Genomic DNA, 144,179 nt, shown 5'->3' on the forward strand with positions numbered 1-144,179 from the left:
GGTATTAGTGGGCTCCTTTCAAAAAAATGTTAGGGGGGGGCGCAATTAAAACTGTTATGAAAACTCAGGTCACAAATACTTAAATGTTGAAAAACGCTGCTTTAGAAATCAGAAGTTTATTTTGAACATGTAAAAACAATCAAAATTAGAACTGCAAGCAACAGTGTCGGTATTTTGCTGTTGCTGATACATATTTTGTTGTTGAAATGGGTGTCTCTTATTGTTTTGAATGTATGTGTCAATATTATAGGTGAACGCTAAAACGTTTTAAGGGCTGCTTTCAGCGCATCAATATTTTCTTTTGCTTTGCATTTTCTGTTGATTTGAGCTGCTAGTACAATATGCTGTTAAGCATATGCCATTTTTATTTAATGTATTACCTAATCAGACATGCATAGTAGGTTAGTGAAAGTGTAAATGTTAGAGTGTGTGTGAGATGATTCATAAAAGTCCATAAAAGTGGCCACAACTGGCAATTTATCAACTGCTACAGGACACCTACATGCTATATAATTCAGGAAATTAAAAGCACCTATAGAGATCATCCTATTTGGTACCCTATGTACAAAATAAACCTAAGGCCCAAGCACTGGAAAAGCAATAACAGCTTGAACACTAATAATGACTTCTTTTATATTTTTAGTAAAGAAAATCAACCTCACATATTATATTATGAATTTATGTGGTTTTTGTTGATGTAAGTAAATGATTTAAAGCTCTAAACTTGTGAAAGCAATCTGAACCTGTATTCAGTAAAGAGCTCTGTAGAAAAATAAATTCAATTATTCTCTTTCTGATGAAAGAAATCACAGAGAATGCTCTTGTGTAAGTCAGCTGATTGTCGCTCCCTTTTTACGTAAGCACATAACACAAAGCTAATAATCTCCAGAATGCAGTACAGTTCTTGCTTTCACACTTAATACTCTATTAGCCAAGCTTTACTATTAGCTTCAGATTTGCTTTGTTTCGATTATATAATGCCACTTGCGAAATGCACATGCAACCCCATGGATCTGAAAGGCTGGTTTAAGATTACATGTGGATCCAAGAAAGAAAATCTGATTGGAAAGCAGGGGAAAGGCTGTAAAAAAGAAGTCATTTGCAGAAAGAGGAAACAGCAAGGAAGCCTCATGAAAAATACATGTTTTTTCTGCTTTGTCATCAAACACTAAGTGCTTTTGCTAACAGAAAAAGAGAGAGTGTGCAACAGAGAGGGAAACAAACTGAGACAGAAAAATATACCTCGCGGATTTAGAATAAGGAATGTCATCAACACATGCGCCCACCCTGCTGCTCACAAATCCTGGCCCTCCTAAATCCGGCTTTCTGTTCTTAATAGTTTATGACAGAATGAAGAAAAGAATTTATTCTGAATGGCTGTGTTAGGAAAAATCCTTCCACTGATGTTGCAGCTGGAGATTTTTGAGAGCTGGACATGAAGTTATGGATGGACATGAAGTTGTGGATGCTTCTGTTTCTGTGTGATGGGAGCTAGCATATTTTTGGATTCTGCCTATCAAGGATTGTTTTTAATTTAAAGACTATGACTCCTGAAGATACTCTTAACAGTACAGAGGTCACCACTCATGCATCAGGTATCTGTAGATTTATTGTGTGTGTTCTTTTTTTTTTTAACTTAGCATTTAATAGCTCTGAAGTGCCAAAAATATTTATGTTATAGTTACTTTAAAGTGTGTCAATTAACACCTATCATCTATCTATCTATGTTTATGGCTTTAATGAGAGGTAGGGTGCTGTTTCACATTGCACACAGTCAACTTCATGCAACAATTTTGGAATTTTGAAAGCTCCACATACTGTAGAAAATGGATTTTGCTTGCTTCATTTCAAACACAGCACAAACTGTTTGGAAGCTGTCATATTTCAAGAACACCACCAAGCAATATGAAAAACATTATGTATAAGTGTGATCCAGTGTGGGGAGAATAGTGAAATATGAGTGTGTCTCTTTGCAGGTAGATATCTGAGCTAAAGTTGAAAATGTAACACAAACATCCATCCATCCATCCATTATCCAACCCGCTATATCCAAACTACAGGGTCACAGGGGTCTGCTGGAGCCAATCCCAGCCAACACAGTGCGCAAGGCAGGAAACAAACCCGGGGCAGGGCGCCAGCCCACTGCAGTGTAACACAAACAGGATTAAGTAAAGAAAGATGTAAATATTGTTCTGAAATCAACAACTTTGAAATAGAAAAATCTGCATGGCTAATTTTTAAGAAACAACATTACATCATAAGGTGAGCAATGGGCAGCAACACTCATTACCCTGGACAAAATAAAGCCTTTATTTTTTTCTCCAGATCCAGGTTTGATATATTTATACTGTAGTATAGAAACAAATCTAGATGACTTTAAAACAGAAACTGTGACATTTTTCCTGTTTTGTTGAAGGATAATTTAACTTTGACCCCAATTTACTGGTGTTGCATGTACGTTTTGATTTTTTTCTTAAATGCTGTTTCTGTGTTTTTAAGCAATAACAGTTATGCTCCACTTTCTGACACATTAATAACTCATTTTAGTGGATTTCACAGAGATTTGCTTTATTTCTCACCAAAGTGTTGGCTTATATGAAAATACTTTACAACACATTCTGGAAAGACAACCAAGTCAGAGAATCTTATACAGGTTATGCTGTTATTCTGCTACTTGCTCTAGGATCACTGTGGTTTTGTACTGTGAATCCTGATAGCATTTCATAGTGAATTCTTTAAATCATTAGTCCTTAATAACTATGATTACAATTGTGCTATTTCTTCAGTCAATTAATCCATTAATCACTTCATGGTCATAGTGAGGAAATTACACAGAAAGCAAATTTTTTGTGTAAGCCAAACACTTATAAGTCCCTTAAATGTGCACTCCATTAATGAACAGCGTTCACAAGCTTGTTGCATGTGGAAATTCAAAAACACCTCCTTTATTGTTCAGAAAGATGCAGCACAAACCATGCATATGGGTGTGCAGTTGTGAGGCTGAAAATAATGCATGTGTCAGTGTTTTATTTTATTTTCAACTTTGAAACTCTGGGATTTATTGAACCGTAATTAGTTATTCACATTTTCTTAAATTGACATTGCATTGACATTTTCTTATGTTGTCTTAATGACTTTTGTTTCCTGCCAATGCTTTTCCAACTTACTAGTTTACATCCCATGAAATGAAGTCACAATTAATCAGACATTTCACTCTATTTGCCATCTTATATTTGTATATTGATTACATATTTAGATGTTATTAACCATAATCTGAAATGTACTCCTTTTATTTAATAAATAGATGCACTGCATACATTTTTAACAGAAACATTTAGACTGACAAAACAATTCTAGTATTTTGGGTGTAGTATTAACATTAAAGGTTTTATGTAGGATAAATTGATTGGCATTTTTTATAGTATGAGTGAGTGTGGCAACCTGTCAAGGGTTGGTTTCATCTGCATGCCTGATGCTGCACGGACTGGCTCCAGCTACCTTCTCCCATAAATGAAACAAGCAGATTTAGAGAAATGGATGGATGCATGTCCTTTAAAAGCCAGGCTTTTTCATGCTGCACTACAAAATAAAAATGTAACCCTAAATGCTTTTTAAATGTATAACAATTTAGCAAATTATATTTGGTTTTGGTTACTTTATTAAGCTATGTTACATTGAAATATATTGCCTCCCAGTCAAACCTGATTGCTTCTTTGTACTTTTGTTTTGTTTCTTAGTGTATTTATTTGTGCTGTTTTTATAACATATAACTAAAAATGTTAGCATTAAGCAATTTGAGATTTTGTTTCAGATTCTAGATATCCATGCCTGAATTACTCCTTGCCTATGTCGGCTTTTTCACTTTCTCCAATTGATTGTCTTATACTCTGAATCTGTGTTAAAAGATTCTGCAGTCAACTTTCATTGTTTGAGCTTACAAACTGATACCAATCCATTGTGTAAAGTTAACATGGAAATGCCTCAGTCTAAATAAAAATAATGATGTTTTCTTAAAGGTTATTACAGTTTTTATTTTCTGTGTCAAATGCAAGCAACTAGATGACAGATAAATTAATTGACAAACTTCAAAACAGGGTCTATAACCAATAAATTCATAAATATCAAATAACTTTTAACTAACAGAGACATCAGCTGTCAGAATTAGGTCAAAATTAGGAAAGAGAACTAAATTGTTTTAATGGGTACAAGACAAGATCAAACCTGTATAATCAACTATCCAATCAGTTTTGCAGCTTACCCATTGCTAGTGATATGTGATGTTGCTAACCAGTTAGCCAGGGCTGGAGCCAACCAGTTGGTTGTTGGGAAAACTAAAGCACATTCATATACACTTATTTTTAGTCATTCAACCTAACGTATATGGCTTTAGGATGTGGGAGAAAACTGGAGTACTCAAAAGAAAACCCACATAGCCACAGGCAGAATGTGCTTACTCTAAGACTCTTTAGTTGTGAAGTAGCTGCACTAGCCAGTAAGCCACCAAGCTCTCTATCAAATATTAGAAAATCAAAATAAGTATTCTTTAATGTTCAGTTAAGCTTTAACAAAAAAACGTAACACAAATTATTTTTACTTAACTAGATAGCAGCTGATATTTCTCTCATTAGATGCAAGCAACTTCTTTCTTTATTGGCTCTTAACAGATTTGTTTTATTCTAGTGCTTCACACATCCATGATTGTCTGTGCCCCACATACACGCCCATTTTTAATTACTTGGCATTTTTTTTCTTTTTTCCTGATATTTATGCTTTATAATATTATTATTATGCTTTTCAGTATGTTCTTTTCCTTTCTTCACTAAACACTACATTTTTCATTTTAACAGAAAGATTTTTCTTCTTTTTACACCTAAACACTGCACAGTTCCACTGTTTATTTTATTGCTAAATATATGTGCCAAATTAATAAACAATCAATTAACAAAAACAAATCCAAAATTTTAACAGAAATAGACAATTTTAATATATTAAATTAAATATCATTTTATGGGATAGCTAAGCTGCTATTTTGTTTAATGTGCACTTTCATTTTGTATTTTTTGTTATGGGCACTATATATCATTTATATTGAAGGCACCCATTGCTAGTGATGTATGATACATGGAGGCACCTGCAAGGAATTGTCAGAATTTTGAGTGTCTTTGCAAAAGAAATATCTATAATATCAGAGGCCAGATGAAATGAAAGATGATTACACATATACAGTGGTGTGAAAAACTATTTGCCCCCTTCCTGATTTCTTATTCTTTTGCATGTTTGTCACACAAAATGTTTCTGATCATCAAACACATTTAACCATTAGTCAAATATAACACAAGTAAACACAAAATGCAGTTTGTAAATGGTGGTTTTTATTATTTAGGGAGAAAAAAAAATCCAAACCTACATGGCCCTGTGTGAAAAAGTAATTGCCCCCTGAACCTAATAACTGGTTGGGCCACCCTTAGCAGCAATAACTGCAATCAAGCGTTTGCGATAACTTGCAATGAGTCTTTAACAGCGCTCTGGAGGAATTTTGGCCCACTCATCTTTGCAAAATTGTTGTAATTCAGCTTTATTTGAGGGTTTTCTAGCATGAACCGCCTTTTTAAGGTCATGCCATAGCATCTCAATTGGATTCAGGTCAGGACTTTGACTAGGCCACTCCAAAGTCTTCATTTTGTTTTTCTTCAGCCATTCAGAGGTGGATTTGCTGGTGTGTTTTGGGTCATTGTCCTGTTGCAGCACCCAAGATCGCTTCAGCTTGAGTTGACGAACAGATGGCCGGACATTCTCCTTCAGGATTTTTTGGTAGACAGTAGAATTCATGGTTCCATCTATCACAGCAAGCCTTCCAGGTCCTGAAGCAGCAAAACAACCCCAGACCATCACACTACCACCACCATATTTTACTGTTGGTATGATGTTCTTTTTCTGAAATGCTGTGTTCCTTTTACGCCAGATGTAACGGGACATTTGCCTTCCAAAAAAGTTCAACTTTTGACTCATCAGTCCACAAGGTATTTTCCCAAAAGTCTTGGCAATCATTGAGATGTTTCTTAGCAAAATTGAGACGAGCCCTAATGTTCTTTTTGCTTAACAGTGGTTTGCGTCTTGGAAATCTGCCATGCAGGCCATTTTTGCCCAGTCTCTTTCTTATGGTGGAGTCGTGAACACTGACCTTAATTGAGGCAAGTGAGGCCTGCAGTTCTTTAGACGTTGCCCTGGGGTCTTTTGTGACCTCTCGGATGAGTCGTCTCTGTGCTCTTGGGGTAATTTTGGTCGGCCGGCCACTCCTGGGAAGGTTCACCACTGTTCCATGTTTTTGCCATTTGTGGATAATGGCTCTCACTGTGGTTCGCTGGAGTCCCAAAGCTTTAGAAATGGCTTTATAACCTTTACCAGACTGATAGATCTCAATTACTTCTGTTCTCATTTGTTCCTGAATTTCTTTGGATCTTGGCATGATGTCTAGCTTTTGAGGTGCTTTTGGTCTACTTCTCTGTGTCAGGCAGCTCCTATTTAAGTGATTTCTTGATTGAAACAGGTGTGGCAGTAATCAGGCCTGGGGGTGGCTACGGAAATTGAACTCAGGTGTGATACACCACAGTTAGGTTATTTTTTAACAAGGGGGCAATTACTTTTTCACACAGGGCCATGTAGGTTTGGATTTTTTTTCTCCCTAAATAATAAACACCATCATTTAAAAACTGCATTTTGTGTTTACTTGTGTTATATTTGACTAATGGTTAAATGTGTTTGATGATCAGAAACATTTTGTGTGACAAACATGCAAAAGAATAAGAAATCAGGAAGGGGGCAAATAGTTTTTCACACCACTGTATAAGGTTTCTGGTTTTGAATTTCTTTGTTCCTGACATTGGGTTTATAATTGATGCTTTGTTTGTTAAATATTAGCTTCTTTCTCTTTGTGTGCATCAACCTATTTTGACTGCTTTTTGAATATTCTTTTTAGGCAGACATTCTAATTACTGGCCCTTACAAGTCTGAATTCTTTTCGATGATTCCCCTTTAAAAACTAGTTTGCTTCTGTGGTGCTTTAAGTAAAATCAAACAGTTGAATCCAATAACTGAATTAGTGTGCAATATGCAGGCCTACTCTATGTGTAATCATAACATAGGGATTTTTTGTACTCATTTTATTCTTAGCAAATAAGACACAACTTGCCCACGTCTAGAAAATGTACATTTGTTGTTTTGCTTTGTGATCCACACTGTTCTCATTTTATATCTTCGTACTGTTGTGTTCAGGTAGGACTACAAAGAGTGTCATATAAAATGAATTGGACTTGTAGAGAAGAGTCTTTTTATGGCTAGGCAATGTGTTAGTCTGAGTTGTAGTGATGGTCAGTAGCACAGAAGATCGTTATTTCATTTGACCAAAATAAAAGGACTAAACCTAACAGTTTGCCTAAAGAATTATTAAAAGCAGATTTTGTTGCCTAAATACCTCCATTATTTGCTAGAGAACTACTCTTTTCTTTTAATGCTAATCATGTTCAGATGCTTACTTTATACGAGAGGTTATCTTATATATCATGGGTACCATAATTTTACTGGTTACATGGGCAGATGCCTTTTTTGCCTAACAGCCATACAACATCACAGTAACCAGACACAAATAACAGTACTGACTTGACATCCAGAAGCACAAAATGGCATGACCATGAACACAAATACACAAAATGACAGTGCCCATGAAAAATTAAAAGGTTACACAATGACATCATTTGCGTTGAACGGCAAAATTTCCCAAAGCATTTTTCACAGCAAATATGCCGAATTGATTTTCCTACAAATATTCTTTGTGGCTGGCTTATACAAACTTTTTATTTCCTAGCTCCCATCCTTTGCAAGGCCAGCATGATAGTTAAGGGCTGTAGCAGTCAATGTTGGATGGGACAGACCCTCCCTACATAATGCTGTTCCTAGTAGTGGGCTGAAAGTAAGTAGAAATCTTTTTATTAAATTTAAAATGAAATTGACACAGAAAGAAACTGTGTCAGTGTATTTCTGTCTTAAAGGTAATGCCCTTTCGTATGGACTTGAATGGGTCCTGTATACAATATGTGTGCCTACCCCTTTATTAGAATTAGCCAGAGTACTGAGTAGTTTATGCACACGGGAAAGAGTGAAGGATCCATGTGCATATTGTGCATTTGGTTCCAGAGGCAGAAAAGAAGCCAGATTGTCGAAGAGGTGAGTACCTGCTTTGAAATCTGCAAGGGACAAGCCTTAGTAAATTTGACTGTTGTAATATTTAATTATATTAATTGTATCTCAGGTATCAGTCCAGCATAGTTAGTAAACATTTACCTAGTAGGTACGGGTGCTTAAAAGATCATTCGCAAATTATAATCCCCTCTAAACAGTTTATTCATCCCGATTGTCTTCAATACATTTTGTTGAGTTTGGCAAAGTTCCTGAATATTTCTGTAGGTGAAGCAAATTAAGTGGGGTTCAGTCATCACTAGACATCATCATAACCACAATAAAAATATAATCAAACATACTGTAAATAAAAAAATGAAAATGTGTTATAACAATGAGTAAATGTTAATTAAAAAATAATCCATAAGTTCCTGATATCTGTCATCATTAAGGTTTCCATTTTCTCTGCAGCTCTTCAGTGTGAACTACATACTTCTCAGTGTGGTTCATTTTTTATTGAAGAAGGATCAGGTACCTCTGTTGGTACAATTCTGGTCTTCTGGTGTAAAGAGGGCTACCAACTTGTGGGCAGTGAGAAGGTAACCTGTGAATTGAGAAAGGGTGCACCAGTATGGAATAACCATTTTCCAGTCTGTGAAGGTAAGATGCTAGCATTAAATATTCTCTGAGATAAAATCTTTATTTTTAATATTACAGTGCCTAATGAATACTAGATGGGGTTTACACTGATGATATCATATAACCATGGGGTAGATTGGGAAAACTTATTTATTAAGGGAATAAAAACTGGTAATTTAGTTTCCACATCAAAAATCTTCCATCTGACTTACGTTTTAAAAATCATTTAATCCTCCCAACAAATTTGTAAACAAGTATATCTTGTTTATTTTGCATTATTACTAAAAACAATGTTATTTGACACTACCTATTATGATAAGCTAAAATAACTTTCAAAAGAGAATGGATCAGTAAACTACTATCACAGACACATTTTCATGCTCAATATATTTGCTTAAAGTTGTTGGAGGGCCGACTTTATTATCATACTCACAAGGAAGGATACGATAGAATAGGATTCTATTTAGAGAACCCTCAAAAACAACTGTTAGGTCATACAGTCTAGGACTCTTCAGGGTCACAGTTAACTCACGGGAATGTGGGGAGAAAATACGGCAGCAAGCACCATACCTGTAGTTAAACATGGCATTCTACACCACAAGAAAAAGCAATTAATAGACTGCTCCTGCATGCCACATACTTTTAAAGTCTCCATCTTAATAAGTTAAAGCCAGATATGAGGATCATATGGTCTGACATTTGAAGCTTGCAATATCATGACATGAAAAGATAATTTCAAAGTTGAAATTACAATGCAAAACTATTAGCAGTGAAGAACAAGCAGATTAGGCAAACAGCACAAAGTCCACAGAGAGCCTAGACATTTCCCATGGTTAGTGGTAAAAGAGCATTTGAAACAAAAAAATACCGTGTGCCTCTTTGACAGTCAAGACTGAAATCTAAGAAAGTAAAAATGTACATCTTTTACTATATTGTGGACTTATGCATTTCTCTTTAGGTTAAAATGTTTAATACTAAATATTTATTTAGTACCATAGTTTGAAACAAAAGCATTAACAGTCAGTTATCACATTTGGAAAAAAGTAACAAATGCTAAATCTTTGGCAATAGTCTTTTCAACCATCCATCTATTCATTTTCCATTGTATATTTATGAAGAGATGCAGTACCAGATCCAAGGTTGGGATTGGCCTTGAATGAGACACACTAACTTCCTGGAAAATTACACTTCTCCAATTAACATAAAACACAGGTCTTTGAGATACCTGGAAACTCAAATATATCTGTGCACACATTGGGAGAACATGCACGCTTTACAAAGAAAGCAGAATTTAAACCATGCCCTTTGAGTTATGAGACAATAGCACTAATCACTGTGCCAAAGTGCCACCAAGGCCTTTCCTTCTGGGCCATAAATACGAAAACAGGCAAAGTTGCCTAAGAATAGAATAATTTCCAATTCCACAATGAAAAGTGTTATCATAAATATTTCAGTATGCTGAAAAAATAGTTTTTCTTCACATGTATTTTCTTTATCAACATCCTTCTCAAACTTTCAGTGTAAAAAATGTATTGTCATAATTTGTGACAAATAATTTTGTTTATAAGCAGTATTATGGTTAAGTAACTAGTGATGTTTCAACCCAGGACCAGAATTTGTATCTATGAAATAACCTATGTGGAGGAGTTTTCAGATATTCCCTTGTTGCATGTTTCTTTCCATATATACTCATTCTCTTTCCACATCTCACAGACATGCACGTGAAGTTATGTGGAAACTCTAAAGGGCCCTGTGTGACTGAATGCATGTATGTGTGAGAGTGTATAAAATGGACTGACAGCACATGCAAGGTTAGTTACTTTGTTTGCACCAAGTGTTAATTGGAAAGGCACTCGTTCAATGTTAAACTGTAATTGAGAAATACATTTTCCTTTAGATAATATTATACTATCTAGTTTTAGTCCAAATATTGTGGTTAGGGGGTTAGGAATAATGTTAGATCAAAGTAAATCTAAGAGATGTGCTAAAGTTTTAAACCAAAATGGTCAGTGTGTGTAAAACATTCCCAAAGTATATGCCCTAGTGAGGCAGGTACCTGTTAACAGCATTCACGATTCAGCTCTTACCATGGATATATTCTAAACAGTTTTAAATCAGACAGTTTGCACACTATGCAGTTTTTTGCTGAATTATAGCACACTTTGCACAAATTAAGAAGAAATGTATTTTATGAACACAACAGTTCCATTCCTTATCTGAAGTTCAAATTTAAAGGTCCTTTTTTTAACATCTCTCTGGGGTAATCAATGGTAATGTGGAGTGATTTTGAATTTTAAATAAAGAAAGTGCAACTGAATTTAACTTTTTTTTTATAAAACAATTTATTAACATAGCTTTTAGAGGCTGTTCCTTTTGGCAATGTAGATTAACCCAAGCTAGAGAAAGATGGAGGGATGGCCATCTGGTAACATCTTGTTTAATACTTTATATTACCAAAGTTAAATTTAAAAAGATCTTTAGATCAAGTTCCCTTGCAAAAGTTAATCCTACATATTTATTTTGTTTTAGAAAGGCAGTGATTGATACCTATTATAGTGTTTTTGGTAGAATGTTATGCTTTTTGCAAATATTACCAACGCTAACATTGATTATTTATCCTAAAACTTTTAAAGACCCTGCTGGATTCCTGGATCTGTTCTTCAGTAAGGTTTTAGTAATTTTAGAGAGCATCAGAGGTTTGTTCCTCTCGTCTCTGTAGATTGTGGCAGTTACAGTATATTTGATCAAAAAATTGTTAATTTGAGCCTCGTCTTCTTTACACTATGATGTGTATAAATATTTGCGGTATTCCTTAAAAATGTTAATCTTTTTTTTTGTTCCCTGGTTTCAGTTACAACTTAATTGTTAATCTCTTCTTTTGAACTTTAAATAAAAATGAAAGAAAGCTTTTATCTCAAAAAAAGAACCAAATGTATTAAGAATTTCAGATTCAAACTATTGCATTCATGACTATGATTCTTGCTTGCCCCTTTATGAAATGTCTGATTATTGATTCATTTTGTCTCCTGATTTCTATTTTTGGTTTAGTGATTAGAGCCTTTGTCAGTTGGAAAGCAACGCCAATGATACATACTTTAATGGAATGACATTCTCTTTGGTCTTAGAGGTATTTTAAAGTTAATTAATTACATCAGTGCCTCCATGGAAATGTGCAATTAGCCAGCAAAAACCTTGTGTTCAGAGAAGAAATCTCTCTCATCAGTTTGGATGGTCTATGTTCATGAATGCATAGTAGGGAACAGTTACAGAATGCATACAGATATTAAAAGCGTAGAAATTGCTTTAACGTGAATTGAACCAGTACTATGCGATTTATATCAAAAGTGAAACCTTTCAATTGAAAAATATAACTTCAAATGAATCAAATCGCACTTGTATTTTTATATTAACTTACCTCATTTTTAATATATTCATGTGTATGAATGCTGGTTGCAGATTCTACTAGATTTTTTTATTTTGTGAATTTTGTCTACATAGCTGGGCAGCCTTTTTATTTACTTATATTTTCAGATAGACAAAATTTTTTAATACTACTGGGCAGATACTAACAAAGCAAGAATAGTGAATATTGTATATATTTATGTTTTGGAGCTGTTACACTTTAATTGTATTTGTACAAGTATGTTTTAACCTGTTTGCTGTAGAATTGTATCTTTATGTCCATCACAGAGCATGTGATGCTGACACATTTTTTTGACTGACCGTATTTGCCAGAGAAGCAGCCTGCTCTTTAGACTGTATTTCAAGTCACTTGATACCGGCTGAATAATGCTTGGTTTTAAAAGAATGGACAAAGGCAATGGACATTTCTACCTTGTGTGCCACTTTACTTTAATTCTGGATTTTCAATTATATGTTTTCTGCCAGCAGTTCTTTTGTGTTTTTTTCATTTCCTTTTTGTGTATAAATAGTCAGTGAATATCATGGTAAAATCCTAAGACTTCTTTAATTTTTAGATATAATATATGTTTATTACTGTAAAAAAAAATTACAGGATACTTTTATGATGTCACAGTTGCCTAAATGAGTATGCATGGAATCTGAAAGGATTGGGTGGGTGAGAAAATGTGAGAGCAAATTGAATATATACTGTCTTAGAGGAACTGGTGCAAGCAACATAGATATTCACTCTTACTTTCACTTTTGTTGAAAAATGCCCTTTTTTCTTATTTCCATTGTCTCTGTTATATGAGTACAAGGCACTATTGTAATTGTTATTAAATTTACAATGCAAGTATTTTTACTTTTGTCAGATATTTACTGAATCTGAAACCTATGCTCTTTGCACATTTGTATCTTGACCAACTTTAAATAGTCTGTTAATGTTTTGTACTCCTAAATGTGATAAGGGAGTGCCTGTTAGCAGGTTAAATAAGACTTCCATTGAGCATAATCCAGTATTTACTTAACAAACCCTATGGCTATCTCTTCCACCAATCCTCACAATACCTTTGACAAGGGTTGTTTTTTTTTTTTTTGCTTCATCAATAAGTAGAAGATTTTCTATAAGCTTTGGAAGAATAGAGTTTTGTTTTTTGCTCTGATACTGGCATGGTGATGCCTTATTCTGCCAGAGCCGACCAGAACCCAAAAAGGGCTAAACTGGTTTGAATATGAATTCATGCCATTATACTAATTTCAAGATGCACTATCCACAAGCTCCATCACCCACTGCATTCTCAGTCAAGATTATAATTGATCTTTGTAGACTTTAACAATTATATGCAATTTGATCACAATGACCTCATGACATGGCCTTTCTTTTCATTGATCATTTTAACTATATAGTAGACAATACTTTCAAAACCTTAAATAGGTTAGGGTAGTGAATAATATCAGGATCCCCCATCTCTAGGTGTTTAGATAGAACCTCACAAGAATAAAATCACAATACACAATAACATATCATTTTAGATGAGTAATTATTTGCCAGATGAATGGAATAGGAATTAACAAATATTGCAGGACAGAAATGAATCAACATAACTAAACTTATTTTATTGCCACTTAACTTGAGTAGATTCTACTAAGTATTAAGATTTTTGTTACAGATTTACAGTATTCTTTATCTCAGTAATCTAGATTAGACATAATGCTTTTATTTGTACCCGAAGTGTGTGTCCAAAACCTGTGAACTGATGTACAATATCACATAGAGCAGTAAGAATAATATTTTCTTCTGTTTTCTTTGCTGATATCTGGTGCAGCAATTCCACAGCCTGAAGACAAAGGGTTTCAACTTGCTGTACTAGCATCCATCATTAGCTGTATTATAATCCTTACTCTGTCTGCATCCTTCATTGTGTGCTGTATACGACAAAAGAGGCTGCATTTGTTAGAAAATAAGAGAGATGTCTCAGACAGGTAAGGAACAAAGAGCTCTTTCATAACTTCTTAGTCATTTTCAGCACGCAACATTTGCTACAATGTTTACAGTTTAAGTGGTGTCAATTGTTTATTTAGCTGTTAATGACAATTATTTTAAAGATTAGAAGGATTTTTTAAATCATAGGTGTTCCCTTGTCTCTTAGCCTTTCCTCAGTGGTATACTTCATTATGCAGTCACAGAAGAAATACCAATAGATAGCCTTTTGCTTTTTACTTTTTCCTGTTGTCATGTACTGTAATAACACAGTGACACCTAGTTTATCAAAAACAACTATTTTAAGGATATACATAATATTAATCGAATTTCTTCAAAAACATATGTCTCTAGATCTCAGAAAGATGGTAGACAACGTCAAAGAAAATCATGCTGGATTGAGCGAAACAGAAATCAGCTCAATATTTCACCTAGACATTTTTCATATGAACGTAATCCACGCCTGTCCATTCTTAGAAGTTCTTTTTGTCCAGGGAGAAGCAAAAGCTATGTAAATAAGGGGTATCAAAGGTAAGAAAATATTGAAATGATTACTTTTAATATAATTAATTTATAACTTCTTTATATCATTAGGGTCCTGGCACTTTGAAGTAGACTAGTTGGAAGAATCTATAAGAGTGCAAAAGTTGTAATAGAGAGTGATACACCCAGTAATTTAAAATCCATTTCATGTTTTGTAAACTGCAAGTACTACTGACTAATAACCTCTTGAGAAATATCCACCTCCCTGTTAAACCATTTTGACAAGTAAGCTATAATTAGATGTTTAGGTTTCCATTGCTGCTACACACTAACATTTGATACAACGAAGATTTGGGTCTCCTGTGGAGGATCAGCACTCCATCCAGGGATGTTTCATGTCTTATATACCTGATATGGTTGTTAAAGGACACCTGAATTAGAACAGGAAGATCAGAAAATTGATGATTGGATCCTTGTTTGCTGTACAATCAACGTGTGGCAAATAATAACCAGTTAATGGCTTTGACTGTTTAATTATTGAATGTAATTGTGTATCATTGCAACAGGATGCATTTAAGGTAGCTCACCCCACATATTATGATGCAAAAAACATTTCATCATTGTTAAAATTCCTACAGTATATTAAGAAGAGCTAAGGTGTCAGAAATAGCAAAGACCTCTGATGACAGAAACATAGTGTATATAGCTATAGAAAGCCACCATTAAAATATTGTGTTGTCCTCATTTATAAAAAGCATAGCTTTATTAGACTTAAGTCTGTAATAGAAATTTAAGAACGAGAATAAAATTCAGATATTTTTTCTTTAGCTTTCTTTTTTAAAGTAAAACCTCCATCTTTCATACTTTAGAATTAAAAATGTTTCATTATATTCTGCAATGATTATTTTAGATCTCATGGTATTAGATGTCACAGTTTTGATATTTATAAAGGGTGACATTTTTCACATCTCTATTGTTAACCTCACACAGGCTGAATACCCAGAGCAAAGAAAAGGTCAGCCGAATTCACGATATTGTTACTAAATGTCATCTTAGGTCTTTGACTTTAGCCTCAGCCAGTGCCTAGCCTGAAGTTTTGAACTCATGAAAGAAAAAATACTTTCCTTTATGTTTTTGAATTTCCTGATCACATTTCTGAAAAAAAACAAACAAAAAAAAAGATCATTTTGGTCTATCTGGATGTCAGTATTCTAGATTAGTCTGAAACCAGACAGGCTAGCTGGAAACTAAAGGGAAAATGTTGTTTTTAGTTTTTAGGTATAAATAAAGTACATAAAACAGGCATGTGATTAGCATATACATCAGCATGGTGAATTACAGATGGACAATGTGCCAACATTATGCAAAAAAAATATATAATTTATTAATTGGTCTATGTTTACAATTTAAAAAGTATAACTGCTACATATGCAGTATTCCAAATGAGCAGAAGTCCTATACTATACTATATTAATACTGCAGTATATTCATCTAATCTGCTTGATACATCAACCTTAAAAACCAAAGTAACTCCAGCTGGCTCCTTTGAGTAGTTTGCTGAAAAAAAACATTGTGTGTGTGTGAGAGAGAGAGACTGCTAAGGTGGAATTAGCAAAAGACCAGGGAAGAAATTTAATTTAAAACAGATTTCTCAAGAGACTGTGATTTGCCCTGAAAACCAGAGGGCTAAATTGTTATAGAAATTGGACATAACTTGAAAGGACTCATTCACTACAGCACTATTATTCAACTGGTCCCAAAACTCCATGACAGAGAATTGAGTAAATACAGAAAAGCTGTGGGTCATTAACCAGAATACTAGAACATAATCACTAAACTGTACTTGTTTACAGGAGCCTAGTGCCATAGTTCAGAGAGTCAGAGTTGGGAGGCAGTGGACAAAACTCAACGGAGGTGGAGAAGGAGGAAGAATTGTGGATTATTGAATATTTATTGTATACTTGTGGCTTGTTCTTGCAAGAGGATTGGGGAAAAGTGCCTTGAAGGAGAATAAAAATCCATTATTTTATTATTTTAACATGTGCTGTATCTGTGGTTTGGGGCACTCTGGCGCTCTCATATGGTCACAATATATATACATACTGTATATACAAATACTTCTGAATTCACAAAGAATTAAACACACATTTTTTTTAATTGAAAGGCACCATTCTAGCAACCATAAAACATTTCATGCCCAGATTGGTTATTTGATGCTGGAGGTAACTCAGTGTTAAAGTTAGGTGGAGGCTTTTATATACATGCAAAGTTGTAAATGTAGATTGTTGACAATTACACAGCAAAGATTTTTTAATTACAGTATGGATACTAGAAAGTTTGTTAAGTCACCCCTGCAACTTTTAATACAAACAAAACTGGAAAATACTCTTCCTTCCAATCTGTTATTATAGCGGAAAACACCACATTGATGGTGTTTAGCAAAAGAATGCAGCTAACAAGTGATAGGGGCAGAGCTTGGGCTAGTATTATCCACAGTAGACTAATTCACTTTGTTCACTATGGATGACATGGGAACCAACAATGCTAAACAAGTTATACTGAACATATCAAGGTTATTATAATTTTGCCTTTTTATATTAGTTTTTATAACCCAAAATGCTGCTATACCGTAGTCTCCTTCTTGTACCTTACTAATCTTTATCCTTTCTATAATGCCATAGCGCCTCTATAACCTGTCTTTTCGTGAACGGCAAACCTTGCTGCAGTTTTTAGTAGAGTTCTGCTCTGGAACTGCAACATTCTTTCCCCCCGTATTGCTCATTCAGTGCACCCTAGATCAAAAATGTCTTAGTGTTAAAATGTTAGTAAAACAGCAGTGACCCTGACAAAAAACTGGTTTGTTTAATGCTCTATAGTTTGCCACAACAGAAAACTAATTAGTGCAAAGCAGTCACAAAAAGCAACATCACAGGAAAAGCTTTCTTTTCAATTTACATCAAGGCATAAAGTATTCTTGGTCCCAGTATCTGCTCTGCAGGATTTGAACTCTTTATACAGTATGTGACTTTTACGTGGCCTGGCTACTGAATCCATCTGTTCTTTAAACTTGCCTGTCTAACCAAGCATCATGGAGAAGATGTCTCTGTCCTGACAGCTTTCATGTTCAAGCATTGAAACAACCGGGGACAGGACACTATAGAATATTGGTCATAGATAATCAAAATATATTGCATTGCTGCCTGTATCTGATCTCTTATACATAATAATTCCTTTTATAAGTAAATGTAAGAAACATTTGTTTTTAAAGATTTAAATTGCAGTGAGTTGGCTGGCACTTGAACCTGAGGATTATGGTGTGAATTTACCACACTGACAGTGACAGTAAGTCTGAAAAGTCAAACTAGTGGAGGTTAACAGTTTTCACATTTTTTAAAAAGTAAGACTAAAGTGGCATTATTCATATTTCAGTTTCTGACTAACAGGGTCAAGTACATATACAAGTCGAAAAAAGTTTTCTAAAGTTTTCCTTGTAATGTTCTGTGTAGATATAAGTAGTACATGTTGAACTTTTCTTTGGCAAGATCTTCTGTGTAAAGCAAATAAAGGTCAAGAAGGGAGTATATTTCAAAATCTAGTAATTAGTTTACATGAGTGCCAAAAATTCTCTATACTGCATTCATAAAATCAGCGCATTTGGCAGTCTGTTTTTTCATTCTTCTCCATACATCTTCATGAGTAATAATGTCTCTATATTTATGTTTTAAATATATCTGAATGCAATATATACCTATATGAAAAAAGTGTTTATAAATCATGTAAGAAATAGTAACATTTACATTATATTACCATTATAATAACTATAGTTGCTTACAAACAGAAATATAACAAACATGCAAAAGCATATATAAAATATAAAATTTTGAGGTGGCCCAGTGCTGCATTGGTTAGTGCTGTTGCCTCACATGCCTTGGGTATTTGCTATGAATCATGGTCCCTTCGTTTGTGTGTTCTGCTTTCTTCCACCCCACCTGAAAGATGTGATTGTTGGTTTAAACTGAAATTCTAAATTGGTTCCATTTTAGTGTGGGTGTGATTGTGTTTGAGTTGGTCATGTAAAGGACTGGTGTCCTGTCCAGAGTTGGCTGTAGCCATTTTTTCTTATTCTTCCAGAATAAGCTCTGGTCTAAGCAACCATGAATTGGATTACGTGGCTTCAGCATCAAGTTTAAGTTTATTGCTATGTTTGTATGGTACAATGAAATTCTTATTTGCATTTATCCTCAAATTAGATGACAATAGTACAATCTCAAAAAAATTGTACTGTATAGTATTGTTCGCATGCACATAGGGAGCATCCATACAACACTTCTGAGGTAAGCACATTGGTACCTGCCCATGAGAAAGCACAGTCACTAACAGCCCCTCTTCTCTCATATGCAGACCAGAGGATAAAGCACACGATGACTAATAACATCATTTTCAGTTTCGCCCCGGAGGTCCTGCCTCTTCCACCCCACAGACCATTTAAAGAACAATATTACCAGAAGTCAATGATCATTTCTGGAACCATTAAAGAACAGAATGGGGCTTTGCTGCAGAGAGCACTTTGAACATTTGCTGTTTGTTTCTGTATGGACTGACAGATGACAACATCTGTGATCACTTTCATTTGGACTTTTCTTTTATGCTTGTTTATGTGCTTGACATCAAATGAGATCCTATCTGGTTCAAAATCCTGTATCTTTCCCTTGTTGTAATTCTTATTTACTATATATATATATATTATATATATATATATATATATACACAGTATAGTAAATAATATATATAGTGTTTTTATGCTGTAATTTTTCTTACAAAATTTGCTTTGATTGGCTGTTCAGTAACGGATAGAGACTGGCCCTGAGTCTACTATTGCAAATGCCAATGACCCCATAGTTTTAGCAGGTTTAAGAATGTTATTAATGCTATACATCATTCATTGTGGTGCTCAGCAGCTGCCAGCCATTATATTAGGCCACGACTGTAACTGATGGGCCTTCAGGGAAAGATGTTTTAACTGCAAGAATCATTTATAGTTTTCATTTTTTTTCTGTTGGTTGATTTAAATATTGGATCATATCTGTATTACGCACGGTTACCTCCCACTTTAAGTCAGGTTTTCCATATAATTTATTTTTTTTAACCAAGAACCACAGCTGAGTCAAATGTCATAATTATTTGGGACTTCTGAATGTATTTAGTCTGAACATGATTAGTTTTCCAACTTTAAATTTTCAGTTTACTGTTGCAATAATACTTGGACAAAGCACTGCTGTTGTCTGTTTGTATGATTGTATATATGTTCATGAAAACTGCAGAATAATCTAGGGCTGTTCTTTCAAGTAAGGAACAGAGAGAATAGTCAAAAATGTTTATAGCACCATCCATCCATCCATTACCTAATCCGCTCATTCATAGCTGGTCGCAGAAAACTGAAGCATATCCTAGCGTTCATTGAGTGCAAGGTTGGAACCACAGCTGGACAGGGCATCAGGACAAATACAAAGACAGATGCATTACAGTCAATGTAGCAATGGCAATTCACCTAGCCTGCATGTCTTTGGGCTATGTGAGGAAGCCTGTGCAGCCACATGAAACCCACATGTGAAGAGAGAGAACATGCAAACTCCACGCAGAGAACACCTGGGGTTAAAACGTGGGATGCTTCAGACGCCTATAACCTTATGCGCCTTTCATTTCCTGGGACATTGATAGTCATAACTGAGAATGGACAAGGACAATGAGGCACTAAAAGTTAGATTAGTGCAGAAACTGCTCTGTACATTTATTCCAAAGCAATCAAAAATTCCATTAATTTCTGTAGTGCAGTGCAGCTTAATAAATAAATACTTTCATGAATAAATAATCCATCACAAAATAAGTGCAAGTGAAGGTTAAAATAATCAAATAAATAAGTTAATTAAATATGCTAAAACTAAAACACACTCAAATTTGGCTTCTTTTTGTCTCTTTCCAAGCTCCAGCAGAATGAAAACACAAGCAAGTCACAAAAAAGTTCCACTCTTGGCAAGGATATTTAAGCAATTGGGTTGGAAAAAAATCCTTTCATTCAAAATGTCATTCTATTACCATAAAATGAGACCTTTGCTCAAAACTATTAGTGCAGGAAAACATTTTATTCAATCCTCAAGTACAATTAAAAGTTCAGTATTCAGTATACATTGAAATCATTAACTGAAGCAATTATAGCATTCAATCACATTCTTATTGTAAAGCCATTTGTGCCTAACTCATTTTTGTTTTGTCTGTTTCTAGCAGAAGTCATGAAAACCTGCAGAAATCTTCACGTCAAGAAATATTCAGTGAAAGACAAGAGTACTCTAATGTGGTGTTACAGCGGATCCTGATCCCAAATGCCGCACCTTCCCTACACTTACCACCACAATCAATAGACATCCATGTGCAAATGGTGACAACTCACCCAAATATTTTATTCAGCAGTCCTATGGAGACACCGCGGAGACACTGCCTTCTGCTCCAACCTGTGTAAAAATTTAGCCTGCTGTACTCCATATTGATGGCACTTAAATTCTAAGTGTGAGAACAAGTGTTTAATTCTTTCCCTTTTTTAGTATCATATTGTGACTTTTCCTAAAATTGTTCTTCCTTTAGAGCATATATTTCCTGACTGTAGTGATGACTTAAAGTATTCTAAACTTGTATATCTTATAAACATATAATTTCCAAGTGCAATTTTTAAGAAATTGTGTTTAGAATGTGACATGGAAATACATATCACTGTTTAACTAGAAAGATTAATTTTCAACAACTTTCTTTTTTATTAATATCAGCCTTTCTATGGATTGCATTTAGTTAACAGAGTGAACCACACATTCTCGATATGCAGTATGTACATGACTTATTAACAGTAGTGTGCTTTATTCACTCAGTGTCAGTATTACATTTTTTTGCAGTACTCCAGTTTATTTCATACATCCCAAAAATGTGGGAGGTCGGGGAACCAGTAACATTAATCAATCCTGTGTGATTCTGCGTCTGCCCTACAATGGTCTGCTTTCCTCTCTAACGTGGATTCCTCACCATATCTCTGACACCAGTGACGCTAAACTGGATGAAACAGGCTATTTATGTCAACATTAAGTGCATATTTGCAATCAGCCTTGAATGGAAGCCAGTTTGTTGCAGGACACTCTTTCTTAAAAAAGAAGAATGTATACTTGAATGAATTTTATCTGCTAGATTTTAATATGTGGAAGGTAAATGGAAGCACACATATAGTACAAACACGTGAAGGATGTGAAAACACTATACAGGTGTTTCTTTCAATCCAGATTCTTAATTTAGTTGCCAGTTATTACTTGAACAGCATTTTTTTAAACTTCAATATAGTTCACTCTCTTGTTAAGTTTTCCAGCCCCTTTCCATATACAGTAATACCTCAGCTGGAAACTGGAGCTGTGAATAGCCAGCTTTAACTGCCGAGTGATTATGCATATATTTATTGTCCTACGGACAGACACAGATCTAGGTTGCTTCCATCCCAGCTACAACAAGGCTACCTATCCAAACCCAAGACTGTAGTCCCCAAAGGCCGTGGCGCTCACTAATGGACTCTCAGTCTTCATCTTAGTTCTCTACTGCCTAATTGTGCACAGGAGCAAGAAGCCACACCCTCTGCAACATTATTTAGGTGCCTGACTGATCCACCCGGCTCCGCACATGTATGTGGCGCAGTCAGCCAATTCCACAATTAACTGTGGAGTGAGACGCACTCACTCACACCCGCACCCGATTGGAGCCAGCACATTCAGGGCATAGTTATTTATTTAAAATTAGCCACCTTTTTCTGAGCCGCAGACCCACTATGCCACATCAAGAAAATGTAGAAAATAAAATGTTAACACTGATTTCATTAAATGCTTCACCTATTGTACCTATTAAACTTTGTTCCAAAGTCATAAGCTAATTCCTCCATCTTCAAACCACTTATTCAGTTCCTGGGTATAGGGAGCATTAGACACAAAGCAAAAGCCCACCAGTCCCTCACTGAGTACACACTTACAGTAGGCCAGGGACAGTTTATATCTGCCAGTTTGTTGGTCTACATTTGCCAGTTAACCTAACCTGCATATTTTTAGGATGTCACAGGAAAATTAGATATTAATAGATCATTAATGACAGATAAAATCAATGATGCCTTAAATGTGTCCTTTGTTAGACTTTTATTGAAGAAATGAGATTTAAACCTAACTGTATTAAAACAAAAACTTAGAACCTAATGCTGTCTATGTAAGAGGGCATTGTGGAGTAGCTAGTTTTGTTGAAAGATAAGTAAAAGAAGAGCTTTAATAAGTGTTAGGGGAAATTCAGCAAGCTAGTTTGAGGAACTTTTTGCATTGAATCCTTTGACAATGATGCTGATTTTAATTATAATACTCTTGGTTTTTCCTTAGACTTTTGCCTGTTTTTCAGACCATACTCCTACCTGACCCTATTAGTACCCCATCTCCCTTTTTTGCAGCTATTTCATCAAAAATGTATTATTTATGATTACTCTCTCACACACAACAGTGTTCACAATATTACACATCCTTTTTCATGAGAGTAGATCTGAATATTTGGTATCAGCTGTAAAATTCAAGATGTAAGATTTTATTTGTCACATACAAAGTCCTACAGTGTATAAGTTGCAGTAAAAATTGTTTTGTTTTTTTTTTCTAGCAGATCTCAGACCATGCCTAACAGAAAAAGCTAATATTAACCCATACCACAAATACAACATAGCAAATGCAGAAAAATCCAATACAATAATAGGAATTGCAGAAGAATAATTTCATGGTGTTTATATAATAATCTGATGGCATGTGTATATAAACTCTATAAAATCATTCGGTCTGAGTTTTTAGGCTACATAGTCATCTGCCTGACTTCAGCAGCTTAAACAGTGTATTTCTGGGATTACTGGAATTGCTGGATATCCTGAGAGACTCGAATAAGCACAACTTCATGAAGATACAGTATCATGTGCAGCAGATAGTGGATTCTCACTATGCACACTAGTGGTGCACTCAGTTAGACACACAACCCTCTGGATGAGATTTCTGCACCTGGATAGTGCTGCTACCATATGAGTGCACTCAGCGAGGATGCTCTTAATGGCTTGAGAATAGAAGGTTTTTAGAATCATCAGTGGGAGGAGTCTAAACTTCCTCAACTGCTTAAGGTGGTAAAGAGATAAAAGTGTTTGTATGTGTGTTCCATATCAAGTAATCAGCAAGTTGGGCCCCATGATACTGAAAACTGCTTACCCTCTATGCAAGTGCATCATTGATGTCAAGAGGGGTGTACTTTCTCTGTTGAACACCCCTAAAGTCCACAGTCATCTCCTTGGTCTTGCTGACATTTGGGTTTGAATGACTGGACTGACTTCACTGCACAAGATGGACCATTTCATCCAGGTAGTAGCTTTCATCCTCCCTCAACATGCAGCCCTCCATCACTGTGTCATCCCCAAACTTCACAACAGAGTTAGAGTCGTACCCACTATAGCTGTGCAGACACAGAGAGTGTACAGCAAAGGACTAAGGGCACACTCCTGAGGTGTTCTTCTATTGAGAGTGAGAATGTTTGAAATGATACTGCCCAGCATCACCACCTGCGGTGTCCAGATAACAAAATCCAAGACCCATTGGCAGATGGAAGTGCCAAATCCAAGGTCGAGGAGCCTAGCAATCAGAATGTGGGGCACTGAAGGACTTTGAGTATGGGAAAGGTGCTATATAAATAAAATTATTACTATTATGGTCTTGACAGACAATGCACCAAGCCATCATATTATACTATACTGATGAACTTTAGAATGCTTTAGAAAGGCATGCAGTTGGGCTCAATATTCCAAATTTTGATTTGTTATTGTCTCCTCTGGGAGAAGTAAAGAAAAAGTTTTTGTAAATTTTAGCACAGTTTTCTATGTTCCTATTTATCTTTTACATATCTAAATTTGGGTAAGTTCTCATAACTTTCTCTGAGTGAAAAGTGTGAAATGATTCTATCATAATTGATCTCAATTAATGTTCTCACTTTTAATGTTGTATAACTGGATCCACCCGAACCTTTTTAAGTATACATTAAAGCAACAGCATACATACTTATTGAATCCGTTATATTCTGTTACATCTTGGCATTTTATTTATTTAAACAAATGTATAAGTGCCTGTAGATTTTAACTTTTCATTATATAAATGTTTCTACTGATCAATGACAAAACTTTACAAATAAAGGCAGAATAATGAAAAATAGACCACCTTGTATAGGCACTCTACCACTAAGCTCCTAACCATACCTTATTCTCCCATTAAATTACATTCTACTTGTCCTATTATTTCCTCACATCATCTCTGTATTCACTTTGCCTTTTATACTGACACTTTAAGTTACTTGTTGTAGTCCAGAGGATCAGAGGTTCCAGATTATTAGGAACCTCATCTTTGCACTGTCTTCTCAAGCAGCGGCCAGCAGATGACCCCACTACTTACATGAAAACATGCCTGCAACTTGGGAATATAATTCTGTCCTTCAGTGTCTTATTGAGAGTAACCTCTCACCGTGATAAGCTCATGGCAGAACATGGAGGTAAGAGTTTACAGTCAGGCAGTAAAGGCATGGCTTTTCTCTAGTGAGTCTTCTAATCCATTTTGCCCTAAAACACAGCCAAACCCACTTACATTTGCTTTATTTTTTTATGGTTACATATTTATGTGGCATGATAGAAAAATTGGTAAACTAAATGACAACATCTTCCCATGGGCTCACCACCTATGGGAGGGGCCAAGGAGGTCGGGTGCAGTGTGAGTTGGGTGGTGGCCGAAGGCGGGGACCTTGGCGGTCCGATCCTCGGCTACAGAAACTGGCTCTTGGGACGTGGAATGTCACCTCTCTGAAGGGGAAGGAGCCTGAGCTAGTGCGCGAAGTTGAGAGGTTCCGGCTAGATATAGTCGGGCTCACCTCGACGCACAGCTTGGACTCTGGAACCAATCTCCTTGAGAGGGGCTGGACTCTCTACCACTCTGGAGTTGCCCCCGGTGAGAGGCGCCGAGCAGGTGTGGGTATACTTATTGCCCCCCAACTTGGAGCCTGTACATTGGGGTTTACCCCGGTGGACGAGAGGGTAGCCTCCCTTCGCCTTCGGGTGGGGGGACGGGTCCTAACTGTTGTTTGTGCGTATGCACCGAACAGCAGTTCGGAGTACCCACCCTTTTTGGAGTCCCTGGAGGGGGTGCTAGAGGGCATACCTTCTGGGGACTCCCTCGTTCTGCTGGGAGACTTCAATGCTCACGTGGGCAATGACAGTGAGACCTGGAAGGGCGTGATTGGGAGGAATGGCCCCCCTGATCTGAACCCGAGTGGTGTTTTGTTATTGGACTTCTGTGCTCGTCACGGATTGTCCATAACGAACACCATGTTCAAGCATAGGGGTGTTCATATGTGCACTTGGCACCAGGACACCCTAGGCCTCAGTTCGATGATCGACTTTGTGGTCGTGTCGTCGGACTTGCGGCCACATGTCTCGGACACTCGGGTGAAGAGAGGGGCGGAGCTGTCAACTGATCACCACCTGGTGGTGAGTTGGCTTCGATGGTGGGGGAGGATGCCGGTCAGGCGTGGTAGGCCCAAACGTGTTGTGAGGGTCTGCTGGGAACGTCTGGCAGAGCCCCCTGTCAGAAGTAGCTTCAACTCCCACCTCCGGCAGAACTTCGACCACATCCCGAGGGAGGTGGGGGACATTGAGTCCGAATGGGCCATGTTCCGTGCCTCTATTGTTGAGGCAGCTGACCGGAGCTGTGGCCGTAAGGTGGTCGGTGCCTGTCGTGGCGGCAATCCCCGAACCCGCTGGTGGACACCGGCGGTGAAGGATGCCGTCAAGCTGAAGAAGGAGTCCTACGGGACCCTTTTGTCCTGTGGGACCCCGGAGGCAGCTGATAGGTACCGGCAGGCCAAGCGGAATGCGGCTTTGGTGGTTGCTGAGGCAAAAACTCGGGCGTGGGAGGAGTTTGGGGAGGCCATGGAGAATGACTTTCGGACGGCTTCGAGGAGATTCTGGTCCACCATCCGGCGTCTCAGGAAGGGGAAGCAGTGCAGTGTCAACACTGTATATGGTGGGGATGGTGCGCTGCTGACCTCGACTCGGGACGTTGTGGGTCGGTGGGGGGAATACTTCGAAGACCTCCTCAATCCCATTAACATGCCTTCCAATGAGGAAGCAGAGCCTGGGGACTCAGAGGTGGGCTCCCCCATCTCTGGGACTGAGGTCACCGAGGTGGTCAAAAAACTCCTTGGTGGCAGGGCCCCGGGGGTGGATGAGATACGCCCGGAGTTCCTCAAGGCTCTGGATGTTGTAGGACTGTCTTGGCTGACACGCCTCTGCAACATCGCATGGACATCAGGGACAGTGCTTCTGGATTGGCAGACCGGGGTGGTGGTCCCCCTCTTTAAGAAGGGGGATCGGAGGGTGTGTTCCAACTACAGAGGGATCACACTCCTCAGCCTCCCTGGAAAAGTCTATTCAGGGGTCCTGGAGAGGAGGGTCCGTCGGATAGTCGAGCCTTGGATTCAGGAGGAACAGTGTGGTTTTCGTCCTGGTCGCGGAACAGTGGACCAGCTCTATACCCTTAACAGGGTCCTGGAGGGTGCATGGGAGTTTGCCCAACCAGTCTACATGTGTTTTGTGGACTTAGAAAAGGCATTCGACCGTGTCCCTCGGGGAATCCTGTGGGGGGTACTCCGAGAGTATGGGGTACCGGCCCCCCTGATAAGGGCTGTTCAGTCCCTGTACGATCAGTGCCAGAGCTTGGTCCGCATTGCCGGCAGTAAGTCGAACCCGTTTCCAGTGAGAGTTGGACTCCGCCAGGGCTGCCCTTTGTCACCGATTCTGTTCATAACTTTTATGGACAGAATTTCTAGGCGCAGCCAGGGTGTTGAGGGGGTCCGGTTTGGTGGGCTCAGGATTGGGTCACTGCTTTTTGCAGATGATGTTGTCCTGTTTGCTTCATCAGGCCGTGATCTTCAGCTCTCTCTGGATCGGTTCGCAGCCGAGTGTGAAGCGGCTGGGATGAGAATCAGCACCTCCAAATCCGAGACCATGGTCCTCAACCGGAAAAGGGTGGAGTGCCCTCTCAGGGTTGGTAGCGAGATCCTGCCCCAAGTGGAGGAGTTCAAGTATCTCGGGGTCTTGTTCACGAGTGAGGGAAGAATGGAGCGTGAGATCGACAGGCGGATCGGTGCGGCATCCGCAGTAATGCGGGCGTTGCATCGGTCTGTCGTGGTGAAAAAGGAGCTGAGCCGCAAGGCGAAGCTCTCAATTTACCAGTCGATCTATGTTCCTACCCTCACCTATGGTCATCAGCTATGGGTAGTGACCGAAAGAACGAGATCGCGAATACAAGCGGCTGAAATGAGTTTCCTCCGCAGGGTGTCTGGGCTTTCCCTTAAAGATAGGGTGAGAAGCTCAGTCATCCGGGAGGGGCTCAGAGTAGAGCCGCTGCTCCTCCGCATCGAGAGGAGTCAGATGAGGTGGCTCGGGCATCTGATCAGGATGCCTCCTGGACGCCTCCCTGGTGCGGTGTTCCAGGCACGTCCAACCGGGAGGAGGCCCCGGGGAAGACCCAGGACACGCTGGAGGGACTATGTCTCTCGACTGGCCTGGGAACGCCTTGGGATTCTCCCGGAAGAGCTAGAAGAAGTGGCCGGGGAGAGGGAAGTCTGGACATCTCTGCTCAAGCTGCTGCCCCCGCGACCCGACCTCGGATAAGCGGGAGACAATGAATGAATGAATGAATGAATAAATGACAACATTTATTATCAACAAAAAATAAACAAACTGTAATCTAAGCTTTTTTTTAGCTAAACATTTGTAATTGTAATTATTATCTTTCAGTGCAAACCCAGTGGCCTTTTAATATTGAATGAAAGATTAGTTATAAGTGTCCTGTTGCTTTTTATATTAAATGTTCATTCATTTAAATTAATGCTTTGAACTAAAACAGTTTACCAAATTCTGGATTTTTACTTTTATTTTTTTCATATATATTCTTGAGTGTTACACACCTGTTGTATCTTTTGTCACTGTTATTCTACTCCTTGAGGTTATTAGATAGATAGATAGATAGATAGATAGATAGATAGATAGATAGATAGATAGATAGATAGATAGATAGATAGATAGATAGATAGACAGTGTAACAGAAAACACAAAAGAAGTTCATAAAGGGTCTGTGGCACCCAATGGCAAACCTAATATATTGAAGGATGTGCAAAAGGAGCAAAAGAAAACACGTGGTATAGTGCTTAGACGTTGACTAGTCCTATGTAGAAATTGAGTCTGCCCCAAGATGGCGATGTCTTCAGGTATGATGGTTTCTGGGAGGAAGAGGCAGGTACAGTTGGGTTGTACCCGGAAGTATCATCATGGATGGTGGCACGTCAATCTTTCTTTCTAAAGAAGGGAAAGATGAAGAGATACCAATATTGCACACTGCCCTCAGTGGCCCAGGTTAATATTGTCATCAACTAAGTCTGTAAGTTGTTCCCCAAGCACATACGTGTGATGATAGATAGATAGATAGATAGATAGATAGATAGATAGATAGATAGATAGATAGATAGATAGATAGATAGATAGATAGATAGATAGATAGATAGATAGATAGATAGATAGATAGATATTAAACATGCAAGAATTTCACACTTTGTACCCCTGAGAATGATAAACTTACTGTATGCATCTATACATCTATAAATAATAATCCATTATTTTTAATGGTTCAGACCCCAATTTGAATAAGCGCTATTCTCAAAGCTTGTGGTTGTCATTTACGACCTCTAGCTTTGTTCTCATATTTCCTGGTCACTGTGGCTGAGATCACTCCCATGTTCCAGATATTTCACTAAGGCAGTGTCAGTGGAATAAATGAGATCTAGCCAAACATGTGGAATGCTGTCGGAAAGTCTTGGTTATCACATTTCTTCAGTGTGATGTAGAAAGCAGGGGCAGTACCAGTGGATGGGCAGAATGGAATTGTGGTGCACATTTAGAAAAAGACTTACCAGAGATGGTATTCAGAAAATTAAGGCATGACACTCCTCACTGTGCTTGGGAAAGCCTATGTTGAGGTGCTTCATGTAAGAGCCTAAACACTATATGATTCAGAAAGCCTGGGAAACAATAAGCTAGTAGTTTGTTCCTGTAGAGAACAGTGATAGGTCTGTTGCTTATCTGTAAGGAGACCAGGGTTCGCATCCTGGGTCACCCCTGCATGGAGTTTGCATGTTCTCCATTTGTCTGTGTGGGTTTCCTCTGGGTGCTCTGGTTTCCTCACATAGTCCAAAGCCATGCAGATTTGGTGTATTAGTGATACCAAATTGACCCTAGTGTGTGGCTGGTGTGTGTGTGTGTTCACCATTCAATGGACAGGCTCCCTGTCCAGTGTTGTTCCTACCTTGCACTCTGTGCTGGCTGGGATAGGCTCCAAAAGCCCCCGTGACCCTTTTCAGGACAAAGTGGGTTAGACAATGACTGACTGATAGATATTTGAAGCCCAGAGAGATTTTGTCAATCTGGTTAAAGACATAAAAATCAATGGTTCTGGGCCCAGTAACATAACTTCTGATCCCTGCCCGGATGACATCACTTCCGGTCCCTGCCCAGATGACATCACTTAAAGTTCCAGCCCGGATGATGTCATTTCCCCAGCCCAGCTTTAAAACCACCATGTTTTGTCTTCCTGCCAGTTCTGTTTTGGACTAAAGTCTGTTAAGACCTTTGTTTTGAACAATCCTTCACTTTTGGGAGCCAACTTCAAATATACAGGTGGCTGCCCCCAAACCTTTTTTTCTGTATTGTTTGAATCATTTCACAACTGATTTTAATAAAACCTTTGCAACAGATAAACAACCACATTTCTCATGTGGGCTCCTTTTCTGGTTAGCTTTTTGTCTCATATTTGGGAATGTGCCATGATTCTATCCATCCATCCATCCATTTTCCAACCCACTGAATCCGAACACAGGGTCACGGGGGTCTGCTGGAGCCAATCCCAGCCAACACAGGGCACAAGGCAGGGAACCAATCCTGGGCAGGGTGCCAACCCACCGCAGGACACACACAAACACACCCACACACCAAGCACACACTAGGGCCAATTTAGAATCGCCAATCCACCTAACCTGCATGTCTTTGGACTGTGGGAGGAAACCGGAGCACCCGGAGGAAACCCACGCAGACACGGGGAGAACATGCAAACTCCACGCAGGGAGGACCCGGGAAGCGAACCCGGGTCCCCAGGTCTCCCAACTGCGAGGCAGCAGCGCTACCCACTGCGCCACCGTGCCGCCCGCCATGATTCTAAATTAAATTAATATGCATTTCATCTGATTACAGTATAAGAATTAACAATCTAGTTAGAATTATATTCAGGATCATGCTGTAACATATAGCCTATTGTTTCACTTGAAAATTATTATATGGTCCTCAAGGCAAAGCTAGAAAAAAGACGTGTGTGGTTCTTTAAATATCCTTTAACTATTTCAGACCAGTTCAAGTTCTTAGTTCACAAATATATTTCTTATTTAGTGACTAGATTATGTATCCCACTTTCACATGAGTTATTTCTTTACTGGAGCCACTTGAAGACAAAAGTAATTTTCTGGAGTATCATAACATTATACATTAGGATGCATAAGATTAATTTTAAAAGGCCAACATTCCATGCTTCCCTGCAGAACCCAATCAGAGCTGATTTGAATATAGAACTAGAAGCACATTTGGTGTGAAGCAAGTCATGGAAGGAGCATGCTTATCTTTTTCATGGATAGGCATTCCTCCTTCTGTGCATCCACTTTTAAAGGATTTCTGTTAATGCCAAGAAAGGCTGCACAACTCCTTCACTGCAAATACTGGATCCAAAAGACATATAACAATGGCCCTGGAATTCTGTAATCTTTCAGAGTATATTTTTAAAAGGAAGGAAGAAAAATAAGTGTAAATAAAGGTTTAATGTCTTTTTAATTGAGTAATATTTCAGACAGAACAGAACAATAATATTTGCCGTACCTTGTCTATAGTGGCCTACAAATTCTCTATTATCTATTGTGGACACAAATTTAGAACACACGCTTTTATTTTTCTCTTTTATTCCTGTGGGAAACACCTTCATCCGTTTCCCACCTGTACAGCACAGTTTAAGCACACTAAACACAGTCCAGCACAAAAGCCTTTTCTTCTTTCTTTTTCTGTCCTCCTGGCAAGCTTCGTCGTCTTTCACCTGAATCTGGCTCCCAGAATAGTGGCGGCTGGCTTCTTTTATAGGCGCTCCAGGTGTCCAATGACTTTCTTCAGGCAGCACGTCTGGGTGTGGCAAAAGTGCTGCCAAACTGGGCTCAACAGTTCCTGCAGTGCACCCTGGCAGCACGCATGGAAACAGGCAGGGCTCCTCCAAACTCCAATTCCCAAGGATCCCTGTGGGGGTCCGAGGCACCGCTACCACCCAGGGAGGCTGCCACCTAGTGCTCTGGGGGAAGAAATGCCCTGAATAAGCTATCTCCTCCTGTCCTTCCACTGTCAAGATGTCTCAGCCGGGTAAGGACCTGGGCGGTCCACCACGCCATCCATAGTTTTCTAACATTTACTCATATTTGTGATGTTAAATATAGATTATACTTGAAAATATAAAAATACACATAATGTACAATCACTAAGTGTTTAATCTAATTTGGCTCCTTTACCCTTTCTACAAAAATGAATGTTTTATAGGTTTATAAGGTCATCAATCTGTGATAGATAGGTTTCAGCAGACAATCCTGTTTAAATCAGGTAGGCAGGTATGTTGTTCATTCAAAGATGCGTAGATGTGAAGAATTTGCAAGATAAAAGATTTAAGTGAGTTTGAACACAGCACGATAGTCAACATATGATGTGGTGGCGTCAGAGTAACCTTGTTACAGTCTTCACACACTATAGTGTCACAAAAATACAAGAATAGGCCCAAAATAATCCTGTGGTATAAAAGAGACTGGAGACCAAAGGTGGAAGACAGTTCATACAAAGAAATAGATTGTTGTACCCTACTCCAGAGGCAGTACAGCAACAATTAAATCAGTGGAAATCCACCTCTGACAAAAAAGGACCATTTAGTAGGTTATGTAGCACAAACATTTTTAAAATGTTCTGAAGACATTGCACACTGAAGAATTGGAAATACACCTTCTTTTCTGATGAATTCTACTAATTCATGCTGATGGAAGAGCAGAATATGATGAGAATCTCAAAAAGTCATGGATTCATCTTGTTAGGCAACAGAGTAATTTAGTGAGATGTGAAATGAGCATTCTGTGCTTGAATGCCACAGAATATTTGAACGTTAGCTTTTTCAACAGGATAATGTCAGAAGCCAAGTGATGTCCTGAAATGGCAGTGAATTCAACTTAATACAGCTTTCTCCTTATGCCCCAGATCATACTCCAACAGATCATCAGTGAAATGAGATAAAACAAGCTATTCAAGTTTAATTTCAAGTTCAAGTCCATTGTCTCATGTAGCATGAAATTGCATGCGTCCCTCAGACTGGTGACAGTAATACAATGCCAACTACTGATAAAAAAAAAAGAAAAAGAAAAAGGAAAACAACAGCATACTTAGTGTAGATATGTGTGTATGTGTGCGTGAAGAAATGAAAGCTCAGGACTGCGGCAGGAATATTTCAGCGCCAACCGGGTCATCCCTTTTATTGTCCTGAGACATCACGCAAAATAAAAAAGAAAAGAAGTAGTGCTTGATGACATGCATTACTTCAAAGGAGAATTCAAAACAAAGGCTGTAAGTAAGGTTGTTGCTGTATATAAATGTTCAATATAAATAAATTAATTCAGAAAGTATTCAGACCCCTTCACATTTTGTTATTTTGCAGCCACGTGCATCTGAATTAATTTTTCCCCATTTTAAATGACACTCAGTACCCTAAAGTGATAAATGAAATCAGGAGTTTAGAAATTTTTGCTAACTTAATAAATAAAAAGGTAAAATATCACAAATACTCAGACCCTTTGCTATGTCATCACAGAGATGTTTCTGCACCTCATTTGTGGTTCACCTGTGGTTAATTCAATTGATAGCACATGATTAGGAAAATAATATGCATAGTGTGTTTTAGTGCGTCTTTGAGTGGAAAATATGCAGCATAATTTTTAAAAAACGTTCTGCACTTTTTTGCAGTAATGTGAATGACAGGCAGAAATAGAACTGATTTTACCAATGTGGTACAGATTACATACTTTGAGCAGCTGCAGAAAAGAACACAGGTAAGCACAGATGTGTGATAACAGCATTAGGGAGTAGTGCTACTTGTTATCCACCCTAAAAAACTCTTTACTGAGTTTGCTGTTTCACAATTAAAAAATTGCCTGAGAAATGAATTTTGGTGTCACTTTTGCAAAACTGCATGCAAATCAAAACTTGCCTACTACTACTACATACTCAAGTGTATCTCCTTTTTCCCAGCTCTCTCCTCCTGATAGTGTAGTTGGCACTGTTCTCTGATCTGGGATTTGTTCGGCATGGAGTCTTAAAACTATCGAGCTCTGCCCTTGATACCACATTTTCCACCAATGCTCTATAGGACATTGGTGTTTAGCATGCATCGCTGTTTCTGCCATCCTTCACTTCTTCTTAGTTCTCATCTCAATACCAGCCTGAGAGATCTTTGTGTCAATATAATCCTTGCATTAAAGCCCCTATTTTGCATGGATAATCATTAATTCTTTGTTCAGACTGCTGATGGGCAGCTTGAATATGTTCTCTATTTGTACTGGCTTTAAGGGCAGCCTAGCCATTTGAAAAGGTATTGACTGATCTTCCTCTCAAAGGTCTTGACCATCAAGAGAGTGACTTCATAAATAAGAAGGGGCCACAGGGTAGGTGGCAAGATTATATACCAGTATATCGAGCTCTTGAATTTTCCTACCAGATCTGACTCACTTACAACTTTTAGTGGCACATCCAGCTCTTGTCCAACCTCCTGAATAGATACAGTATCCTCCAAGGCTTCTCTACCAGCTTCTTCATCCCCTTCCTGATCACTAAAGACCTGGATTTTTCCAGTCTTGCTAGTCCTTGCTGCCCCCATTTGCATTGTATCCAAACAGTCTGCTGTCTCTCCAGCTGTCACTAATCAGTTCTTGGTTGTCATCCAGTCTATTCCTACACATTGCTGGTAAAACCAGAAAGAAAAGTGATACACTTAGAGACATCATCAATGGTGTCATAGGGTGTTTCGTGTCTTTGACATCAGACACCCTCATCCAGGCCTCCCATTAACTTTAAATAATTTAAAAACATTTCACAACACAACCTAATTGAAATTTTTGGAAACATGTTTCTAATTCAGTGGAATAGATTAATAGAGAATTGATTATTTTGCATGTAAATGAAGCCACTGTGAACTCATGCATTAGAACATGTATTGATCTGTTGCCCTAAACAAGCCCAATGTGATTCTTTGTGTCTGTAAGTCATTTTAAAAATAAGAAAAGCAAAACTGAAACAGTAGATACAGCACTTAATTTCTGCTCTAGGCCTGAAATATTCTGCAAAGCATGTACTTTTTATATGTTGCCATTTTTGTGCTATTTCAAAAGAGTTTTGATTGTTATAACTGCCATTACACCTGTAAAGAAGAAAAGCAAGAGCTCAGTAAAGAATATAAGCTGTTTATCTGCAGTACTCAGGGGAAAATTAGGCAAGTTATATAATAAAGCACAGCCATTATTCCTTTACAGTGTTTCTCCCTTAGATAAATGGGTTGAATGTCATCTAGAGCAACAACAGGCAACTCAAACTACTGACGGAACACAAGAATAACACTGCCATTATTACCCCTATTGTAAACTTTAACACATGTATTACAGAACAAATTATTATCAAAATGCTATACAGACCTAAATTAATGATTTAAAACAATTTTTGTAAATTCTGCTGAGAGATAAAATGTCTGCACTCAGAATTTTGATCCATGATTTTGTTTTTGTAATACGTTCTTCCTCCCTTAATATCTGTCTGTATATTTTGAGACAAAATACACATTCCTTAGTTTACTAAAGTTGACAATCAATTCAAAAAGTTCATTTAAAATTATTCTATTCACTTAAATCAATGGTTACTCCTGGTTTTAGTTCATGCTAAGAGCACTGGTTTGAAATTGTTCAGTGTAGCATTTTTCACATATATTTTGCTGTTTGAGATTCCACTAGCTTTTTATACAATCTTACATATAGAAGCACACTCAGGGTTAAACCTGGCTGCATGTCATTGGTTAAGTGAAACATTCAGCTTATCTGCATGTTAAAGACACATTAAAATGTTCTTAATGGGCAGTATAAATCAAACTTCAAAGTAATTATCCTCATTTCTAATGAGCCTGTTGAGACAAAAATAAAACCCACATATTTTCAATATTGCTGTCCTGTCAGATTTGTATAGTCTGACCTTACTTCCCATTGAGAGATGTTCACTGAGACTGTTGCAGTGTTCATAAAGTACATTGGTTGTTATTACTTTTTTTTTTTTGCATTTCATTGATTTTATTAAACTCAAATAACATTCTATACAAACATGTCAAGTTTTACAAAACTAGGTTTGAAACAAATCAACCCTCACCCACGAGAAAGAGAGCTAAGCCAGCAGAGTCAAACTTTAAACTAGTAAAAATAAGTAAATAGGTAAATCAATAAATTAATAAAAATAAATAGAATAAAAAAGAGGGGAGAGAATCTGCTTCCTCAATTACTTTTTGAAAGACAATCTGCTTTAAGAATTTTGGTTAAGTGCACATCATCAATCGATAAAAACATTCATAAATTTGTCCATAGCTAAAGCCTGTTTGCAGCATAACATAAACATACAAATTGACATATTCTGTGTAATATACTGTAGTACTTCCAGCTCTAATCATTCTCAGTAGTGAGTTTTATCAGACAAAATAAAACCTACTGTGCTGACAGATTTATAGTTTAAACGACATGGATCAAACAGTATCACCAGAAATGGATCAATTTCTGTTCTATATGCATTTTGGAATCAAGTCTTTGCAAGCATACTATCATTTTAAATATTCTACTTTGAATTGAAAACAAAGATCTTGTTAAATTTTTAATCTTTCACAACTCATTGATTAAAACATAGAGCACTATATATAATGTATTCAGAATAGAGTTGTCAGCTTTGGCAGTGATAACATTTTGAGGTTGATATTAGTACACATTTCATTTTCATAATGTTTCATTAATCTGGTAAATTGAGCATATATACCTGTAGTTTTACAAAATTCTTTTGAATTCATTCCTATTTCCATAAAAGCTTTAAAAATGTTATTTATCAGCTCGTGTTTTTCTATATATGTTTTATTTATGTGTCAAAATGGGCATTCATCTGATTAATGAAGAATTTTAAAGTTTTATTGATGGGATCTGCTACATATCTTACATCTCAAAGGATGCTTTAAACCCTCACTGTCATCAAAGTATAACAACAACAACATTTATTTATAAAGCACATTTTCATACAACGTGGGCGGCACGGTGGTGCAGTGGGTAGCGCTGCTGCCTCGCAGTTGGGAGACCTGGGGACCTGAGTTCGCTTCCCGGGTCCTCCTTGCGTGGAGTTTGCATGTTCTCCCCGTGTCTGCATGGGTTTCCTCCGGGCACTCCGGTTTCCTCCCACAGTCCAAAGACATGCAGGTTAGGTGGATAGGCGATTCCAAATTGGCCCTAGTGTGTGCTTGGTGTGTGTGTGTTTGTGTGTGTCCTGTGGTGGGTTGGCACCCTGCCCGGGATTGGTTCCTGCCTTGTGCCCTGTGTTGGCTGGGATTGGCTCCAGCAGACCCCCGTGACCCTGTGTTCGGATTTAGCGGGTTAGAAAATGGATGGAAGTAATAACAAATCAAGACAAGGGGGGTATTTTCCGTGCGTTGCTTAAATTATCCGAGATCAGATGCCTCATCTTGGATGAGTTAATGCCAGTGAAACTCATCCGGGATAAGTCGGTTTTTCAAACACAGTCGTGTAGTAGATTAGTCTAGCTGGATCTAATCATCCGAGATAAATGCACGCGCCCGCACTGATTGAAAAGCCCATATATATTGAGTCTAGAAAACATGATCACTAAGTTTTTGATAGGCTGTAACAAAATGACGAAAGAACGGGCGCATTTTTTTTTTCCACTCAAGCGGAACAGGACCTTTTATTCGAAGGACATGAAGAATTTCAAGATTTAATATGCACAAGGGGTAACACTGCAATAGCAGCCCAAACCAGAAAAGACCACTGGTAAAAAGTGGCCGACAAATTAAACGCGTGTGCATTGTACTTACTGAAAGCAGTGTTTCATTTCCTATGTGTCAGATTAATTATTATTTAATATGTCATAATTCCAGATCAAACGTGAGCACAAGGAGAACATGGGAACAGGTTAAAGTGAAGTACAAGAATATACTTCAAAGTGGTAAATATTGGTATATATAACTATTTAAAGAATTGTTGACATAAATAATCATATATAATATAAAAAACACTAATTTTTAAAGCTAATAAGAAGGCAGACAAGCAAAAAAAAAGGTGGAGGTCCACGAGGTCCAGACCTAACCCCTGCAGAAGAGTTGGCTAACCAGCAAAATGCCCATCACCCTGTTTCTGAGGCCATTCCAGGGGGAAGCTCTTATCCAGAACCAGTGGCAGGATGCAGTGGTCACTTCATTTCAGGTAAAGGATGGTCATTGCATATGTTTGTCCTCCATGTGTGCCACAGGTATGTTCCATATAGCCCTCTTTTTTTTGTTGGGTCAGTTGCAGGGAATATCATATCCCTAGAACCTGTGTCTGACCAACGAGATATTGATGAAGGTCAAATATTTGATGAAGACACTGTGTCTAATTATTCATCAGGAGGAGAGGTACATTTTCCAAATTATGTTTGATCAAACTCCACTCTGATCTCTCCCATGTGCCCCAATCACATTTGGAAATCCTGGATTATGAGAATGTTAGGCTGATTGTGAGATTCTTCATGGAACTGTGGGAGTTTTTGCCTGTGTATTACCTACCTGCAACGGCATGAAACGCCTCTTTTATCGTCTGCACACGCAGGTGTCCAGGAAACACTATGAAAACCCGAAGGAAATATTTCAGAGCCAAACAAACTTTACGAATTGCCTGGCAAACTGCACTTTTAGATAGATTTTCTGCATCGCCTACAGTATATAAAAAAGTGCCGCTTGCAAAAAACCTCAAAGCAATGCATACTGTCTGTGTGGTTGTGAGAGCCCGACTTCGCCGAGTTTGGCTTCGAATATAAGGTGCTAATAAATCTTTGAGGTACAATATTCCCCCCTGGCTAAAGTGGTATCTTTCAAAAAGAATTTCCTCCGGGAGCAATAAAGGATCTTGCCGATCGCGCAAAACCCTCTCTATATGAAATTCTCTTCTTACAATTTGCGTACCGATATCGATTGGTCGCTCATTCATGAACGGCGAAGTCATGACTGAATGAATTCCACGCACGGACACTGATTAAGTGTGTGAGCTAATCCTTGTTTACATCGAACAAACCTGCTCCGAGCAGGTTTGAGGATTTGGACGTGCTGCTATGACAACACATCCAGCAAGAGTTTCGAAAAACCAACAGATCCAGGATCATGCTAAATCGTCAACAATTACATCCGGCTAAACGAGTAATCCTCATATGAAAAATACCCCCAAGGTGAGAACAGAAAAAACAAAACAAAAACAAAACTCCAGTTAGGCCTGAGGAAAGAAAAAAAAATCTGCAGGGGTACCAAGGCCAAAAGGCCACCCAGCCCTCACTGGGTAAGTATAACTCTCGACAATAAAAAAATTAAAGAAATAAAACACAGTGACATATTAAGGAATGTTGTAAAAGATGTTTTAAGATAATATACGAAGTACACATTTAAGCATAGCTCAGACTTATTTACTGCATGTTAACAATACAAAAAAAGAAAAATTAAACTTTAAAGACATTCATTTATTAAAGGACATATGTAAAAGAAAATAAGACAGAAATAGTTGTCACTGAAAGCAGTAAAGTCAAGCATTAAACAAATGAACATTATCAGAGATTGTTCTACTTTAAAAATCTACTTTTCTCAATAAATTTTATTTCACAACTGCTTGGTTTACATGGATGATTTTGGTAACCTGCATCATACAGTAATGACACATCATTGCCCCATTCAAAATTGTGAGCATTTTCCCAATGAATCAGTGATTTGTACATACTCGTTGATGTGTTCATCTTTCATTAACTTAAAAATTCTTGAAGTCATATTAGATTAACTTATGTCTATAGTATAACAGCTAAAATAGTAAAAACTAATACAGGAACACAGTGGTTGTCAAGATCAACCTTAGGGTTGCACTGTGGCTAGAAGTTTTCATCCCAACCAACTTCTCCTTTTAAGTGGACTCCTGATTTAATGGAACAATTTTTTCATTGTGATTTTCATTCAATTTTTTTCAAATGTTCTGTCTGTGTATGCCATGATATCCAAGTAACCAAGCTAACACATTTGACACTGAAGTAACTGACGACTTATAGCATTCGATATCATTTGGCTTTGTTATTATGCATCTTTCGATAGCTCTAATTATCATGATTTAATTAAGGAACTAAATTCACAGAAAAAAGGTGAAATGAAACAAGATGTCAAAAGAGGGTAAAACATCTAAAGCCAGGACAGAACAAAAATAAGGTATTTCTAAATCTTTTATAAATGTAAATCTTACAGTAAGTACTGTGCTTTACAGAGTGCAGAAAAAGAGAAAGTCAAAAAAGGACTAACTAATTAAACAATGAGATCAATTAGATGGAAAATGACTCACCGATTGTGTAACCGGTAGAACAGAAACCACCAACCACATTAAGTCCTCAGGACTGAACTCGAGAAACACTGCAATAGTGCAATGGAATACTGTATACAGTAAAACATTCAAGTCAAAAGTACTGAGACAGGCAAGATCAAAAGTAACTATCCATTAGTAGTCATATCAACGAGGGTCATGTCATCTTGGTTAGCAATAGAAAAGTACTCTTGTTCTAAAACTTCTTTATATGTTTTGATCCAATCAACACTAGTTACCGTAAATATACCAGCAATCCAGTGGATCACCATTGACTAAATGCCCCTATACTGTACATGATAATCACCCATTTTCACCTTCTTTAACCTATTCAACTATTGCAATACACCAGGGATTGTAACATTTAGAGAGTTCTGTATTGATCATTATTGGATTTTTGCATCTTTTGATGCAAATTTTGTCTTCCAGTGACAGACTGAAACTTCATTTAAAGCAAACTACCCAGATTGGTCATCTTTGACTCATATCTATTACTAAGGAGTATAGGGACCTAATCAAGGACTTTGTTAAATGGTGCGACTCAAACCACCTACACCTGAACACCAGCAAAACCAACGAGATGGTGGTGGATTTTAGGAGATCCAGGCCCCTCATGGACCCCGTGATCATCAGAGTTGACTGTGTGCAGAGGGTGTAGACCTATAAATATCTGGGAGTGCAGCTGGATGATAAATTGGACTGGACTGCCAATATTAATGCTATGTGTAAGAAAGGACAGAGCCGACTATACTTCCCTAGAAGGCTTGCATCCTTCAACATCTGCAATAAGATGCTACAGATGTTCTATCAAACGGTTGTGGCGAGCGCCCTCTTCTATGCGGTGGTGTGCTGGGGAGTCAGCATAAAGAAGAGGGACGCCTCACACCTGGACAAACTGGTGAGGAAGGCAGGCTCTATTGTAGGCATGGAGCTGGACAGTTTGACATCTGTGGCAGAACGATGGGCACTGAGCAGGCTCCTGTTAATCATGGAGAATCCACTGCATCCACTAAACAGTATCATCTCCAGACAGAGGAGCAGCTTCAGCGACAGACTGCTGTAACTTTCCTGCTCTACTGACAGACTGAGGAGATCGTTCCTCCTCCACACTATGCGACACTTCAATACCACCCGGGAGGGGGGGGTGGGGGGGTGGGTAAACGTTAACATTATTCAAAGTTATTGTCTGTCTGTATACCTGCATTGTTATCACTCTTTAATGTAATATTTTCTTTATCAGTATGCTGCTGCTGGAGTATGCGAATTTCCCCTTGGGATTAATAAAGTATCTATCTATCTATCTATCTATCTATCTATCTATCTATCTATCTATCTATCTATCTATCTATCTATCTATCTATCTATCTATCTATCTATCTATCTATCTATCTATCTATCTATCTATCTATCTATCTATCTATCTATCTAAGGTGATGCTAGCCTTTGTGGATGAAGATTCAGACAGTACCTCCAGATTATATCGAACAATTCCAAACAGGTTACACTGTAATGATCTTAAGAAATGAGGGAAAAGGAGTCTTAGATTTAAATTTCAGAAAAGTAATGGAATTCAGCCATTTATAAAATACATTCTATTGTAGTTCAATATGTGCTAAGCAGGACATAATTTAGCTAGAAAATATTAATTGATCACATAGTTAATATCTCATCTAAAATTGTCTAAAGTATACCCAGGGTGTAAGTGTTGTCATCATGCGTCCACATCACATGTTTTGGGAATGTCGTGCACTTAAACCTTTTTGGTAAAAATATTGGTATATCTCATCAGCCTTGGATTTAAAATTATTCCTAAAGATCTTAACAGCAATATTTGGAGTAAAACCAAAGGTGTGTTTTTCAAAGTTTATATCACACTATTTGCAAGAAAACGTTTATTCACCTAAAAGAATCCAAATCCATGTCAAGCCTGTGGGAAGGTGTTGTTGGGTCATGGGGGGTGCAGGAGCCTATTCCAGTCAGCATAAGGCCCAAAGCAAGAACAAACCCTGAACAGGGCACCAGTCCATCACACATCACTCACCCAACTACACAGTAGGGCCAATTTAATATCACCAATCCACCTAATCAGCATGTCTTTGGACTGTGGGCGCAAACAGGAGCACTCGCAGGAAACCCATGCATACACAATCCATACAGCGAAAGCACAGGACGCAAACTCTAGGCTTTTTTATTGCGACGCAGCAGACATGACCACTGTGCCATTGTACCACCCAGTTTTATATTATCTGAAATTAGAAAATTAAATCCCCTTTACCAGGTTCAGTTTTTTTCAGCACAGCAACAGCTCCGTTCTGTTCAGTACATATATTGCCCATCACACAAATAGCATTATTAAGGTCTTCAGTCATCCTGCACAATCACAAAATAGTAGGGGACAATTATCACTGACATTTTTATCCATAGATCATAAGGGTACACAACAGTTAGCCCCACTGACAACTGTGGAAGTGTTTCTCATATAATTTCTCTGAAGCTGCTTTTAATGTGTAGTGTTTTATTGGTATTATACTACTGTCACAAGTCAGCAGGAAGCATATAAATAAGAATGTCATTTACTGTGAGACCATGTCAATAAATTCAAACCAAAATTTAAATTATGGAAATTAGCCATTGTTTACATCAAGGGTAGACAACTCTGGTCACATTGTGCCACAATGGGGAAGAATTTTTTTTTCAAATCACTTTCTTCATCTGAAGTTAATCTTTGTCGTAGATTACATAGAATATTGAATTAAATGGCTTGTTTTGATTTTTATAGTGTAAGAATAGATGTTATTTAGGACAAATAAAGTCTATTTATCTATCTATCTATGAATGAATTTTGTTTCACTGTAAGATTTAAAAGATACTTACTGCTTACTCTATAAACTGTAGCCACTTAACAATGAAGCAGGTATCTAATGGCTAGCAACCTTATTCAGCACATTTGCGCACGTCAGTGTTTATCTTGAAGCAGATGTTAAACGAAACATTTAGAAAGAACAGAGGACAAAAAATCCTCAGGATTCTGTACTAATTACCTCTGGACCCCAGAACCTTCTGATTTTCCAATATCTCATCATGAATGTAGTTTTAGGGCAAAATTGGCTTCTAATCAAGAAATTGGTTGCTGTCATGATTTTCACTCGTGTTTGAATGTTTTGCGCCATCTGGAATATTTTGCATCATTTAGTTTTATTTATATTTTACTTTTATTTATATTTTAAAATCTTTTTGCAGAAGTGTGAACTTCTGCCCTTTCCAATTTTTTTAATTGAACAAATATTTCCAGCTTATTAACAGAACTTAATGTTAGGCAGTGCCATGTCTATACCACTGGCCCTTTAGAGATCCAGACAAATAATATTATAATTGTGTTTATTTTCACTTGAAAGAGTTATGAGAGATTTTGGAGGACACTATTTTTGCCATTTGTGATTTTCCCAGTTAAAGTAAGGTGGAGGAAAGGCCATCTATTAACTTCCTGTTTGATATTTTCCATCATATTACCAAAATTGCATTTAAAGAAATCTTTATGTTTCATAGTAATGAACATTCCCAGATTTTTAAAGTGTTCTAATGTATTTAGTGAAAACTCACGTAACATGCTTTGAAAGGCAAAAGAGTCATGGTTTCATATTAAGAAATCATTTTAATAACGTTGATTGTTTCATAAAAGCAAAGTTGTCCACCTTTTTTTTGTGATGAATCTAGTTGCTGTCATTGTAAATTATATTAATCTTGATGTTGTGATGAATCTCTACTCTAGTTTTCAGATCAAAACAGTCCTACTGTTTTACAAGACCTCTGAAGATGTATTTTCTTTTGTGATTCAAAATCACATAATGCTAACAAGTCAAAAGTTCTTTTGTGACACCATCTATAATTGAGTCACATGACAGAAAAGCATTTAAGTACTACAAAAGTAAAACAAATCCAAAATAGACTATTTGCACCTGCATTGTATTCATGACTCAAGAAAGTAGGGTTATTTTTCTTCATGGTCACATTAATTATTTGAAATTTAAAACCTCTGCACTGTATGTTTGAAAGTCATGAAAATGACTTCATTGATTGTAAGTGATGACTTATTTTCCATGATGTATATAGCAAACTGTCCTTAGGCCTAAAATGCAAATGATTGTTTCATGATATGAAAAAAACAGTTGGGAATGTAGTTGGGTTGCGGCAAGGTTCCTTAAGGTCTCCAATCCAAAAAAAAAGCTGCTTCTCAGGTTGTTTGAATGCCTAAACATTTAGTGCCTGAGCTGTTAGTAAAATAAAAAACTGCAGAGTTACTAAAAACACATAAATATTAAAAAAAAGGACTGCTATCTAATTGCACTACCTAATTTCTACTTTAACAACATAGCAAAAATGTCATCCTTTTTTAAAAAAAAAATTGTTTTGAGAGTCTCTGAAAAAGAATTTTCAATGTACATGTGCAGAATTTAACTTGGATATTACAGTGGGTGCAGATTTAGGAGTCCTGTGTTCATATCTCAGCCCAGTAACTGTCTGTGTAGAGTTTGCACATTATCACTGTATATTAGTGGGTTTTTCTCTGGGTATGTGCCACACATTTCAAAGATATACATGTTAGGTAAATCTGTGACTCTGTATTCGACCTGTGTGAGAGTGCTTTGCAATGGACTAATGTTCTGTGTGGGGTTGGTGTCTTTCATTGTAGCCCATGCTGGATGGCTTTGGCTTCCATAGCCCTGAACTGGTTTAAGTATGCATGGATGACTTTTATAGTGCCATAAGAGGTTTAAAATGACCATTTCTGCTATTAGAAGCATTTACTCTTTTGGTTTATTTAGTGATGCCTTTTGATACTTCCATAAATGATAATCTTATGGTTATATTCAGATCACTTATATAAATTGCAGAAAATATTTTTACCTGACAAATGATGCAAGTTTTATGAAATGTCTCAATAATTTATTCACTAAGATAGCTAGGTAAAAAAAGAAAGCTTATGTAACATGAAAACTATATTAATGGTTTCACTTCTTGTTTCATTGATCTTCTTTAGATGGTTTTGCTCCTCACTTATGCTCACTGATAATTTGTTCAGACAAGAACTCAAACCTTATTACAGATAACTCAATATTATGGATAGCACCACAGGGCACGGAGTTGGTTTGCTTGAAAGTAAATACTCATCACTCGACTTAATGTAAAGTCATATCTCTCACTCTTGTTTCTGGACACTCATTTCCTTTATTTAGGAACTTTCATTCTAATTTCTAACAGAAGGCTGCAGTGAATTTTTTTTTCCTTTGACCAAGCTTGTAAGTATTTAATTAACTTCAAAGCAATTCTGTTAATAAATGTTATTTAAATTTAATAATAATAAATATTGCAATACATATTTATTTATTTTCATTATTACAGTCAAATGTTTTACTGACATAATTGTAAATTGTTTTAAAAATAATCAATAATTGATATACATTTTGATATAATAATATTCTTAAATTGGATAGATGAATAGAATTAACTTAAAATGCTCGCAAACAGTACACAGTGATACAATTACATTAGGAATGACTCACCTAAAAAGTTCATGAAGTCATTTGGGAATTTCTGATAAGGGATGAATTTAATACAACTGGAAACTATCCAAGACAGCAAGTAATTGCTTCTTTCCAGTAATTATATCATTAGCAAACTGATAAAATGCTTAGCTATAGTGTAATAAAATAAATTTGTTCACAACATACAGTTGTCCTGATTCTTTTTAACATAAGGCATTTTTTCTTTAATTTACAGGTTTGATAGCGTTGGATATTATAATTGAAAAACTGAACTATCTTAATTAGACTTCTTAAAAAGGCTCTTTATGCTTCAGTGGATGGCGAATGTGTGGATTTAGAAGCACAAAACAACGTCATGGGAAAGACAGGGCAAAGTTCTGTGGAGATCAGCTCTCCAAGTGAGGATAAGCAAGCTATACCATTTGAGGATATAGACCTTGACAATCCTGAAAAGCCAAAAGACACCCTTCCTGAACGAGGGACTTGGAAGGGCAAGTTCGATTTCCTGCTTTCTTGTGTTGGTTATGCCATTGGATTGGGAAATGTTTGGAGGTTTCCGTACCTCTGTGGCAAAAATGGGGGAGGTAAGCTTGATGATGGAAAATATATATATATAATTATTAATTTTTTATTCTTCTAATAGTTTAAAGTATACATTGATTACATTAAAAATCAACCTGAAAACAGAAATACTGTAAAGCTGGAAATAGATACTTATGTTTATGGCGGAAGGTTTTGACTGCAGACCTATTAAAAAAAAAACAGTAATGACCTTCACAAAACTCAAGTATTGTATCGCAAAAGATTTTTTTTTTTTTGGTTCTTTATTTCGCCTTATACAATTTCTTGTATTAGGAATTTGTTAGTTTTCGCATACCCCTTGGGGTCAGAGCACAGGGACAGCCATTGTACAGCACCCCTGGAGCAATTACAGGTTAAGGATCTTGCTCAAGGGCCCAGAAGAGTAGGATCTCTTTTGGCAGTGACGGAGACTCGAACCAGCAACCTTCTGGATACCAGTGCAGATCCTTAGCCTCAGAGCCACCACACCGCCCCACATTATTACAAAAAAGCACAGATCTTCACTAGAAAGTGCAACCCTTTCAGAAAATAATTTTGCTTTTTGAGTAATAATACAGAGAATAGTAGAAACACAGGTGAGAAAATGTATGAAGGATTGGGAATTGCAACACATCTGAAATGATGAGCCATCACTGAGGCTTGGAAAGGACAGATATGGTGTAGGCACACAAAATATATTGCAAATTCCTGGTTTAAAGACAATGTTTAATCTCAACATGGAAATTATCAGACTGTACAGACATACTTGCATGTACAAAGTATCAGGGGGAATGCCTGGTAAGGAATTAGTTTATGTCAGGGTGCTCTGTAATGCCCCATTGCACTCCAGAAAGGGACACTGACCGCTACCTAGACATCAGTCGTCATGAACTAAGATTCACCAGGATGAATGAGGAGACAGGCAATTCTTTCAGTTCAAATGTGTAGCAGAAGTTTATTGAACAACAAAGAATTAAAATTGTAAAAGTGCAACAGTGAATAAATTAATTCAATAAATAAGTCTTCTTTAAAATCATGTCCTTAAAAATGGACTTTGAGGGCTCCATAAATAAAAAATAATAATAAATAATCCCTATAAATAAATTTTAAATCCAAAACAATCCTTCAATGAAGTATTGCCCTCATCTGGATGTCATCATGGGTCTCTTTTCACATAGCCTGCCCAGTGGTGTTGTTAGGGGTATTTACCCTTTGTCCAGCCCTGATCTTTGAAAAGCCTCCCCCTACTCATCTAATTTATTTAGGCTTCCAGCCCTGATCTTTGAGATCCCAGATCCTCCACCGTCTAAAAATCCATACGACATTACGAAAACTGCACGGGGAACATGTTACACTTCTCGGCACACTTGTTGACTGGACAGACACTTTACGGGTGATCATTCAATTTTACATCTAACACATATGTTAAAATGCTGAAGCTAACAATGACCCAGAACCTGTCGCATCCCTGTCTGCCACCTCAATCAGTGCATCACAAACGGTCACCGGAGCTCACCATGGCACCCTGGCCTACAGCAGATGACTCTATACTATGGAAGCTCCAGTCTTTGAATGAAGGTTCCTGTGGCTTCTCTCCACTTTCATCTGCTTGTTACATGTCAGCAGATTTAATCATAGCTGCACCTTGGAACCTCTGCACCAGCCATCAGTCCTGCTCCATTTCAGTAGCACTACAGAGCTGATGCTACACGTCTTGTCCTCTCACTTTACCATTGAATACCTCTCCTTCTAACAAGTGATCGCTCTTCCATTCTTGTTTCATGGTTTTTGTTCTTGTTGTTTCTGACTAAGCACTTACCTCTTCACCCTTTATATCCTTGTAACACTCTGCTGCACACAACAAAGCTAAAGCTTGATAATTACTGCACCGACAGGAATTACTTCAGCTGTCATATGCACTCATGTGCGATGAAATATGTAAAAGCCACTGGAAAAATACTGTATTTAAAACCATTAAATTAACTAATAAATAAATCAATCTAAAACACCTGCGGTGGGTTGGCACCCTGCCCAGGATTGGTTCCCTGCCTTGTGCCCTGTGTTGGCTGGGATTGGCTCCAGCAGACCCCCGTGACCCTGTGTTCGGATTCAGCGGGTTGGAAAATGGATGGATGGATGAATCTAAAACACCTTGATTTACAACATGCTCTTTGAAATGGGCATCACGAACCTTAATATACACTATAACTCAATGACAGGGACATGGCTAGTGTTAGGTGAATATAATAGGCAGAATAGTATATTGTAAGATAGCTATTGGAGGTTTTCCTTTCGTTACTACAAAGGACATGGCACAGTAATAAGGATGAAAGCTGAGCAACCAAATTAGACACAAAGTTAAAGAATAAGACCAACTGCTTCTCTTTGCAGGTAGGAGCCCAGCAGGTGGTGACACCTATAGAAAATCTTCCAGGAAACATCACATTTATAGCCTGATGATCATATATTCCAGCAATCCTATTCATGTTGCATATTTCATAGTATTATAAAAAAAAAGATGGACATCTGTTTTACATTTCTAAATGATAAATCAATAGTTGCTCCTCTCATTTAGAATTATGGTCGAATGCTTGTTTTTTAGAAAGCTGCACCTGCAGTACAACTGAAGCATCTTATCTGTATACTGTAACATTTATTTGCCTACTTGGATGCTGCATGAAACTTAAATACAAAATAGTTTTAAAAGCTATCATAATATACTGTGATATTAACAGACTTGAGTCACAAAGAAAAGTTGGGGAACCTGCAGATCCCCCGTTTAATCCAGGGGTAGTGAGGGAAAAATCTAGCCAAAATAAACAACACTCGAGGGTGGTAAAACAAATAAAGAATGTAGTGCTTCTAAGTGACCCTGCTCAGTCATGGTTAGTCAAAAAAATGACAGCCTCTTTCCAGTCCCGATTGGTTTTGCATCACTGATTCCCGGAAGAGGAGAGGTCCTAATTTACATGGACCCAGAAGTGATGTCACTCGCCTTCCATTCAAGGTTACCGTAAACTGTGAATGGAAAGAGAAATTGTGCTAACAAAAGCAGTCCCTCTCTGCTCCAGGTGGTGCTTACCTACATAGAGCCATGAGGATGCCTCCTAATCACATGTGCCTGACAGTATATTATTATGATTATTATTAATTCCATAAGTATTTTAATAATTTCAGTTGTCTTTTTTTATAATATATTTACTTGTGACAGGACAAGATTTAACCCAGTCATAACAAATTTTAAATATTTCTGAGAAATTCTAGTAGACACAATTTTGTGGATTGTGTGGCTACATTTTTCTGACTTCTTTACTATAAATTCATTGGTGACATTCAATATAAAATAAGATCATCAATCCCAGTACACTCTAAAAAAGAATGTTTTTTAATGGCACTTCATGGTTTTTTACTGGGTTGTTTCATTGTTGCACCTTTGCTTGACAAAGCCTCATTTCATTCTGGGTTCTTGGCATACGAGTTCGGTTTTTTGTGCTTTGAAGAAGTTCCTAATTGTAGAAAGAAGGAAAAAAACTAAAATTGTTAATGATCGGCTACCTAGCAGGACATAACAGTTTAAGAAAACCTGGACTTAGCCAGAGTTACTTAGCCTGGATGTATGCTGTAAGAGTCCTTTTAAAATCAGGAACCCATTGGGATTTCACAGATCTGTTACCATCAAGTCACAATTATTTACTGTATGGAGCTTATCATGGATCTAAATAAATAAATGTTCTTTCTGAAACCTTCATGTGAATTGGTCTTTTGGGAACAAAAAAGGTTCCCCTATGGTACTGTTCTGAAGAATAACTCTGGTACCATTATTTTTAAGAGTGTACAGGCAGAGTGGGGAGCTGCTAAATCTGACAAACTAAGTAAAAATGTAACTTGTTTTTATGTTGATTCTGTCTTTTTATTGATAAAGTACATAATTTCTGCATGTGTTGTCTAATAATATTATGATTTCTGAGTGCTAACATTTGTAATTGTTTTTTTAATTATAAAAATTTCACATGTGCTTTTTGATATGACTTAACATTAATTATAATACTGTCTGCAAATGTTCTTTATCTGATGTGTGCATTTCACATTTTGATGAATCATATATATTTTTCAGCGATAAGTTCGAAATTAGAAAAAAACTAGAATAAAAAGTTTCTTATATTAATAACTCAAACAGCAGTGACACAATGGGCTGAGTCACAATCTCATACTTCTTGTTCTGAACTTCACTGCTTGGCTGGTTTGCCTACCATTTAATGTTTGCATGGTCCCTTTGTGTTTTCAGGAGATCAGTTGGTAACACTTGTTTCTAGACTCTGGTTTAGGGTAGCACAGAGAGGTACTGTAATGGTCTCATTGAGATTGGAGGAGGCTAAGCAATTAGAAGATGAGTCACGAAGAACAGGCAGTAATCAAATTAAGGAGGCTAGAGGTAGATTTATACTGGCACACAAGAGAACATGAGGGGACAAACCAGCAATAAAAACATGGAAAAGATACTGGCACTAAGTTTTCTAGGAAGTATCTTTTATTTTCCTGTAAGGCTAAGGGAGGTGCAAAATTGGAGGACAGAACAGAGATGAGATCAGGGACAATAAGGGTCAGAATACCAGAGAAAGTCAAAAGTAGAAAAACATCTAAGGTGAAAACACAAAGATGAAATCTGAAGGTTAATAAAAGAAAAAAATTGTCTTTCACCATCTTGTTTTCCCTACTAAACTACAAAGTTTTTTGTTTCTATTTAGGCAGTGTCCAATACATGGATGAAGTCCTTGCTGTGCCACCATTTTAGGAAATTTGAGGTGATGTTATGTGTAGCAGAGAAGTTCAGTCATGTCACTAGTAATAATAGAGGTATCCACAACATAAACAAACAACAAGATGATGCAGTGGTGATGTCATTGTTGGAGCTATAAAATATATTGATGAGTGCTTAAACAGTTCAGAAATCCATAGCATACACACAAATGGGACACAGGGATCACCTTTTACATTCATTCACAGATACAGTAAGTATCACCTTGACAAACATTGGTTACTATTATCTAGAAACATGCTGTGGCTTCTTCTATCAACACATAAAAGCTTGAATCAAAAACAAATGTATTGATTTTTGAAAATGGATAAAGAAGCAACTAGGCCTACTAAAGCATAGCAGAATGGAAAATCCCCACTTTGTCCTATAGATATCAAACATCACATATAACATGTTACCGGCAATGTATGAAATGCAGGCATTGTATAGAATACCTAGGCAATATATAGAATGCCGAAAGTTGGACGTCAAAGTATGAAACGATTAATATTTCACACAATTCCTAGGCATTCTATGCAATGCCAAAAGACAAACCGCAAAGTATAAAATACTCCCGCTAATGACGTTTCTAATGTCACGTGACTTTCGACGCTCACCTCAGACGGAGAATTCCCTGTTTGCATTTCAGTGCAATTTAAAATAATTTTTTTTCTTCCTTGTTGCAACAAGTAGGTTCATATTTTATTTTCCTCAATAATAAAGTCCTGTACTTTATTTTGTATTTCTTTCTTTTTCATATAGTCCTTTCAATAAAAGCCTTTTTCATGACTCTCTTTTAAATTTCTCAAACCATCCCCTGCTTGATTTAAATGATTCCACTTCTGAATCACTCATTCCAGGGGTTTTCTTAATGAGGTCAGCATTCAGCTCCCTTGCTTTTTCACATATAACCGCCTCAGATATGCTATCACCCGCTAACTGTTTCTGGTTTATGCACACAAGCAACAACTTTTAAACATCGATTGCTTTAGGTCTTTGTTTCGTTAACACATTAACACCTTTTGCCACATCAGCATTCTTGAATCTATCTTTCTCTTTAAGAATGGTACATATTGTCGACATTGCTTTGCCATATTGGCATGCCAGATCAGCCAAACGAACACCATCTTTGTGTTTTTTAATGATCTCTTTTTTCAGTTATATGGTTATTTTCACTAATTTCTTCATGGGTGCATCCTTTAATGCTTTCTTAGACACAAAAGGTAAAGAATAACACCAACTGCTTCTCTTTGCAGGTAGGGACTGATGCCGCATAAACCATAAATGTTTGATTATGTTCGAAAATGCTCGGGTTCCGAGTAACTACTTGTGAGGGAAAAATGCTTATAAATTGGATTACTCGGGAAGAGAGGTGATCATGAACAACAAGAATATAATATAATATAATATAATATAATATAATATAATATAATATAATATAATTAGGAAATCGTGCTTGTAAAAATTTCACAAGAATAAAAGCATTAATGAAATGATGATGAGGGAGAGAAGAACATCACACATTACAGTAAAAAAGGAGATTATTTTAATAAGTAGTTACTTGTGAGAGGACTCAATATTAGAATAGTCACATGATTAGTATGGGATGTTATTATAGTCAGAACAGCATGAATATTTACAATACAAAGTGTAACATGAACAGGTTAACAGAACATATTGGATAAGAAGGGAAATGCAGGGCACATGTAAGTCAGTATGTGTGAAGTGTGGCCGTCAGGTAATGTAGTATACCGACATCTACAGTATAACAGTTGTCTTAAAACGCAATTTGTTGCATAAACGTTATTGTCAGCGAAAATATTCTCCTGTGTGTAACCTGCAAGTACCTGTACGTTTAACTAGGGTTTTGATGTAACTCAGGAAAATGTGTACAACTGGCCATGGGTAAAAACAGAGCCTGGCAAATAAACTCCAACGTTATTAAACATTTGTCGTTGTGACTTGGTGATAGTCATACAATATACTAAATGAATGGGGAATTGCCTACACCGTAATATAAAGGGAATATCTTGTTTTGAGTTGTCAGTGTTATGGAATCCCTGTAGTTTTTCCATCATAATGTTTTTTGTTGTCTGGAAGTTTGCCTCTGTTCTTCAGAAAGGTTGTGTGTATAATTCATTTTTCGTTCAATGTCTACGTGCAAGACTTGCTGCCGCTGATCTTCGGATAATGTCACTCTGTAGTTTGTCATACGTTTTGTTTGTTGTTCTAAGGCATCTTCCCTGTGCTGGTTGGTCTGACGTGATGTAGATGTTTCTACTTCTGTGCGCTGGTGTGAGTATGTAGGCCAGCCAGACCATTTCTGTTGGTCACAGCTAGGCTGTAAGTGCCTTTTCATTTTATTGGTAGGCTTACGTTGAAGTGAAGGAAAAAGGAGGTGTAAAATGGTAGTGTCATAATGCAGTTTCAGTGAGTAATAAAGGTGGGAGGCTTACCTTGAAGTGAAGGAAAGAGGAGGTGTAAAATGGTAGTGTGATAATGCAGTTTCAGTCAGTAACAAAGTATACACTGAATAAACAGTCAAATTCCACAGTCGATAATTTGTCACATTGAAGAACTGAAGACTTGAAGATAAGCCTAAGACCAAAACTCTGCCAGGAATACGGATTCCTCACTATTGTTGTGGAGGAATATAGTAGTTGTGGCAACCGTTGTTTATATTGAACACGGACGGACACAAGCGAAATAATATAAGGATATAATACAATTAAAAAATAATTAAAAAAACCTTAAATACAATGAAACCATACCAGTATTAATTGAATCAGTGACAGTTTTCTTCATTTAACACTTTTCTGCATTTAACTCTTTTTTTGTCTGAATAAAAATGCTGAATTGGGGGTTCTACTGTATTTTTTTTTTTTTTGGAAACACAAAACATTCTTCTAGGTAGGCCTAGTAAGGTTGTGAAAGTGACAGGGAGACTTGAAAAAATATGATTAAAATCCCTGCCAAACCCTTTACTAACCCTGGATCAACAAAGGTGTTATAGTGGAGCTCACAAGGACTTGCTTGGTCAGGGTGTTTACCAATGTGTACAAAAAACACAAAGCTAAAAGAGATTGTCAAAAGCAACAGCAAGGTTGCTTTGAGTTTGCATTATAAGTTTGACTTAGTGCTGTCAGGGTTCGTATTTTGTTGAAATGTTTATTATATTTCTTATTTGTGCACTCATTGAATTTAAATGTTTCTATGATAATGTCACCTCAGTGGCATTTTATATTGCAAACCTTAAGTACCCTCCATGATTTTGTGTTGTTTTTCTGTACTCATGGCTGGAGTGTTTACTTCTACTATGCCATAGCAGGCCATATGACATAGAGGTTACAGAAAATCCAGTGAGCTCAAACAGATCATCTCTTAATCATCTATTAAAAATAACTATCTTCTTCCTCTCATCTTCTTGTTGTTAAATTAAGTGATCTACTTAAGATTAAGGAATCTACTGCCTTTACAAAACTAGATTTACTTAGCACTTATAAATTCATCCATATAAATGGGGTTAATGAATGGAAAACTGCATTTAATATTGCTAATGGCCACTATGAATACCGTGTCATGCCCTGTAGTTTAGCCAATTCTCTTGCAGTGTTTCAGTCCTTTGTAAATTATATATTTTGTGATTTATTAGAACAGTATGCTTTGGTATGCTTTGATGATATTCTTAGTATCATGTGGCACGTGGCTGGGGGTGGTACCCAGCCGGGACACCCAAGAGGACCGGAGGAGGGCTTCCACCTCCTCCAGACCATGAGGGGACGACCGCCCTGGTTGCTGTGGGGGCCACGGGTGCAGAGCTTTGAAGCTCAACCCTGTAGGGGCTCGTGGTCACCACCAGGGGGCACCCCAATGCCTGGAGAGCCTTGGACCTCAGCACTTCCACCATACCAGGAAGTGCTGGGGGGAAGAGGAGCAGGGACACCTGGAGTGCTTCAGGGGATACAGCCGGCACTTCCGTCACACTGGGGTGTGTTGGTGGAAGATTGCCAGAGCACAACTGGAGCACATCCGGGGGAACATAAAAGGAGCCACCTCCCTTCATTCAGGGCTGGAGTCGGGTGAGAAGAAGGACGAGGCCTCTGGAGGAGGCAAGGAGGCGGCCTGAAGAGAGAAGTAAGGCATTGTGTTGGCCAGGACTTTGGGGACTTTTGGGGTTGAGGTGCACTTTTGATACTCGTGTAAATATGTATAATAAACGTGTTGTGGGTGACGTCAACGTGTCCACCTGTCTATGTCCGGGCCGGCTTCCACAATCTCAAAACAGTTTAAAATATTAAATGTGAACTTAGGATTCCTAAGCACAATAAGTTCCAACAATGACTCAAAATGCCCACTGGCCATCGAATCCCAGGTACTCACAGAAAATGTAGAATCTCCTTATTTATAAAGATTCTACATTTTCCCTTTTAGTGAACAGTAGGGATTTAATGGCCAGTGGGCATTTTGAGTCATTGTTTTTACTAAAATGCTCTGTGGCTAAAGCTCTGAGGAAAACAAAAGGCCAAAGCAGTTGCTAAGACAAACAATGTACCAACACACAAATCCAAAGAAAAATCAAAAACAGAACACAGAGATGAAAAATCCACTAATTCACACAGGCACAAAAACAAAATCACAAAGAAACTTACCAAAGCCAGTAAATTCAATGAACTGCCAAGGACTGCATATTTTCCTCAGCCTTAACAATGATGGCAGGTTGCCTCAACTTTTGTGGCACCACCCACAAAGCACATGACACATAGAAAAAGATACTTATGTATCTTACTTATGTATGGCATCCATTGTGGCTGATGTCTGTGTACTCCTCCTACAACCTACTTTTTTGTCTTCCTTATTGTTTTTAAGTTTCTAGACATATGTAACTCATCTGCACTGATCACATATGACAAAGAAACATTGTTAGAGATTGGTAAACATCAACCTGATGATATTATTCTTAACTTGCCGGATCTGGACTATTCCCTCCACCAGAATTTTTGTGTGTAGGGCCTGCTTGCAGCAGAGCCAAGTGAAGAATGCAGCTGGAGAAAGTAGTCACCCAAGCAGCAGCAAGGCAAGAGTGGTGTGTTACATGATAAGCTGAAGGCTAGGGCTAGCAGACCACCTCTCCCCAGTCTTCTGCTTGTTAACATTTGATCTCTTGAAAATGGATGAACTCAGAGCCAGGATTATGTCCTAGTGAGAAATGAGAGACTGCTGCACACTGAATTTCACTAAATTCTGGTTATAAGAAAATATATTGGAATCAGCTGTCCTGCCACATTCACTCCTTTCATTGCAGGAACCGCACAGCAGCATCTGGTAAACTCAAAGGTGGGGAAATTTGTACTTATATTAAAAACCAATTGTGCTCAGACATGCGGACTGTCAGTAAATACTGTTCGAGAGATGCTGAGTACCTAATGCTGAAAAGCAGACATTTGTATTTAACAAGGGAGTTTACCGCTGCATTCATTGTCTGTTTACATTCCTTCATATGCAAACCCCATGGCAGCACTGGAGACATTGCATGAGGTTTTAAATGCACAAGAAAACAAACACTCCGATACTGTAACTTATGGTCTGTGATGCCAATATATGAACAACACATTATTTTTCCTACATTTTGAAAAAACACACTGGATCACATGTATAGTAATATGAAGGTGGCATATAAGTCTGTACCTCACCCTCACTTTGGACAGTCCGATCACATCTATGTATTCCTCTATTCGGCATATAGACAGCTCCTCAAACAAGTTTCCACTGAAAGGAAAATTGTTAAAATCTGGACAGAAGAATCTGAACAGAAGCTTCAGGACTGCTTTCAGTGTACTCAGTGGGATGCTTTTTAAGACAGCTGCTATAAGTGAGAAAGCCAATGTTAACCTGTAGGTAAACAGTTTAGTAGTTTCCAGCTAAATAATTACTTTATTGTGCCCCTCAAACACATCTGGTCATATCCAAACAATAAACCATGGATTAATTCCGCTCAGCACTTCATACTCGCTCCAAGGAATATACAATCAATGCAGAGCTATTAGAGAAGCCAAGAAGAAATACAGACTTAAATTGAAAGATCACTACATTACCATTGACCCACAGAGTATGTGGCAGGGTTTGGGAAACATTACAGGCTACAGAGACAGAAGTAGAGGGCTGACCACTGACAGCTATTTCTCACTGGATGAATTCAATGAATTCTATGACAACTTGGAGGTCCACAACACTGAGCCAATAGGCAGGAAGGGGTTAAAGAGGGTTACTCGCCCCCATTCACAATATCATCTGCAGATGTGGAAAAGTCTCTGAGGAGGATAACATCGCTGGACATGCACTCAAAGAGTGCACTTCAACCCTTGCTGATGTTCTGGAAGACATATTTAATCTTTCCCTTATACGAACAACAATTCCCTTCTGCTACAAAACAACCACCATTATTCCACTGCCAAAAAAGGGCAAAGCTAACTATCTGAATAACTAACGACCCATTGCATTGACTCCTACAGTAATGAACTGTTTCAAGAGAATCATTACCAGTCACATTCAGACATTACAATTCACATTCAGACATTCATACCCGACGCAATGGACCCCCTACAGTTTGAATATAGACCAAACAGGTTGACATTGCACTAGGCAAAACATTGCATACAGTTCTTACACACCTGGAGAACAAGGACTGCTATGCCTGATTGCTGTTTACTAATTATAGCTTAGCTTTTAATACTGTGATACCAGCTAAGCTCACCAAGATCTCAACTCTATGTGTGCCACATACTCTCTGCAACTGGGTCGTAGACTTTCTAACAGGCAGACCCAAGTCAGTCAGGCTGGAGAACAACATTTCTAAGACAATAACTATAAATACAGGAATCCTACAAGGATGTGTTTTGAGTCCCATGCTGTATACGTTCTTCACTCATGACTGTGTTACTTCCTAGCTTGACACCAGTATCATTAAAGTTGCAGATGATACCACTGTCAATGGACTGCGTTCTGGGGGTGATGAGTCAGTGCACAGGAGGGAGGTGGCTGGCCTTGTGAAGTGGTGTCAGGACAGTAATCTCTCTTTTAACATCAGCAAAATGAAGGATATGATTGTTGGCCCACACAAGAAGACAGGACAGTGCCTAGCACTCTACATTGGAGAGACTGAGGTGGAGAGAGTGGCCACATTTAAATTTCTTGGCATTAACATCTCTGAGAATCTCACTTGGACCTACATCACAGACCTGGTGGGAAATGCCCGGTAGCGTTTGTATTTTCTGAGAAGGCAGAGGGAGTTTGGTATGAAAAGCACTATCCTCAGTAACTTCTACAGATGCACAATTGAAAATCTCCTCACCTACTCCATCACACTCTGATTTGGGAAAAGTACAGCATGGGTCCGGAAGGCTCTACCATAGATGGTAAAATCTGGGCAAAATATCATTGGAATAGCATTCCATGTACGAGAGGACATCTATAACACCAGAGTTCTCAGTAGGGCCCATAACATTATAAAGGACACAACCCACCCACAACATGAACTGTTCATACTGTTACCATCAGGGAGACACTATAAGAACATAGCAGCTAGAACAACAAGACTGAAAGACATTTTTATCCCTTAAGCCTTACAAGCCATCAGGCTTGTAAATAAAACCCATCCATTGCCCCTTCCCTCAGCACTGCAGGTTAGCTTGTGTCTGGAGGATAAAAGTCCATCTTGAGACCACATACCAGCCGGGCTTTCACAGAATCATTTATTTATATGCACATGCAGTCTTACTTCTGTTTGGTTTTTTGTTTATTGTTGTGTATTCTTGTCGATTGCTGTGTATTTGTGTTTATTGCTGGAGGACATGCAGAATAAGATTTTCATCGTATGGAGAACATATGACAATAAAGTTGAAGTTAAAGTTAGACATAAAGAGATTAAATGACTAACATAAATACCTGTCAATCCCTTTATGCAAACTACTAGATGCAACTATAGCCCTAGTGTAGGCAGAGAAGCCTAAAGGTGTTGCTATTTCTTTGAAACATTCAAATAATTTTGACAAGAACTGGTGATTTAGCCCAACAAAACTTATCAATACCATTCACCTAATTTCTCAAAAATATGATCAAATTAATTCTTAGTAACTTATTCCATGTGCCTGGAGTTCTCTGTGTGAAGGAAATTTTTCTAGCATTTTGGAAAAATCCACCCATAGGTTTCTATCTGTGCTCTTGTTAAGGAACTCATTTTATATTAACAAGTCCACTCCTCATTAATTTACTTGTTAATTTTAAATATACGGTCACCTTTTAATTTCTGTTTGCTTAAATTGAAATATTTCAAATCCTCCAGTCTTTCCTCATATCTCATACCTTGCAATACTGGAATCAGCCTAATTGCTCTATGGAGACAATTATTGCACTCACTAATGCATTATATACCTAAGTATAACCCCCTAGACTTGAAATTCTTCATAAAATCATGCTATATAACCTAACATCCTTCTTAATTGTTTCTGTACAATGCCTGGATGTAGTAAGTGAAGAGTGTACAGTGACCTCTAAGTCCTTCTTATATGGTATAATTTCAGGATTCATACCTGCCATTGTGTAATCTATTCTAACATTTTTCTTTCCTATATGTAACACTTTATATTTATAATATTGAATTTCATTTTCCACAGAGTTTCCCAAGTCTGAATTCTATCTTTGTGGTCAAGCTTGTGTATCTCCAGTTATTTACGGACAGCTCATCTGGGAACTTTGCAACTCAGTTTCAATCTCAATTGTGTAAATGTTTAAATACCTCTTTAGCTTTGATAAATGAAAATAATTAAGTGGTTCCTTCTTTCCAATTATTGTGCATTGTGAACCATTTTAAAATTTATCTCTTATCCTCAGTGCTCTGGTTTTTTTGGCCGGGGAAAGGAAATGTAGAAAATCGAGCAGCTGTTGTTTTCCAACATAGTGTATTATAATTTCACCCGACACCACACTAGTAATGTTTCCAAATAAATTGCGCTTATCGCCTGCACTTCATTGATAACCATGTCACTTTTTGTTGTCTTTTCTTTATCCCTCGGTCCCTTTCACACAGCTGACAGTGTCTTGGCTATATGTAGGGATTTCAAATAGTGTTTTATGTAAATTGACCAGAAACATGCAAGTGCATAGTTCTTACAATTAACTGTGAAATACTATTTAATATAATTTTCACTTTAAATACTCTTTAACTTTTCAATTTGATTTATATTCCAGTCCATGATTGTTTTTGCAAAGAAGGTGTGACATTTTGCCAAGATGCCCCACAACAGAAAGGGAAAACCTGCACTGGTTCAGGGGATACGATATCGCTTAACTGCAGTGCGGGCATCAGGAACAATTCACCAAAATAGACAGACTGGACAACAATCTGTGTAGTAAGGCCAAGAAGAGCAGCAGTTGTTCTCTTTGTACTCTCTGTCCTCCCTTTCTTTTCTGTGTTTTGTTTTCATTTTTAAATGCAACATTTTTTTATATTTGTGACTCAACTAACATTATTCTGGGTCCAGAAGCATGGCACTACAGCCATTCTTAAGGTGGTCCTTACTCTATGCTGGGCTAGAAACAGGCAAGAAGAGTTCCTTCAGAATTAGAAGAAAGACAGAATTGAAATCATAACTAAATAACATGACCATAGTCAAAACCGATAATGCCAATAATCCTTAATACCAAACACCTGTACATAACCCTAACTCGTGGTCAATATAGAATTCCACTTTTCTGTAACCAGTACCACAAACCACACCAGAAAGCCGCTAAAGTGACACAGACTGCACCGGCTCATACAATAAAGCGTTGCAGCTGTGACATAATGGCAGCAATATCCATGGACATGACTCAACTAACATTATTCTGGGTCCAGAAGCATAGCACTACAGCCATTCTTAAGGTGGTCCTTACTCTATGCTGGGCTAGAAACAGGCAAGAAGAGTTCCTTCAGAATTAGAAGAAAGACAGAATTGAAATCATAACTAAATAACATAACCATAGTCAAAACCGATAATGCCAATAATCCTTAATACCAAACACCTGTACATAACCCTAACTCGTGGTCAATATAGAATTCCACTTTTCTGTAACCAGTACCACAAACCACACCAGAAAGCCGCTAAAGTGACACAGACTGCACCGGCTCATACAATAAAGCGTTGCAGCTGTGACATAATGGCAGCAATATCCATGGACATGATTCTAGCAACCGAAGGACACTTCACAGCAACAGATCCATAAAACAAAAGGGAGTCTCGATAAAAATATAACAACGATCAACTCTGATGAATTTTCTTTAATTCAGGAAAAATTCCAAATAAAGTCACAGTATTGCATTTAACAGGGTATGCATAAGTGTCTTGATTTTATTATTTTTTCCTCTAGGTTTTGCAGTCAAAAGGTACACAATAGTAATTTTACCAATGATTAAATGTACACAAAATTTTGTAAATTAAGTGATATCTATCCATACAATATACAGAGAAGTCTTTAAAGGCATTTCTACTGTAAAGTAAAAAATCAGTTTTGGAAATTAACGCCTGTGTGGTTTTCTGTTTTACTGGTTTACCAAAGCAGATTTTCTTGCCTCTCACAGGTGCATTTTTGATTCCTTATTTCATGACGCTGATTTTTGCTGGAATTCCACTCTTCCTACTTGAGACAGCTCTAGGACAGTACACGTCTGTTGGTGGCCTGGGGGTCTGGAAGCTGGCTCCTATGTTCAAAGGTAAGAATTCATAGAGATGCAGTGGTTGATGATGCTGCCTCAGAATTACAAGACACTAGAATTGAATTCAGGCATGTAACTAAAAGGAGTTTGCACACTGGCCCAGTGGCTGAGTTGGCCCTGTTTTCCTTCCAAATTCTAAAGACATGCATGTTAACATAAAGACAGCCCTGCTGTTTCCTGCAACCCAATCCAGGCTTAAACACTGCTGTGTGCTCAATGCTGTCACACAGAAGACTTAAAAATGGCTGGATGTTATATCTTTAAATTTTATTGTAATCAAGATAGGGCGAAGATTTTTTTCTCTTGCTTCAGCAGTGAACCCTTTAGCTCCAACCTGAGAAAATGAGGGGTCCAATCATTTGAGATAATCCTCACTTCCTCACACCCCATCACTCTGCCATCATCCTAACTAATGGCAGCTTTTAAAATGAAACTAAAGGGTACATTTAACTGTTTTAATGATATGTTCATGATGTCTTTTACTGAAGTCAAATAACACATTTATAATGAATTTTATATAGTATAGGTCTTTCCATTAAGTGGTAAGTATTATTGCAGTACTAAATGAAAAAAAATACATTTATAGAGTTTTGGATTCACAGTATTTTAAATAGACAAATGTAAAAAGTAATAAATAAACTGTCACACTCACAACTGTCATATGGCAACCTGTCTTAGAGGTGGGACTGAACAGTAAAGGGCATTTCCTATTTTGGCTGGCATATGGTGTGAGGCAAGCGTGGCTCTTTGGTAACTTTCAAGCAACAGTATTTTTAACATTAAGAAATAATAATGCAAAAAATGAGAATTAAGGTTGAGCCTCAAGAGTTACATAAACATTCAGTGTCTTATTGATATGCCACCTTTAAAAACTATAAGACATATTTTCATTTCAGAGTTTCATATCTTCATAACACAGTTCATACCACCTTAGTTCACTGTGCTGGAACTAACATGAAACAAAATATGTTGCACAATTTGTATTGACAGGTCAGTACATTATACTGGCATTGATGACTTTCACAAATTGTATTGTATATGTGTTGATTTGTCATTTTATAATAATTTGTTAATTTCTGGAATTAAATTAAGATGTCAGTCACATGTAAAATGCTGATTTAATGTCTCTTATATCTGCATCATGCATGTTTAGCTAAAATAGCCTGTAGAATGTAGGGCAGAGTTTGAAACTTCCAAGTTATTTAAAAAAAATCATCCAAAATTAGCTAAACAGACAAGTTTAACTTCACATTCAATTTCACACCCACAAAACTCAAATAAAAAAAAAATTAGTAGGTCAAAGAAAAGCATTGAAGAATATACACATTTTATTGTTTTGATGCCTATTTTGTATTTATGCTTTAAAGCTAATTTTTACATTTTTTTTATGAAATAATACATATTGTCTATTTATATTTATTATGCTTATTTTTTATTTATTATTTTGTCCATTATTCTGAGGATACACTGCATTGAGCCTTTATCATAATATGCATTATATGCCGATTAAGTATACCACCTCATGCCTAGTAATAATAAATAATAATTCTTTACATTTATATAGCGCTTTTCTCATTACTCAAAGCACTCTCCACACAGGGAGGTAGTAATGATGGACATGTGCTTTGCAGTTAGAAATGTGCCTTGCCTCGGGCTGCATTATTAAAGTGCAGGCCCTGCTTTCCACTAATATACATCAGTAAGCTTATGTTGCACAGTAGCTCAAGTAAATAAGTATGGTGGTTGGGGATATCCATTTTAGTGTAATGCTTTAATAAATATAGCAATAGGAAACCGTAACATTGAAATCAAATTTGTATAACTTTTTTTTGATATACTCTATTAACCCCCAAAGGGAAATTTTCTTTCCACATGGCCTTTAGTCGTCAGAGCAATTTTAGTTGTTTTCTTCTCTACATAATCCCACCTTTTTGGAACTTTGGAAACTGATGTGGTAGAACTTTTTTAGCTGTGTATAAACAGTAATACACTTCTGTCTAGATATCCTTATCAGTCATATTTTGGGTGATCGTCCTGGGTTATATTGATTCTACAGTATCTGATGAGCTTACTGACTTTTTTCTTGCTGTTGTCAGCAGAGGCAGTGCGCAAGCAACTGATAATAGGTAACTGAAGAGCAATGTCCGTGTTTTCATATTTAAATTGCTTAGCACATTGTCAGATTCCTCTAGAACTCATGTAGTCCTTACCATATGTACATCAATGTTTGTGCATGAAACTTTAGGATATCCTACTTTCTATTTAGCCAGTAGATACTGTCAAAATGTTGAAGTTGTGAATGAGTGACTAAGGCAAGAAATACCATATTTGTTCAAGACTGAGATGATACACGGGATTACTAGTTTCAGCACTGTCAATAATGTCTTGGTAATTGCAATATGCACATTTGCACTACTACAGCACTTTAACAGATCTCCAGAACAGACTTCAAGTAACTGAGATACGTCACTGCTGGCACCATGTTCCAGTCAGTCTCCATAATAATGTTCTGAAGTATGTGCTGAGGTGTGGAGGGTCGCACTTCTAACTTGAATGAACTATGTTTATAAAGACCTCTCTTTGACTTCTAAAATTAATTCAAGGGCCAAAATTTAGAATGTCTGGCTAATTTGTTCTGAACAGCAGGCCTAATGTTCTTTAGAGGTATACCTCTGAATAAGATACTAGCTTGATCCTGAGGTGTAGGGTGTTGTTCACCACAGAAATGATAAGTTATGAAACTTACATGGGCACATTTTGCCACTTGATGAACTTGAAGCAAATGGAACAGGCAGAAACATACTTCCTGAATGACGAATAGAATGATGGAATAAGAGCAGCAAGTCATGTGAATGAGGGGGAAGCACACCATTTGTTTCCTCTGCAACATAACTTTTATGATCTATTTCTTTTGTTTACATTTCTCTTTCATTTTCTTAAAAAAAGAAATAAAACATTTTTTTTCCACCAAGCTGTTAAGTGAGCATGGGTGTGTGCATGAAAATGCCCTGTGATGGATTTTGTGTCCCATCTGGATTAGTTTTGAACCTTACACCTCATGTTTCCAGAACATGTTCCAAGTCCTTGTGACTTTATAATGGAATAAATGCCATAAAAAAATGAATACAGTTACAGCTGATTCACAATCTGACTAATTTCTTTCAGGTGTCGGCCTGGCAGCTGTTGTCCTCTCCTTTTGGCTTAATATCTACTACATTATCATCATTGCCTGGGCATTGTATTATCTGTTCTGCTCTTTCAAATCAGTAAGTTTTATTATGAATTTATATGACATATATGCTTAAGTGACATTAAGGCCATTGTGCTTATAGCTACTTCGTGTACTGGGCTCCTATTCACTTAAAGAATATTCTGATTTAACAGAACAGATTTTTTAAAAGGTAAGTCATATTTGCATGTCACAGGATTAACAGACATTTCAATTGTTATGTTGTATTTTTTATATTTCATGTTTTGGTGAAAGCATTGTTGTGTGCCCATGGTTGCCAAACAAATGTGTTTGACTTGCTCATTTGTACTGGTAAAAGCTGCCAAAACTCTCTTAATTACTAATAATGGAAATCTTACGATGTGTTGTTCTACTAGCTGATTATGTTTATGGAAAAATTATAATACCAAATTTAGATTTAGTAAGGAAGATTTATCCTCCGCCACTAACATTAATTAATTCAAATATGTTTTCTAAAGAGATTTTTATATTCTGTCATGTAATGACTTTCAAAACCTCACCATAGACAACTTTGGTCTTGGTGAATGGGAAATTTACTGCTAAAGAATCGCTTGAACGTTTGTAGAAAGTGTAGAAGGATTTACTGAGAGAGGGTATTAAACCTACACCCATATTAAATGAATCAGTGACGTGCTGAAATGGTTGAAGGCATTTCAGAGTAATGGAAAGATTTGTTACTATTAAAGAAATCTCACCTTTGAAAATAGTTTGTAACAATATACATGAAAATTACATTATATGTTATGTTTTATTATTTTTCATCCTAATGTAGAGGAAAATGTCCTTCTTACTTTTATGCCTTGGCATTATTCTGGGTGCAATGTATGTGAAAGATGGATGTGAATCTATTTTATGTAAAGACAATGGATAGGTAAACATGTGCGGGGTACATTTGCCAAAGGAATAATGCAAAGCAAAAACTTGATGCCATAGTGGGGTTTTCTAAACATGTTGAAATGCCTATTTTATGGGTTGGCTTACCTCTTTCTCCACATCCAGATACTCATACCCAAGCACTAATGTTCCAATTCCTGCTATGTCTGTAAACCATAACCTTTCACTCCTCAGTCATTTCTTTGACTATCCTGAAAACTCCACACCTATTATGTGTCTGAAGGCAGAAAACTTTACTTCCCCACTCCCACCCAGCACTTGATGTAGGCCTCTTCGGAGACACTGGAGCACAAGACTAGAGCTCCCTCTAGTGGCTACCTGCTCTTCTGAGCACTGCACAGACTATAAGGCCAAGGGGCCATGTTTGTGTGTTGATTAATCCTGAATGTGGTTGTAAAATTATTACATAAAAGTTTCTGTAAATGATTTACAAAATGCTGGCATGCCCAAATACATTTCTAAATCCTTTCCAGGCATGTTCAGTTTATAAATCACAAAATTGCATCCACATGAACAAGTGTGTCATTTCTCCATAGAGACTGTCCACAGATATAGTAGGAAATAATACCATAAAAACAGCAAAAAATCACCGTAGAATAACACTGCTAAACTGGCAAGTAACTGCCAATTTGGATCATAAAGAAAAAACAAATCTCCAAATGAGATAGATATTCTGTGTGCAGAAGTAAAGGACACAACAAATATTTTATTTTGTATCCTGAGCACTGGAGATGCTGGAAAATCAAAATAAATTGCTTGTCAGGCTGAGATAATGGTGGTTAAAATCAAGGAAGCAGGGAAGATTCGGCTGAGAATACTCTATGATACCCCCCACCTGTCTGCATTTTCTCTCTAATGTGTCCCTGTTTCAAAAAATCCAAGCATAGAGTGAACTTCTCCATAACAGTGTGTAGAAGAGCTTTCAAGGGTGGAATGCACCTACTGGCAAAGGTCTGTAAGAATGGATCTTGGTAACCAATAATAGCTTATGAACCTATCAAGATCATGAATGCAAAAGTCTAACCAGTCTCTAAAAATGCACCCTCTGTGTAAGTGCAGCCATGTATCCTAACTCTTCAAAGATATCTTGCCATATACAGTATATGCAAGCACTATAGACACTGCTGTAATCAATGATTAAACTCCTTAGCATTATGTTTACACTAGGAAAATTGAGCAAACAACATAATTTTTTTTCAACAAGAAAAAATATTGATATGTGTAACAGAAACATGTAAATACCAAAATGTCAACATAAATACAGTAGAAAATGTATGTCAATTGTCCATGGCAGTACTGATGCAGATTTACTACATGTCCTTCATGCGATATTTTTTTAAACAATCACCAACAGACAGTGTTGCAATGAAGACAGTAGAAGTGTGTTTATTGCAGGCTGCCACAGTGCAAGACTTCCACATTCCCTCTGACACATACATTGACAGTTGCCACATTGTGAACTGCTAACGTCTAGCTTGTCTTTGCACTTGATCACAATTATTTTGCCTGTTTGTTATGCAGCTTCATGTGACCAGATTCACAAAGGAATATCACAGTAGTTCAGTCATACAGTGCCATATCAAGTACCAATTTCACGTCTGATGACTATTGCTTGATTCCAACAATGGTTTGGTTTCAGTTCTAAAACTACCTTTATGTTTTTTTGTTTGCCATTGTGGTTTTCATTGGAGGTTACACCCCACTCATGAATATTGATAGTTAACATACAGTTACAATAAAATGTCAGAACACATAAAAATATCTATGATTTTTTAGAGCACAATGTTATTTTATCCACTAAATGATAACAGAATACTCATCCAAGAATTATTTAAGCTTAACGCTATAAAGGGTATTATCACCCATCACCTCGAGTTTTTACCATTTTATCTGTTATATTAGAAATAAAGAGAAATAAACATATGTTTTTATTTAAACAGAATTAAACAGGCCTTCAACTGTTTTCTCACAATAGTCTTTCTGCATTGCCCTTCAGCAGGTCAAATTCAGAATTTTAACATGTGATGCCAGCTGAACCTAATTTTTTTTGTATAGCTTTTGTATACAGTAAATCTCACACCATCACAAATAAATCTTCCAAGTACAGGAAAAAAACTTGTGAGCACTAGTCCGTTGGCGTGAGTGCCATAGAAAATTTATATGTGTTCTTTTCAGTTTACATAGTGTAAGAAGGGAAACACAATCAGAAAAAGTTTTGGGGATCCACCCTGTGTATTATGAGGCAAAATATCAGAACAGTATCGCCAAGTTGTCTCAAAAGACAGAGTCCCAAGCAGAACCAAAGGAAAGGTAAGGTGGTTGTCTTTTATAAATGGTGGGAAGGAAGAGGCAGGTTTGCGAGGGAACTGGCAGAAGGGAGGTTAGTAAGAGGCCGTGGCCTGGACGGGTATGCCGAACTTGATCTTGGTTTAACTGGGTTTCCCTTCTGATGATCTGTAGAAGAGGGAGAAAAGACATTGCTGCACTTCATCAACCCCGACTCGGCATCTTACCCTCTATTAAGCCCTTTGACTGCCTCCTATGCCCACGTGTATGACAATACATATAATGACATTTTCAATTCAACTTAAAGTTTATAAATACTATCCAGTATGTTGATAACACAAAAAATATACTCAAAATGTGTGTATGCAACTTTCGACTCAAACATTGGGATTTTTAAGAGTAAACTTGATGTGAAAACTTGCATATATTTATGGTATCTCTGACCCATCCATAGGTCACATTTTGGAGAAAGTGGGAAATGACTACACTCTTGATCAAGTTGAAAAATGCAGTCAAACCAGCTAAATGATGACTCATAAGTATAATAATTCATATCAATGAGTCATTATAATAATGTGCATTGACATGACAAACATATTAAAGCTCAAAATTGATTAACATGATGCACAGACTGTATTTTAATTCCCTTCAAATAGGGCAAATGCTTTATATCTGCACTGAAGAACTTTTTTGTTTTTCATTAGTTTATACAGCCTGCCTGTTGTCACTTCTTAGGATCAGAAACCACAGCACAGTAAAAACACAAGCATGATTCACACAGTTTCAAATTTTTTGTTGTATGCACATATTCATGCTTGAATCTACACAAGTTTTATAAATAAGACCCCAGGTTTCTCATGCTGTTCCCAACTCCATAATTCCAGAGGATTGTTGTAAAGATCCAAGATTTACTGTGCTCTAGGAAAGGATACCCGCAGCATGGTGTGATGTGACTCATGTTTTTTATACTTTTTTGAATATATTTGCTTACTGTGGTGGGCAGCTGGGTCCCATACCCGGCTGGGATGCCCCTTCAACACTGGATCCGGGGGAACACCCATGGGCTTCACTCTACGTTCCCCGGAACACTTGGTGGAAGCCCCCCTGGGTTGCATCGGGGGCACAATGGTGGAACACTGGTGGAACACTGGAGCTCATCCCTGTTGGGCTCCATGGCCACCGCCCAGGGGAGCTGCATGGCTTAACAAGCCATGTGGGCTGGACTGCAGCCACACCCAGAAGTACAGCCTGAACTAGGTCAATGAGCACCTGGAGCACTTCCAGGACTGCTATAAAAAGAGCCTGCAGCCACTACTCGAGGAGCCAGAGTCGGGAGGAAAGAGACAAAGCTTGATGAAGAGGAGTGGTGGAAGAAGAGGAAGAGTGTTGTGTTTTTGTTTGTGGGACTGTGTTGTGCTTGTGGGGTTGGGGAAGGCGTTGCTCACAGGCGAAGAAATATAAATAAAACATTTATTTGTTTTATCAGTGGGCCTCCCGCGTCTGTCTGTGTTGGGTCACATCTCTTTGGTGGCATGTATCCAGAGTCATCTACAGACAAAGTTTAACTTTTACTGACTTTGATCAACTAGCCATCATCTCCCTACGTGGCATTCTGTAATTTCATAAGTATGTGCACAACTTTATAAATGCTTAAAAATTAGATGGTCTAGCATTGCACCACTAGCCATTATGGGAGTTGTAAGTCTCCCACTAACTCCTATTCCATTAATGAAGCAGTTAAGTAATCAAGCAACTTAAAGATACCAAGAACATAAATAAAGCTAAAGAGGGCCATTAAACACTTTTTTTTTATTTTAGAGGAAGTGACTGACAAACGTGCAAGGTAAATTGTAGTTGAGTAAAATGAATATTCAATAGACAGCACAGACTAGGTTATTGTAGTACAGGAAACATCCGTTTTAAACGAATTACCTTTAGATAGAGGAACAGTCTCCATGAAGTTGCACAGTGGTTACTAGTTAGTGTTCCAGCTCCATAGCTACTGCAGCCTTTATTCAGTTCATGACCCATTCACTACCTACACACACCCATGTTGTCCATGAGTACCTGGGTTTGTCCTTCATTTAAAGGATAAAAGATCATCTACTATTATTTATCAATACCTTAACAAAGCCTTATTTTGCTCTTAATAATTCCTACAAAAAATCAACAATTTGGTTATTTATCTTTGAAATGTGGCTTACTAAAATAACTGGTAACACTTGAGTTTACGTTCTGCAAAAATGTATCTATTTCTGATTTACTCTTATGTAACCAGACCTTAACATACACTTCTTTGGGTCATCAGTAAAGTGGTTATTCATCTCTGCAATGTGACCTACTAACAGAACTTCACTTTGCAATGCTCTAAGGTGGCTTAACGGAGACACATTTCACTTGATATTTTACATAGATTAGATATTATATATTATATTAGATATTAGTATAAGACATGTGAATCCTTCATATTAACAAATAAATTTACTATCATGTCAATATACCCCACTGCACCATATAAGTGTCATGTTTAAGATCTTGTTACATACGGGTAAATGAGTAAAAGATGCATTTTTGCAGTACCTAAACTAAAGTGTTACCAAATAGCTTTGCTGTGGAATGGTTATAGTTGCTTAAGTAAGAGATATTTCTCTTAATATTGCATACTTCAGTATTAGACCTGTGAATCCTTCATATTCACAGGTAATTTTACTAGCAAATCACAGGCTCTAATTATGGCACATTGCACAGAGATGAATAACTACTGTTTACTAATTTTTTGTAACTGTTACAATACCAGAGGAAAATGCTTCCGGGCCATAAGAAAAGAAAAGTAGGGAGGTCATCTCCCAACACCGCCCTCTATCGATACATAGGGACCCCAACAGGCCTGCACTTCTACACTCGAATTCCCAAGCATCCCTGTGGGTGTCCTCACTGCGTTCCCATATGAGGACCTCTGCCACCTAGCATAGTAGGGGTATGGAACAACTTTCTATCCCTGGCTGTTATTTCCTGACGGCTGGAAACAAACTTCTTTCTCTGGTCCACCGGCCAATATGCTTCCATCATCACTCTGGCCTGCCCTCTGGGTAAAGTATATTTCCCTGTCTTACCCGGGATGCCGGTTCTCCTCCTACACAGTATATGAGCATTAGATATATATTTTTTGCAGTACCTAAACTGATCTGGTACTATTTTAGGGACATGCAGCTTAAGTTAGTTGGTTTGGTTTGAGTGTTGGTCTCTGCTTGCAGTCAGTTCTCCAATGACAAGCTCCAGCTTCTCATAAACAAGTAATGGGAACAAGTACTCTTAGAAAATTTCCATGTGGAATATTTTCTATGAAATATTGGTTTTAACTATTGCATCTTCACCATACACTTTATAAGACAAACAACATATTAACACAATATCAAATTTACCAATTGAACCATACAATATTAGGGAAAAGCATCCATGTAGCAGACAGAAAATTGTAAGAAGAGCTTTTGAAATCCTGGAATACACATGAAATACCACTATTAGTGCAAGATAGGATACAAATAGAACCAAGTTAATTGCAAAATTTTGGGTAGAGCTTTCAGGACTAGAAGGCAAGGCAAATATTGTTACTCTATAAAACATTTTAAAGGAACTATGGTACTTATTGGTAAAAGAACTAATGAAGTGTAATTAATAAAGAAAAATACAGGCTGGTCTCACGTTACAAACAAGTTCAATTGCTGCAGTCATTAGTAATCTGATATTGTATTTAAGTTAGAACTTGCTCTGAAAAATTAATGTGAAATTGGCCCAAATTTATAATCTTTACTACTTACATTTCAAACATATTAAGAAAAAGCAATATTACTGTACTTTAAATCACAAAACACAACTAAATTAAAGTAAAACAGAAACAAAGATTAAGGGTTTGGACACCGAACGGTGATCCCCATATCTTGTAGTACACAAAAATCAAAAGTGAATTGCAAAATACATCTTTACAGACAGCCGTCTCCAATCAGACTGAGGAAAGATGGTGGTAGAGCTGGTTATGAGGTCAATAAGGTGGAAGAGTGCCCCAAAACCAGAGGTGACATCATACGTTGTCAGTCCATGACTCTCCGGATCTGCGGAGTGAAGGAGAGGAGAGACTTTTAATACAACAGTGCCAAATCTCAACTCAGGGTGGAATTGCAAGTCAACAAACCCTGAAGTTGTCTGACAGGCATGTGTATGCGACAATGGGTATACTGTATACAGTATGTTGACCTTAACCACCCTACAGCTTTTGATAATGATATCTTATATCATGGAGATGAAATAGACATAATGATGGCACGAAAACTCACCACTAACTGTCGATTGTGAGATATGTGCTCTCTGTTGATGAATTGCTCAGGGTGTCACTTCCCCCTCAAAGCAGCTATTCTCCCTGAGATGGCACGATGTGCCTACTTACAATGCCTGATATTATAAGCAGTAGATCCTACTGTAACCTAAACAGCCAGTTGCCGATGTAGCTGCTTACCTGTGACTTGTTTGCATGGCTATACAAGCTGGTTAAATTCAGTGACACACAAATGCAAAAAATGATTGAAAATGATGACAAAGCCAATACATTGCTATACTATGTCTCAACACTAGTGATGTCTGCTAAGTATTAATTTGCGTCAAAACTAGCTTGCTTCGTTCATAAGTAAAAATCGGAATATGCAAAATGAAAATTAACCAGAACTCAGTTGAAAAGAAACACTTTGGGCTTTTAAATGCTAATTTGCATTTTCAAAATTTGTAAGTTCAGACCACTGCAGACTGAGACCCGCGTGTATATACAGATTTATATTTTTATTAGCATTGTATAGTACATAGCAGGGAGTAAATTACAAAGTAGTCAAACATAAAATGCTAGATCTTATTCAAATCAAATTCTGATCTCTCCTCCCCTCACCATCTAACAAAGAAAGAAATCATACGACATAATATAAAGAAATACTCCAAGATACCGATGCATCCTAAAGGTAAGCTGAGATTCAGTATGCTTAATTAATTAAAGACAACATTAATAATGGCCACATTCTAAAAACAGTGCTTCATAAAATGAATTTGATGTTTTCTAATTTTTAGTAAAATTTCCCAGTCAGTTCTGGTAGCTGTGTTATGATCGTTCCATTTCCGTTAAATAATATAACATGCTACAAATGTAGTGTAAGATAAAATTTAGTTGATACCACAGACAGAACTGTTAAAGGGTCTAGGGCTTTATAATAATCCAAAGCTGTTTGATAGAAGGAGAGGAGAGGAGAGGTTAGGAGCATGCAATGATACAGCTCGTTGCTGCACCCACCACACGATGAACCACCTCAGGATCCCAAATTTGGACCCGAGCGCAGCCGTGCAACTGGTGACAGCTCAGCACCACACTAGTTTGTCGCCAACCCCCAAGTTTTCCGTTAAGCTGGAGGACCTGCTTGCAGGTTTGATAAAGGTGCAAAAATGTTATTTTAGTAAGATCAGAACATGACACACTTCCAAGACATATGACCTGACAACATGGTTCACATTTTTGTCCCAATTTAGAGACATGTGTGATGTACGATTTTGAGATGAGTTAGGCGTGCTTTGCCTTGATGAAGAAGGTATTTTATTGACAGCTGATTTCCATTCATTATCTAAAATTCTAATTGAAACTTCTTTTACTAACAGTGTTTAATATTCATTAGGGATACAGTCTTTTGAAGTAATTGGCAAAGTCAGGAGATACTGCTTAAATCTTCATCACTTCTAGTCAGTGCAGTCTTTACAGTAGATGCTGTGAGATGGCTAGGGTAGTCAGACAGACTTCAACACATTGCATGTAAATGTGTTAATGTAAGGTTATATTTGAGGCACAGTTTTTCAAAGAATGCAAACATTTATAGTATGAAAACTTCTAAAGGTGCTGATATGTTGTGCCTTTCTTGTGCTAAAAACTGTGCCTTTCAAGGAAGGTGAGAATATATCATTGTCTTGCAAAAGTATTTGCAGTAGCATGTCAGCCTTAAAATGTCTCTGTGATAAGTCAAGTTCAGTGGCTGTAGATAATGCATATAAAGAGGCCGCCGCTTGGCTTGTCACGGACATTTGGGGAAAAAAAGGTTAAAGAAATAAAGTTTTCATTTACCTGTTTTAGCGGCCCTTCACAGATTAACACGGTTAATCGTTGGTTTGAGCGGTGGGATGCTCAAAGGGGTTCCTGGAGGCCTACAGGTGCTCCGTGCACGAGCCGTGGGGCTGAAACTCGCCGACGCCGAGGCACGCATCTGAGGTCGGTTTTCGAGCGCGCTCACAGTTTCTGATGGCCGAGTGCGGAGGCGCGTTTCTGTAACCGCTGCCGGAGACAGGGAGAAAACGCAATATTTAAAGTCAGAGAAACAGGTCAGAAGGATAGAAAGCTCAGTTTTAAAGTAGCCGGCAAAGAGAATTCTCACGATGGGCAAAGCATTGAATTAAATGAGGGACAAAGTTAAACAGTACTGTCTAAACAGGATGGATTGCACCTGTGCAGCTGTTGATAAATGCTACACGTCCCGACGTGATGGATTATTGGAAATCCAGATTATTGGATGGTCACAAGTGCTCGCGATATAAAACCAGGGTCCGAACGCCAGAGGTCGTCTTTAGACCGGGTCTTCAGGCTTTAATGTAGGTTTGTGCTAGTGAATTGTTTAATTGAGTAGTGGAGATATGCACCGTCCTTTGTGTATATAGTAGGTGCTTAGTTTTTTCATTTTTTTTTTGTATTATTTTTTTCAGCCTGTCCTTCGTGATCTGTTTTGTAGCTTGTTCCTTTCTTCACTTTTGATTAGGAAACCATTTTAAATATTAAAGGTTACACCTACGCTGATTTTTCTTTTTGGAAGTGTCTTTGCATTGGACTTTGTAAATATTTATTAGAAGACATTTGTTTGTAAAATAGCTTGGGCACTGCTGGAATAAAACAGAATCCTGTTTTTGAATAGTCTTTTTCAGTATGAGTCTCTCTTACCCCATCCCCTGGTTGCTCTGACGGTCTCATCTACTGACACCCCAAGTTGGAAATTGTACAACAGTGTCCTTACCGGGGTGTCACAGTCTCCTGCAGTGATACCATATTTTGAATGAGGGCTGGAAAATGGAAACAATTTTGAACAGGTATCTAAATTACCTGTATCTGGCATGTAGGGCTACAGCATGCCCAGAAGTCTTCCATTGTGAATTGTATTAAAAAAGGATCAAAATCCAATGGGTGTGTGATCATCTTGCCATTATTTTTTACAGGAATTGCCATGGCAGACATGTGACAATCCTTGGAACACTGCGAGCTGCTTCTCAAACTACTCCATCCTAGACACCAACAACATGACCAGTGCCGTCACTGAATTTTGGGAGTAAGTCACTAATAGTCATTTGTTTTTACTTTTCTTTTTTTAAATAGAAAGAAACGCAGAAAAAGAAGGCAAGATTAACTTTACAGCAAACTATAATTATTACTTGTGGAATAAATTCAGCAGTTTAAAAAGCCATTGGCTTTATACAGACAATAATTACCATATAGTTAAAATTCACTGTTTGCCTTTTGTGCTGACTAAAGGTTAATACATAAATGAAATAAGCTACAGAATGCAAATGTGTGAAGCATCAGTAATAAAGTGTGAAATGAAATGCATAACTGCAATTTGTGTTTATTAACCAAAAGCTCCTGAGTGCCACAAAAACAGTGTGAAAGTACATCTCGGGATTGTACAAGATTAAAATGAAGCTCCTAGACTGAAGGTTGAAAGAAATACAATTATGACATTAAAAAGGGAAAAGGAAAAATTCATATTAAAAACAAGCAGAGTTGCTATTTTATTTAATTATTTTTTCTTATATATAATACTGCATCTGCGGTGGGCTGGTGCCCTGCCCGGGGTTTGTTTCCTGCCTTGCGCCCTGTGTTGACTGGGATTGGCTTCAGCAGACCCCCATGACCCTGTAGTTAGGATATAGCAGGTTGGATAATGGATGAATGGATAATACTGCATTCCTTTGAACTACATTTGCATTTTGTGGATGGCCTTAGATTGACTAAAGCATTTTCAGAAAATGAAATTTGCAGAAGAAAAATCACAGCTCTCCATCAATATTCATTTCTTACCATCCCTCCACCAGCAGCTGGCAGTAGCACCTTGGACACAAGTGTTAAGGTGAGGGTGGGTTGAGATCTCAAAGTAGTAAAGGTAACTTCTTCAGACAAGTTCAACAGATTCAAAATTGAAGCGATTCTTGCATATTTTCTAACGTTATAGTCAATATACTGAATTTGATCGATAGGTAGATAGATACTTTATTAATCCCCAAGGGGAAATTCACATACTCCATCAGCAGCATACTGATAAAAAACAATATTAATTAAAGAGTGATAAAAGTTAAAAAGTGCAGGGTGGAAAGTGCAAGGCAGGTATAACAGTACATAACATTGTATAATGTTAATGTTTACCCCCCGTGGAATTGAAGAGTCACATAATGTGGGAGAGGAACGATCTCCTCAGTCTGTCACTGAAGCTGCTCCTTTGTCTGGAGATGATACGGTTTAGTGGATGCAGTGGATTCTCCATAATTGACAGGAGCCTGCTCAGCACCCTTCGCTCCGTCACAAATGTCAAACTGTCCAGCTCCATGCCTACAATAGAGCCTGCCTTCCTCACCAGTTTATTCAGGCGTAAGGCGTCCCTCTTCTTTATGCTGCCTCCCCAGCACACCACCGGGTAGAAAAGGGTGCTCACCACAGCCGTCGGATAGAACATCTGCAGCATCTTATTGATGATCATCAAATATCATCAATTCAACCTAAATTTAAGTGGACACGTCTATAATGATTGTAAGCAGAACCATATAATGTATAATCATAATCTCAGAATTATTTAACATAACATAATATGCATGTAGAAAAAAGTATGGAATATTAACAGTCTAAGTGGAGTGTTAGTTAATTACAGTTGTTTAGGTGACTTTGCTGTTATATATAAGCTATGGAATCTGGGCTTAATTTTTGGAAATATTCTATTATGAGGCAAGTTTAGAACATTGTAGACTGCCAAATTAAATATTTTTAACTTTGTAATTTTTGGGGCAGCATGGTAGTACAGTGGTAAGTAAGCCACCTTAACACATCCAGTGTGCTGGATTTGAATCTCACACTTACGCTGCTGTTGCAGTCTCCATATATCTGCGTGGGTTCTCATCCAGATTGTTCAATTTTCCACCTAAATTCCAAAGCCATTCTGACAACTCTTAATTGACTCTAGTGTATGGGTCTGAGGGTGGGTGCATGTTCGTGTTGGCCTAGTGTCCCACACCCTGGGACTCTGAACTGGATTAAGTAGGTTTGAAAATACAGGTTGTACCAAATGAACATTTTTTTATTCACATGAACAAATTCTGAGGTTTACTTTTCTAAGGTAAATACTAAGGGAAGCCGTAATATTATAAGTTTTATCACGCTATCTTAGAAAAAGCTCATGAGAAAGATATTCTGTACTGTAGATGTTCTTCATGAGAAAATGTTATTTTCAAGATTACAGTTTCAAAGAGTGTATACAGCTTTATTATAACTTTCTATATCTTTTCATAGCTAAACACAGAGATTTTTATTTGCTTGTTTCATGAAACTGACACTAAAATTCATTACCAATGTGATATTATAATTACATAATGTGAAACTCACTTGATTTTAAAGTTTCTTTAGGAAGAAAACAAGAAATACTGCTCTCTAAAGCCTTGTTAACATGTCTGCGTTAACCGTTGCTCTTTTCTACATCTTCAAAAAGCATGTATTCCATACCATGCCAGTAAAATTATTTTTATTTATACCTCTCGTTCACATCACTGTGGAGGAGTGTAGTATGTTTTTTTAATGTGACATCCTGCATATTTTTGACACAAAGAATTACAGTGTTTTCTCCATAAGAAAATCTCACTACATGAGAAGCTGCCTCCTATTATCTAGCAACCATCTTTATTCTAGTGGACGATATGAACAATTCTGGTGATTTTTTTTCTATTCGGAAGAGATCTTTATTTAAATACTAAATAGCAGACAGATGCATGCAGAATTATTGCAAGAAAACAATTCCAGTTCTGGAACTGAGCACCCATCTTCTTTTGTGAGCGGCACACATTTTGCTGGAAGCAAAACACAAATTATTTCACAAATTGTTTTGTAAAGCAAAGGAATGAGTTTTGCTGTTATATCAGTTTTGCATAAATTGTTTCACTAATACTTAGGGTTTACAATTAAAGGACAGCATGGTGGTGCAGTAATTAGATTTGATACCTAAATAATCTTGAATCTTGCGTGTGAACCCCACACCCAGTTATTGACAATGTGAAAGCTGTACATTCTCCTCATATCTGCATGACTTTATTTCTGAGATCATACCAAACAACATTATTAGCTTAAATGTTGTTTTCAAATTGGACCAGTGTGGGTATGTGCAAGAGTTACCTCTCTAATGGAATGGCTTGCAGTGTACGATTGGTAAGTGCCCTTGTAGTCAAAGGTTAGGCTTTATTTCCCAGCTGGAAATAAACTGGATGAAGAGTTTATTAAAGGACCTGAAAGAAACCTGACTTAGACACGGTAGAATGGGCAAGAGCATAACATAACATATAACCTACTCAGGCTCACCTAATTCAGCTCAAAGAAAGGGGCATTGGAGCCAGTTCCCCTCAGAGTGAGGAGCCAGTCAGGCACCAGTCCATCACAGTGATCATGTACTCACACAAGGTCTTTTTGTAATCATTAAGTAATTTAACCCATACATCTTTAGGGACTGTGATGGGCTGGCACCCTGCCCAGGATTTGTTCCTGCCTTGCACCCTGTGTTGGCTGGGATTGGCTCCAGCACACCCCTGTGTTAGGATATAGCGTGTTGGATAATGGATGGATGGACATCTTTAGGGATGTGTGAGCAAAACCCTTGCCTACACTGAGAGAACATTCAAACTGGACATGATGTGGGATTCAGACCCATCATTCTGGATCTTTGAGGCAGCCTCTCTAAGCATTGTGCCACGAGGCTAGCAAGTTATCATTTATTTTATGGTTAAATTAAAATGGCTGAAATAGGTACTTACACAGGGGGCACAGAAATTGGAAAGTTTAAAACAGTGAAACTGGAAGTGCAGAGGCAGAACACTCTGTAGACCGGGATTTACTTTACTATGTCTCAGACATGTGTGCAGCAAGACCTTCATCTATATTTTCACTAGCATCATCCATACTTCTCTCACTTGGTGAGGTAATAGAAGTGGTTGTACCTCACATAACAACAGAGACATCATATTCACCACCATTCTTTCTCCTGTATTCACCTTACGGAAAGGAACAAGTATCTGTGTGTCTATCTGTGTATCCATCCAGTTGCTATGTCTTTGCTTTCCAACAAATGGTGCATCACAAACATTAGCACTGCCTTTATGAATCCTGTATCAAATGGTATATAAAAAGAGAAATAGCAACTGGATTGACACACTGCACTGCAAACGTTGATGCTGAGGTAGATTACTTTGATTTCAACCCCTCTTAAATGGGTAGCACAGCTAGTTTAATTAATAATTTAATATGGATGGATGAAACATCTATATATATATTAATCTGTCTACTTACTAAAACTTATTTTCCTAAATAATTTGGGAAACTCTGGTATAACATTGTCCTGCCAGTAAAGTCTGTTTGAGCTTATCTAATTTGCATTCTGCAGACGTAACATGCATCAAATAACTGGAGGATTAGATGAACCTGGAAATGTGAGGTGGCCCCTCGCTGGCACTCTTGCTCTGGCATGGATGCTTGTCTACTTTTCCATTTGGAAGGGAGTGGAGTGGACAGGGAAGGTATGTACAATACAGCTTTACCAAATTAAAATATAAAATACAATATCTCATGAAAATCTATAAATTTCACAATATAATATACAGTAATATTTACATTTTAATATTCAGTAAACAATCAGACAATAAAATTAATCAAATTCTACAATCTGCATGGCTGAAAGACATGCATTGTGTATGAAACTTGCAGACTTTCATTACCATTGATGACCCCCCCAAAACCCCAGATTACTTTAAGCAGGTTTCAGTGTGTCATACGATTGGTAACAAAACCACTTTCATTACTTAATGGACAAGTCCTATAGTTTATACTAATACTAGCATGATCACAGTGCTTTATAATTCTTGAATCCTTGATAAGTAAGTCTCTTCAAATGTATAATCAGTAGATAAGCAAAAACATTTATATGTACAGTATATGTAAGAGCTCTTCCATACAACATACAGCAAAAGTCAGTATATTGTCTTGATGTGCATATTTGTATTTAGAACATATTTAATTAAATATTTTTAAATCTTTATTTGAAGCATCCAAACTATCAGTTATTTTCTGAAAATGCATTTTATTACAGGGCTGTAAAAAACCTTAGCTAATCCTGGGAGTGTCAGGTGCGATCATTGGACAGCAGACTCTCACATATGCAATGCCTGCAGAAAACTGACACAGGCATGAACTTCACACCGACAGGGACTGGGCCAGGATTTACTCCCATGGCCCTTATGCAGCCACTGCACAACTGTGTAATCATTATTTGAAGTGATCATAATTTTTTTTTCATTCACTTGTCAATCCCAATATAGGGTCATAGGGACCCAAAGCATAGCTTGACAGCATCAGCCACTAGGCAGGTACCAGTCCTAAGCAGGACTTGCATTTGTTTCCTTACAAATCTTACCCTGGTTGTCGAAAGCTCCAAAACACTAATCATTGTTACCTCACTACCCCTACTATACTCAGACATTATGAATGTCACATACGATGTCAATAATAAATCAGGATTGGGGATTGAAGTAGAAAGAAAAAAATCCAAAACTTTATATTACCATGAACTTCTTTTTTTGCTCATTGGCATATTGCAATAAAAGTAACAAACTAATTGATGAGTCCAACATCATGTCATGCGGGGAATCAATTTTCTTTTGATAGCACAGTTAACAAACATCATTTAAAAGCTTTTAAAAAGCCTGTGCCACTTTGTGGCAAAAAGTAATACATAAGAAAACATTTTAGGTTTGCCTGTTGGCACCAAATAAAAATAAAATTTGTGTAGAGAATCCTTCGCTTGGTTTTGGTGTTGTTTGGCGCATATCTGCACATTGTTGTTCAAGTCTATGTTGGTGTTATGAGACTCTGCAGAACTGGACTGCATATTAGCCTTTTCCTGTATATCTGTATAGTTGGTCTCTTTCATCTTTCACTGCATCGTCTGTTTTCCTCTCTTTTTCAATTTTTCTTTTCTCTGCACTACTGGGCTCTCATTTAGAATGACCATTGATTTTGACTGTTAAATCTCTAATGTTAGATCTCATAAAATAAATCTATTAGACACCTGCTCTAATCATGCCACAGCTATATCAATCAAACAGGACTCATGTTTTCCTTTTAAAAGCTTTTTATTCAGGATTGGTTGGTTTATAATTGTGAGGATCATAGTGAGGTAGGAATGTGTGATGGAAAGCAAATTACTAAGAGTGCCTGTTTTTGATAATCTGAACTTTTCCTGTTGTTAGTCATTTTTTCCTTGTTTATGCCAAGGCCCCTTTGTGAGCACGGCCCCAAGGTTTGTACCCAAGTCATCCTGATGGTGGATTTGGCTGTGAGTTCAGGGTTCTGTGTAGTCAGAAATACTACCCTATAACAACAAGAACAATAAATGTTCATAATGACATAGAAAGGTGGCTTTCGACTTCCAGTAGAATTATCTAATCCTCTTTCAGTGCATTGACAGCCCTTTTTCTTGCCTTCTATTACTCTGCGTGAGTCAACCTCTTGCCACCTGGGCCACTGCATACAATGGATAATGAACCATTAGCCTACTCAGTCTACTCCTTAGCTTCACACACTGAAAACTTTTTGCCAGACTGTTCTTTAGAGCATACAAACTTAAAGGAATCCTTGAGTTCCAAACATATTTTTTTCTTTAATGTGTGGCAGCTGTCTCACACATGCACTGAAAAAGAAATGCATATATGGTGCAAAAACAACCAATAACAACATAATAACAATAAATTGTTAATTTTATGTTTATTTGTTAATTTATTTATTCAGTCATTTTCTGAACCTGTGTATTCCAATAAGTCTTTGAGGTATTTCCTATCTTTTTTGCGACTGCTACACACAAGTAATAAACCAAAATAAATATAGTTCAAAAAAGTTATATCACAATCCTAAAATGATCATTTCCTTGTGCTGTATTTCCAGTCATTTTTTGAATCTTAATATTACACTACCAATTCAGATGAGAATAGAGCCTATTTAATGTATGTAAGTGGAGCAGTTCATTCATCTGCTTCCATCTTACCAAGAACCACAGCAAATTCATTTGTGTTAACAAATTATTTTTATCTTAATAATCTTTTCTTCTCTCCAACCCACTTCACATCTCTAAATTGGAATTGCCATACAAGGATAATATAACACCGTAAGGTCCTGTGTATATTTACCCTTCTGGAGATAAGTATCTACTGTATGTCTAGGATTCCAGATTATCCGTAATATATAAAAACCACTTCATCTAGCTCTTCTTGATCTTGAGAAGAAGCAGCTCAGGCCCCAGATCCTTACAGAATCTATATTACTAAACGACAGTTTAATTTATGCATGGCGGACGCACCGAAGCGCATGCGCACTGTGCTGCAGCGCCCCAGAGTCAAACGCAACGGCTTCCCATAGTCAGTAGGTGGCGCCCAAACAACACAACCTGTAAACTATCCATCCATCCATTTTCCAACCCGCTGAATCCGAACACAGGGTCACGGGGGTCCGCTGGAGCCAATCCCAGCCAACACAGGGCACAAGGCAGGAAACAATCCTGGGCAGGGTGCCAAACCACCGCAGGACACACACAAACACACCCACACACCAAGCACACACTAGGGCCAATTTAGAATCGCCAATCCACCTAACCTGCATGTCTTTGGACTGTGGGAGGAAACCGGAGCGCCTGGAGGAAACCCACGCAGACACGGGGAGAACATGCAAACTCCACGCAGGGAGGACCTGGGAAGCGAACCCAGGTCCCCAGATCTCCCAACTGTGAGGCAGCAGCGCTACCCACTGCGCCACCGTGCCGCCCACCTGTAAACTAAACTTTCTCTAATGCACTGTGCCAGCAGTCTGTGTGGCATGTTTGAATCACATAATGGTAATTCAGTAACAGAGAAACAAAAATGAGACCGCATGGATAAAAACAAACGGAGGCTCCTACAACGCGCCTCACAAACACCAGAAGCAAAGAAGTCACAGCTCCAAAACGAAACACAAAACCGAGCCCGTATGGATGAAAACAATGAACGAAGGCGCCTACAACGCGCTTCTGAAACACTACATGCAAGAGAGGCACGGATCCAAAAAGAAACTGCAGAAGTGCTACACGTTGTTGTCAAAAAGGTCGAGTTAAGCTGCCTCCTTTGGATAAGTAAAAGCTTTATGGAATGCATTAGATCCTACAATAGTTCATTTGCCTTTGCATCTACCGGGGTAAATATCAAGCCACCACCTGGGAATGGCCCATACTGCTTTCGCGTGTGTGGACAAATATTGCATCGGATTGGAACAGTGCACCCTGAGCCAAATAACCACCGCAAATGTGCCCAAATGTACGTCTTAGATCTAGATGACGCAGTTTATCAACGAATGAACCTTCCTGAAAACAAGCAATACACAGAGCTAATAATGAGAAACGTAGCTGAAGTCATAAACAATCACCCATTAGCAAACTCTATAAAAATGCTACATGAGGTTGAAAAAGAAGCCAATACAAAAGCAGGGGCGGACGGTGTGGCACCAACTAAAATTGCCATAGTGCCAATAAAGGACAAAGAACAGGATCCAAGACGATATAATGTTCCCATCGTTAATGAAGTGGCAATTGTGTCTCAAAGTTAAGACGGTGAGCCGCGATATTGTCATGCATTTACGTCCTGATGGAACCAACCAACCTAAACTTGATACTTTGACATACCCCTTTTTGTTTCCAACTGGCCAGGAAGGATGGAGTGCTGGAATTTGCAGATATAAAACAAATCAAGCACAGAAAAGATCACGGGTATCAATGAAAGAATATTTGTCCTACAGACTCTGAGTGAGAAACGAGTTTAATCCATTAATCAATGCAGGAATGCAAACTCAACAATACATAGGTGATGTTTATGTTCGAACACAATCACATGATCTCCAATGGATTAGAAACAACCAACCTGCACTGAGGGCCGATAACTACAAGTCGCTGATGGAGTACATAAATCGTGATGCGGACGTGGTGGATCACCCTGCTGGAAAAGCGGTTATTATGAGTGCAGCGTGCACGCCGGGTTGTACAGTATATATGCACAGATGCCAGAGGCAACAGGCAAGTTGTTCACACTACCACCGCTGCCAAAAGCGAGACTGCATGGATAAAAACAATACACAAAGGCGCCTACAACGCGCTTCTGAAATACGCCTCATGACTAGCGGAATTGTACGTCAACGTCGCCGCCATATTGTGAGTGGCACTGTAGACGCACCCACCCTCCATGATATTTCATCCCTACAAATATCGGAGGGAACAGAAAGTGATTGCCAGTCTTGGATTTGCGATTTTTTCGAGAATCGCGGGGTTGCTGGTGTAGTACTGATGGCTTAGAGACAGGCTAATGATTTGCATTATATTATTTCTTTGTTTGCTTCATGGGGTGGAGTGGTGGCTCTCAGGCTAAGGATCTGTGCTGACAACTGGAAGGTCACTGGATAGAATCCTGTAAATGCCAGAAGTGATTCCTGAAGAAAGCCCTTAACCTGAAAATGCTCTGTCATGGGTATGACTTTAACCTGTATCCAGCCCTGTAAGCTGGTCCTTCAACTTGTAGGGAAAACTTAGGGGTGGTGGCAGGATTGGCACTCCAGCCATTGTAAAAAAAAAATCTCACTCTGTTCCATTCCATTTGAACTAGTGTGGTGCTGAGGTGTCACCCATTGCATGGCTGCACTTGGGTCTTACTTTGGGATCTTGAAGTGGTTCGCCATGTGGTTGGTGTGGTAAGGTGCTATATCAGTGCATGCTCCCAACCTCTCTCTCTTTGTAAAACAGCTTGTGATGTTATTTTGAGGTTAGGGTTGAATATAACATAATTATTAAATTCCCAATTGGCTTTCAAATATCAAGTCACATACACAAATGGATAGTTTACAGCATTAGACTGAAAGAACCCAGTCACTGTGTTTGTGGTCATTGGCAATCCTGATATATTTTATAATTACTTCAGAAATGCTATATCACAAGGACATAAAGCATATTTTGTGTCAGACTGTAAGAATTTACATGGTCTCAAGATACAAAATGTTAGCTGAATGAAATCTGAAAACATAAAACAGTTCCAATAATACACCTTTGGGGTAAATCACATAAACTTTGAACCATCTGCTGGGATGTTTTAAAGGATTCCATAGAGTTTATCCAAGAAGAATAGAAGAATGCCCTACAATATCATACACACAAAAGGGAAAGACATGAAAGTTAAAAAAAAAAAAAAATTCCTTCTTCCTAAACCAAAACAGTTTGCTCCACTCATTCCTTAATTTTATATGCTTTTTGTTTTTATTCACTAGGTTGTATACTTCTCAGCTACTTATCCATATTTTATGCTGTTCATCCTTTTTTTTCGTGGTATAACATTACCTGGAGCAAAGGAAGGGATCCTCTTTTATATAACTCCAGATTTCAGCAAACTGACCAGTTCAGAGGTATTTCTGGTTTTATTGTGTTTTGTTTTTAGGTTCTAGTGAAATGTTGTGAAATTTGCTACTTGTTAGATATTTTGGGAATGTTTGATGTCTTATGTTTCATCCCACTTATTTTATATATTAAGTAAAAATCCAAATTAATTTAAAAATGTATTTTAGTATACAAAATAATACAAAAATAGTGTAAAGATTTTTGAAATAAGTGTGTAAACTAAGTTATTAGAAGCACTACATAGTAGCGATCCAGAATCTAACTCACTAGAGCCCAGTATTACTAAACATAACATGAAAAGAACACAGTCCAGACCAAGTTTATTATCCATCCATCCATTATCCAACCCGCTGAATCCGAACACAGGGTCACGGGGGTCTGCTGGAGCCAATCCCAGCCAACACAGGGCACAAGGCAGGAAACAATCCTGGGCAGGGTGCCAACCCACCACAGGACACACACAAGCACACCAATACACCAAGCACACACTAGGGCCAATTTAGAATCGCCAATCCACCTAACCTGCATGTCTGTGGACTGTGGGAGGAAACCGGAGCGCCCGGAGGAAACCCACGCAGACACGGGGAGAACATACAAACTCCAAGCAGGGAGGACCCGGGAAGTGAACCCAGGTCCCCAGGTCTCCCAACTGTGAGGCGGCAGCACTACCCACTGCGCCACCGTGCCGCCCCCAAGTTTATTATTGTAAATGAAAACTAAAACTATGCAGTGGCAGAAAAGACCAAAGGAACTAAAATAATAAATTACAGAAAATATTTCAGTTTTCATCAACGATGGATGTTTGCACATGCTAACAACCAGGGCCCTGTGGCCAGTAGACAACACAAAATTGATCAAGAAACATCAATGAATAGTTTGTTCTTTTTTTCCAAAGAAATACAGCATTTGCGATGCTAGCCTGGTCGATCAAGTCATCTTCAACTCCTTTACCGTTATGGCTGAGATAATGCATCCACAGGTAGCCACACACACACTGTCATCCCAGAGTTTACTCATCTCTAGCAAACTGCAGCTTGTGATGAATGGTAGTTGTTAGAGCAGTGTTTGTTGCAGCAAGAGAGCTGAATATAGGCTGAGAGAACATAAAATGCATGGAGAAGTAAGTCATTTATCATGTTATAGCAGTGACAGTTTTTAGAAATGAACAGTGATAGCATGACAGAGTCTAGTGCTAGTGATAGTGAGACATAAGAAGGAGATCATTTTGCTCAACCAGTAAAGTATAATGGCACTTCTGAATGTGTGTGGCATCACAACAGTGCTTTCAAAACTGCTGCTCACTGGATATTAAGAGTGCAAGGCAGGTATACCAGATGGTTCCTTACAGAATTTTACTCTTTTCCTAAGTGACAGCATGCTAGATATAATTGTGAGTAAGCCAAGTAGATGTGCACAGTAATGTATCCAGCAATACACACTGACACCAAATTACAGGATGCAGATGTGGTCTGATGTTTTATTTCATGAATATCAAGAGAGATGGAAATGAAACAAAGTCTTTTAATTAGAAATTAAAGAACAAAATATAAAAATGGTAGTAATGATGTCCTGCTCAGTATCCATACCAGTCTATTTAAACAATCTCTGCCTTAACATAAGGAATGTTGATTTTTTTCAATCAACTTCTTTCCCCTTTATAGCAATATTATACAGCACTGCACATGCAGCTCTCACAGTGTAGCAAAGCTGAGGTAAAAGTCTGATGTCACCTGAAGAACTCTTGTAAATTAATGAAAAATATGAACATTGAGCTTACAACATTCTTGGTATTGCAAAGCTTTTTGGAAACTCACCTGTTAATATTCAAGTGAGATCATAAATAATACATAAATATAAACAAGTATAAAATACAAAACTATAACAACCCTGGTCCCAACACAGTTTCTTGCATTGATTGATAAACATTGGAAAAATAACTGCTTTGTTGAAAAACAACAGGATCTCATCTGCATTTTCCTGAGTCACATCCAGTTCAGTACATCAGATATGAAGGCTTAAACTGAACAAAGATTTCCAGATCATTCTCATTACAGACACCCCCCTTGATAGATATTTGCATACAAAGGTAGTATTTATTGGAAAACTTAAGTGCTTCAAAATTATTTTATTTTCACAAAATGCCTTTACTATTATTTAAAACAAAGACATACTATATGTAGATTGTTACAACTTTCCTTTTTCAAATATGTTCTAACACATTTGCTAATGGGCATTATTTGTTCCCATATGAATTATAATTACATTGATGGTTTTTGTATTATCAGTTTTTCCAAGTCTTGTTAAGTTGTATAAAGGTGCTTAATTCTTTTATCTTTCATTTCTTTCAGTCCTTCTATCTTTTTTCATTTAGTTTCCTCCATTTTACTACTTGTTCTCTTATCTCTATGTCCCCTTTCTTCCAAAAAAGGTTTGGTTGGATGCAGCAACTCAGATCTTCTTTTCATATGGCTTGGGTTTGGGTTCACTAATTGCCCTTGGAAGCTATAACCCCTTCCATAATAATGTCTACAAGTAGGTATGATGAAGGGGCCAACTGGTCTATCAATGAAACTCTGGGATACAACCCACAACTTCTATCTATCTATCTATCTATCTATCTATCTATCTATCTATCTATCTATCTATCTATCTACAGTATCTGTCTGACTGTCTGTCTGTCTGTTTTTTGAGTTTTTAAATTAGTTATAATGGAAAATATAGTTGAATTATGCTAAACTATTTGAAGTCCTAATTATCCACTGTGTCAAATGCCCTGTAAAATGATAGCAAAAAAGGTCAAAGAGGTTAATGACATTTGATTTCTTATTCTTTATCAAATTAGACATTAACTTGTTTCTTTATTTTGCAGGGACTCAATCATTGTTTGCTGTATAAACTCTAGTACTAGTATGTTTGCAGGTTTTGTTATTTTCTCCATCATTGGATTCATGTCTCAGATTACAAAGAAACCCATTCAGGAGTTGGCAGCCTCAGGTATGGCGTATGTTGAGTTTCTTTCCATAAACGATTGGAGGAGAAAATGGACTAACTTAGTTACTAGCTGCAGGGCCGGATTTATATGAAAAGAGGCCCTATGCTATTCCACTTATGAGGCCCTTTCACCTTCCATTTTTAAGTTTGTAAATTACATGAGAGATAATAAAATTTTGCTAACAATTTGAATGTAGTCCCCTCTTGATCTTGAGGCCCTAGGCTGAAGCCTAGTTAGCCTATAGGAAAATCCGGCCCTGACTAGCTACCAAGTAAATGTCATATTCTGATTGTGGAATTTCTGTTTCTTTATTACTTAAAAAATATTGATGACTGCTAGAAATCGTCTCAGTGATTTTGTTCTGGCCTTGCAATCTTTAGGTAGCACTGCTAAAGAACAACCTATTTAGAAGGGGAATGTTTCTCATGGTGGAACAGTGTGTTATGATAACTTTACAGCAACAACTTTATCAGCCCTCCAGCCAATTATTTTTACTTTTGAATTACATCTATCCATTTTCAAAACCCTCTTTTATCAATTTAAGATTAAGGGAAGCTTGAGTTCACAAACAAGGGAGGAGCAAATTATGGATGTGTTTCTATTACATCACTTGCAGTCCTCCAGCCTATTATCTTGCAGCAACTGAAGAAGCAACCTTGTGCAGGATATAATCTTCAAGCTTAATCACACAAACTCTTTCATACTGGACCAATGTCATCCTTATACACATGTCTACATGAATATATAGAAGCTGTACAGGCATGGATAGATTGTGTAAACAGTACACAGTGTGGAACGAGCCCCAGACACAGTCAGGTAGACATCGTATTAAGCACCACCACACGTTTATTTTACAACTAATATTTACAATAATAAGTGCAAATAACCCACAAACTCTCCCAAAGTCCAGGCCTGTTTCACTCTGCCTCTCTTCAGGTCTGCCTCCACTCCTCTCTTCTGAGCTCTGTCCTGCTACACTCCTGACTCCAGCCATCGAATGGAGGGAGGTGGCCCCTTTTATAGTCACCCGGATGTGCTCCAGGTGCCTCCTGACAATCTTCCGCCGGCACTCCCCAGTGTGACGGAAGTGCTGGCTGCGCACCCAGAAACACTCCGGGTTGTCCCCGATCCTCTTCCTCCCAGCACTTCCGGGTGTGGTGGAAGTGCTGAGGGCCAGGGCTCCAAAGGCATCAGGGCGCCCCCTGGTGGTGACCACAGGCCCCTACAGGGTTGAGCTTCAAAGCTCTGTACCCGTGGTCCCCAAAGCCACCAGGGCAGTCGCACCCTCATGGTCTGGAGGAGGCGTAAGCCCTCCTCTGGTCCTCTTGGGCGTCCCGGCTGGGTACCACCCCCAGCCACGTGCCACAACAGACAATGACTTGACCTGGAATCCAATTCTGATCCTTAGAGCTAAGAGATAGAAGTGCTGAAAGTACACCATCGTGCCACTTTTAACTTGAATTAGCAGGCAAAATGCTACCCCACATCCATTTCTTAGTTTTATTTTTTTGATTTGTCACCAGAATCTCTGTTGTTTAAAGGCAACTATGTGTATTGCAGACTAAGTCGGTGTATGTTTCAGAGAACATTGAGAATTGTTTTATGAGAGCCTTGAGGCCTTGTATGGATGAAAATGCTCTAAATATTATAACATTTTATATTCTCAGATCCAAATAGTATAATTTTGTTCACAGCATAGGTACAACCTACTCCTGTAGCATTGAATGCAAAGCTGGAACAACTCTGGTGTTGAGTACCAGTCCTTTTGGGGGCCCACTCAACTACACACCCACTTTAGACCAACTTGGAATTCTTAACAAACCTAACAGGCACATTAGTAGGATATGGGAAGAAAGCCTGAGTATCCAAAAAAAAAATCCACACATATACATACAAAAGGAGAACATGAAACTATACAGAGAGGCTGGGTGAGGGATTTGATATTAGAGCTACAGTATATGGTAGTAACATTAACCACTACATAACTGTAATTTTTAAATCTAATTTCAATCAATGATAGGTCTAACTATCTCCATACATAAATCAGCTCACTTTGGGAAAAAATGAAGAGTTTTATTAAACTTGATATTGTAAATGAACAGAAAAAACATTGAATACTACTTTAGGGGATTACGAGAATTTTCCTATGCTATAGAGCTTATCTAAAATGTTTCATATTCCTTAGCCTCTGTAATTTATATGTTTGAGAATTTATAAAGTTGCATGTATTGATTACGTTTTCAATTTCTCTAAAAGTCTCTGTAATCAGACTAAACATATGTGAGTAGTAATATCATGTTTAAGGCTACATCTAAATTAGTACTTCTTCATTTAAAAATGCAGACATTAGCCTCTATTATCACCTTTCGTCCACACTAGCCCCACGTTTTTAACACCGAAAACAGAGACTTTTGAAATGCTGTCCAAGAGCTGTATATTCAGACTCAGTGTTTCGGTGAAGATGAATGAAAATTTAAAGTTTTGAAAACAGAGACTCTAATTGCACACTGATTCCTTTGTGCTTATTATGTATGCCTTCCCTGATTGGATCCTGCTCATTAGAATGTCTCAGTCCCTGATTGGTCGACCTTTCTATGAAGAAAAACATATTAAAGCATAGTAGACACAAAGGAGTTGCTTTCCATGGCACTTGTGTTGCTTACCTGTCTGCATCTAAGTTGTGTTTTATACAGCTTGAGTGCTGTATACACATGCAAAGGGCAAATAATTTACTGGTTGCTACAGTTTTGCGATAAATCCTGTGGCATGTGGCATTACCATCTCTTCAAGGATTTTCCCACTGATGCACGCATGCCTTAGTGTAGGTGAATGTCTATGTCAAATGCATTTTTGGCCATTTCACTGTGAATGGAGATACTTTTGCAAGCAATGTGAAAACACTAGTGTGGATCACTAGATTGTTTTCATTTAAAAATGCCACGTAGTAGAGTGGACATAACCAAAGAAAAGGCAGTTAATTTGCCAAACTTTTAAACGTGATTTCTGTATGCTTTCAGCATTGTTCCAAGACCATTAAATGGACTCACTTAAAGATGAAGCAGTAATTATTGGTATATCCACTTATCTTTTAAGTATTGCCATTTCACTGTGCTGGCTGGCAGCAGAAAAGAGAAAAACGTAACCACTCGCAAAACATATGAAGCTCAGACAGTTTTCTTATTACTCAATGTAAACCACAAGTGTGTAATTTGAAGACTAACCAGAGTTAAACTCATTTAGAATTTTTTTAACTAACCCTGTGTAAAAAAACAAAGATAAAGGTTTGGGGATCCATCCCGTATATTCAAAATAAATTCTCAGTGAGAAGTGAACCAACTGAGTAATCATAAATGACTGTGTCCAAACATGACAGACTGAGGAAAGGAATGTGCTCACTTTATAGATGAAGAGGAGGAAGAGGTGTGTGCAAAAGATTGGAGGTGGAGGTGAGGTCAGGATCAGGGTGGGAACTGTAATCAGATGTACAGTCTGATTGGGGTTTGACTTTATGCAGGTTTTCCTTCTGGTGTTTTGTAGAAGAGGGAGAACAGATGTTAGCGCAGTTAGTTAACCCTTGCTCCGTTTTACTACTTTTAATTAAGCCCATTGACTTAGCTCTGTATTCAAAAGTCATTAAACACAACTAATATCTGCATTTGGTGTGATTTTAAAAATATTTTCCTGCTTACCCTGATTCTTAACAAATTTCTTTTTTCTGGTCAGGTCCTGGTTTGGCATTCCTTGCCTATCCACAAGCTGTCACTCAGCTGCCCATGTCCTCGTTGTGGTCTATTCTTTTCTTTTCTATGCTAATGATGTTGGGATTAGATAGCCAGGTAAGATATTTAGTAGATGAGGAGGAAAGTGTGCACTTTATGTGATGGCAAATGGGAAAATTCAGTCTCTTGCAAACATAAAATGTTTCTTCAACAAGAGCACAGGGATACAAATGGAAACTCGTTGCGAATAAATTTCATACAAATATATAAGGTACTTCTGTACACAGAAAATGACAGAAGCATATAACAAGTTTTCAAATATTGTGGTAGACATTAGTACATCAGGGAACTTTAAAACCTGAATTGAATAAGCTATGGATGTGAAATAAAAAAAACAACAGATCAAACATGAAGGATCAAGAACTGAATGGTTCTGCATGTACTATTGCATCATTTAATCTTTGTAAAAAAATCATAAAGCCTGGATTGCTTCACCACAGCTGTGTGCATCGTTTCCTTTTATGGTGGAAAATGCTTTCATTTATTAACATAGAAGCAATACTGAAGTGGATGATACTTATTTGCATCCCATGGAAACTGAGGAAAACAATCTTCCCCTTAGAAGAGGAGAGCAGCAACCTGATTTCAAACACATACATTTTTTTAAATAGCTAACCCTGTAAAACAATCAAAACAGCTGACTTTCATGCTTGCTACCTAAGACTAGGTACAAATTATAGGATAATTAGTCCAGTTCTGGGGCAGGTTTAGCTCTTCTGACTACTAAAATGAATCAGGTGCTATGAATAAGAGAACACCAAAAGCAAAAGATGCTCCAGTTTCAGACAGGTTTTCAGGCTCTGTCACACTATGAACTTTATTTACAAAGCTTTAGCAAGTCAGGGGCAGCTCCCATTCATAAAGTTTAACATCCCCAGTGACTTGTCTGTGACTCGCCCCAACTAAATCAAAGAGGTCTGATTTTGTCTTAAGTGACAGAGGCAAGCTCCACCAATGAACACTCACCCAGAAATACAATGCATACAATGCAGGCATGAGAAATAAGGGACATTGGTGTTTAGACGGTGCAAACAGAAGCCAGGCTCATCTGTCAAATGTCTCATTTTTGTCATACCATGGTAGAATGGAAAAACAAAAATGGGGCATAATTGTGGCAGAACTCGCTATACTGTACCTGAAAAGCCTGTATGCAGCACCAGCGCTGGCAGACAGCATGTTATCAGCTATCAGAATGCAACAAGCTCACGATCCTTTGGAAACTTGAAAGTCATCATACATTTTTGTAATTTACCATTCCCTGTGATAACTAGTCGTATAATCCGATATCCTCTGGGGAAAGGATCCACAAATGCTGTCATTAACTTTGACATCCCTTCCAACTAGAAGTTGCATAATGTCAGATAATCCAGTAATGTGAGGTATGTAGTGATTACATAATTTACCTGTTACTTAAAGTAATATTTACTTCCCTGATTTACTAACAAACAAGTTGGAGATATCTCAGTTTCAAATCATCAATATTAAACACCAATATTAAACTATTATCAGTGTGTAACGGCATGCTTATTTATATGCAATGCATCACAGGCAAAAGACTAATAGCCAGTGTACCAAATATGTAAACCATGCCAAGATAAGTGAATTCCTCCACATTTTTTCTATTTTTTTTACTTTTTTACTGCAAAATAGCTCATAAGCTATAGCAGCCAGTTGAACTTGATTATCATCCATCATGTTTTTTTTTGTTTTGTTCATGAGAAGTTCGGTGTGATCCCGAGTGTAAATCATCTTTTTAGACATAATCTTTAAGTGTGTGTCTTTTAATAACTAAAGGCAAACAAAATGACAAGAGAATAAAATCTGTATGCATAGGCTCTCTCATATTTTCAGTATTGGCATGATTAAAAAATCTTGTAGTCTGTGTCAGACATTAAATAAACCATTGCTCTAGTCTGTTATAATTATTTGACGTGCATTAAACTCTGATAGGGTTAAATAAGGCTGTAATATTTTGCATATGTCACATGAGAATTTGTTCATACCTGAGAGGAGAAAGGTTATTGAGTAAGTGTTTGGTACATCACAAGGCAAGGCAGACTTAATTATTAGTGAAGATACACAAATTCGACAAAATGCAAGATAACAATTGATGACAGCAGAAAAATGCCCTGCCTGTTACAGAGAACAAGTGATTATTGTTAACAGAAAAAGGAGTTAAGGTTGGTTTAGCTATAGAGAAAGAAAAATCTAATTTCAGAAATGGTAGCTGAAAGCCCATTTGCATATCAGCTGGCTTGAAATTGTAATTGGTGTCTCCAAAGAACTGCACGTTGTTTAGACATTTAATGTTTTATTCATTAAGGGTTATTACAAGAAGGCGGAAATGTTAACTTGAGCCGTTGGCTATTGGGACATGAGTCAGGTGCAATGAATAAATGTTAAAAAAGCACCCACTGCAATTTCATGTTTGTGTTTCAGTTCTGCACGGTTGAAGGCTTTGTTACAGCCCTCATGGACGAATATCCAGAGATATTAAGGAAGAGAAAAAAAATATTCATTGCTGTAGTGTGTGCTGTTTCTTATGTAATTGGCTTCTCAAATATTACACAGGTAGGTAAACTAATGGCAGTTTTTTGCAGGTAATAAAAATGCTGTGATTGTCATGTTATCTTATTTTTCTGTTTTTATTTATATTTTACTGTTAACATTTGTATATTTTCATGAACCCTTACTTTCTAATCTTATTTCTTTAAAAGACAAAAAATAAATATTAAAGCTTATGGAGTCTAGCAGAAACTTCTTTAAATACAGCTTATATTAAGAATGCCTTGGTGAACAAGATGAGTTTAATCTATTTCATGTTTTAAATTACATAAACTAGATAACATGAAAATACACTGTGTTTGTTGTGCAAAAATAGTTTTGAAACAGCTGAGAAAAAAAGCTGTTAATTCATTACTGTATGCCTTTATAAGAACACCATTCTTCTACCATTCTAAAGCACAGTTGTGCTGTAAGAATTACATCTTTTGACTAAATACTGTTTTTCCATTTAAGCAAATCTACTCCCTGTTTATAGATTTTTTTTTTATACATTTAATATAAATTTAAATTATGAGATGTCACGTGATACCTTAGTGGTTAATACTGCTACCTCACATCCCCAGACTCTTGGGATCAAACATTAATGACTCATAAACATATGAACGTTAGGTTGATTAGTCATGCTAAACTGGCCTAAAGTTAAGTGTAGATGCCATATATGGGTGACTATGCCCTTTGATGGTTTGTTGCAACTTTATGGTCCAGGCTGCTTTAATTTTAACGAGCAAGTTTGAAAAATCAATCCATCCATCCATTTTCAAAGCCCACTTATCCAGAGCAGAAGCCCATTTCAGCAAGCATCGCAGGGTGAAGAAACACACACATCAGGGGCAGTTTAGCAACACCAATTCATCTAACCTTCCTGTCTTTGGACTATGGGAGGAAACTGGAGCAGCTGGGAAAAACTCATGTGGACACAGTGAGAACATGCAAACCCCAAGCAGGGAGTACCTGAGACATGAACCATGGTCTCCTTTTTGTGAGGCAGCAGTGCTACCACTGCACCACTATGACATCCAGGGTTAGAACATAAATTACCAAATAAAAGTGAACGGCAAAACAAGCTAAATCTTGTAGCTTTTTAAAAAGAAATAATAGCTGTCCGTGTCTAAAACGTTACAGTAAAAAAATCAAGACAGTTTTTATAAAAGACACAAGAAAATACACTATATATTTCATCATATGTATGGACAATTGTTTCCTGTGAACAAAACCAATCTTCCTTATTTGCTCTCTCTTCAAACATGTCAACTCTTCCAGCTGCCTTATGAGCCTTCAGCCCAACTTTGTTCCTGACTTAATGTGCTGTTGACTATGAGTCAGCCTTAGGCCCTCTCAAGGGGATAACTCTGGGCAAGTCTTGGAATTATTTCTGGGGTTAGGAATGGTCTTTCTTTTCCTTCGAGGTTACCAAACTAGAACTCTGTTTGCACTCGTGTGGGTTTTGCTGTTCTTAAATGGCTAAGTCCCTTGGCAGTCTGCTTAAAGAAGAAACACTGTCTCAATCCTTATTCTTGACATGAAAAGTGATGAGTGATGCATGATGTGTGAAAACCAAGTAGTGACAAGTTATGCATGATGAGTGAAAAGTGAGTAGTGATGAGTGACTAGTAAGAAGTGACAAATGAATCTATACATGATACAGATTAATGCCGTTACTTGTTGACGTAAGGAGTGAGAAATGACAGTGTTCTAAAATGAACACCATACAGGCTCATATCACAAACACCCAGATAGACAAACATCATTGAGAAAGTGGTCAAATTATTTTCAAGAATGTCCAACATGTAGATCCACTTATAACTAGAAGTTGAAATTTTGACCTTGCCATATCCACATGCATCTGTGGTATAGTCATTATCTTCACATTATCTCTTTAGTGTTTCTCTTTTTCAGAGTTTATCCAGATTGGTCAATTACCCATGAAATCTGTTTGCTAAACTTATATGCAGTAGGTAGGAAAAGTAAAGTGTATGTACTATTTATTGGCTGCAGCTTTATTTTAAATAAATTAAATAGAATAAATGGCAAGTATTTATGATGGCAGTAAATTACAAAATGTCCCTAAAGTATTTAAAAACCCCATTCATCTAATCATTTTTTTAAATCCACTCATCCAATACAGGGTGATATGGAGCCCTGATTTATCCAGCAGTATTGAGTGCAAAGCATAAACCATTATTGGATAGGAAAGTTCATCCCTTGATTCACTCATGTTGATTTTCCAACACACAGACTGAGTAAAAGAAAAGAAAACGCTGAAGTTGGGGAGATATCTTTGGGTTTAAAAATGCAAGTAGTATATGATGAGTTTTAAAAACATGGAATTATTCAACCAATCGAGACTTTCAGCAACAGGGACTAATGTGCTTCTTTAAACATTTTGGTGGATTCTACAGGTTTGGCCATTGTAAATCTATTGCAACTTGATATTTGAGCTGGGGTGTGCACAAGGAGAGACAGCAAACTTACTTCTAGCTCTATGATGGAAACAAAAAAGCGCAGAAAATAAATTTGTTGTAAATAGAATGCAAATATTAGAATAACACCACAAGTACAAGATACATCATCCGTACCTTTTATGTATGTCTGTTGGAGAATGAGAGCCATTACAACGTCTATGTAAAATAATCACATCAAATGTTCTATCTGGTAAGTGGGAAATAGCACTAATGGCCATCTTAAATATGTATTTCTATCAAAATCATGCAATATGCATTTATTACTATTATTATTTGAATTAGTGTTATTTATTGCACAGCCTTTGTTTTGATAGTAATATCATAGAAGCCTTTACAGAATTCTGTTTTTTATTAGCTGGGTAATATCACTTTGGACATCTGGGAGAGCTATAATATCTAGCATTACACTGTCATCTATTTCTAGAATATCCCTGTACCCAAAAAACTCCAGGGTAACATAAGGCGTTTTAATTTTTTTCATTGCAGCAGAAAGGATGAAAAAATCTCCCTTGGTAGTGGATATATTACTTTTCTGCCATTTAACTCTATTTGCAAAGGGAATAATTGTGATTTGGAAATGTTTTTCCATATCCTCTAACAATACAACCACTGTCATTAATTATTTGCTGCTTGACGAGTCCTTATCAGTCAAATTAGAAAAAGCAATAATAATATAGTTTATTGTAAGATTAGCACATTAACTAAATCAACTAATGCAAGGTAGTTCTACTGTAGTAAGTCCCTATTTCTTTGGCAGCTATAAAAAAAATTATAGTAAATATATAAGCCTTAGGTTGCGACTAAGGTTTGGGTGTATGGCAATGTTCTCATACACATTCACACTTAGTTATTTTGAGGTAATTAGAGATGCTGGTCCATCAAACCCGCATGCCTTAGGGATATCTGAAATAAACACATAACTTTGTGCTGTGTATATATGATAAATAAGGTTTTTTGGTTTGGTTTATTTACAGTTGTAAGGTATATTGCATCACTAGTTCAAAATATTGTAGTTTCCTATTAAATATTTTCTGTATTTGAAGCAAAAGTTAAGAATACATCACACAGAAATGTACCTGACATACATTACAGAATCTAACTTCTTTGTTTATATCAGTAATCTCAAAATTATCTCTAATAAAAAAATCACTTCTGTAGTAACTATATCTTAACTGTTTCTTAAATTTCATTTTGCCATAAATATTTTTGTTGATGATCATTATAGTTTACAGAGTGACATGCTAATATTTTTGCCATTCTTCTGTTATGTTTTTACTACCAGGGTGGTCTGTATGTTTTCAAGTTGTTTGATTACTACTCCGCCAGTGGGATGTGCCTTTTGTTCCTTGTTTTCTTTGAAACTATTTCCATTTCTTGGTGTTACGGTGGGTACATTTCTTCAAAGTTCTCTTCTGAGATTATCTAATTCTATTATGAGTTCACAACAAAACCCAAAACTCAAGAACACATTATTAAATATAATACATACAGTAGGGAGGGTGGGCAAATTTTCACATAAATTTACTTTAAATAACTTTAGAATGAGCAAACGTTTAACTCACCACTGTAATGAATGACCGCATTTTGAACATTTCAACCAAATAAGCAGATTTAAATTTTAAATACCCGCTATGAAAAATGTATTTAAAAATGTGGGTCATCATAGTAAAAGTGTGATCTGTCTTCATATTTGTTATTATGATTAATGGCTCATCAATCATCTACACGTAATTATCTGTATCTTGTTTATTCTGCCACAGATCAGCTTTATATGTTTTCTCATATTTGGTGTACCCTACTTTTTTACGGTAAAATATGTCAATGGCTTGAGCACAACTTGTACCCCCATGTCACAAAGTGCATTCTTGTACTAGTAGTAGAATTTTTCAATTTCTGGGAAAATGCAAGGACTACAGTGAATTGCGACATAACATGCTGTATGTGTTTTCAGGCACACTTTAAGGCAAGGTGCCAAAACTGTGCCTTGTGGGGCAAAATGCACCTTTCTAAGATCTTTTGTTTGGATTAAAATATTGTCTTTTAAGGTTTCATATTCATAAACTACTTTTCAGAGTTTTTATAATGCAGTTCATTTGTTGTTTAGCATTTCTTAACTAAAAATAATTGCAGTGGAATAGAAGATGGTGGAAGAGTGGAAAGTGCCAATTTAGGGATAATTGACAGAGCAAATGGACTTTTTTCAGGGATGAAACAGTGTGTCATATTTGCAAAGAAAGCATGTCAGTCTTTGTAGAACATCAACTACGTTTTGACCAATTTGGTTAAAAATTGTGAGCACACCTGCATAACTTCACAATTTCATTATATGTGTTTGAAATAGTTTGATAAGTTTTCTCTTCAGTCTTTCATACAGTTACTAGAGTTCTGTCATTGGTTACTTAGCTTACACATACTCAAAAACCAAACTGCCAATTTACTTCCATATACATTATTGTGCCAAAATGTATTGTTTTCAAAACAACTATAACAATCTAACCAATACTATATCCCTATTCTTGCTTTATTAAGGGGTTAATCGATTTTATAATAACATTGAAGAAATGATTGGCTACAAGCCATGCAGCTGGTGGAAACTGTGTTGGAAATATTTCACTCCCATGGTCTGCTTGGTAAGATGTCTTTTGGAACTAAATTTCAGTTGCTGAAGTAATTGGACGGTTCTTTTTTAGGCTTTACTCACTGTTTGATTATACCTCATCTTCCATCAATGCAATAGTTTATGACATATACCTTTAAACATATATCACCCTTGAAACAAATGTTTTAGTAAATCTACATGCTTGACAGAAGTGTAAAAAAAAGTCAGAAAATTTCATTCAGAAACTGTTTAAAACAGCATTGTTTTGCACTAATGCAGGTTTTGTTTTACTAATTATATGTTTGATTTACAATGATTCAAGATCCTCAAAGCTGTTAATTATTTAATTCCATATCAATGTTTCCATGCATACTAAGAGTAAATCAGTTGTCTGTGTTCTATTGGATTAGCCACAATGAATGTCTGTAAGCACTTAAGGTCCACAATTAATGGTAGCAATGTCCATATCAGAAAAGGTTAATGTAAGAATTTGATTTCAAACAAAACTCCATTATTTGACATAATAATAATGTGGACATACCTCCAGCCGGAACACAACATAAAGGTCTTTTTTACTTTCTCATACACAAAGTGTAGAGAAAGTATTGGAATCCTCCAAACATGCCATTTCAAGATTTTGATAATCTCAACATTTTATACCTCCCTTAGTCCAAAAATACCATTTTTGGAATTATGTCTGTGTGTCTGTCTTTGTGAATGTGTATGTAAACATGATAACTTGAGAACACTTTCACTTAGGTCAACCAAATTTTGCATACAAGTATTAGGTACAAAACGTAGATTTCTGTCAACTTTTGGGTGATTTCAGTTAACTAGTAAGAGGTACTTTACCTTTTATTCATGCAGTTGTAGAGTACAATTTATTTAACTTTACTTTTATAATAATTGTTCAATATACAGTATAATTAATTAGATTTGATTTGTTGTTAGTAGTTCTTTAATGTACATAACATAAAAATATATTCATTGTCATGCGGTTTACTCCTTAAATCCCCATATCTGAGTAAACGAGAAAGTCTAGGGGAGACCACTCCAGATTTTTGTGCATTGGTAACATTCAGAGGTATGGGCCTATAAACATGTTTTATAGATTATGCCTACTGTTCTTTAATAGGAAGCTTTGCCCAACTGTAAAAGTTTTAAATTATAATCCTGAAATATGTTTAAGAAATCATTAAGCAGGATTATTGAGTTAGTGATGTGGTGTCTTCTTTTTCTCTTATAGTATCACTTCATTCAGAAAAGATGAATGTACATTCTTGTAGCAAATAAAGTATGTGCCGCAAAATATGGTTAGGAATAGTAATGAGCGAACTCCATGGTGTTCGCTTCAACTTGAGTTAGGAGGAATCACAGAAGTGTTTGCGTGATTTTGAATATTGCTGAACTCGGTGAACCACATTGAAGTCAATGGGAAAGGATAAACTGAACTAGATTTGACTGGATTTAATGGTGCAATCATCTTTAAAGTGTCCCTGAGGCCTAGGGAAATGTCTGCCAACTATAATGGACCGATTACTGTGACCAAAAAGGTGACCTGAGCTGTGTAGCAGCAGTGCCAACCACTGCACCACTGTGCCTCCATGAGTTCAAAAAGATAAGAACACAGCCAGAGATGCGCTATTATATTTTTTCTCAAAAAAAAATTGGAAATGTTAAAATAGTAGTCACAACTCAAAAAAATATGTAGGTCTTTTTAAGGCAGAAAATTCAAACTGGTGTGTCATGATTGAAGCCGCTGGCTCATTCTATTTTTTGAAGTCACGCTGAAGGATCTCCAAACTGTCTGTGCTGATGTTTTGTACTTTTTCATCTATCAAAAAGATAGTAACATCATGTAAATAGTAATAAATTTTTTGTTATTATTATTATTTCATATAATCTCCTGTGTTTGGTGGTGGGTGTGTCAGGCTCCTTGCCACACATGTGGCTAATTATTATGCAGGCATAGGGCACACACTTCTCTCTCTTAAATTCACATGGAGCTTGAAGATCAACCTGCACATTTGTCTACAAGAACAGATACCTCATCCCACAGAGTCTGTAATACAAATAATCAGCATTATATAAACGGGGGGGGGGGGGGGGGGGGGGTGATCCCATCAATGTTGGCTGTTACAAATCTGGAGGATGTCACGCTGGCCTCGCAAAGCATTATGGTAAATATCAGTAAAAAATTCGACAGCAAATTCACTGTGAATAACGCTTTGCCGAAATTCGCTGATCAACATTAGTTAGGACTCATCCAGAACCATATAAATTGTAGAACAGCTCTAATTATGCTTCCTTTATACACTGAGGAAACAAAAGACACTGATGATAAGGTCATTTTGCTGAATGTCATCTTTTCTTTGATGCTATAGTATCTACAGTACTATATTTTGCAAAAATTTTTTTTTCTACATATTAGGAAGTTTTTCAAAGCACAAAGAACCAACTCATATGCAAAGAACCCATCCCAGAATGGGAAATGGTGCTTGAGCAAGCAAAGGAGCTACAAGAAACCACAAAACCCAGTAAAGAACCATATAGTACCATTAAAGAACCAGTATTTTTAAGAGTGCAGGGGCGCAATTATTTTGCAAATTGCCTTTGTCAGATAGTAACAGGGAAATTCTGTTAACATGAACACATGGTTCATGACGGAAGGATCAACTACTGCTACTTTTAAATACTTCATTTTTATTTTACATTTCTTTCTTTCTTTCTTTCTTTCTTTCTTTCTTTCTTTCTTTCTTTCTTTCTTTCTTTCTTTCTTTCTTTCTTTCTTTCTTTCTTTCTTTCTTTCAAGCACTGTTATTGACTGAATTTTTGAAACACAGTGCACAGATGCTTACTAATTTACACATTAGCTGACGATAAGACAGTGGTGTACAATATTTCAGATTACCTTAACAGCTAATATATGCAAAAGCCCTGAGGCAAAGGAGTTTAGTATGTCAACAGATTGCGGCATATTGGTTCTAAAGATGACGCTTTTACCATGCTGATAATTTTGCTTCAGGGAGCAGTGAATTTACCTCAGTTTGCATCACAATGTCGTCTTTTGAGATATAATGTGAAGGTGCCAAAATGTCCTGATGTTCTGAAGTAGCTTATGATTCATCCATCAGGAAAACCTGCTGCATGATCTCTTTTTATTTTGTAAAATATTATGTGACTACTCTTGTCTAAACTTAAAAATTATTTTTTTCTTATGTGTGGAGGCAAACCATATCTATCATATAATATATATAACATCTATCATTAAAAAAATATATTTTTTCAAAAGTCTCACAGGGGGCAATCATCAAATATATGTGACAGACTAGAATATCTGTATGTGAGAAACACAGGTTGGTATAGGCTAATATGTAAATGCAAAAGACACTTTTAAAATCTTCTCTACAGGCCTAATCCATTTTTGTTTTTGTATGTTAATATGGTTAAAAGACTTCAGAGATGATGAAAGTAGAAGATGAGCACAGAAGACTAGCTAGCATTATGTCTTTGAATCACCTTATAGTGCCAGGAAGGGGTGTGTGTTAGTCATCGCAACTTATTAATGGAAAAAGTCAACTGCAGAAAAGGAATATTGGATGGATGAACAAGTAAAATAACTACTATTTTCTGCTTTGACTAATTTGGGGATGTGCTGTTTTAGCAGAAAGGGTAGAAATGTGCCATCTGAGTTAACAAAGGTTTGCTTCAAAGGTTCGGCTTGAAGATCATTTGTAAGGAATTGCACATTGTTGGAAAAATGAGTTCAGCGGGATTTTCAAAAGTATGGATAACTGTAGGACAGTACAGCTCAGTGTTAAAGTGTTTAGCGCTACTACACCACATCCACTACTTTGGGGAGTTTGCACATTTTGTTGAAGCCTGTGGGAGCTTTTCTACAGATTCTCGTTTTCTTTTTGCATCCCTACGATGCATATTAGATTAATTAGCAACTGTTAAAGGCCATTATATGTGAGTATGAGTGTGCGCTGAAGTTGACTGGACCGAGATTTTAGGCATTCCCTTGACACAGAACTAGATAAACAGTTCAAAAAATAGATAGTTGGATAAATGTACAGTATTATTGGTTAAATTGGGAGTAAACATGAACAGAGTACTGTACATAAAAAAACACTCGATTAACAGTCCTCAGGCTGCCAAACATGCTCCTGTTCTAGAGGTGACAAGAAGTCAGAAGATGGAATAGCATAAATCCATTTAAGGATGAGTTGGAACTTTTTTTGAACCTGTTTGTTCAGTCACCTGTAAGGCCCTGAAAATTAAGCCCAGGCAGACAATACATTTATCCTCTGCACTCATCCATTTCCTGCAGTCAGCAATTTGGGTTTAACTGACCTCAGAGAAATTCTGCCAGTGTTGGGATAGGAAAGTCGAAAGTGACTTTGCTTAGGTTAGATTTGAAAATGATAAATGTGTGGCTACAAGTCACAAGAGCATCATCAACAAACAAACTGCAATATCCCATAAAGGTATGAGAAAGGAAATGACGTGATCAGAGTTTATTTTTGATTAAAGGCAAGGTCGGATACAAGACATAATATATACTGGTAAAGGAGGTATAAGTTTTAAAACTTTCTTCTTTAGATTGAGTTCCTAATATCATAATAACTATAGGGATAGGTGCAATTATTTCAAAAAGGTTATAAGAAAAAAAATATTGTAAAAATCAAATTCCTACAAGTCACATTAATCAGTTTGTTTTTATTTCATCTTTTTAGGGAGTCTTTCTTTTCAGTGCTATTGAGATGACTCCTCTCACCCTTGGCAAGTATGTGTACCCCACCTGGGGCCAAGGAATTGGCTGGTTTATGGCTTTATCTTCAATGGTATTCATTCCAGGATACATGATCTACTTGTTCTTCACAAGCAAGGGAGGCATAAGACAGGTAGAAAGATATAAAACTTCATTTTGTTTGTTGCATTGTCCTCAATGTAGATTAGCAGTGACTTTACATAAAACAAATTTAAACAAGTAATGTCAATGTGGTTCTTCAAAGGTGAAAGGAAGCCCTAAAGAGATAAGAAAGGGTCTGCAAAGTATATGTATAAATGGGTGTCTACAAAACTTTGGGCCTCAGGCTTTACAAAATATAAGATCAAGTTCTCTAATCTCAAGAGGAGAGCTACCCTCTTAAAAATAAAGGTGCCAGAGTGGTTCTTCAGAGCAACGCCATAAAGGAACCATTTTTCATTCCAAAAAGACCCATTCACATGAAGGTTCCAGAGAGAATCTTTATTTATTTAGATCTGGAACAGGCTCCATACAGTAAATAACTATGACTAGATGGTAACAGATTTATGAAATACCAAGGGGTCATGATTTTAAAATGACTCTTGGTGCATATGTACTGTATATCTAACAGAGGTTAAACCCAGATTTTCTTGATCTGCTAGTGTCCTGCTAGGTAACCAACATTTCATATTTCAGGTTTCTTCTACATACAGTATTAGGAAGTTTTTCAAAGCACAATGAACCAACTTCATATGCAAAAAACTCATCCTACAATGAAATGGTTCTTGGTCAAGAAGTAGTTCTATGAGGAACCACATAAACCAGCAAAGACTCACATACAATGCCATTAAAGAACCATTCTTTTTAAGAGTGTACCTTTGGACATTTCAAGGGAGAAGATTGTTCTATGGAATCTGAGCAGAAATCAGGCAGTATTTGGACAGGTGTTTATTCTTTGTGTTTTTATTTCAAGAACTAGAGAAGATAGGTTTTTTAATGTATATTTTTACTTCATTGAATGTCCATAAAATAGTATTCTGTTTTTTTCATCGTGTGCAGCATTAGCAATTTCCATTTGGAGCCAGGTAGTTCAGATAAAATTTATATTGCTTCTTTTGAAAATAAAAAAATAGTAATCTGTAGTGGATTCTCAAATTATATCTTTTAGTGTGTAAGAAAGACATTCCTGGTAGTTCATCTGTACAACATTTGACAATTTATTCATTTTCTGCTTTCAGCGCTTATACAAGATGATCCGTCCTAAAGATGAGGAGCAGATCCAGAAAAATGGACTGAAGCCAAACATTTCTTTAACCGGGAGCTTAGATGATGCACTTGTGTAAAACAATGCACAGAATTTAAGAAATGGAAAGACAAAAGAATTTTAGGAAAATTACACTTCATACGGAATAAGTCATAAGACCATCTGTTAGAAACAGCCATCCATCCATCCATTTTCTAACCTGCTGAATCCGAACACAGGGTCACGGGTGTCTGCTGGAGCCAATCCCAGCCAACACAGGGCACAAGGCAGGAAACAATCCTGGGCGGGGTGCCAACCCACCGCAGCTGTTAGAAACATACATCTTTATATAACTAATTTATTTTTATGTTTTCTTTTAATAAATACATTATTGTAAATCAAGATACTGAAATAATTGAAGAAAAATGCAATATTTCTAAACCAGAAAGCACAAGGACAAAATATAATATTATATAGGCAAATCAGTAAGATTAATTTATGTCTTGCCAATGTATTGACTAGGGCAGTAGTTTGTAACTGTTTTTGGCTGCTTTAACTCTTGATCACAGTTGGGATCTTTACTTACGCTTCTCTCTTGATAGCAAGTGATCATTTTTATATATATTATTCATCCATTCATTTCATAAATTCACTTATTTCATTAAAGAACTGGAAGCAGACAGGATTGAAAAATCACTTTAGAACAAGGCAGTAACTAACCCAAAAAGGGCTGCCAGTCCATCTAAAGCACACACAAACACACACTCATACCTGAGCTAGACATTTTGGATGTCAGAAGAAATCCAATCAGTCCATATCTCTGGTAAGTGCCATATAGACAGTGACTAGGCCACAGTTTGGACCTCATTACCAGGAGCTGTCAGCCAGCAGCTTTGAACATTACGTCATCCCAATGAGAGTTCTCGATCACTAAATATTCCCCCAAACTAAAATAATAATTCACATTCTTCTCTGATGCTTAAAGTTTCAAGTGACAACATTATCTCTGTTGCTGAGTATATTGACAAATGAAACAGAAACATTTTTGCCTAAAGAAGAGTAAAGCACAGTGGGTTAAAATTCTCCCAAAAAGAAATGATTTATTTGGTTACTGTGGAATTAAAATAGCAGCTGGCTTTTCAGCTAGAATGTTGCACCAATAAGCAATAATTTTGTGCCCACCAGTAGGGTCTTCTGGATCTGAATCATTTGAACACTCACTTTTTTTTTATATAGACACCATCCTCTTTACAATCAGATTGTGACTGTTATGTGAAGTATTATTCTGATAAACCATCAGATCAGTAGTTATGATATTACTTCCTAAATCCTTGATAAATTCTCTACTTATTATCATGGTATTGAAACCTATTGTAAATAGTTAAGGAACTGGAACCACTCATGATACTTCCAACTACATAAATATGCTGTAATTATTCTATTATATCTATCTATATATATACTGTATACAGTATATTTGCTAAGCCAAATTAGTTAATTTTACAGTAGTGAGGTATCTGAGCTAAGCAATTGTAGCTGCAACAGATGCAGGTATGAATCAATACTTAATGGAATGTCAGTTCAGGAATTGTAGTTTTATATATTTTACGTTTAAAATATAATAAAAACATTCCAAATACTGTAGGGCAGCCATTTTAAATCCTCAGAATCAAATTCTTCCCATTCTTGCTTTGCTCTCTTTGGATATTTCAGCTTTCTCTCATATATGAAAAATTATAACTGTTTTTTTATATATAGTCTTAAGCAGCATCCACCATCTCATGGAATGCAATCACATATGAAAAATAAATAGTATAATTAAGTAACACAGCCCCTACAAGAAACACAACACTGTCATGTATCAAAAGGAGTTTAGAAATATACCTGAGAAGATATGCAGATTATGTTAATAGGCAACTCAGAAGTCATCCTGTAGGAGTGGGTGCTATGGTAGTCTGGGGTCCTGTGGACAGCTGGTCCTCTTATGTGCAGTCTTTCTAGGATTGGTACTAGAAAAAGGAGCTCCAAAAATGAATGGATGACTAAATTAATAAAGGCAGAAAATGTTTATATTTAAAAATGCCATTTTCTTCAAGTTTTTTGGGGGGAAATGTTCTATATTAGTGCATTCCTTTAGAGGCTAATAATAACAGAGTCTCTGTATATCAGCCATGTTATTGGTTAATGTAGACCATGTGATATTAGAAATTAAATACAACTTTGGACAATGTTAATTTATAAGCAAAATGGACTAAAGTTTTATTGTATTTGCAATGATTAATGAATGTCAATTGCACATTACAATATAAAGAAAGCTATAAGTAAATCTTGCTGCATATTTTTGATTCACAACCTATGGGATAAATGAATACCTGACATCTATAAAGTGATACATGTAAATAAAGGGTGTGTTGCTTGAAATAATGTGTGGTGGATTTACACAGAGCTGGTATCACACCATGAAAGCACTTGGCCATCTAGGATGCTATGTTAGATCCTTCATCATTGCTTTGAGTTTAGTAGCCCTTTTTGATGTTGATGCAGTGATGTCACCTATACACTTGAATTTTATTTTATGGACACCCCTAAAAGATTACTATATCCCTATATGAATATCTGAAATGTTAAAAGATCTTCTACTTTGCCTATCATTTTATTAAGCTCTAATAGATAATTTAATTTATTTATGGTCAATTTTAGTAAAGTATATTCAGTGGTTTATATAGTATGCCATTTATCTTTTCATCTTCTGAATACGCTTACTCTAATATAAACACATGGATAGTCAGAATTGATTCCTCAAAACACCTGGCACAAAGCAACAACCATCCAATGACATTACACCAGTCCATCATAGGCTCCTATAAGGATATTTCAATGTTACAACTGGGGTGTGTTTAAAGACACAAGTACATATATAGATGAACTGTCAGGTGTTGCCACTAGCTATATTACCTTTTGCTTATTCCAACTGAAAGCATTAAGATCTATCCTAACAACAAACTCTGGGTCAAATCTGTAATGTCATAATTGTTTAAGAAGAAAATAAAGGTACTAATGAGGCTCAAGTTGCACAGCCTGGAGTTAAAAACCCTAAATTGTATTAAATGAACAGAATTAAAAAGAAACTGTCCAGACAAAATGTGAGATCTCACTGGTCAGATATTAAAGCTTTAGCTGGTCAGCTTCAATCAAAAATGATAATCATATAAGAGTTTCTGGTTTTAACACTGACATTGATATACCTAACTTTGATATGCTAAAATGCACCTATTGTGATGAAATGCATCATTACAGTTTGAATTATTTGTCAGCAGTTCTGATAATTTGCAAAATGTCTGATAACACAGAAGCATACAAAATGTTTTGTCAATGTAGACAAAAGTCTAATGTGAGGGAAAAAACTTGACTTAATTTACCTCTCTGAATATAACGACATGCTTTTCCACTGTTGAAATTTCTCATTGTGTTTGAAACTGATTTGTGGCTGACAGTCCTCAAAGCCACGCTGTATCAGGCAATATTAAGTCATCCTACAAGTATTGACAGATTTAGGGAACTGTGGTATAGTGGTTAAGGCTTTGGACTTTAAACCCAAAGAGTGTTGTTCTGTAGGAAAGTCCAGTTTCAATAATAATTTTATTTTAATATGAACAAATTTAAATTATTATAGCTCATTCTCAGTGAAGCACTATGACTTCTAAGTGCTAGAAATGCGTGCACTGGGCCTGACCAGGCCACCACGCAGCGAAAAGAGACCTTCGGTTGAAAACATTATGAGAATTATGTTTATTTCACATGGGACAGGAAAACAAACCAACGAGTCAAACGACCTTGAAAAGGGCTTCAGCATGAGAGAGATAAAACTCCCTCTCCTTCCCTCAGTCCCGTATGCGCAGTGAAGGTGTAAAGGGAGAAGAAGAATAATGCTGGAAGATAGTGGACTGACAGCACAGAAAGAAATGTATAGAGTTGTGGTAGAGATTATGAACCGACTGAAAACGTAAATTAAAGACCACAGTGTTGTCTTCAAGACTTTTGAAAGCAATTTTAATTTATTCTGGATTTGCATCCGGTCACAATTGAAGACGAAAAAGAAAGATTAAAAAAGGAATGTTCAGCCTTTGCAGATTACTATAATAATAATGTGACAGTAATTCAATTATATGACAAAATTATTGACTTTGTGATGCTCCTTTGAGCTGGGGGGAATACGGTTCCCCTGATCCTAAGGATGCTCTCCCGCGGTTAGTACAGTTTGGAAGGGATGTCTTTCCCACGTTTTGAATTGCATTCAGATTACTGCTTACCATCGCATTTTCAATCGCAAGTTGTGAAAGATCATTTTCAAAATTGAAATTAATAAAAACTCATCTGAGATCTTCCATGTCACAAGAGTGTCTGACCAACCTGGCTTAAGTCAGCATTGAAAAACAATTCCTCACAGATGATGTAAAAAATGACGTAGTACGATTGTTTTCGAAGTGGAGATCTAATTTGGGGAAACTAACTTAAATTAATATTTAATTTGAATAAAGTGTTTATTTCTTATTTAATATGCCTTTCTTTATCATATTCATATGCCTTCTTTACCATTCACTTTGACAGCACCTTACCTTAGGGGGCATACAATCAAGGAGTTTGCCCCATTTATCTTCTAAGCTCTGCACACTGCTGTGGACTTGTAGATTGTATCCATAAAGAAGCACAATGCAAATTTAAATCTCCTTGATTGACAAGTACAAGTCTAGAATTAGTAAACTGACTAAAAATTACATCTACTGTACAAATTGTGTCTACTCCCATATATCTGAAAATTTTAAGTAAATGTCCTTTACACCTAAATCTTTACAAATTCAATTCTCTACATTTTTAAAACATTTATGTAAGGAATAATGGACTGGTTTCATGTATCTGATAAATTCTTCACAGTTGTCAAAGGATATTTCCTTATACTTTTCAGTGGTCGCTTCAGTATGTTTTTATTGCAGCTCTCCCTTGATCTAGAATGGGTTAGTCAAATAAAGAAGTAGAGTTTTATTTTGAGATGTTTGTAGCTATAAGCTGGTGAAAACATAAACATTAAGGCTTGTACTTTGTAACAAAAAGATGGCATTAGTTTAACGGCTTTAGTATATCCTATATGAGTAATTTAAAAAAAAATAAGCTCCCATTTACTATATACACTAAATTACCAAAAGTATGTGGAAATCATTGAGTTTGTGAATTTCAGACACACCCATTATAAACAAGTACATAATGTCAAAACACATACTGTAGTCCTGTAGTTTGCATTAATAAACATTAGCAATAGAATAGGTTGAACTGAAAGCTCATTGAATTTAAACATGGCAATGCCATAGGAGGCCATCTTTGTCACAAGTCAGTACACTCCGCTAGATCTGCCTTGGTCACCTGTAAGTGATGTTATTATGAAGTGAAATTGTCTAAGAGCAACAACAGCTCAAACTCAAAGTGGTATTGCAAGCAAACTCTCAGAGCAGGGCCTTCAAGTGCTAAAGTGCCTAGCATGTAAAAATGTCATATCTCTGCTGCATCACTCAGCACAGAGATCTAAACTACCTCTGGAAGTAATATTAGCAAAAGAACTGTACATCACGAGCTTCCTGAAAAAGGGTTTCCATGGCCAAGCAGCTGTAAACAAGCCTAAGATTTCTATCTGCAATGCCCAGTGTTAGCTTGAATGGTGCAAAGCAAACCACCATTGGACTCTGGAGCTGTGGAAACTAGAGTGATGAATCACACTTTACTATCTGGCAGTTGGATGGATGAAATTGTGTTTGGTGAATTCCAGGAGGACAGTACCTTCTGGACAACATAGTGCCTACTGACATGTTTGGTGGAAAAGGAATAATGGTCTGGGGCTGCCTTGTCAGGGTTTGTTCCAGATCCCTAGGTTCCAGTGAAGAGTACCATTAATGCTACAGTACGCAAAGTCCCTTTTCTGTTTCAGCATGGCTTGTTGCCCTGTGCACAAAACCAGGTCCATAAAGATTTGGATTAATTACTTGTGAAGGAACTCAAGTTATCTACGTAGAGTCCTGACCTCAACCCTATTGAACACCTTTAGGATGAATTGAAACACCGACCGAGAGTCAAATCTTCTCACTCAACATCACTAACATCAACTCACAAATGCTCTTTTGGTGGAATAAGCATACATTCTCACAGACACTCTCCTAAATCTTACGGAAAGCCTTCCCAGAAGAGTGGAGGCTATTATAGCAGCAAAGGTGGGCCAACACATGCTGTGCGTGTTTGTGTGAATCTGTCCAGTTTGGTGAAGAGTGATTCCTAAGTTTGCACGAGTAGTAATAATTATAATAGACATACTGTAGTAGTTGTAGTAGTATTGTTATTACAGGGATAGGCCCCTGTTTTCAAGAAATAGATTTTTCAATTTTAAAGGTTGATGTTTAATTCTGTGGAATTAAAAATACCAGATATAAGATATGATATATACAGTTCCAATGATAATGTATGGCTGTTATTAAAGTACTGAGATCTAATTTGGACAACTATGAAGGAGGAAATGCTGTGCATATGTTGGTTAATCCACACTGACAGATACAAAATGGATCAGCACATTACTTGAAACACTTATGATAGATAGATAGATAGATAGATAGATAGATAGATAGATAGATAGATAGATAGATAGATAGATAGATAGTACATCATTACAGCCAAAAAGGAAGCTGAATTCAATGGTTCCTATGCATGTTCCATTCTGGCCTTTTCTTAAATATGATTACCTTTTTGGAATCAGATGATGCATAAATTACAACATATTTTATTCCTACCTATCTAAAATGCATACATAATATATATTTTTTATTTTGTATTGTCATTTTTACAAAAAGCAATACAATTTTGTAACAGTAGGTGGCAACATTTGCAACACATTAGTCATATTTGTTACCTTTTTTGTTATCTGTACATGCTTACATAGCCATAAAATAAATCAACTGTGATTGGTTCAAGGCAGATTGTGATCTAAAAACATAAATCCCTGCACATGGCAACATTGATCTTAAATGATTTAGTCATATATTGGAACAGTCACATCCAGTTTTGGATTTTAATGGACAAACCAATGGAATATTAGAATAAACTCAAAGATGAAAGGCAAGTAGGCTTGGAAAATGGAAGGACACATTCTCCATATAAAATGCAATCAATGCATTAAGATGTCAAAATTCATGTTTCATGTTATGTTCAAGCAAATTTTAAAAATTTCACTTGTCTGAGTGTAGGTTGCAAATTCTGTTACCCCAAACCATTATAAAATTGTCCTAAAAAACACACATACTTATTATATAATATTGGAATTGGATCATGTCATGGCAGTATCAAACACAAAGCAAGAAGCAGCCCTAGACAGTTCACATATCTATTGCAGGGTACCCTGATATATACACATACATCGGGCAAATCGATCATCACCTATTAACCACACCATTCCATTTTCTAAGCTTGCTTTAACCCTGAGCAGGGTTGCAGGGTGCTGGAACCTATCCCAGGAAGCATGGAGTGCAAGGCAGGAACAATTCCTGGTCAGGGTACCAGTCCATCACAAGGTACACACACACACATACAAACACACGCACACACACCCACACACAAGGGCCAACTTAACATCAACAAATCCACCTACCTTGAATTTCTTCGGACTGTGGGAGGAAACCATAGCACTAGGAGGGAACCCACACAGGCAAAGAGAGTGCATGCAAACTCAGGACTGTCATCTCATTACTGCAAGAGTTGCCACTGCACCACTATGCCACTCTACCCATTAACCAAGCAATTTAAATTGAAAAACCGACACAATCATGACCAGAAATTGCAGACTTCAGACAGACAGTGACAGGATCATTGGAAGACTATGTTGAATAATCTCTAAGTGATGGTCTTTATTAGTAAATCTGGTCTCCTAATTTGACAGGGTAAAACAAAATCTTATACACTGCAGATGTTACCTGCTTGGGGAAAGTGACATTTCCTAAAAAATATGATTTTGGATTTCTGTAATTTTTTTTCTACCTACTCCAAGAGTGTTTGTACTTATACCACAGTCACACAGGAATTCCCATCCCATCCCAGCCCAGCCTATATACTCTCAGTGTGCCCAAGCCTACACTCATGCCCAAGGCTGGATGAAAGGCGGTGTTGACACTCTCATAATGGCATGGCTGCTAGGCAGACACTGACGATTTACATGTGAAAGTGGTAATTATTTACAGGCAAAAAATAATGTATATTTTGCAGCACTCTTATTATAGAGAACACTATCCCAAGGCGCTTTAGAAGCACACGTCTATGATATTACTATTTACTTACACTAGATTTCAAGTCTACACACCTTTGTTTAAATTTTGTTGATATTGTTGTCTTTGAAATCAAGACAAATCATGTCAGAACCTTTTTACATTTAGTAATATATAACCATCCATATAGGATGGGAAACAAATCATTTTTAGAAAAAATCATTAAAAGTAAAATTTTTTTTAAGTTTCAGAATAATACAGTAGGTATTGCAGTAAAAGTTATAACCAAGCAATCAGACACACAATGACATAGAAATCACATTATAATATACAAAACACATTAAAATCAAAAATAAACTCTGAAGTGAAAACAGATTCAAAGGCAGGGGACCAGCCAGGCCCGGTCTTAGGTATTATGGGGCCCTAGGCGAAAGGGGGGTCCAGGGGCCCCCTGAGGGGGGCTCCGCCCCCCTGGAAGCTCTGTGAAATGCGTGAAAATTAGACCAAGGAGTCGATCTGGGGCGCCCCGGACACCGGGGCCCTAGGCGGTCGCCTACTTCGCCTATGCCTAAGGCCGGGCCTGGACCAGCTAATTTATTTTAACAAAATGTTAATAAATTCTGAAAAAAACCTGTAATGTTCCAAACAAAAAAATGTAACTTTGCTCTAGTTTTAGGAAATTCAAGCTGTTGCTTTCTCGTTGCATAATGTAGGATACATTAACATTCTTCCAGTTAAGCAATGTCAGTCAACATGCCAACAGTGTTGTTTAAAAAACCATTCAGTTTATCACTACGTTGTCTGATGTGATGTTATTCTGAATAATACTGGATTAGAATTCTGAAATCAAAATCTGGCATGATATACTGTACATAAATAAAGACTGTTTCACAAAATGTTCATAGTTTTGGAAGATGTCAAACCTTATGGCCTACTAAACCACATCATTCACTATCTACTCTCTCTCTCTCTCTCTTTCTCTCTCTCTCTCTCTCTCTCTCTATATATATATATATATATATATAAAATCCTAAGCCTAAAAGTGCAACGATTTTATGTGACTTTTTATGTAACTTTTTATGTCACGTTTTTTGTCATGCTTTAAATCAAGCTTATTTTATAACCTACATATATATGTTTGGTACCATTCTTTTCAGACTTTATCGAACTTTAAGGTGATATTGTTATATTTTCAGATTCTTATCCTGTTTTTAAATTATAAACTAAAAAATATCAAGAACTCACTTCCCATGAGACGAGACTTTGTGCCAAGTGATTTAACCACGCCCGGGGCCGAAAATAAAAGACAAAGAGTAGGGTAGCTGCTGTACAGGCTTTTAAATGTTCGAAGCGCTGCGCAAGATGCAGTTCATGCAGCACAGCAGCAGCAGCAAGCCAGCAGCTGATCAAGCAAAGAGGAGGTAAAAAAAATCTGTATTTGTTTCCTATTGTATCACTGTTTAAAGAGGGGGTTTCAGAGGAGCGACTGCATCTCCTTGGGGTGCGTTCAGCCCCCCTCTTGACAAAGTGAGTGGCAGAGACGTGAAGTGGCTGGCGTGTAGCGCAGACCGGGGGCGTTGACGAGTGAAGCGAGCAGGGGGCGAACCCTCTATAAATAATAATTTTTCATTTGTACATTCACATATTTTACTAATATTCTGGCCGCAACTGGGGGCTTGCCAACTAGTTAGGTATATTTTATGAATAATATGACTGACTGAAAATCTGAGTTCCATTCTCAGTCTAAGATAATCACAAAGAGGTCCAATTACAGGCATGCCCAAGCATCAGAGGTGCGCATCATGACATTGCTAGCTAAAACATATTCAGGCATGAGTGTGGATGGAAGATTGGGAAAGTTAAGTTGATTCCTTTTAGTAAAGTTTCTGATTTTTTCAATTTGAAAAAACGGTGCTTTAACGGAATTCTGTACTTAAGACAATTGATGAAAAAGGGGCAAACATATTGCGTATATAAATACATCGGAAGATCCAGATACTTAAGGATTTCCAGGAATGAAATACATTAAAAGATAATGGCTGGAATATAAAATTATTCTGCAATGGTGCTTCAGCAAACAATATATTTTTGTAAAGTGTTTCTTTTATTGCTTATATATTTTAATGAAGGGGTGCACAGCCAAATTTCTAGTAAATAGATGAAAGCTGCGATGGCTACAGCACAAAGCACAACATTCAGAGAGTGATTTGAGGAGGCTTTTGTTTGCAAGGCTGACTAAGCAGGTGCATTCCCATTACCTTCCACCTCCATCCGTATTCTCAAAGTACAAATATAGTACGTGAGTCGGTTAAAGTCAAATTACCTTCTACATTTGATCTTACACTATGTCGCCATTTTGCATTTTGTATAAACAGGCTTACAACTGAGTCAAATTTTCTGCAATAATATACTCTGAAAGAGAAATAATAATATTAATTCTCCCAGTTAAAGTAGGTTGAACGGTTGAGAACATGTTATCATCTTCTCTGATGCTTTCCAACATGTTGGAAAAACTTCATTTGAAAAGATCTTTACATTTCCTTGAGACTGACACTCCCAAATACCTAAACAATTCTGGGGCAATCAGTGGAAAGTGGTCTATTGAAATATGGCATGCAAATCGGGTAATTTGAAACAATATGTTTTTATTAAAATGAATTGTCAACCCAAAAGTCCTCTAATTTCATCTATTACATTTAGCATCAGCAACAGCAAAAAAACAGGAAAAAACAGACAATTACGTATAACAATTTGGGGCACCTGAAAGCAAACCCTGTATAAAATAAAGAAAACATGGGTTATAAACGCATTAAAAACAAACATCATTGTTGACGCGAGTCTCCAAAACAGACTGCCTCAAGATAGCGGAGCTTCCAGAAATAAGGACTTCTGGCATGAAGGGGCAGATCCAGGAAGACTGACAATGGAAATTACGTCAAGGGTGTTAAAGCCGTCAGCCTTTAGCAGTTAACAGTGTCGTCTTGAGTTCTGGTACAAAATTACCATTATCTGAGGCTTTATGCTGCCCCCAATATGCACGTGTATGACAAGGACATACCAGGAAGATGATCTTTCTTGATGCCACATGATTTTTTTTTACATGCAGCTGGATGAAAATTCTGTATTGTTTTTTGATTCTTAAGTCTCTTAAATCAGAGATGAGCTTTTTTCCTACTTTAAATTTCATGCGCCTGGGGAATTGTATTTGTGTGAAACTTCCACATGAATGGCAGTCATTCAGGTTTGTATACCATTTTGCACAGTAGTTTCATTTAAATAGTACAGATCTTAATGATGTGTTTCCTCCTGAGTGAAAGAGTGAGTTTTCTTGCATGTTTTTATGAGGTGCTCCTGGGAATAGCAGGGACTTATAAATCAATGAGTAAATACAACATGTGCTCTATATAAAATTCTGCATTTATCCAACGAGTCGTTTTCGGTGAGTCAAACATTTTGAGTAGTTCAATTTGATGTTGCAAAGTAACAGTCTGATTCAAAATAAAAGTTGATTGATCTCATCAGCTATGCTCTAGATTCCAGAATATCATTTTCCTCACAGAAGGTTAAAAGATTTCTGGGTGCAGTCATTTTCTACCTCCAAGAAGAGCGCTGCCTTTTAACATCAACTGTGGCAGGTCCTAAAATTATGCATGTGATCATCATTGAGCACTCCGTAATCTTGTGCTAAAAAGGCTTGAAATACTGAGGCCATTTGGTAGAGTCTGTAAGGGCTTGCTCTGCACACCTGAACCTATGTAGCACATCTGTCTGCATATCTGGCTTCTAAAAATATCACACTTAAGGAAACAGTGAAGCAAATCACAATATGATCCTGCTCAAGACATTCGTAAATATGGGGAAAATATGCAAAGAAAAAAGTAATGTGAAATGAAGGAAATATCAAAATGGAACTCAAAACTTTGTTAAATCCTATTATCTCATGTGTTTTACGTACATCTTCTTTGTGATGTAAGATGTCCATGCCTATACACCCACATCTGCATGTACAATGTCTTCTGACAAATGCTCCCTCCAGAAATGTTTTATCTGAGGTGTTCACTTACCCTATTGTTCTTTGATCTTCACTTATATTTGTACATTCATTTCTAAATAACTGTATCATACTGAGGAGTCCAAAGAGAACCTTTGCCCATTTTGACTGAAGGGCTCATTGTTTTGTTTCAGCCAGGGTCTCATCCTAGTTCATGTAAGTTTTCTTTCTACTTAAGCTTTTTCTTGTCTTTTTAATTTTAGCTTATATATTATATTATTGATTATGTTTTTGGTTTTTGCTCTTTCCATGTTTTATTTATGTTTACTTCATATCTGTGCTTTTTTCATATTATGTTAATGTATTGTGACAAGAAGAGACCCGAGACATTGTAAAGGTTTGGGGCAGCCACTCGTATAATGTGTTCCAGGCTGCAAAAAAAGTAAAAAGGTTGGTAGCAAGTAAAGTTTACAAGACAGAGTCCAAAACAGAACTGAATTCCAGAGGAAGGGAGTGAGGCTTTATAGGAAGTCTTGGGGAAGTGATGTCATCCTCGGGGCCAGGACCGGAAGTGATGTCGTCCTCGGGGCCAGGGCTGAAAGTGGCGAGTCGAGGAAGTGGCTCCTGGTGGGATTTCCCGGGAAAGGTCTGCAGGGAACTTAGAAAGAGTGTTAGTGCACCCTGCAACCCCCTGGGCAGATGTGTTACCCTTATTCTCCAAGCTCTTCAGCTGCCTCCTATTCCCACATGTGTGACATTATGTATTTGTCTTCAATGTTTTCTGTCCAGTGTGTTGAGCCTCAGAGTGCTGCTGCTTTTAAACCACCCCAGCTCTGTTTACCTGCTGTTAATATGGATGCTCTGGCATTGAGGTTATTTCCTGTCTCAGACTTTGCACTTTTTATTTCATTATTTGATTTCCTGATTTTGGTCCCTGCTCATAAATCAAGCTGTTCTTGATTTCAATAAGAGATATTTGGTTTCTTGCAAATTTTCCTCTCTTCCTGTTAGGACATTTTGATATTTAAAGCTTTTGCCCCATTTCTGGGCCTGTACTGTGTAGAAGCCTGTCTATTGATTATAGGACCTGGCTGCCTGATATGATGGAGCCTACTACTCCATTGGTGAAGACTTGTGGTGGAGCGCAGATCTGGATTTTGTTTTCATGGCTTGTCATCTTCTTTGAGTTTTCAAAAGCATCATACATTAATATTTACCAGGGTCTCTGTCTGTTATAATTAGGCCTGAATGGTAAGGCCAAAACTGCCAATACAACAATTTTGATTAATTGTTTAATTAATTTGATTAGATAAAACATTCATCCATCATCCAACCCGCTAACTACAGGGTCACGGGGGTCTGCTGGAGCCAATCCCAGCCAACACAGGGCGCAAGGCAGGAAACAAACCCTGAGCAGGGCGCCAGCCCACCCACAGGGCACACACACGCACACCAAGCGGACACTAGGGACAATTTAGAATCGGCAATGCACCTAACCTGCATGTCTTTGGACAGAAACCCATGCAGACACGGAGAGAACATGCAAACTCCACGCAGGGAAGACCCGGGAAGTGAACTCGGGTCTCCTAATTGTAAGGCAGCAGCGCTACCACTGCACCACTGTGCCGCCTAGATAAAACATACAGAAACATAATATTAATAAAACACAAAATTGAACTAAAAATGATTAATAAATATTATCATCAAAATTAATCACAGTGTTAGTTTAATGCAACTAAAGCATTATTTTGGAGTATACAACTGACTCCATATGACAGCAACTATGTATGATTCCAGAGGTTACAAAAAGGCAAAATGACATAAAGGACAGGTTTCTTGATATTTTTGCTATGCTGGTATGTTTAAGAAGTATTACGCGTTCAGAGAATGTGACTTATCTATGTACAATAGACTAGCCTGTGAGTAATTACATGTAACATTTTAAGTTTTGCTTCCTTGTTCATCAGTTCAGACTGGTTCTGTTTTTTCTCACTGCCACTTTCTCACACATCTCTTCTTAGTATGCTTCCTTCTCAGCTTCCCTCAGGCCATAATTGTGCTTCAAAAGTTGCACTTCGGAATTGAACATCCCCAGAATAAAGGTAGTGACACAATTAGATACATACTGTAAAATGTTAAACCAATAAAACACACAGAAAATGTAAAAGCAGAAAGTAGATAATATGGTGACCTTGAGGCAAACCATTTTCTTTTAACTCCATTTCTGCACTCTTTGAAGACAAGCAGTTGGCCCTTTCTCCGACTAGATCACTTTCTGTCAATAAACCAGACGAGCAATTTCTTCAGCATCCATGGGAATTTACTGCTCCAACACATTCACTCTTTTTTGTTCACTTAAGCTCCACTGTGTGTTCTTAATGATCCATCTAATAAATTGCCAGTAACAATTACAGGTAGTACTACTAAAAATACTAATTATACTAAGTGGGAAAAAGATCAATATAACATTCAGGTTATCCATAGACATCATCATCAGCTTTCATTAATATTGAAATCAATGCAGAATCAAAACAAAAAAAAAAAACAATCACACTCATGACCGCTATCTGATAACATGAATCTCTCTTTACTAAAGCCATAATTTGCATTTAAAACTTAACCTTGCTATGTCATATGTTTTTGGAATGTTCTACACTTACATTTACAATATATGCTAACACTTTGGGTAAAAACTAGCATATCGATTAGATAGGCTTGTGTCTAAAACAACGCCCAATCCTTACACAGCAGATATGGTAACATTATGCAATAAAAAATCTTCTGTGGTACTCTACACTACATTTCTCATTTTGTTTAACTGAAAGAGACCAACGCACATTTGACATAGCACATTTAGGAAACTGGTGTTTTATACTATCTAAAACTAAAAAAAGTTATTTATTTAATTATTTTGCATGGAATTGTTCAAGATGTATATATAATTTGGCAAGAATTAATTTAAGCTACTCTGTAATAATCAGGGGCCTCATGTATAAACGGTGTGCACGCACAGAAATGTTGCATACGAACGTTTCCACGCTCAAATCGCGATGTATAAAACCTAAACTTGCCGTAAAGCCACGCACATTTCCACGGTACCTCATACCCTGGCGTATGCAATTTCTGCGCTCAGTTTTGCAGACTGGTGGCACCCAGCATCAAAGCAGTGCTACTGTTCCTGTGTGGTTACCCTTTCTTTCTTAGACCCACATTCCTGACGCAGCTTTATAAATACACTGAAACTAACTGCATATTGTTTATTAGTGTAATGCATCTGATTGTAATTAACCTGTAGCAATATAATGGTCCAGGGAATAGCCATAGTATTCCAAATACCATAACTGCTTTAGCGTTGTTACTCTCACTGCATCTTCTTCTTCTTTCAGCTACTCCTGTTAAGGGTTGCCACAGCGGATCATCTTTTTCCATATTACTCTCACTGCACCACTCGGAGTATTTATATCACTGTATCTGAGTGGGGAATCACAGCAGCAGCTGATTGGAAAGAGAATTATCGGTATACAGCATCAAGCAAATGCTTCAAAGCCTTTCCTGTACGGACCTCACGGTTCACAAACAGTTTCATCCCAAGAACTATAAATGCACTCAATCAAGTGCTCCTTGTAGAACTGTTTGCACTTATAAGTACAATTACCTCACTGTAAACTTGCACTACAGTTATAATATTGCACAACCTGTGCCACTTTATAAAGCGTGTATGATGACGATATCATTTTTAAGATGAAATGCAGAAAAATATGTTGATTATATTATACAGATAAAACTTTAACTTCATTTAAATAATCTGTATTGTTAATAATTAAACATGTGAGGACACGGTGCCGCAGCGCTAGCTAGTTCACGGATTGCTCCTGCCTTGCGCTGTATTCTTGCTGGTGCTGACGCGACACTGGAAAGATAGATGGATAGAATAATTAAACATGTACTACAAAGATATTTCGATGTTCCTTAAAAGTTCTGAAGAATCGGCGTTCTAAGCTTAGAGACGGCTTAACGTCTATTACAGAGCTGATTGTGTGGCGATTGGGTATTTGGATAAAGAAAAGTAAGGACAGGAATTGGAGGTTAGTATGTTTGAAAGAGACAGTACTTCTGTAATAAATTATTTCAGCGAAGGTCGCACATGGCGCAGCAAGCCTCTTGCGTGAGATATGAACAATCACTGCACCACCGTGTTCCCATGTTTAATAACATGCTTTCATTCCTATCATCATGAAAAAGATATCACATATACATCTCAGTATTTTAATTATTCAGAGAGCTGTAATATCACGAACGTAATGGATTCTGTGTCCTGTCGGAGAAAGAGAAAGAACGGAAGTACAGTACGTAGTGATTCACACACACAGAGCACATAGAAGATCAAATACAGAACAAAGCATTTAACGTGCTACTTTAGTTACGATGGGATTTGAGAAACTAGTAAAATAAATGATTTTAAGATGAAGTTTATGATGTTCTACTTTAATGACAAAATAAACTACATGGTTAAAGTGGACATTTCGAGATTAAAGTTGACATTTCGTGCTTTTTTCCCCACTGTGTGCCTATTATTTTTCTCTTTACCCTAATAAGCTTTCATATGACACTCAGACGGTGGGCTACAATTCGCCTTTTCACGGCGACTTTGATATGTGACAACTTCTTTTTTATTTCGGGCACTGTGCGACTTTGTGAACTTGAGCTTTCGAGTTTCTCCGACGCTATGTCACACGATCAACTTCCTTTTGTTGATTATACCACTGTTTAAACCAACAAATAGTACGTTTTTCCTTTGCCTCCACTTGGTATTTTCTGAAATTCTTATATTTTCCCCCGTGCTTTTCCCATTGTCTTTCAAAGAAGGCTATTTAACTTGATTTGCATATTTAAAGAGGCGTAATTCTGGGAGGAGTTGGGGCAGGACAGAAGGCGTGTGCACGTGCGTTACTTTTCACGCTGATCGGGATTTATGTAGCGGAAGAACGTGGAAGTTTGCGTACGCACAGATTCCTGCATCTGGATTTTTCTGAGTTCTACGCATAGCGTTATACATGAGGCCCCAAGTATTACTATACAGTATAGGAATGACTAAAGTAGACTGGGCTTTTTTGCACTATTTGGTACTGAGTATCTGGTCTGACGTTTTTTTTTATTTTGTGACACAATGTCTGAATTTCTGTATTGACTGAATATATTGATTGTATATTTGAACTGAGCTTTACTGTGCATGCTTTGTCCTCTTAATTAAAAAATATTTAAAATAAAATTATTGTTTGACAGATTTCACCATGAAAATAAAACCATCATTAACCAATTTCAAAAGTTCGGTATATGTTGATCTTTCCTTGCAATCTAAAAAGTAATATTCCTTCAGTGCTCATATCTTACTTTTACACTGTCTTACAACCGTGATTCAGTTCAATGGCTGTAACTCTGGATACTCTACTCCAGTGTCTTTAGTCATAGGTGGGTACAGTTAATATCCTCTTTTTCCTGTTTTATACTTGGATGATCATTATTCCAGGTTTAATGGGTTAGAATCTCTTTATACCCAAAACAAAAATTTAATAGCGACTACATTTAGCATTATTACACCTATATAGTGTGTTGTTAAACACATGAGTATGTTTCTGGGACCAATTTAAGGGTTCACTGGTGGGCATTGGAGTGACGGTTGCACTGTGTATATCAGAAATTTCCATTCCCAGGATGGAGGAAGTACCACTCAAAGACTAGTGACGTCATGTCCACTCACCACAAGTCCTTCTCCTTCTTGTCCAGTAGAAAGACACAGCGAAAGGAAGTCATCGTCACTATAGCAGCAGCGACTCTGAGGAACACACCTTCCCACTCGCTGTCTTTCTGAGGCGCAACATCTCTGGCCAGGACCCCAACTCTTTTTTTGAGTTTTGTCTCTGTCTTTTACAGCATTTTATGCCTCAGGCACTGTCTGCACCACAGTTTTTTAGGACATGCTTTGTTCAAGAGAGTGTTCACCAGATTGTATTCATAATTAACATTTCATTTGCCTACAGGTAACATTTTTCATTTTTTTTCATAAAGTGCATTTTTCAACTACAGTATTTCCTCAGTATTGGAACCTGTCCCTGTTTTTTAAAATTGTAGGTGCCGCATCCTCAATATTTGATAACACACCAATTTTAGAGTCATCTGTGAATTTCACAAGACGACTAACTATATGCTAAATATACATTTGAAAAAGCAACAATTCAAGGAGAGACTCGTTGGCAGTTGCACAGGTGAACTGTCCTCCTGTGAAGCATTCTCCTCTTATGTTGTACACTTTGTCTGATTAACCAACTGGAAATTCAGCACTGGAAGTCAGTACTTTCTTGATCTCCAAAAGTAAATGCACTTGCTCCACCATCAATACAGAATAAAAAATATATAGTGTAAAAATGTACAAATCTCAGCACAAACTATTACATAAATGTAAGATCCAGAATTATTCACATAAAAAAAAAAAATAATGAAAAATAAACAAATTACGGGTGTGTGATAAGTGGTCCGTGGCATAGAGCAAATTTTCAGTTTTTTTCGGGAGTTGGGAGGAGCTCAGCTAGGCTGGGAATGGGAGCCCTGCTGGATGCTTGTAACCAGTAGGGACCCAAGACTGGATTAGATGGGGGGCCATTCCTGTCAGAGGGACATCTTCCTGTGCAGATTGATCCGCAGAGTGTAAGCAAGAGAGACGCATTTTTAAAGAGTTTTTACCTGACGTGGAATTTAGCTTCATTTAGCTGAACATATTATTATGGATATTTTAACCTTCCTGGATTTGCTCCAGTTTTATGGATATTTATTTGCAAAGAATTGATCTGCACTTATTGGACACTTTGCTTTTTTATTGTTTTTAATAAAAGCACTTGAACACTTTTACACCTACCCTTTATTGCATGTATGTGTCCTCATTTGCCTGGCTCATCTTGGTTATGACTATTGACAGTGGCAGGTTCAAGAGGCTCCCAACTGTAACAGGGAGCATGGAGCAAACCTGTGCCATCACAGAGTGTCACAATTAAGACTGAAGTCTATCAATTAAAAAAATTCTTGATTAAAATTTGCTTCTTTGACTAATCAGAAAAAAAAAAGCATGGATGAGGATCCCAGTGGCAAGAATTAGAAAATGGTTTTGGGAACATTTCACTTTAAAAGAAAATGCAGTCAGCCTGCTGACACTGTAACACTAAATATCATTACAGTTACAACAACTATTCAGCAGCATCTAGCATCTAAAAAGATGATATCTAGATTACCTAAAACGTTCCTGATGCCACAGAGTGGGTTACGGCTAACTGCTTACTGTGTGTGGTTGTAGCGTGCTACTTAGAGCTTTGTCAGCTTATTATATCGCTCCAGGTATGCCTTTCTACCTGTTTAATTTCTCTAGATTAAATGATATAACAAACTTAGACAAATGTAGAAGTATTTGCATGTGTCTAACGAGGATGGCAAAAATTTAGGCTCTCGATGGTACTCAAATGTTTCATTTTTACATAAAAAAAATACAGTATACTGTAAATCTGCTTGTTATATTCTACTACAGGCTCCCAAATGGATTTGTTTTTCAAATTGTGTAATACTTCAAACAAACCTGTATGTTCACAATAGAACTCTGAAATTTTACAACTTCTAGGTATTGTTTGACTTATGAAACCTCAAAATCTTTCTGTCCAAGTTTCTTGCAGTGCAACACACAGACTGAAGGGGCTATGTTTATAAGTGTAGCGTGTCTCTAATTCTCTGAGTCTTTTAGCCAAAACAAGAAAACACATCAATCTGCTGACAGGTTGGACTGCTGGTTACAGAGAAAGCTCCTTATTCATATTGTGCAGTCATTTATATAATTATTCAAGTGTCTGCTTGGCTTTAATATTCAAAAACTTCAAATTCAATAATTGTTTTTTGTTTAAGCTAGTTTTAAGGTCGTTATTTGTGCATGTTTTTGACTCCATTTTGTTTTTCACGGTTGACACCATTTTGTGACTTCTCTGTCATGATACAGTGGCCACTTAAGTGACACATTCTCAGAGATTGTGTCCTGTGACTTACTAGTATGGCAGTATAAAGGTCAGCACAATGAACTTGCTGGCCATTTGAGATTACAGATAAAACATAAAATTTTGTGAATGTATTCCTTTGTTTGACTTTTAGCTAACTGATTGTGGGCTTGGACTGTTGACAATGGTCTTGGGTGAAAGATTGGATAAATATAAGGTTTTAGCTTTTTTTTTTGACTGCTTTTCATTTTCTGGTCTTATACATTCCGATTCCCCTACCTTCTTGTTCTTTCTTTGCACGACCGAAATGAAAACAAATGAAATGAATTGATAGAAATCTAATTCTGACCTGCATTCCAAAAACAGTACTTCATGAATAAGTAATTTTACATGTGTTAGAAGCAGTGCCGATGCTAAAATATATTGTGCCCTAGGCGTAGCTTTTTAGTGCACTAACTGACTGTTTGGTAGCTAACCTGTACGGCTGGGTTCCCCCCCCCATTATGAACTGCACCCTTGGCGATTGCCAATTCGCCTCAGTGGTGGCACCGGCTCCGATTAGAAGGTGAGGCTACACTCTGTTTTAACTGATAAACGTCTTCAATTATCAAGTAGAAGCTCCATCTTCACTTTCTTCTCACTCATAATCAGCTGTGCAGTGCCCATTTGAAGAAGCTATGGAGACAAAGCAGAGCCGTACAAAAGCATGTAATAAAATGTGTAATGAGAAAATGTGTAACAGTAAATAAATTAATCATTTTATGGATTTTTAAAAATTAGTCTTATGCTGTAAGTCACTAGTGACACAAGGGCATAGCGATAAGAGGGATCCATTCCTATTTGAAGAGCTTAAAGTTTGTCCCTGTTTTTGAATAGCTTCAAATACTTTAAATGTTTATATTTTTCATAATGTAATTTTATTGCTTTTCTTTCCAGAGGAATATTTTAGGAACCATGAAATGAGATTAATAGTTTGCTATTTAGTTGCATCATTTTTTAATGTGTAATTTTTAAATAGATTATTCAACTGATCATAAAAACTACTCAAATATCAATGTACTTGATAGTGTCACCACAAAACAAATAAGGTTCTTGTGGCAATGTGTCTACTTTAACTGATTATGGTGAAGATGGGTACAGTGGGAAGAGGCTTTATGAAGTCTGAGAACTGTGAGCTCCAGTGGCACCTCTTAATTAACAAGATCTCTCAAGATGCGGGGGAGTGGGTCCATATGCATTCCTAAATAGTAACCAACTCATCTGCATAAGTGCCCATGACAGTTTAGCTTATTACGGCATGGGATTATATAGTTCTCCCTTTAAAAATTTTATAGTTTACAGCTATTTTGATACCAAATATGTTTCTCTGCTGGACGTGTTACAAATGAGTTGCAAAATACATGGAAAAATCAACCCACTTAATGTCCCAACAAATTACACAACGTCGTAAAGCCTACTTAACAAAATTCTAACCCAAGTCTAACCCGGCATAACTGGGCAAAAAGTGAAAAAGAGTGTCTGCTATTAGCAATGTCTGGCCTCGACCGTGACTGTTTTGGTTCCTCATAAGCCTGAGATGGTATCTTCTGGATCCCTGGCAGGAGCTCAGACAGACTTTGGGTCCATAGCAGAGGCTTGTGTTCTGTCTAAAAGTGTTGTCCTATGAGGAATCTGTGAACCGATTATATGCCAAGGTTATTCAAGGGACTTCTTTTTCTACTTGAGACTACTTTTGTTCTGTCTAAGGTAGTAATCAGGATGTACATGCCACAGGCCTCCAATGATCTTTGTCAGCTGACATCTTTAGCTTCTTGTTAAAGTCCACCTATGTCAGCAATGATGGGAAGGACAACTTTTTTTAATTGAATACAGGTACTGAGCTGTACACTGTCCCATCAGCATTGATTATTTGTGGAGAGCAGATCTCTCAGCAGCGTATCCTTCTCAAATAGACTTGGGATGAATTTCCCATATCTACAGTACGTGGTTTACCTTCTCCAGAAAAATCCAGAGTTTGCTGACATTGGCTAGTGCTCTCATTTTTTAAACAGCTGCTATCTTATCTGGATCTGGCTGTATACCTCTTTCTGATAATTGCTGACCAAGAAACTTTAGTTACTGGCAGCTCAGTTCACGCTTGTTCAGTAAAATACCCGCCTTCTAAATTCTCTTTACCACACTGTGTAACCTCTCATCATGTTGAGACTCATTTCCCCCCCAGATGAGGAATATGATCCATCTGGCAAACAGTACCTGGAAGCACTTGCAGGACAAATGACATCCTTCTTTGAAAATGTTTCAAGGCTGAGCCAGTGCCAAATAGGAAAGTTTTATAGTAATACAATCCAAATGGGGTAATAATTGTGGTGGATTTGGCTGACTGCTCTGACAGTAAGATTTGCCAGAAACCTATTTTAGCATCCAGCTTGCTAAACACCTGTGACCCAGCAAGTATGCCAAGGGTTTGTTCCACCGAGGGTAAGACGTACTTCTCTCTGCAGTCTGCTTGGTTGAGACTGTTGAAGTCAGCACAAACACTGACTGTACTGCTCTTCTTGGTTACTGGCAGCACTCCCCCTCCGTGACAACTTACACAATCACAAAACAGATACCACCGCACTACACAAGACACTCCAATTCATATGTTCCAATCAAATTAAGAGCATCTCTGGATTTTGGATGGAAAATAGAGTTCATTGAGAGAACATATGAATTCCATGCTGAAGGCACGCTATATGGAAATCAAACCAGGGTTCAAACACAGAAATAGTATTATTGTAAGTAAATGTAAGGTATAGATAGATAGATACTATAACACGTAGAAAATAAAAATGTTAGATTTGAATACATAATAGGAGGTCTGAACTTTGAAGGTGCATCTAATGAGAAGATATTCCATAATGCATAGTGCATCATAATGAGAAGACATTAGGCGTCATGGTGGACTCATCACTGTCTACATCAAGACAGTTTACAGAAGTGATCAAGAAAGCTAATAGGATGTTCAGTTATATATCACGATGTATGGAGTACAAGTCGGGGAGGTTGTGCTTAAGTTATATAACACACTAGTAAGGCCTGACCTAGAGTACTGTGTTCAGGTTTGGTATTCACATTACAAAAATGACACAGTAGCGGTAGAGAAAATCCAGAGGAGAATGGCCAGGTTGATTCCATGACTAAGAGGTAATAGCTATAGGGAGAAACTGATGGAGCTGAACCTTTTTAGTTTAAGGAAGTGGAGATTAAGAGTTGACAGGATTGAAGTGTTTCATCCAGGAATTAGTACGGTGGATCCCAGCTATTATTTTTAAAACAAATTCTGCAACAAGATCATGGAGGCGGTTGGAAAATTGTTAAGGGCAGATTTTACACAAATATTATAAAGTTTTTCTTCACAGAAAAAACCAGAGACACATGCAATAAATTACGATGTAGTGTGGTGGAGAGTAGAACTTTGGGGACCTTCAAATCTCAACTTGATGTTATTTTAGAAAAAAGTAAGATGGGCAAGCATGTGAAGAAAATGGCCTGTTCTTGTCACAGATTTTTCTTATGTTCTAATATTTCTTGCAGTGCCACTGTTCCACTTTTTGTCTTTTCTTAATATAAAAAAGGCTTCTGATAAAGTTAATAAAAATGTTTCAAGATTAAAAAAAGTTTTGATTTCATAAGACGTACTTACCTTAATAATGGGGTCCTTACTTTTCAAACACTATGACTATTGAAAATAGCATAATCAGAGACTGTGCATTTTTTCCTGTTTTTACTTTTTATCTGAGCTAAAATAAATAGGTCACTCTCATATGACCATATTTTGTTGAAAGGTTTATTTATTATATACTACCATTACATGGTAATTATACCAGCTGAGTTTCCTCTTTAAATAGCAATATTGTTTTTCATCATCTATTCAAAACTGCTTCTTTGTCCACATTAAGGCTTCCATGCTGTTTTCCTTTGGAAAAAGCAGATTAGTATCAATGATTGTAGTGGAATGACACAAGGGTTTGATGTTGGAGTTTACCACTACCTCCCACTGAGAGTCAGGTCCTATTCCAAGGTGCAGATGAATGACTTAGACAAAGGCATACTGGCATCAAACACCACAAAAGCTTATGAAAACAGAACAAAGGGTTATTAACAGGTGCTTATACTTATTTCCCTATTTACAGATTACAAAAAAGACATAATCTATTATAAACAGCTATGCCATCAGCTAACAAGAGCACACTATGATAAAATCATGTATCTTATGTGTGTTGAGGTCTCTCACATTTAGAGGTGGATCATTTATAACTTTCAGAGCTTTGTACATACAGACACTTCCTCTTCCAGTCGTTTTTTAAATTTGTTGGATCGACAAAGAGGTCTGCTCCTTGTGATTGCAGTATATGCCATGGAGTGTTATAAGCATTAATAAATTATGTCAGGTAAAGGGGAATTAAGCCGTTCACTCTTTTAAATGTCAAAATGGGATTTTGAAACTGGTTCTACATTTTAGAAGGAGTCAGTGAAAGTGCTTAAGAATTAAATGTTCACAGTATTTAACCCCCAGTTATAGTTAAAATTAATTGTGTGAAATTGGAGTTTAATTGTATAGCAGAAAAGGAAAGACCTAAACAGCTAGACAGCAAAGTATACAATAGTTCATTCAGTGAAGCTTTTCAGCATCCTGCACAGTAAGAAACTGTCTTTATTTTTTCTAAAACAGAGAGGGCATTACTTCCACAGTGCAGAAATGTGATGACTAAAGCCTGCTTGTCAGCATTTAGGGAGCAGCAAAGAAGTTGCACTGTTTACTCTGAATAATTTTAAACTTCAGCTGAAGTTCTACACTGTAGCAATGCCTTTTTGTAAAGTTAGTGGTTCATATACTCTTATCTGATTCTTAAACAGATTACTACCTAATGAACTTTCAGGAGACTAAAAGTCTGGGAATAATAAAGCATGCCTTTTAGAGGTGGTTGTTTGTTTATTTGTTGTTTATCGATGAACTGGGACATTAACCCCTTAAACATGTAAAAAGGCATGTCATTATGATTTGAAGATGTTTGGGGGAGAACAAGAACGGTATTTCATTGATACATGAAATGAGTGTCAGATACTGAACAAAATCACACCATTATTACTTAGGCTGGGTTTATACTTGACGAGATGTGTGCTCCAGCAAACGCTCCTGCCACGCAAGCGTTTTTCTATTTATACTTGCATGCGTATTTTACGTAAATCTGGAAGAATCCACCAGGAGGCAGTGTGAGATATTATCATAATGAGAACAGTTTCAGCTTCGCTGGGTTGTGAATTGACTGGAACACCCATTAAATTCCGATGACACCTTACCGCAATATCTCTGAAAAGGATGTTTAATCATCAATCCAGGGATGTGTCCATTCCAGCAAGCATTGGGCACAAGGCTGAAACAATCCCTGGACATGGCATCAGCTCCTCGCAAGGTGAATACAAGCACTCACATACACTAGCGTCATTTTAGTGTCACCAAATCTGCATATCTTTGGAAGGAAACCGGAGCACACTGTGGAAACCCAGCAGGAAAACATGCAAACTGCAGGCAGGGAGTACCAGCGACATGACTCCCTGCAAGACAGCAGTGCTACTGCTCCACCTCCGTGTCACACCCTCTCATTTGTGTAAATATTAACAGTGATCATTTATTTAATTAACGATTTATCTGTAAAATGTAACATACATACTTTAATGCATTTCATCATGAAAGTGATCTTAAGTATAAATCTAAGGATTCTAAATGTGCAGAGACTTGAAATATCATACATTTAATGTGTTCAGTGTGGCGATCTATTGCTGTTTCCCGCTGCTGTCAGGTCAGTAGGAAGCCCCAGAAAAAAAAGACGGCACAAAAGATGGTATGTGAGACTTTTAAAATGTATTGTGTCATTACAATTGGGAATATGCAACACTTGAATATAAAAGCACCACGAATGCATCTGTATATCTGCATTTTGCTTCACCACATCGAACCATTTATCAAATAATGAAGTGCACACATCAAACCTACTAGGATCTGCATTGTGGCTTTCTGTCACATGTAGATAGTAAACAGAGACTCTGATGTCATGTTCCGACTTTTATCACACTCCCCCCCCCCCACCCCGAACACTTTTTGCTGGTAGTGCAACACGCACACGCATAGCATTAATTCCTGAGGACATGCTCCGAGGATGCGTCAAATGAACGCTGGGAACGCGTGGCAGCCAAGATGTGTACGCGTATACATTCTGAGCATGAAGTATAAACGAGCCCTTACACTCTCCAGTCTGTTATGGCAGATAAAACAGGAGTGTTTAACCCTTAAATGGATTAATGAGAAAAATACACTGATTTATTTGGTTTGAGCTGCATCATGATATGTTAGTGAACTCAGCGACCAGATAATGCTGCTGTATTCCTATGTAAAACTGTTAGTTAGCCTTTGTGTATTTGAGACATAATTTTTCCTTTTATGTTTCCCAATAAACATTATTCATTCTTCTTTGGCTTTTTTACCCTACCTGTATGTATATATGATGTTACTTTTTAAATTTTTGAGGCACCCAATAAATCAAAAATGGAAGCAGCTAAAAGAATTTAATTATCTGATTGTCGTACATCACCTGGGGCCTCATGTATAACGCCGTGCGTAGAACTCACACTATAACATGGCGTAAGCACAAAAGCGGGATTGTGCGTACGCACAGAAAAATCCAGATGCAGGAATCTGTGTGCACGCATACTTTCACGTTCTTCCACTACATAAATCCCGATCAGCGTGAAAAGTAACGCACGTGCACGCGCCTTCTGTCCCGCCCCAATTCCTCCCAGAATTACGCCTCTTTGAATATGCAAATCAATATAAATAGCCTTCTGTGAAAAGACAATGGGAAAAGCACAGGGGAAAATATAAGAATTTCAGCGAATATCAAGTGGAGGCAAAGGAAAAACGTACTATTTGTTGGTTTAAACAGTGGTATAATCAACAAAAGAAAGCTGATCGAGTGACAGAGTGTCGGAAAAACTCGAAAGATCAAATTCACAAAGTCGCACAGTACCTGAAATAAAAAAGAAATCACATATCAAAGTCGCCGTGAAAAGGCGAGTCGTAGCCCACCGTCTGAGTGTCATATGAAAGCGTATTAGGGTACAAACAAAAAACATAGGCACACAGTGGGAAAAAAGCACGAAATGTCAACTTTAATCTTGAAATTTCCACTTTAATCACGTAGTTTATTTTGCCATTAAAGTAGAACATCATAAACTTCATCTTAAAATCATTTATTTTACTAGTTTCTCAAGTAGCACGCTAAATGCTTTGTTCTGTGTTTTATCTTCTATGTGCTCTATGTGTGTGAATCACTACGTGCTTCCGTTCTTTCTCTTTCTCCGACAGGACACAGAATGCATTACATTCGAAATATTACAGCTCTCTGAATAATTAAAATACTGAGATGTATACGTGATATCATTTTCATGATGATAGGAATGAAAGCATGTTATTAAACATGGGACCACGGTGGCGCAGTGATTGTTCATATCTCACGCAAGAGGCTTGTTGCACCATGTGCGACCTTCGATGAAATAATTTATTACAGAAGTACTGTCTCTTTCAAACGTACTAACCTCCAATTCCTGTCCATACTTTTCTTTCTCCAATCGCCACACAATCAGCTCTGTAATAGACGTTAAGCCATTTGTAAGCTTAGAACGCCGATTCTTCAAAACTTTTAAGGAACATTGAAATATCTTCGTAGTACATGTTTAATTATTCTATTCGTCTATCCTTCCAGTGTCGCGTCAGCACCAGCAATAATACAGCGCAAGGCAGGAGCTATCCTTGAACTAGATATACGCTGCGGCACCGTGTCCTCACATGTTTAATTATTAACAATACAGATTATTTAAATGAAGTTAAAGTTTTATCTGTATACTATAAGCAACATATTTTGCTGCATTTCATCTTAAAAATGATATTGTCATCATACGCGCTTTATAAAGTAGCGCAGGTTGTGCAATATTATAACTGTAGTGTAAGTTTACAGTGAGGTGATTGTACTTATAAGTACAAACAGTTCTACAAGGAGCACTTGATGGACTGATTGAGTGCGTTTATAGTTATTGGGATGAAACTGTTTCTGAAACGCGAGGTCCGTACAGGTAAGGCTTTGACGCATTTTGCCGTGGTTGAGGTAGTGTGTGCTTGAAACTGTATACCGATAATTCTCTTTCCGATCATCTGCTGCTGTGATTCACACTCAGATACAGTGATATAAATACTCCGAGTTGTGCAGTGAGAGTAATATGGAAAAAGATGATCCGCAGTGGCAACCCTTAACGGGAACAGCAAAAAGAAGAACAAGATGCAGTGAGCGAAAAACGCTAAAGCAGTTATGGTATTTGGAATACTATGGCTATTCCCTGGCCCATTATATTGCTACAGGTTAATTACAATCAGATGCATTACACTAATAAACAATATGCAGTTAATTTCAGTGTATTTATAAAGCCGCGTCAGGAATGTGGAGCTAAGAAAGAAAGGATGAGCACACAGGAACAGTAGTTTGACCATTCTGTGGACCATTATATTGTTACAGGTTAATTACAATCAGATGCATTAAATTTATGAACGATATGCGGTTAATTTCAGTGTATTTGATAAAGCCGCCGCCGTGGATGTGGATCTAAGAAAGAGTAACCACACAGGAACAGTAGTATCTATCTATCTATCTATCTATCTAGCACTGCTTTGACGCTGGGTGCCGCCAGTCTGCAAAACCGAGCGGAGAAATTGCGTACGCCAAGGTATGAGTTACCGTGGAAATGTGCGTGGCTTTGCGCCAAGTTTAGGTTTTATACATCGCGATTTGAGCGTGGAAAGGTTCGTACGCAACATTTCTGTGCGTACACACCGTTTATACATGAGGCCCCTGGAGTCTTGAAAAAACAGCTTGTTGTCATGCTAAGTGAGTGTAAGTGAGCATTGAAACTTATTATTGTTAAAAAAGGAACTCAAATTCCTACAAAATCATGAAAATCCAAATAATATAATATTCTCAAATTCACATAAGTTCAGGGTTATGGGAGTCGGGCACAAGGCAGGAACCAACCCTAGACAGGACTCCAGCCAACTGTATGAAAAACACACCTCTACTAGGGGCCAAACTAGAACCACCAATTCATTTAACATGCACATCTTTGGAATTTGGGAGGACAACCAGAGTATACAGACACGGTAACCCAGGGATTTTGTATTTTTAACCACTGCATCACAATGCACATTTTGAAATTCCAAAAGCACACTAAAAATAACTACTATATGCACAATGTTTAGATGAATCATAACCTTTAAATGTGAAAATGTAAACCAAAATTTGTTCCTAAGTAAAGATTATAACAGAACATAACATAAGAACATAAGAAAATTGACAACAAGCGGAAACCATTCAATCCAGTTTAGCTAATAGCTAAGCTGTCCCTTTATCCCATCCTGATTCTTCTTATAGGTTGCAAGGGTTTCCGATTCAATTTCATATCATGGTAGTTTTTTCCAGAGTCCCACAAATCTTTGCGTGAAGAAGTGCTTCCTGGTTTTAGTTTTAAATCCACTTTCCCTTAATTTCCACTGTTGTCCTCAAGTACGTGATTCACCTTTAAGCTGAAAGAATGTTGCTGGATCTACTTTATTATTGCTTGTGAAGATTCTAAATACCTTCAAGACTAAACAGGTTTTATACTCTGAATCTGTCAGAGTACGACATGTCCTTAAGTCCTTTAGATACACCTGGGTGCACAACTCTGCACAGCTTCAAGTGCTGCTATGTCTTTCTTGTGCTGTGGTGAACTGAACTGCACACAGTACTCCAGATGTGGTCTTACTAGTGCCTTATATACTGTAGTTTGAGCAGAATGCCTCAACACTTAAATTCAACAGTTTTTATGATATAACGTAATATTTTATTTGCTGTTTTAATTGCTCCTATGGATTGCTTAGTCAATGAAAATGTTGTAACAGCATAAACTTCTAAACCCATCCATCCATTTTCCAACCCGTTGAATCCGAACACAGGGTCACGGGGGTCTGCTGGAGCCAATCCCGAGCAGGGTGCCAACCCACCGCAGGACACACACAAACACACCCACTAGGGCCAATTTAGAATCGCCAATGCACCTTACCTGCATGTCTTTGGGAGGAAACCAGAGCGCCGGAGGAAACCCATGCAGACACAGGGAGAACATGCAAACTCCACGCAAGGAGGACCCGGGTCTCCTAACTGCGAGGCGGCAGCGCTACCCACTGCGCCACCGTGCCGCCCTCCTAAATCCTTGTCAGAGATTTGTTCCTGTAAGACAGTGTCTCCCATCTAGTATTTATAATTGATGTTTCTTTGCCCAACTTGAGCACTTTGAACTTTTTATATTAAACTGTATTTTCCAGGTGTGTGACCAGTTCTGAAGCCTGTCCAGGTCTTTTGAAATTATTTTTGCTGCCTCCTCAGTGTCTGCCATCCCTCATATTTTAGTGTCATCTGTGAATTTCACAAGTTTACTAACTATACCAGAATCCATCCATCCATCCATTTTCCAACCCGCTGAATCCGAAATACAGGGTCACAGGGGTCTGCTGGAGTCAATCCCAGCCAACACAGGGCACAAGGCAGGAACCAATCCTGGGCAGGGTGCCAACCCACCGCAGGACACACACAAACACACCTACACCCACACACCAAGCACACACTAGGGCCAATTTAGAATCGCCAATGCACCTAACCTGCATGTCTTTGGACTGTGGGAGGAAACCAGAGCGCCCAGAGGAAACCCACGCAGACACGGGGAGAACATGCAAACTCCACGCAGGGAGGACCCGGGAAGCGAACCCGGGTCTCCTAACTGCGAGGCATTAGCGCTACCACTGTGCCACCGTGCCGCCCTATACCAGAATCTATGTCTTTAATATAAATCAGAAAAAGTAACAGTCCAAGGACAGACCACTGAGGGACTCTACGGATTCCACGTGGAGCATTCTCCTCTTATCTGTACTCTTTGTCTCCTGCCGGTTAACCAACTGGATATCCAGGTTTGTAGGTTACCTCTGATGCCTACAGCTTCTAGTTTCAGGTCAAATACAAATACAAATGCAGAATAATTTAATAAAGAAAATGTATAGATCGTATGTGTGAGGAGTGTGGTGTTAATGGGTTTCTAGTGCAATCCACATGCGAGAAAGCAAAGCACGCGCACGTTTGTGTGTTTAGACCCCTGACAAACATGTCATTGTAGCCTTTTGCTTAGGTCCACTTAGTTATCTGTAATGGGTTATGTTTGCATTTTCATTTATGTTTTCTTTCTTGGGTTAAGCATGTTGAGTGGAGCAACAATACTCTGTGTAGTTTCAAGGAGCAGATTTTTAAGTGACGGGTTTTTTCTTTTTCTTTCTTTTTTCCAATTTGAGGAGATGTAAACTATGCCCTTTGTGTCTCCACATACTTTACTTTAGAAAACAGAATACAGTTTCATGTGTCAGCTAACATACACAATGATTATAAAGAAATATCAAACTTATCTTTTATGCTTTTTTTTGAGAACTTCTAAAAAGAAAGTAAAAAACAAAAAACATAACAAAGGGCAAGACAAATCCTGCTACCCTCTGGGTCTCTCCATGTCTATTAGTTAGGTGGCTCACCCATTTCAGAACTGTTTTTTCTCAAACTCTCAAACGCTTACTGGACTCAACTCAACTCCTGACATCTGAATCATTATAACTCAAGAAATTGCCTCTGCATTGAACCCTGGATTTATACGAGTACATGACAAACTGCCAGAACCCTTTCTAGGCTCAAGGGACCCCCCCAAACCTTGAAAATCTGGGGATTAACTCTGGAGAGAGTATTACAGCAAAATTGATCTTCTGCATTTACATAAAGGCCAGGCATATGTGACGGCTTCCAGACTTCTCGCCTTCTATAAAAGACAGCAGAATACAATGAGCAATACCAACATTTACAAAGAATTTTTAAAAACCTTTCTTAGATTTTAGTTACAGTAGGCAGAAATCCAAGTCAGAACTTGTATTTTACTGTTACAACATCCTTTTCATCATAAACAGGAATTGTCCACTCATCTCCCTCTTCCTAGTAAGGCTGATTTACCGTTCTGAGCATTTGAAATACTACACCTACAGTACATCCTGCTTGACTAGCTGTTCCTATGAGTTATTTTTGTGTTGGATTCTATTGGCTGAGCTTTTCAAATTACCCCATATTTTTTACTTTTTTTATCTTCTTAAAGTAATTGCCAGTGTTTAGAAACCTACAGGTCACTAACTTATTCAGTTCTGTTAATCTATCTTTAGACATGACATCTTCATCTTTGGATACAATCTTAAAACAGATATCCTGTTTGTGCAGGACAGCTAAGCAGCTGACACGTTCTTTTCACCAAGCACGTTTCATTTACCCCTTGAGCTTCTAATTGACAGATAACATCCAGAAATTGTTTGCTTTGAAGAAGAGCGTTCTTTAGCACCCATGCTGAAATCAACCTGGCTGCCTAATTAGCAGGACTCTAAATTTGCTCATTAACATGTTTTCCATAGATCTAAGGATTTAACAGGTCATGTGCAGGACTGCCAAGTAATTTAATAAGCACCAAGTGTTATGAAATATTTAATAAATGCACTCTTCTTCCTATTCCTTATTTAGATGTTGTCCTCTAGCCAAATCATAGTTTTATTTTGCAGATGGAAAATTAAATTCTCTAGTTCCTGATGTCTGTCTTAGGCCCCATAAGATTAAAATTTAAACAAAACTATTTCTGATGTTAGAAAAGTTACCCAAATTAAATTTCAAATGAAATCTAGTGATTTTTTTTACATTCAGTTATTCACTGAATTTGCAGACCTCCTTATTCCAGTACAAAGTCACAGGGGTCTGAAGTTACGTGTTAACAGGCCAGAAAGCAACATAGTAGGCAAAACGCCATTCAAGGGCAACACACTGTGAATTTTACCTTATCATAATTTATTTAGACTTTGGGAAGAAACTGAAGTATCACAGAAATTTAATTTAGACGCATGAATAATGTGCAGTGTTCAGGTCAGGATTTAAAGACAGAACTCTTGAGATATGAAGCAACGTCATATAGCACTGGGCATTTTCAAAGCTCTGTTTAACTATAACAAAGATTTAAACATAGGGATAGTGATGGGCATATAAAGGACTGTCATAATGTTAGCCTTTGTTCTTAAATTTATGTATTTTATTAAACAGAGGTTTGCCATTGGAGGCTACCAAAATTTGCAAATACTGTATATAGTGCCCTCAGTGCATTAGTGCATTATGGGTTTATTTCACAGAACAAACATGCTGCTCAACTGTTAAAGCCATCTGAGCTTTGTTTGTTTGTTCATCATCTATTGCTGTTCTACCATTCTTACTTTAATCAAACTTCACAGGCTATTATAGCTTACCCAAAGGAAAGTTGCATGCTCCATACTGGCATCAAAAGGAAAGCTCCAAAATGCTTCACCTGAAATCCATTGAGATATCCAAGTCTGTTATGTTAGCATCAACATGCAGGCATACAGTACTTCTTCTTATGCCATGCTCCTACGGACAGCATGCAGTTGTTATAATTTGGGAACACAGTTATTGTGTATTTTGACTTCTTTAAATTTGTATTTCCTGAGTCGAATTTTCTAACCTTGTTGTTTTTTCCTTTGTTTAATCATTTTTCTTACTCGATCCTGGAGGGCTTCAGTGGTTGCAGACTTTTGTTCCAACCCAATTGCTCAATATGAAACTCAAGTAACACTTTTCTGCTTCACTTTAGTTGTCTCACTCATTAAGATTTTTAACCCTTATCGCTTATTTTAGTCTTAAACAGCTGTATTCTCAGTTTATAATTGCTGCTTATTAACAATAAGATGCAAATGACACAAGAAACCAGCATTTCTTCATTTAGCTTGTTTCTATTTACACCTGTGTGTATTTATCGTGCACTATTTGGTTTAATTAAATACTTGGAAGGAAAGTGAAGGACCGAGAATTATTCATATTAGGCTTCAAATCATTTGGATGAAATCCTAAGAAAGGAAAATAAAATCTAGGATGTGAGAATGACCTGACATACTAGAGCAGGGGTGTCAAACTCCAGGCCTGGAGGGCCGCACTGGCTGCAGGTTTTCATTCTAACCCTTCTCATAATCAGTGACCAGTTTTCACTGCTAATTAACTCCTTTTACCTTCGTTTTAATAGCCCTGTTTTTAAAGATTCAGCCCTCTGAATTGATTCTTTTCTTCATTAAATGACAGCCAAACAGAAATGAGATGTGAAACGAGCCATGATGACCAGCTAAACTGGGGCTTCAAACAACAACCAATTTCACTCCAATCACTTTCTTAATGAGAAGCCAATTCGTGTTGTTAATTAAAGCCGTTATTTAATTCCATGGCTTGTTGCTGCTCTCATTCGGCCACAGCAGACATTTGTTGATTTTCTGTTTTTTTCTAAAAATATAATCAAAATGTTTTGGTGACCTGAGAGATCAACCTTACCGAGACCTTCACCTTTTCTTCATTTTCAGAGATTGTGTGATGGGAATGGGTGAGCTGGTCACGAGGAGGCTTGTTTTATGTGTCACTATTATTTATTTGGCTGCTAATTAAGGAAAAAAAAACAGCAAAGGAGCCTGAGTCAAGTGTCAAGTGAATTAAAATGAAGGCAACAGAAGTTAATTAGCAGCAAAAACTACTCACTAATTAAGAAGATTGTTAGAATGAAAACCTGCAGTTACTGCGGCCCTCCAGGACTGGAGTTCGACACCCGTGTACTAGAGTTAAAGCACTAACAAGCAGTTAATGGCAAGGATTGTTTTCTAATTAAGCAACTGGGACAAAAACCTGCAGTCACTACAGCTCTCCGTGACCGACTTTTCCCACCCCTGCTCTAAGCCGTGCTGAGCTTTGCTTAACTTCCATTTTTTGTTAATACTGTATTTAGTATTTGTCAGAAAAAAGTTAAGTGTCTCAACTCTGGCACATTTGTCTTTTTATTTCAAGTAGTCAGTTTTTCTTTTTTGTGTTTAATTTTTTAAGTTATGATTTCTCTATGTTCTTTTAGTTATTGTGGAATAATTGTTTTGTTTAATGATTGTTTCTAATTTGCTGTATGATGCTGATAATGTGCTTATTAGTAGTAATGAGCAAAACCCATTGAAATCATGGAAATGTTCAGGAACTCAGCAAAATGCTTTAAAGTCAAAGGGGAAAGATAAACTGAAGTAGTTTTGTGTGGATTATAACAGTACAATGGTATTCTAAGTGTCCCTGTTGTCTTAGGAAGTGTCTGCCTGTGGTATAATACATTTTATTTATATACTGCCACAGTTTCCATACTGAAGAGGGTCCATGGCTCTAAACGGATGGCCAGTTTTTAAATAAATAATCACCGGGGCGTCGTAGTGTGGCGGGAGCAGTTCCTGGGCATGATGCAGGTGAGGGCATTTTCGCCCTGAATTGCACAGGAGCAGGATCGCCCGTGTCCATAACTGATGCTGGGAGATGCTATTCACCACACTTGTGCCACATCCCCATTATAAAAAGGAGAGTGCGAGTGTGGAGGGAGGAAAAAAGAAATAAAAAGGAGAAACAGGAGGACAGAGGTTAAGGGAGAAGAAGGCTGGAGATGTCGAGAGTTGGTGCTAGCAAGTGAGCGAATGAGAGCAGGTTCACTGGTGAAGGCAGGCAGCTAGGAGAAGAGCTCCTAAAGAGGACTTTGTGGCCGACACTCAGCAGGCGGGGAAAGAAAGTAGCGGTTGATCCTGCTGAGCAGTTTCGAGGAGCTGGACTGACCGGCAGTGGGGACGACTCGCCACGTAAGGCTGTGGAAAGCAACGGGAGTTAAGGAGGCTTGGGAGAGTGGGCCCCAGAGTGAGCGCACTGGCCGTTGGGGAACCCAAGTCTCGGTCCGGTAAAGTAGCAGTACGGAGCCAGTGAACAGAAGGCAACTGGACCAGGATTAGGTCAGCTGCAGCTGCAGGCTGGGCGACTCCCCTGTTGCAAAGCCCATTGGGATAACCCATCGGGATTTTTATAAAGGACAGCTTCCAGCCTGTTGATTTTAACCTCGTTTTATAGGATTATTTAATGGTGTTAACTACCACCTTTATTTTATTGTTTTTATGGATTATTTATTTATGGAGTTCTGAAGTGCTGCACTTTGGACACTGTTTTGGATTTGTTTTTAATAAAAGGACCTGCACACTTTACACCATCCCCTTGCTTCATGTGTAATTTGTCCTCATTGCACATCTCATCCAGTTACATTACTGACCGTGTTGGGTTCAAGAGGCTCCCAAACCAAAAAGCAGGCAATGCCAACTATGCTAGACCAATTATTGTGGCTAAACATGTCACTTGAGCTATGAGGCAGCAGTGCTACCACTGCCACAGTGTCTCCATGAGAAAAAATTAATAGAATTAAATATCAGAACAATAATATTTACTGTAGACATTGGCAAACTGGAATTCAGTAACCCCCCCCCCCCCATATATTTAATATGTGGAAGAAAAAGAGAGCCACATTAGAAATGATCAAATATTTTATTATAGTACATTGATGGATTCAAGGCCTTAAGTCTTGAATAAACTACTATGCTTTGAGTTATCAGTTGTGATGGATGGCACGTAGGTTCAAAAGTTGAAGGAATACCTGTACTGACTGGATGTGGAAAACCAGTACGAACCCAACAGGAGTAGTTAAGCATCAAAGAGACCCAAATGTGAGAGAAGGCCAACTATGTATTAATACCATATGCACCATGGGTATGTTCATGCTTATCTGGTGGGAGGATATGTTAAAGGTATCTTTTATTGTGACAATGTGAGAAAAGTGCTTTATAGGAATGTGTAAAATGAAGGATATTAGTGAAATTCTGGAACATGAGTGTGAAGTCTAGGTTGCAGTCA

General features: G+C 37.5%; 2 protein-coding genes across 4 annotated transcripts; both read left to right on the forward strand.

The window, feature by feature from the left end:
• Nucleotides 1-876: 876 nt before the first annotated feature.
• Nucleotides 877-21,468, forward strand: zgc:162331 (uncharacterized protein LOC793007 homolog). 3 transcript variants are annotated; one of them, XM_028793877.2, is made up of 5 exons: nt 877-1,595; nt 8,644-8,832; nt 14,040-14,196; nt 14,549-14,725; nt 20,960-21,464. In XM_028793877.2, exons 1-5 carry the CDS (start codon nt 1,544-1,546, stop codon nt 21,189-21,191), a joined length of 807 nt encoding a protein of 268 aa, XP_028649710.1. In that variant the 5' UTR covers nt 877-1,543; the 3' UTR covers nt 21,192-21,464. The 3 variants fall into 3 exon arrangements, with proteins under 3 accessions (XP_028649710.1, XP_028649703.1, XP_051778530.1); XM_028793870.2 differs by having other exon boundaries at nt 20,957-21,461; XM_051922570.1 differs by lacking the exon at nt 14,549-14,725 and having other exon boundaries at nt 20,957-21,468.
• Nucleotides 21,469-45,821: 24,353 nt separating this feature from the next.
• On the forward strand, nt 45,822-107,087 carry LOC114648210 (sodium- and chloride-dependent GABA transporter 1-like). The gene is made up of 15 exons (XM_028797143.2): nt 45,822-45,918; nt 46,400-46,748; nt 62,133-62,264; nt 65,433-65,533; nt 75,976-76,085; nt 80,442-80,574; nt 86,381-86,515; nt 88,936-89,039; nt 89,377-89,501; nt 93,223-93,335; nt 95,718-95,849; nt 99,588-99,690; nt 100,835-100,935; nt 105,644-105,811; nt 106,896-107,087. Exons 2-15 carry the CDS (start codon nt 46,520-46,522, stop codon nt 106,998-107,000), a joined length of 1,791 nt encoding a protein of 596 aa, XP_028652976.1. The 5' UTR covers nt 45,822-45,918; nt 46,400-46,519; the 3' UTR covers nt 107,001-107,087.
• Nucleotides 107,088-144,179: the final 37,092 nt, after the last annotated feature.

Source organism: Erpetoichthys calabaricus, chromosome 1, assembly GCF_900747795.2.
Source record: "Erpetoichthys calabaricus chromosome 1, fErpCal1.3, whole genome shotgun sequence".
NCBI lineage: Eukaryota > Metazoa > Chordata > Cladistia > Polypteriformes > Polypteridae > Erpetoichthys > Erpetoichthys calabaricus.

Bases quoted from the DNA above. Each gene is read 5' to 3' on its own strand.
- zgc:162331 (XM_028793870.2), top strand. From the start codon at position 1,544: ATGACTCCTGAAGATACTCTTAACAGTACAGAGGTCACCACTCATGCA. The intron at 1,596-8,643 runs GTATCTGTAGAT...TTTTCTCTGCAG, and splicing joins GGTCACCACTCATGCATCAG to CTCTTCAGTGTGAACTACAT. The intron at 14,197-14,548 runs GTAAGGAACAAA...ATATGTCTCTAG, and splicing joins AAGAGAGATGTCTCAGACAG to ATCTCAGAAAGATGGTAGAC.
- LOC114648210 (XM_028797143.2), top strand. From the start codon at position 46,520: ATGGGAAAGACAGGGCAAAGTTCTGTGGAGATCAGCTCTCCAAGTGAG. The intron at 80,575-86,380 runs GTATGTACAATA...TTTATTCACTAG, and splicing joins GAGTGGAGTGGACAGGGAAG to GTTGTATACTTCTCAGCTAC. The intron at 89,502-93,222 runs GTATGGCGTATG...TTTTCTGGTCAG, and splicing joins TCAGGAGTTGGCAGCCTCAG to GTCCTGGTTTGGCATTCCTT.